The 121896-nt window shown below is 41.1% G+C and overlaps 1 protein-coding gene across 8 annotated transcripts; it reads left to right on the forward strand.

The window, feature by feature from the left end:
- The first annotated feature begins 13083 nt into the window (after positions 1-13083).
- On the forward strand, positions 13084-117704 carry LDLRAD3 (low density lipoprotein receptor class A domain containing 3). 8 transcript variants are annotated; one of them, XR_005257149.1, is made up of 7 exons: positions 13432-13595; positions 45600-45746; positions 61994-62147; positions 64519-64653; positions 107839-108184; positions 109773-110943; positions 117496-117704. XR_005257149.1 is itself a non-coding variant. In XM_038138758.1 (6 exons), exons 1-6 carry the CDS (start codon positions 13287-13289, stop codon positions 110032-110034), a joined length of 1047 nt encoding a protein of 348 aa, XP_037994686.1. In that variant the 5' UTR covers positions 13084-13286; the 3' UTR covers positions 110035-114558. The 8 variants fall into 8 exon arrangements, 7 of the variants coding, with proteins under 7 accessions (XP_037994686.1, XP_037994687.1, XP_037994685.1 ...); XM_038138758.1 differs by lacking the exons at positions 13432-13595; positions 117496-117704 and adding an exon at positions 13084-13320 and having other exon boundaries at positions 61994-62119; positions 109776-114558; XM_038138759.1 differs by lacking the exons at positions 13432-13595; positions 117496-117704 and adding an exon at positions 13084-13320 and having other exon boundaries at positions 61994-62119; positions 64522-64653; positions 109776-114558.
- The last annotated feature ends 4192 nt before the right edge of the window (positions 117705-121896 follow it).

Raw genomic sequence — 121896 nt, forward strand, 5'->3', positions numbered from 1 at the left:
GACTAAGGGCATTAAGTCCTCTGAGACAAAGTGCAGGCAGGTCTGGTGCCTGCTGCCAGCTTCTCCTCCCTGCCTGCTGCCTGGGGTGACACTGCTGTGGGGCCCAACAGGACTTGGGGGAGCCACCCCAGCGCCTGTTTCCCCTCCTTGCACCCTTCCCCTCTCCCAGCAAATGCTGTCTCAGAAGCTAAAGCCTCAGATGGCCCAGAATGGACAGGGGCACTTCATTGCTCCCATGACACGTTGTTAGTGGGCTGTGGTAGTGCAGGGAGCAGGCAGCAGGCCACGAGGCTGTTTTGCTTGGCAGCAGGCACCCCACATTATGACACTCATAATGTATAAGCACAGTACATCCAGCTGATGTGTGCCAGGCTGCTATGCACTGCCAACCACAGCATGGATGGGGTGGCCTGGGAGACAAGGATGGAGCCTTTAATCTGTGAAATCCAGTCCCATCTGATGGTCCTTTTGTGGGGCATGAATCCCTTGTAAGCTAACACCAGGCACCAGTCTCAGCTTCTCTTCTGGAAATGCTGTAGGGGAAGGAGCCCTGGCAGGTACTTAGCCCAGACTAGAAAAACCAGAGCCTGGGGGCTTCCCAGAGCCTGTGCCCCATGGTCTCTTTCTTTCCATAGGGAAGGACTAGTCTCTGCCATGCTGGTGAGCTTTGACCACCTGAGACCTCAAGCTGAACACTGCCTGCATGCAGCAGGAAGGCAGCTGCCTGCTTCCCCTAAGACAGAGAGGTTGTCTCATCACCTAAGGCAAGTAGCCAGGTGCTGCACCACACTGGCAAGAATGTTTTTTACACCAGCCTTGTACAGAGGTCACAGTCATGGGTGGTGTCTTCCTTGGGTTGAGCACAGGAGCAGCACCCCGGGAAATTGTCATCCAAACAGGTAAAGAGCAGCAGAGAAACAACCACAACGAAATGCTGCTGTCTCCCAAGAGGGAACATAGATGGAATAGGATATCCTCTTGGTCAGCTCATACAACTCACACTGGGAATGGATAACAGCACCCCAGTACTCCACCAAGTCAAAGAATTTCTGGGCTAGTTTTACAGTCTGAAATTATTTTTCCATACCTGATATAAGTCCCCATTCTCTCTTCTGAATGCAGATTAAATTCAAAGATTTATTGCATATTTTTAATACCCCCCCTTTTTTTTCCCCAGGTGCCTGCTCTTGCATTTCTCAGTGATTCCCTACAATGACACTCATGAAGACAAACTGTTAAACAGGAATCACAGATGCCATGAAGAATTCCCCAATATCACTGCTAAAAGGGAGCTGGAGGAGGTAAGAGTTAAGGGCAAGAAGTTGGTTTCAATCCTACATGCTGCAAGAAAGAATATTTTAAATGTCATTTTGCAATATTTTGAGAGTATCTATTTCCTGGAAGGATTTCTTGGAAGCTCTTAAGTGCCTTTGGTAAGTCTTTTCATTGCACTTAGGCCATACATCTCTGACATGGATGATCTGGGAGCCCTATCTCCTGCTTCAGAACAATAGGGCAGACTCTAAACATTGGTTTAAGTATTTATCTTCTATTTGGGACAGGATTGATGCAAGATCTGTAATAATATGCCAGACAGAAGTTGTCTTCACCTGGAGACATTAGATTCCCTGATGTTAATAGCTGTTTCTTAGCATTGCTGTTGCCTGGTTTCCTGTTTACTTACCATTTGCTTTAAAGTATCTTAACAGACTTGATGTGGTATCAATTCATTAACTCCTTCTTCCACTGCACAGAACAGAAAACTCCAGACTTAGTGATGAAGACAGGAAATTTGCCATGAGAGGCTTATGCTATTGCTATGATCTGTCTCAGTCTTGAAGAAATACTTATACAACTTGTGTTGCTCTTTTAGAGTCTCCAACTCTGCTTGCCATAGGATTCTCCTGATTAATTTTTCTTTACTTATCCATTTTCTATGCTTTACAATCTTTGCAAACTGTATATAACAAAAACTCATCCTCAAATGTGTTTCCAAGCTGGAGCTTTCTTTTTTTTCTTCCACGCGGAAATTAGAGTATGGACAGCTATCTTTTAAATGACACCTCTCAGATTGTTTCAGGCCAGCTTAATCTGACTTGCTAAATTTCAGCGTGAGTCACAATTTAGCCATTAGAAAGGTCAAACTTGGAAATAACTGATTGACTTAAAGTTTCAAAAAGAGGGTTAATAAAGACAAATCCCACTTTCATGCTATGCCAGCTAATTCAGACACCAGCATTTCAAACAGCTCTGCTCAGGCTTGACTTCTGCTAAAATCTGCAAGCTCTCTGTGTATATCACTAAATTTTTACAAGCTAACCCGCAGGAATGCCTACACAGCGCTCTGGTCAATCCTGAATGGCTTCTAACAATACATGGAATAAATACTTAGCTGCTACCAAATAAATCAATCACCCCTCTGGCCATCTAAGTGCAGGACAATCCTATGCTAAGGATTTGTGCAACATCTCATGCAAAACTGTAAGTGTAACACAAAGAGTAATGAAGCTATTTCATGGGCATTAGCACCAGCTTCTGAAAAATGAACCTTTTTGACTTCGGGTCATTTTTTTTTCAGATCCAGATTTGCACTGGTTTTACACAAAATTTCAAACCAGTGAAAACTTTATTTTGTTTTCATTTTAAGTTTGATGCACACCCATGAGACATTTGGGTCAGCAGAGCTAATTCAGATTCACCTGGGTCCAAGCAAAGAGGTTCTCAGATATCTAAGTACGTGCTGCTAAGTGGGGAAACCCAAACCTTTTCCCCTGCAGTTTCTTTCGTTTCTGCACAACCCCTGTTGTTATGCAGCCACATGTGGAGAAATAGGGATCACTCCTGTATTCTGCTACATCTTCTCCTATATAGCTCCTGTTAGACTAGTACCTTTCTTCCAGCTTTTGTGCTGAGGTTTGATGGTAAGCCTACATGATAGAAACAGTTTCCCTGATAGTGATTCTGTGTTGTTTCCATGGGGCTCTTTCCACGAAGTCTGTCCACTGTCCCATGAAATCAGCTGCATAGTCCTTTACTGGATATCTTGCCATCCCCCTGTGCAATGTGAGCTTCATATTGCCACATGTGGATGTGTGGCTTTGCACAGTGCTCTGTTAATTCTGGCTGGAGTATGAGAAAAGATGTTGCTCTTTTTGTTGGACAGAGAAAGAGAGGAGAGGATTTTTTGCTGGGGGAGTCCTGCTGGCCAATGCTGTGCCAGTGAGAATTGCTGACTGGAGTGTTTCAGGTGAGACTGGAGTCACTAGGGCTTGAATTCCCATTCCGGTTTGTGGCAAAGTCATTCAGTTTGTTCTTGGCCCTGCTGACATTGCAAGTAGCTCCTGGACCTGAAAAGTCTTTTGTGATTTTGGCAGGTGAAGCAAATACCAATGGATGCGTAAGAGAGGTCACTTTGGATTTCCATACAGACAGGTTTTCTTTTTTTTTTTTTCTTTCTTTAATGAGATTTCAGGAGAGGGTGAGGGAAGGTGGGTGATAGAACATTATGATGGAGTTTGTAATTGCTTATACAGCTTTCTAACCTACCTGTATTAACAAGAGTGTGATGGAGGGGAGGCAAGGGGCTTACTGTAGAGTTGTGGGAAAGGGCAGGGATGCATGCAGGGGTAGAGAAGGGCCCTTCTGACATTGCATGCATAATCTAATCTGGGCTATAATAATTTCCTACTGGCTCAGCATCAGTCGCATTGTTAGCCTAATGCTGAAATTAGATCTTGTCTGTCACTGACATTTGTTTTCCTATCTGCACCATCTCTGTACTGCAGTACTTCCTGGCTCAATTCATGTGGGACCAACAATCCCAGTTATGTCGATCCAGACGTAGCAGAAAGCTTTTACTGAGCACTCCCTGCAGACAAGGCAAACCATCAAAGTGAGTGTTTCAATATGCCATTGCTCTCTTGTGTAAAATAAGAGCAACTCCCCATTACAACTTGGGGTCTTACTCCCATCTAACACCCTGCACTGGTTGCAAACAAACAATCAATAATAAAAATACCATAGAATCATACCCCTTATTGCCCTGGGTTTGGCTGGGATAGAGTTAATTTTCTTCAGAGTAGCTGGCATGGGGCTATGTTTGGATTTGTGGTGGAAACAGTGTTGACAACACAGGGATGTTTTCCTTGCTGATGAGCAGTGTTTACAGGGAGCCCAGGCCTTTTCTGCTCCTCATGCATCCCACCAGTGAGGAGTCTGGGGGGGGGGGCACAAGAAGCCTTGAGGGGACACATTCGGAACAGCTGACCCCAGCTGACCACAGGGGTGTTCCAGACCACAGGACCTCACGCTCAGCATATAAAGCTGGAGAAGCAGAAGGAAGGGGGCACATTCAGAGTGATGGTGTTTGCCTTCCCAGGTCACTGTTATGTGTGACAGACCCCTGCTTTCCTGGGGATAGCTGAACAGCTGCCCATGGAAAGTGGTGAATGAATTCCTTGTTTTGCTTTGCTTGTGTGCATGGCTTTTGCTTTACATATAGAACTTTATCTCAACACAGAGGTTAAACCACAACACGTCTAAATCCATACCATACCTGTGTCTATACTGTGCGCAGCCAAGCTGGGATGATTGAGCTGGTGGGACACATTCATTCAGTTGCTGCTCCTCTTTCTCTAAAGGTTTCTCTCTAGGAAATAGAGATGCACTGCTTCTGGCCTCTGCGTCAGACCTTGGGTCATACAAGTTTGTGCTGTGATCTTATATATTAAACATGATTTAGCCATTACGTTTCTCAGTTAGGAAGCATCCAAATGTTCAGAAGCTGTGGCAAGGAAAGAGAAGATGCACTTTCCTCAAATCAGAGCTGCTAGAACTACCACACTGAGAATGCTGCAGATACTGAAGTTTTCCTTTTTTCCAAAAAGGGAATGGACCCAAAATTATATTTCATTAAGGGGCTCTTGCAGTAACCAGTGAGTTTTTCATCCTTCAGAAAATTAGAGAAAACTGGACAATTTCCTGTGTGGATCAGAAATTTCTGCTGAGCCTCCTGTGCTTCCCAGCGTGCAAACTTCTTTCTGTACTTACTGATGATTGTACCTCAGGGGTGGGAGAAGGGATCTGAGCCCCAGTTTAAGCACCCCCTCTTGCCCCAGGAGGGCTGCAGCTCACAGGGTGTTGGCTCTGCATCTGTATAAGCTCCAGACATTTCCAGTGCAGTTGTTTCCACTGGAGCCAGACATTGTGAGCTTCTTTCACATTTAATTGAGAGACCTAGGCATTTCTGGGGATTTAGCTCATCCTGAAGCCGACATTTAAAAAGCCAGATAAACCCTAGAAGTGCTTAAGTGAACTTTATCCATGAACAGCTTGAGGAACATTAGCCATTGAAAAGACTGAACATTGGACAAACTCCAAATTTCAGATTATCATTTAAAAGGAAAACGTTTTAAACACACATTTTAATGTAAAAACCCCAGTCAATTTACCCTTGTTAACAAACATGGAATCACTTAATTCACAACTTTTCAAATACCAGCCATGTTCCCAGTTAGGAACTGCAAACACCATGTAGGTTATCTTCTCTGACATCTTGTTGCCTTGTATTTCAGGAGAGCTTCGAAGAGATAAGATGCGTACTTTCCTTCACTTCTTACCTTATCACAAAGTAATTTTGTGGTCAAGACCATTTTAAAGGACTGATTTAGAACCTCAGGGTGTAATTCCAAAAGAATTAATTTAAGATCTGGCACTCAGAAAATTCGGTTTTAGCTTAGGGCTTATTTTCCTATGAAGATTTTAGGATCCTGGCTACTCCATTGCCTCCCACCTTGTATTTTTAATTACTTGCCTGCTTCTGGTTACATTCCCTCTGCCCTGTATACAAAGGCATCAGTCTGAGATAGCACCAAATATTTTGTGAAAATGTTTAGAAAAAGATTCCCACATATACACTTAAAAGGCAGCTTTCACAATGTGATTTTTTTTAATGACCTGGAGCAAAAGACAGGCACTCTACTTCTAAAATAGGCATTAAACTGGAGGCAGGAGTTAAACTTTCAGACCTTCAGGTGACACAGACACCATGGGAGGTGTAACATTTGATGTTAGCAGGGGATTTAAATGCATAATATAGTTTTAGGTCATTTTGCTGCAAATTACAGCAAATTTTCATTATCTAGACAAATCAATTTGACTTTTATTATTTATTTGTTAGATTCTCTTTAAGGGGCAGCTGGAGCTAAACTGCTAGGGGATATGCATTGATCCATTCATTTATTGATTAGCTACTTTACTGCCAAATGATCCCCCGTGTTTACTTGTCTTCATCTACTTTAGATTCTGGAAGCAGCCTGGAAATTTCACACACTGCCCATTACCTCAGTGGAAAGTACTGATGTGCTGCTTGTCCAAGAGGTCATTGGAAGACTTGGTAACAGCATAATCATCTTGCTGTTCTACATGCTGTTTATGATTGCTTCTTTCAAAATCATTAGCTGAAAATATTGACATGCTAGGTAATGACTAAAACTCACATTTTGAATTAAACACACCCACTTCCCCCTCAAATGCAATGGATTTTTATGGAGTCCCTCCAGAAAACACAAGTACTCAGAAGATAAAGAAAAATAAAACTGTGACCTGATTGGGTGAGAGGTGGGAGGTGAGGAACTTGTAAACAAGAACTCTGTGGCTTTGTAGCTAGAGAACTGTAACTATAGAACTTCCTAATTGATCTCCATATTTATAAATAGGAGTCTTGGTTTGACCACAGACACCAGCCAAGCCCCACACAGGCACTCACTCCCTTCCCTCCAGTGGGATGGGGAAAGGAATCAGAGGAGTAAACGTGGGAAAACTCATGGGTTGATATAAAGACAGTTCAATAGGGAAAGCAAAAGCCACACACATGAGCAAAGCAAAACAAGGACTTTATTCATCACTTCCCAAGAGCAGGCAGGAGTTCAGCCATCCCCAGGAGAGCAGAGCTCCCTCACATGTAATGGTGACTTGAGAAGACACATGCCATCACTCTGAATGTCCCCCTTCCATGGTCCCCAGCTTTTTATGTTCAGCATGATGTCATATGGTCTGGGCTACCCTGTGTCAGCTGGGGTCAGCTGTTCCAGCTGAGCAACTCAGCCTACTAGGTGGTGGGGCAATGCACTAAGCAGAAAAGCCCTTGACACTGCAAGCACTGCTCAGAAATAATAAAAACAAACATCTCTCTATTATTAATGTTTTCAGCGCAAAGCCAATACACAGGCCCATGCTAGCACCATGAAGAAAATCACCTCCATCTCATCCAAAACCAGCACAACAGGTAAAATAGAAAGGATGCAATAGTTTGAAAAGTGTTTTTATTTAGCAATTGATTTTGCTAGTGTAGCCCCCTGTCCCTCCACAGAATGGGATTAAAAGATAAAACAGGTATCAGAACTTTCCACCAGCATTTCTGATTTTGAACACTGTCCTTTGTATCAGAGTAGTTGGAACTGGGAATTTATTTGGCTTGAGTGAACAATGTGGAATAATATAGATGGACTGGTCCTGGCAAGTATGGGGGTATGTGTCTGTGTGTGGGTGGCTGGAAGAGGGAAAACTGCTCTGAAAATGACCCAGCTGAAATTTAACATAGCTCAGAGTAAAATAAGGATGAGGAGAAACAGTTGTGTGCCACCTGAGTGATAAAAATTAGGGGTGGTATCCTGCACCTTTTGTGATATCAGGGAACACAGAGACATCACCCAGTAACACTCCCAAGTTGCCATCACGGCAGGCAGAGTCATGAGCTAAGCCCCTTGCCCTGCTGTCAGGAAATGCTGCTACTGCCAAGGCATTCAAGCCTCCTGCCATGGCAGTGTGGGACAGCTCAAGAACAAAGCCATTGCACTATCAGTCCTACACTGCGCAGGTTCTGGTCAAATTGACCTCACAGGACTTTTCATCTCTGGTTTCCAAGTCCCAAACAGGGAGTATTGTTAGAGCTGCAGCTCAGGCCAAACAGGAGCTGCACGGCAGAGGGCCCTTTGCAGACTGGGCAAAGAAAGAAATGAAAATGAATGGGCCAAAGCTTTGGGACCTCCCCTTTTCTCAGCACTAGAGCAGAAAAGCCAGTGGCTATTGAGAGCTATGAGTCCCTAACTTGCTGAGCCCAGGACCTGGCAGGAGAGGAGGAAGAGGGTCCCACACTTAAGATAACCTCATTCATACTAGCAGAACATCACAGCTTTGGTCCATCATAACATATTCTTTCTGGAGGCTCATTAAATCCCTTTTTTGCACACAAGGTATGGAGTAGCTCACATCTCTAGAGACCAGTCCTAGAATTAACCATTTGCATGCCTGAGGAAGCGGTGAGGAGTGTGCTCCTGGGAGCACAGAGGCAGGCCAAGGAGGCTGGGTGGCTCCCTGAATCCAAGCCTGGTACTGCTGGAGCTCAAGGGAAGATGCATCAGTTTGCCCAGGTGCTTCCTGTCACTGCAGGCTCTGGAGCCCATGGTACACAGGGGGCCAGGGAGGCTTGTCTCACTCACTCTTTAAGCTCCATCCTAGTTCAATCTGCTTTCTTTGAGAAGGCTGCCAATGCAATTGCACATGTCTGAGAACTGTTCCTTGCTTTTGGTTTGATCCTTATGTTTTAAACTGGCTCAGTGATGAAGACCACACCAATGCAAACAGTTAATAGCCCTTCACATGTCAAGATGAGAGAAGCAAATGAGTAATTTCAGGGAATCTGAATGCCTGGTATGACTCCTCCTTTAAAAACTGATCTCCAACTCTGTTTTGCAGAGAGAATATTGCTTCAACAGCCAGGAGAACTAGAGATCAGAACATTACAAAGCAATAATGAGGATGACTTCTAATGGATAGATGGATATAGGCTGATTTGCTGATAAACCTGTTTAACTTGATAGATGTTAATGCTGATGACAAGTTCATAAATATATTTTGATCTACATTTATCATTTTGCTGCAGTCTGTTAAAAATTTGATTATTATTATATTGAATCCTTCAAAAAGCTGTTGCTAACCACCACTCTAAACTCCCAGGCTTGCTAAGTTGCAGTTCTGTCACATACAAAATATTGCAATAGATTATAACAAATTTTTATCCTTAATTACAACAGTCCTGACTTTTCATCATTATCAATCCTGTCACTGAGCATGACACATACAAACTACTAGTATTAATTTTGTTCAGAGTACTATTTACAGGTTGAAGTCAGCAAATTTAGATTGTACCTAGAGAGATTATTGCATTTTGCTCTTTTGCCTCAAAACAACATCAGGTCCCTAAAAAATAAACTTCTACCTTATAAGAATGATTGTGAAAACAAATATGGGTTGTATATGAGCTGATTAGAAACAAGAAATGAAAAACTTGAGCTTCAGCTTACAACATACTGAGAATTTATACTTCCTAGAGAGGTCAGGTTCTCTTGGGGATGCTGATCCTCTGCAATGTACTTAGGAATAATCATTTGTCCCCCTAGATAAGAACTGGCAGGTCTGCCAATGTGAGTTGTTGGAGACACTTCATGACCTGCAAAACCTAAAAAAGAACAATTTTATACTCAAGCTTGCTGCCACCACATCTGGAACACTGGGTCCAATCTGGGCTCCTCAGTACAAGAAGCTATGGAGCTCCTTGAGCAGGTCCAGTGGAGGGCTACAAGGATGATCTGGGGACTGGAGCATCTCTCTTACAAGGGTTGGAGGGGGGAACTGGGCCTGTTCAGCCTGGAGAAGGCTGAGAGGATATTTCATCAATGTATCTGTACTTACGTATCTGAAGGGGGTCACCAAGAGAATGGAGCCAGGCTCTCCTTGCTGGCTCCAAGCATTGGGATGAGAGGCAACAGGCAGAATCACATGCACTGCAAGTTCCACCCGAATATATGGAAGAATTTTACTGTGTGGGTGTCTGAGTGCTGGAACAGATTTTCCAGAGAAGTTCTGGAGCCTCTCTCATGGCAGATACTCAAAAGCTGTCTGGACACAACCCCAAGTGATGTGTTCTAAGGAAATCCTACTTGAACAGAGAATTTGGACCATATGGTCCCACCAGTGGTCCTTTTGAACCTTACCCATGTTGTGATTCTGTAATTCTATGATCTTGTAGGAATACCAATGAGTCTTCTGTGATAAGCTTGTTTGAAGAAAATTTCCCTTTCTAGCCTTTAACCACAGTGCACAAAGCTAAAAGATGTGGCTTTCTCGTAATGGATCCTATGACAACTTGTCATTACTTCAGCATAATTTACTATGAAGCTAATCTCTTTTTCAGAGTATATGCCTTGTTTTTCCTGATTATAGGCTGGTATCCTGCATTACTGGCAGCCATTCAGAATCTAGCCACATTCTGAGCAGCCTGAAATTATCTTTATCTTTGTGGTGTAGACGGCTGGTAGTTTCATTGAGAGTCAAAGCATGGATTAATAAGAGCTACTTGCTTGAGGGCACGCAAAGTCTGCAGCAGGGCTGGGATCACATCTTGCTTTGAGGGACAAACCCAGAAATCTCCCCTGGTGAGAGGGGAGAAGGCAGTTCATGTGAGGATAAAGAGAATTAGAGTGTGTATTGCTGACCTGAGGCCTGTGGTCCTATTCACTTACACATACTCAGACTGTTTGTTTGTTGGCTAATCTAGCTGGAAGTTTGCTTGTGATCACACATATCCCCTCAGAAGTGAAAGTGCACCTACATGTAAGATAGCTAGAAACAGGATTTAATTAGAATGTAGGATAGGCTGTGGTGATCAAACACAGGGCTCAGCTAGATCTGGCCACCCCCTTTCATCCCCTTTTTCCTTTATTTTCCCACATTTTTTCCTCCTCAATCCACTTCATAGATTTCCTTCTCCTTTCCTGTGTTCTTTGCCCTAAGCACTGCATGGTAAATCTTGCAGGTTCCCAAAATCCTGTTCGCATTGCATCCCTTCATATGTCCTATACCATAGGCAATAATCACCTTTAGTTTGCAAGGCTTCTGGGAGACAGTTTCTTGGCAGACTTCACACCAGCTACCAAGGTTTAATCAGTTTTCTCTGATGTTCTTGGGAGCAGCCAGTGTTGTCCGATCCATATTCCCTGACGAAATTACTGAGGTTTCTCTGCCTGTCTTTGTTCTCCCTGCATCTTTTTGTTAACAGGCATTGCACTTTTAGTCACACAGCCCAACATCTGAAAGGTAACAAGGAATCACACTGGACTTTTTATTCTGTGCTGGCTAAGAAACTGTGGTGTACAAAACGCTTTTATAGACCAAGAGCTTCCCACTTAATCCCTCAACAAACTAGAAGACCCTGCTTTTTGGGAACTGCTAAGGAGGCTCCCATCCCCTTTGCTTTGCCTCTGAATCCCAACTGCTGCATGTAGTCAGGGTGAGTTGGCAGGAGCCTGTCAGGTGATGAGATGGTCACACTGGGGTGTCACATTCGTACCCCAGGAAGGAAGGGCAGCAGCTGGAGATATGTGTCCTGGCAGGCAGAAGAAATTCCCAGAGCCACATCCCTCAGGGGTCAGAAACCACTCCTCCTTCTCAGACCTCCTTCTGGAAACTAGTTCCCAAACTGACTTCTATGTGGGAATTAGCTATCAGTGGTTAAAATACCACTGAAAAACTGACAGAAGCTACATCTAAGTATTCAAATAAAAGCCTTATTTTAAATAAAAAATTAAATTCATCTTTCCAAATGCTGTGAAACCCTTATCAGTAAATCTCCACAAGCTCCTCTGAGTATGTTAAATACAAATTGTAAGAATTCTGCTTGAAACATTGTTATTGTGAAGATCAGTTGAGCACAGTTTTGGAAATCATTTGGCAGCTTCTTACTGCTATAAACTGGCTTTAATTCTTAGCTAAAATACCTTCTGCACTAAGCCTTCCTCTTCAGCTCTTAAATACATGCTGCAAGCTTTTTAGAGAGTTAAACTTTATTCTATACACATGCAAATCTACTTATGTACTTGACACTCACACGGGGGAATACTTTACAACCAAAAGGTACAACTTAATGAACCGCTCGTGATTTTTGCATGAAAGCAGAACAGCACACAGTCATGTGGGTTTCTTCCTGGTCATCATACACTGAAAAAATGTTGTTCCCTAAAACAAGGCCCACTCCCTTCAGCTCCTGCTGAAACCAAGTAGGGTGAGGATTGGGCCCCTAGATTGAAAATGCAACATAAATTTCCCAAATGCTGTGTCTCAGAGCCTTACTAGGATAGTAAACCCCACGGCTGGCTCTGATTTCCCTTTGCACTTGGCACTTCCCCCTGTACTGGGCATTGGTGAGGCCAAGCTTCGAGCATTGTGTCCGGTTCTGGGCCTCTCAATTCAGGAAGGACATTGAGGTGCTGGAGTGTGTCCAGAGAAGGGCAACAGAGGTGGGGAAGGAACTGGAGCACAAGTCCTATGAGGAGTGGCTGAGAGAGCTGGGATTGCTTAGCCTGGAGAAAAGGAGGCTCAGGCGTGATCTTATCACTCTCTACAACTGCCTGAAAGGAGGCTGGAGCCATGTGGGGATCTCTTCTCCCAGGCAGCCAGTAACAGGATGAGAGAACATAGTCTTAAACTGAGTCAGGGGAGGTTTAAGTTGGATAGTAGGAGGAATTTCTTCACAGAAAGGGTGTCAGATATTGGAATGAACTACTCAGGGCAGTGCTGGAGTCACTATCCCCAGAAGTGTTTAAGAAAAGACTGTACATGGTACTCAGTACAGTCAAGATCTAGTTGACAAGGTGGTATCTGGTCGTAAGTTGGATTTGATGATCTCAGCAGTCTTTACCAATGTGTTTCTTACTGACTGGCTATGGAAATACCTCATCTTCAAGTTAGGGAATAAAGTTTAGAGGAGCATGCATCAGAAGATGTAAGGAGAGGCTTTTTGAAAGCAATATACCCCTTGGTCGTTGCAGAAGGTGTTGAACGAGAACGTATGCCCCTGCATGTCCGCAGGGGTGCAGCTCTGACCCATCTCTTCCAGGTGTTCCTAAAGGGTTCCTGTCCGCCGCTGCACGGCAAGCGGATAGTTTGTTTTAAGACACGCTAATGCCACCGCAACCCAGCCGTCAAAACTGGCCGGAGGTGTCTGATAGGTAGCACAGGTGGGGGAGACGAGGCGGCCCTCCAGCCGTGCGGGCCGGGGCGGTGGCGGCCGCGGGTGGGCACGACCGCCCAGCGGGGCGGGGCGGCGGCGGCGGCGCCACCCCCGGGCCCTCCCCCGGGCCGGCCCCCGCACCGCCGCTCCCCGCCGCAGGCTCCGTCGGGCCGGACTGGCGGAGCAGCCCCGAAGTTTGCGGGGCGGCCGGCGCGGGGCCATGTGGCTGCTGTGGCTGCTGCTGGGCTCGGCGGGTGAGTGCGGGCGGGGGCGGTGCCCCGGGGCGCTGCCCGGGAGCGAGGGGGCGGCTCCGCTCGGCGGGGGAGGGCGCCGGGGCCTCCTCGCCGCCCCCGCCTCCCTGGGCGGCTCGTGGCGGGCCGGGGGCGCAGCCGGCCGCCCCTCCCCGGGCTGCTCTCGCCGCTCTCCCCGGGCGGGCCGGGCCGGGATGCCCACGGCGGGCGTGCGGCGTGTGCGTTTCGGCCCCTCCGCCCCTCGGGGCGTGCTCGGGGTGGTCCCGGCCCCAGCGGGGGTGAGCGGGGCTGGCGTGGGGCGAGGCGCATGGAGCGGGCGGCGGGGCCGGGCCGGCTTTGGGGTCGGGCGCCCTTGGGCCGAACCCGGCGTCGAAGCCGCCGCCGGGCCGAAGGGGCCGCGGCTCCGCTGGTGCATCCCGGGGCGGGCCCCCTTCTCCTTTGCGAGGCCGCCTCGGGGCGAGGGAGGCCGTGGCTGGTGCGGGCGACCCTGCGGCGGTGGGCCCGCGGCGGGATATGCCCAAGGGAAGCGCTCGGGTCCTGCCTGGCTTTACTTGGGGTGCGGAAAGGGGATTTCATACTTCTTGGTCGTATTCGTCTATATAAAAACTCTTTCTCCCCGCCACGGTCGGCATATGCCTGTCAAAATTGGCGAGTTGATGATGTTTTGTGCAGCTTTGCTGCAGGTGTGAATTATTTCTGCAACATGATCTTAGCGGGCGCTTTTCCAGACAGTGTAAGTAGCCTGGCTGCATGCTGCTGTGTCTGTTTCCGAATCACGCCTTGGCGATGAAGTGATGACACACAGTGTGTAAAACTCAGATTATCAAGCTCAAATTATTTTCTTTTCTTGTCTTTTAAGAGTATTTGTTGTCATGAAGAACTTGTAAGTTTCACAGCTTCTATAGTAAAAGTTGGAGTTTGGTGTAGATGGTAGGAAGGAGGAGAAGAGTTACAGGACTCACACTGTTTTGAAATTAGGCAACTGCAAACTTTGACTGTGACATTCGTAAGTCTTTGGAGGTTTAGGTGTCTTTGCAAAACTATTTCCGCCGTTCCATTTTTGGGAGGCTTCAAACGAAGCTCAGGTTTGTTTACCTGGATTGTGTTGCCTTCTTCCTTATTAATTTCCATTCTGCTGCTGCCAAAATTTCATCTAATTATTCACAGCAAGTTATATGTTTCCATGTGTTGAATATATTTGCTTGTAATACCACCCTTAGATTAACTCGGAGGGTTCCCATCTACAAGATACCGATCTTTACATTTGAAGGTTTTCCAGCCACCCACACCCCATATTCCTGCTCCACCTTGGCTTGGGGGCAGTGACAAAGACCTGTTTCTTGTGTGGAAGTTGGTACTTCAGCTTTTTGACTACTGGCTGCGGTTCTTGCACAACATTCTTGCAGTTACTTAACCAGACACTCTGGCTTACTTTGGGGCAGATTCAAAGAAATTTCTGAAACTTCTTTTTTCATGTGTTCTGTTTTTCTTTTGAATAATAAAGTAGGGGGTCTTCAGGGATTTGTTTTTTAGATGTTGCTTCCTCTGTATATTTTGGCACCCCTGCAAGCTTCCCACAGGGAGTGTAAGTTTGTCTCTGCCTGGCCTTCACTCTGTTTTGAATTTTACTTCTGGTAACTCCTGATATAAAATATAAATACTTCTTTTCCTATTGAATCTTTTTTGGGTACAGATGGGAAACCTTGAAACCCTAGGGATGAATTTCAGTTAACAGAAGATAAACAGTGTGTAGTGTCCCTGTCTAAACAGTTGTTCTGCTGGCGTGCAAAATTAACTGTTGACTTGCATTGGCAGTGAATCTTTGCAAGACAAAGTTGGTATTTTATTTTTGTCTTTATTCATAATACTGTAGTTGTATCAAATAGTGCTTTTCATCCTGAAAGAGCCTATCTGCATGGGAAAGGTTTTACTTTGTCATGATATTCAAGTTTGAACTTACACTGGGCCTGTTAATTTCAGTTGGTAACTAACTGGTAATTGATCAGAAAGAGACTGTGGATCTGAAGTTTCAGCCTCTGTTCCCTGCACAGGAGCTTCCTGGTTACCTTCCTTTCCTCTTCTAGTGCCCATCTCATTTCAAGTCTCATCAAGCTCTTGGGCAGCTCACACACCATGCGCCCAGTTTCTTTCATCTCTCATGCTCTTGCCAGTATAAGCAGGTCAGGCTCAGCTCTGATCCCCTCCTGCTGCCCTGTACATGTCATAGTGTGACCCAGTTTCCAGCACTTTACTTGGCTCACTGTCAGCCCAGGAGTTCCTGGATGTAGGTTAGGTCCTGCAAGGATTCCTGTTTCCAGCTCAGACTGTAACAACATTATCGAGTTAAGTTAATATAGAAGAAGGCCTGTTGATTAGAAAACAGACATCTATGTTTATCTTCTACTGCTTGTATGAAGTAATGCAAGCTGATCTACGCACAGTTACAGTGAGCTTTGGAAAGGATTGTTTGAGAGAATTGCAAGTACACTACAGCTGAAAAACCAATAAAATGTAAACAATCCCTAACAGAAAAATGAGTTCTGTGGTCCTGACTGCCACTGTACTGTGTATTCAAGATTTTTTTTTTTTAATTTAAAGAAACCTAAATCTACTGAATATGTTTTGAACATTGATATATGTATTTTTTTCTTCAACCTGTATATTATCCATTAAGAAGAGAAATGATGGCAGGAGTCACAAACATTCAGGTAAGTTAAGTGCTTTTAGAAGTATGATTACAAAGTGAGCTAAAAGGGGACACTGTTTTCTTTGGACAATTACAGACCTTTGTGTTTTAACTGAAGAAGGTTTTAAAATGTTAGTCTTTAACTGACTGGAGAATCAAAATGCAAGGCACAGCTGGGATTTCTAAGTATCATCCCCAGGTGTCACAGTTCAATATAAGGGCCTTTCTGATACATTAGTTAAATATATAATGTAGATATTATGCCTCTTAAAATATACTCAGCTTGCTCTGTATTAAGGGGAGGCTTCTTTGTCTTATTCCCTCCTGTCTTTTGGTCTAAGATTGTTAGAATCAGCACCCATTCCACAGACAGCATAAACATGAAGGGCCACATGTGTGCTTTCAATACATTTTCCAACTTCACCTCAAAATCTTGCAAAAAACCAGAACATCCCTAAAATCAAGCAGGGGTAGGAGCTATTTGAAGAGTCATGTTACCGCATTAGTCTGCGTTGTGTAATATCTGCTAACTTAAAACTTCCACGTGGTGTTAAGGAAATAGCCATTACTTCCTTACATGGGTCTTCATTTGTACTGACGTTCAGAGATATTGCTAATAGTAGAATTTCTTTGCTGAAAATCTTATGTACTGCATGGCAGGAGTAATCAGCAATGCTGAGTAGTGGTCCCCACTGTTGGGTAAGCTGAGGGAGAAAAATAACACTCTCTACTTGAAGACTCGTGTGTATTGTATATTCAGTAGGTCTGCTCTGTGTTTTTCAGGCAGTCCTCTTAAAAACTCTTAAGCTGAGTCTAGTGCTTCATAACCAGTGTTTGTCTTCCTTGGTATATAAGTCAGCTGTGAGCATGGGTAGCACATCAATGTGGGAGAGATGGAGAAAAATTCCTGTAGTTGGTAAGTCAAGAAACTTCCAGCTTGGGACAGTAATAAATAACAAGCACTGGCTATTTGCTGACGATGTGAGTCTGCCAGTGGTCATAATGAGAGCCTCAGAGGTACTCCCTCCAATGCAAAGCTCCCCAGGCAAGCTGAGGAGAATGGGGTTTCTCACAGGAGCCTGTGCTCACACACAAGTTGTCTTGAATCAGTTTCTGGTTATTCGACATTTGATGTTTGAGGCTGTTGTCAGACTTTACTCTTGCAAGTAGATTTTTTGTGCAGGGACTGAAATAAGCAGAGTATGGTTTGGGGAAAGTGTGTCCTTGGCTAGATTTAAACAGATTTCTCTTACTCACTGAATGTGGGGAGTTGCAGGGCCCAGGAGCTTCCAGCCATCCCATCTCGCCTGGCATAATTGCTGCAAAGAGTCTGCAGTTGCCAGGTTGAGAGGGAGGAAGCATGACTTCAGTGTTGCAGTCACATGTTGTGATGGGAAATGGAGATTGTTATAAAGAAAATAGGTAGTAAAAATGCACCTTTTGTACAAATGTGAAATAAATTGTTACAAGCAGGCAGTCTGGAGTGCCTGATACACCGAGACCAGCAAGCTCCATAACTCCTTAGAGAAAAAAAGTTTCCTGGTGATACTATAATATTTTTATTGTGACAATAGGAGCCTGCATCCTGCTTTCATTCTTACGCTGATTATCTACTGGGTGAGGAATAAAATGGCTCCCTTTGCTGTAAATGTGGTAGACTGTTACAGGGATATGTTGATTTGTTAGGTAGCAGTGATGAATTGAGCTGAGATTCAAGCATCTCTGTGTTTCAGGGCAATGTGGGAAGGCCTAATTAAAAATCAGTTTGACACTGGGAGAAAGAATTTGTTTTGTTTTTTGTTCGTGTTATTTATGTTTTTTAAATTTTAATTTATTTTTACAAACTGGTACATTTTACAAGAATAGTGTCTCTCATATATCCTGTTCTGTGGTTACTCTCTCTGTCCATGTGAGCAGAAATGCAATAATGGAGCAGGCCTGAAAAATCTGTAGCGTGAGATCTGCTATGATGGTAGCAGTGCTCTCCATTCTAGTCTCTTGTCTGTTGTAGAAGCTGAGGAGTTTTATGAATTGCTAGAAAGCCTGGTAGGCTGTTCAGTTGTCCTGCCTGCTGCAGGCTGGAGCTGTGGATATTCTAGCTTTGGTACAAGGCACTCTGTGATAACTATTTCAAATGGCATTTTCAGAGTCTGAAAGGATTCGAAAACAGCTTCATTATCAGCTGGCAAGTTTCGAAGATGAGGAAAGAAAAACATCTTGGGTCTCAATAGCTGAGTTTTGGCATTTTTGTCTTTTCAAGTATTAAAACAACTCTTCTGCCCTGGCAGAACCTCATAATGGGCTATATCTAAGATGCAGAATGCAGTATTTCAAGTGAAAACAGTTTTAATTATGTGCTCTCAAGTGAAACATAGAATGACAGATTGCCCTTTGCTTGAAATGTAAATAGATCATGGCTGGAGGTAATTGTATAGTTGGCCATTAGGATAATCAGTTTATCATACATTCACTGACTGCTGTAGAATTTTTGAGGACGAGCTCATATATATTAAGAAACAAAAACAAAAAAACCCCAACATTGAAAATTAAACAAATAGCTTAAGAAAAACAAGCAAACAAAACACCATGGCAGAAAGCATTTGTCTAAATTAGTTACCTCTGATAGTGAAACTTTTGATTTATATGATCAATGGGGTTTTGCATTTGCAAGGACTCTGTGTGTGTGTCCAGATTGACATGTAGAATCTTGTAAGCTGCAGTAACTTGATCAGATGTTTAGTTTCTTTCATGCAGCCTCTTGTGCTAGTGAAACTGTCAGACTAAAAGGCATTTTAGGCCAACCTCACCTTGCATGCAGTGTTGTCTATCAGGACAGAAAAATCCTTTTAGGGGAGAAGATGGTGTAATAGTTGCTGGCTTGGTGTGTGGGTGTGTTTTAACTTGCACATGGGAAGTGCTGAGGCAGTGAGATTTCTAAATGGAGCCATTGGTCTCTCCTTGTTCTCAGCTGCTTATGCTGATCCGCTCTTACCCACTTCTTGGTTGCAAAGGAACTTGTGGAATCACATACTTATTTTAGTTGCAGCTTATAGAAATGGGTGCTCTTGGGAAGTTGGAGAGAAATAATTGGTAGCTCCTTTTGCTGTGAGAAATGTGTTGAAGCACTGGGAAATCATATGGGTGGATAATCAAAAGACCCCCATATGAGCAAAATGAAAGTGGAAGCAATTCGGGGGGGTGGAGGGGCTGCTGATAACTTTTTCCTCTGTGTTTCTTCTTCCAGCCATGGGCTCGACAGCTGTGAACTTGTCACAATTAAAATATATCAAGCAAAGCTGCTCTTTGTCAATGTGTAAATGGTTGAGTAAGTTGCTGTGTCACATGTCAGAGTGAACAGGGAGCTGAGGTAATGAATGGAAGGTGATGTGGCTGTGAAACTGCTAAAATCTGGGATCATGTAGGATTGGGAGCTAATGAACTCTGAGGTCCTGATACTGTGTCTTCTTAGACAAATATTTCTATTTTAAAATGGCTTTGGTATCTCTCAAGGAGCCCGTGAGACTTAATTTATTGAAGATTGGGAAGTGGATAAGTTGAATATGGTTGAAGTATGCTGTTGTGAAAGTGTGAATGTGAATGTATGGTTGAAGTATGCTGCTATGAAATAGCTTGTTTCAATAGAGGCAAAAATACAATTTTTCATGTTTTAGTGCTATTTTTATTCTTTAGTAGGGATTCTTATTAGTTTTTTTCCTTTTAAATTAAAGGAGAAATCCCCAAGTGCCACACCTTGCTCTGTGTCTCTGGTGTTATGTTGTTATCTTTCATCTTCTTAGACAGATTCCAGATGGCTCCTAGGGAATGTAATCGGGAAGATTCCTGGTTCAGGGTTCTCTTATTGAAAATTTTAGATGGAAACCAGTTACATCACATGAGGTATCCTATGTTGGTCTATTTTGAAACTCTTGGGTTTGTTGGATGAAAAGTTTGATTTTAGGTAACATTTTCCTGTGAGGCTTTATCTCTGTTTTCATAAAATATAATAATGTTACTGCAGCAAGTAGGTTGTGGTTCCATTAAAAATTAAGATATGAATTCTGGCTACTAAGTATTTGTGTTCAGATTCCATCATTCCTTGGAGTAATTTCTCTTGCTTTATGTATTTTGGATGAATTTATCACTTCAATTGTTAATGAGTCAGATGATGCTCATAGCTCCAGACAGAACACCATGGCCAGCCATGTGTATCTGTGTCAACTGAAGACTTGTATTCTTCTGGACAAAGCTGTTCATGGTCTTGGTGCTAGAGGATCTACTCCAGGTTGTGTTACTGATCAGTGGTATGACTTAGGGCAAGATTTAATTCTTTTCTCAATGTATTCCCTCCCCTTTTACTTGTTTAAATTTTCTTTCTTTTTTTTTTTTCTTTTTTTTTTTTTGACTCCAGCTCTCTTACCATCTTTCTCTGATGCTGTTAGTACTACCCTAGTTTTAGTCCAGAGCTATGTGCCACAAATATCAGGCATATGTTGTTACTGTTCAAAATAGTGGGTTTTGCCTTTAAGAGATGTTCTGCATTGCCTGGTATGGATTGGATGTGAGGTAAGTAGATTTTTCTCGATATGATAATTTTTAGTCAAGTATTCCTGGCTTTTTCCTTTCTTTTTGTTGTTGGCATAAAGGCATTAAGATTCCTCAAACACAGGAGTGTTAGGTGTACAAAGATGTGAAGCATGATAGAGACACACAAATTGATGTCCCTATGAAAATCCATGTATTTGTTAAGGTGCACTTTTTCTCCCTTTTGTGAGGCAGGGCAGAAGTCGACACCTTGAAGTACTGTTGCTTGTCTGGGATGCTCTGCACAGGTAGCCCGTGACCGTGTCAAACCTGCTGAATAGTGAGTGCTTGACAGGCAATGCAGTCATTGCTCACACTTGGCTACAGAAGGGAATACTTTAGCTTGCACTTTTGAGTTTCGAGGCTGCTAATTCAGTCTCAGGGCTGGTATTCTGCTGCTGTCTCCCAGTGCAATAAGAAGTTTGGTTAAGGGCTGTTAAGTGTTTCTGCTGCTCTTTGTATAAGCTTAGCTAAAATCCTGCAGCTAAAGATAGCCATTATTTCTCAGATTGTGAATCCCTTTCTTGTCAGATTCAAAATCCTTTCTTTTTCTTTCATTGCCTGCATCCTTGTTCTCTTGTTGTGAAGCTGCATGCTGATGATTTAGTCTTTACATGCTTCTTCTCATAGATGACTTGTTTCACTTCCTTTCTTCTCTCAGTGTCCTTTTCTCTTTTTTTCCTTTGTGCCTCATGACCTCACCCTTGATGCATAGAGCTAGCCATGGATTTCCTCCTCATGCCTCTCTACTTAAAAAGAAAGGTGCTGTTATGTATACTTACTATATCTATGCCAAACTTGAAGTCAGGAATTGTCATTTTTCTGTTGCCTCTACCCATTGCAAGTGCTCTGCTTCACTCTGCCACCAGTGCTGGGCTTGCTTTTCTTCTCCCTGTCCTCCCTATGCATTGCTTAGCTATGCTGTGTGCTAAGGCTCAGCTTTAGGCTGTGTAGGACTTTGCTGCTGAGTTTGGGAGGTGGAGTTTAGTAAGAGCAGACTACATGGGACTTGGTCTTACTCAGTTTCTGGCACAATTTATAAGTGAATTGTGCATCTTAAGTTAATGAGCCATTTCTCAGGGATCACTTATGAGGGACAGATAGTATTTACTTGACACAATGCAAGAAGTGATTTTTAAATTGCTAAATCATAGTGAATGCATTGTTAAATATGTGCAGTCATAGACTAGTTAGAGAGTTAAATATGTAGAGTTGCTTCACCTGCCAAAGCACATCACTTCTTCATAAACACATAAAATTGGTAGAGTCAGCATGTGTGACCTTCAAAGGAAACACACTGCAATCAATGAGTTTCAGTGGCCAAATAAGTCCTAACCTGCTAGCCAGCCTCCTGCCAATGGCACAGGTTGCTCTTGTGGCTGGGTCTAAAACTGTGAAGTCTTAAAAGCTTAGTGGAGCTGCACACTCCTAAAATGAATATATGGTTATGTAGAACCTGATGTGCATGGTTTTTGTCTTGAGGAGAATGGCTGTCCACCTGAGGAGTTTGGGGCTCTGATGGTAATCTTGGATGGGTGATCTTGAAGATGCCAAACTAAATCTTCCATGATCTGATCAACAGTGAGAAATGTGTCTTCTCAAGGCCTTGGTGTCATGTAAAATCTGAACGTCTTAGCTTGTTTGTGTAACTGGAAAGGCACAGTACAGGTGCTGAGATCAAGATCTGCTCACTCTGGAAGAAAGCAGCCTGCACTTGTAAAATCCTGGAGTCTGGAAGAACTTACTGCTCAATCACTTTTAAAAGACCAAGTCGTTAAATTAAGTAGGCATAATTCAGAATTTGCTAAGGAAGAACAACAGCGTTTGTGGTGATTGCTGTCTTTCAAACTCAAGAAAGGCTTCTTTTTCCTTTCAGCAAGTTTTTGAAAGGTAGAAAGAAGGTGGAGGGGGGGAAAACAATGCCATATGGCTGAATTTCAATACCTGGTTGTGAGTGAAATGAAAGCATAAATGAAGTTACAGGTAGAATTGTGAAAAAAAAACCAACCCAAAACATTGTGAACTTTTAAATGAACAGGTAATTCATTTTACTATGTAACCAGGGTTCTAGATGTTAAACTTGCCATTAATTGAGTCCTGCTGGAATTCTGATTTATGTTCTCTAAGAAGTGTAGACAGGTAGCCCTGTTTTAAAAAAGTGAGATCTACCTACTCTTTTTAGGCATTTTCAGTCTTGTGAATATACTGGTTTTGAATATCAGCAAGTATGGAGGGAAGAGAAAAGTGAATCCCTGTGATATTTTTCAGCTTACACATTCTTAATCCAATCACAAGCATTTGTCCTTTTGCAGTCAGATAGAGGACTTCCTCTGTTATCTACAAGCAGTATTTAAATTTCAGGAACCTATTCTTTTTATCTCCTCTGAAAATGGAGCTACCATGTGCAGTATACAAATCAAGAATGTACTTCTGTCCAAGGATCAAAGTGGTCTATCTAGAACATTAACAGAGTACTTGGAAGATAAAAAGGACATTGATAGTAGAGTTCCTAAGAGTATTGTTTAAAAAATACGAGTCGGTAGTACCAGTTGTACCCTGAAAATCTTCCATGAGGGATGTGAGCTTCTAAATTGCAAGTTTGAAGTAGTGTTGTCAGATTTTTTTTTCCCCTATAGGGATTACTGACAGCATCATGTTTTTTGAAATGTTTTTCATTGCAACCTTTCTTTTCAACAAAAGAGTCCAGAATAGCAGTGACCTTATTTTGCACTTGAATTATACGTCCATTAAGGTTAAGAGCACAATAGCCATTTTTCTTCTTCAAGTTTTCATAAAATGAGAGACAAAATGTTTTGCAGTGTAATTTCCTATTTGCACTGCAATTTCAAGTGATTGAAATGCCTGCCCTTTTCAATAACTGAGGTATTAGACATTTCATGGAATACTCCTGATTCAGAGGTCCTGCATGGAAGCTTTTTTGAGGTAGCATGTAAGAGTGTCTGTCTCTTAGTTACATTATATAGTCCACCCAAAAGTGCTGGGTACTTGATGACATTGGTTTGCACAGCTGTACCTTTTCATCGGTTTTTCAATATAGTTTTTCAGTCTAGTACGGGAAGGGTTTGCCATTCTTATGCAAAATTGTGCATGTTAGTTACACAGGAAAGGCCCAGAGTCTCTTCCTGCTGTGGCTTTGGTAATGTTCAGGCTTTCAAAGTTAAAGGCTCTTTACTTATTAATGGTTTCTACATGAGATAGACTTCAGCATCTAATCAGATTGAGTATCCTTAAAATTTCTAATGGGATCCTTGAAAATCTGCCAATGGACTATATAGGTTTTCTGATGAATTGTTTTAATTGAGCTCTGCCTTGCTATTTGGTTAACAGTCTTCAGGGTAGCCTCAGGCTGCTTACTTTCCAATTTCCTTGTGTTATCTGTAGATAAATGTCCACCTCATTGGAGCTTAATGGCCAATTAGCTGAGTCAAATGAAATCTGGAAACACAAGAAACAGTGCTGATCATTGGCAGGATATTCATGTCCTAACTGAGGTTGAATCCAGAGCTGCTGACCTGCTGACTGCCACTGCTCCTTGTGAGTAGTCTCATGGGGAAACTGCTCAGCCATGGTTTAGCTAATTTTTTCCTGCAGTGTTGGTACTTAGTTTTCTCATCAGTAGTTGCAAAATTAGGCAGATCTCTATTGTGAGCAAACTTTCCAGTTGAAGAAGCAATCAGTGTAACTTCCTTTGGGCCTGTATCGAAGAGACCTCTGTAAGGCCCATTAGATCCTGTTAAAATTAAGCCCACATATAATCACAGACTCATCAAGGTTGGGAAAGCCTTTCGAGACTGAGTCCAGCCTTTGAACGCCACCATGTCAACTAAACTGTAGCACTAAATGTCAGATCCAGTCGCTTCTTGAATACTTCCAGGAGTGGGGACTCCACCATCTCCCTGGGCATCCCGTTCCAGTGCTGACCCTTTCAGTGAAAAAATTCTTCCTAATGTCCAACGTGAAGCTCTTCTGATGCAGCTTGAGGCTGTGTCCTCTTGTCCTGTTGCTGGTTGCCTGGGAGAAGAGGCCAAACCCCGCCTGGCTACAACCTCTTTTCAGGCATTTGTAGAGAGTGATAAGGTCCCCCTAAGCCTCCTTTTCTCCACGCTAAGTAACACCAGCTCCCTTGGGATCCATCACCTCACCTTGTTGAGCCTCGCACAGCTGGCTTTGGTACATTGATCCAGCCTGCCCAGCAGATCAGCACTCCAGCCCAACTTAGCACTGTCTGCAACCTGGATGACAGGACACTTGGTCCCCTCATTCAGGTCATTGATAGAGGTATTAAACAGGACTGGACCCAACACTGAGCTCTGGGGAACACCACTTGTGACTGGCCACCAGCTGGATGTATGTTCATTCCCCAGTGGACCTGGCTATCCAGCCAGTTTTTAATCCAGTAAAGAGTGCATGATTTAGTCTTCTAAAATATCATGTGGTTATCTCCATTTTGTAAAGGAAGCATGTCTGATATGGGATGTCTCAAAGGAGCAGTGACATTGAGGAAATAGAATGGTCTTTGCACCTTTGCCGGTCTGGCCCTTGAAGATGGAATAAGTTGGGTGTTTGCAAACACAAGTCTTCCAAGCTATTTTTACATTCCTGTAAGAAAACTAACTTGGTGCAGATTTAGTTACTGTTCCAGCATTGTTCACATTGGTTTAGAAGGACTGTGTTGGCCTGTTGTGTTGGAAAAAATGTGTTACTGAAATGCTGTGGTAAATGTTTTGGTTAGAGAGCAGTTTGAGTGAGCTCAGCTGTCAAAATTAAACCCTAGGTGTAAGTAGCTATACCAAGAGCTAGTCATTGCATGTTTCCAGGGCGGAGTGATTTTTGGATACTTTGAAACGTACAGATTCATAATCTGTTTTCAAACAAGCTTCCCAAGTTGTTCCCTTTTCCCACTAATCACATCCCTGCATTAAACAAAGTAAAGGGTAGGTGCAAAAGGAAAACAGAAACTGAACCATACCGGGTGTTCTCGTTGGACCTGTAAGTGTAAATACAGTTAATTTCTGTATCTAAAATGGTTTGAGTTTCTTAGGTCTAGGGGGATAACTTATCTCTAGAGAGTTACTATGTGAACTGGGTCTAGTTGGTAGTTGAAGCTGCAATTTCCCAAACTCCTTCCTGCTTATCTGTTAAAGAGTGGTTCTACCTATTTTAGTCAGAATCCCAGAACTGTGTATTAGCTGTATACCTGCATACCTCAAAGATTTTTGGTTATAAAAATATAAAAATGCCTGTTTACTGTTGAGGAATAAATGGAGTTTGCAGACAACACCAGGCTGGGTGGGAATGTTGATCTACTGGAGGGTAGGAAGACTCTGCAAAGGGATCTAGGCAGGCTGGATCAATGGGACAAAGCCAGCTGTGTGAAGTTCAGCAAGGCAAGGTGCTGAGTCCTGAGGCACTTGGATCACAACAACCCCATGCAATACTGTAGGCTTTGGGGAAAGTGGCTGGGAAGATGTCCTGTGGAAAAGAACCTGGGGGTGCTGGTTGGCAGCAGCTGAACATGAGAAGGCCAATGGCATCCTGGCCTGAGCCAGCAATAGTGTGGCCGGCGGGACCAGAGCAATGATTGTCCTCTCTACTCTGCACAGGTGAGGCCACACCTTGAATCCTGTGTTCAGTTTTGGGCCCCTCACTGCAAGACATTGAGGTGTAGTGGAATGAGTCCAGAGTAGGGCAGTGGAGCTGGTGAAGGGTCTGGAGCACAAGTCTTGTGAGGAACAGCTGAAGGAGCTGGGGTTGTTTAACCTGCAGAAAAAGGAGGCTTTTCTGGGGGGAGATGTTACTGCTCTCTACAACACCCTGAAAGAACATTGTAGTGAGGTGAGGCAGACAGAGTAACAAGCAATAGGACAAGAGGAAACAGCCTGAAGTTGTGCCAGGGCAGGTTTATGTTGGGAATAAGAAAAAAATTCTTCACTGCAGGGGTGATCAGGCATTGGAACAGATTGCCCAGCAAATGGTGAAATCACAATCCCTGGAAGTATTCAAAAAACATGTAGATGTGGTCCTTAGAGATATGGTGTAGTAGTGAACTTGTCTGTGCTGGGTTAATGCTTGGACTCAGTGATTATTGAGGCCTTTTCCCTCCTTAATTATTATATGATACACAGATGGGTTTTAATATTAATAGTTGGATTTTTTTATGAAATTTCTTTAAAAACAGTTTATATATTTGGCAAACAACTGATCAGCATTTGTCTTCAGGTACGCATCTTTTCAGTATCCAAGCAGGGTGGAAACATAAATTATGGATGCTGGCAGTATTCCCATGGGATAGAAGAGCATTAGTAGTCATTAACAGATACGGAAAACTGAAGCCAAGGAAAGCAGAATAATATGATCATGTAAGACATCTGTGGCAGGGCTGAACCCTAGCTCTGGTCATCTCAAATTCCACACAGAAAGCTGCCCTTCCCTGAAAGGCATCCTGTCTGCAAGGCTGGATTACGCGGCAGGTACTGACATTCATCTTCCTCCTCCTGAAGCTTATGTCACCAGCATTCCTGTCAGAGAGCTGACAGGAGTCAGCACACTCGCATGTGTGTAACCATTGTGGTGTTTGAAGGGACATCGTGGTGTTTCACACCAGTTGGATGACATACGGCCGCTAATTTGTAAAGCTGCATGTGTGTCTGCCTCAGCTCCAGCAGCTGCTGTTGAGGGTGGAAGCTGTACAAGTGTGAGAGACTTACCTTTAAGTGCATGCAGACAACAGCCTGTCTGCTTGCTAAGTCTGATGAAAAATTGTGAAGGGGCAGGATAGATAATGTGCAGTGAATGCTCACATCCTCCTTTGTCTGTTTGGTTTTTAAGGGTATAAATAGATAATGGCATCAGTTGGAAAGCTCAGTTGTGAAGTGTGGTAGGAGTGCAGCGAGTTCTCTTTCCTAGATCACTTTTATGTGTCAGTGATAGGAAATGTTCCTGTATGGCATTACTGACAGTCTTGAGTGGCTGGCAAGAGTTTTAAATCCAAGACTGAATTCTTGGCTTTCTTTTGAGTTTCTAGTTGCATATATTTGCATTGGCAAAATAAGTTGGCTGACTTAAACGCATGTTAAGCACAGACTTAAAGTATCTTGAAATAGTGGAGCTTGAATACCTTCTTTGCTTTCTCAAGGGCAGATTCTGCCACTGAACATATGTTGTCGATCACATTTTAAAGTGGTTTTCCCTGGCTCCAGTATTGCTGTCCTTTACGTTGAGCAGCCTTTTTCTCCCCACCTCTGAAATGGTAGTAGGATGTGGTTACTGAAATTATTGAATTCTGTACCTGGAGCATTCACTGTGCCTCTCTGAGGCAGGAATATGTTACAAATCAAGGTGATGTGTGACCATGTACGAACAGAACTGAGATAACATGCTAGAGATAAGTGATCCTCGGCAAGGCGTAATGTTGCGGAATTGTTTGCTGTCTGCCTGGCCTTGTGCCATCTGCAAAAATGGGATAGCACTTACCCACCTCAGTTTTTTTAGTTTCCTAAATGCTGGTAATGCTCAGTTCCCCAAAGTGAGTGTCATCAATAATTCATTATCACTTAATTGCTGGAGCTGATTTCCGATTGATTTGCTAAGTCAGACGCTAGGAAGTGGTAGTTGCCGCTGTCAGTTCCACTTCTCTGCTTTTCCCAATGTTTTATGAGGTTGTTGTGCACATGCCTTTTGCCTTCTCCTCCATGAATGCTTTGCCCTTGAGCCCAAATAAAATTGGAGTAGCTTACAAAAAGAATGGAACAAACAGCATCAGATGAGATGGTGGATTTCTTTCTGCATCAGCAAAGCAGCAGGTCCAGGAAGGGCTGAAACTCAGACAGGCTGAACTTGGAGGACTCAGCCCTGCATGTGTGACACACTGTCACTGTTTGTTACTTTTGGTTCTTTTCTTTGTTCAAGTAGGCTACTTCTGGACTGCTGTCTTTTCCTCTTGCTGATGCTCGAAGTGGTTACAGTTCTGCTTCTTTTGTCTACTGCTGTTGTCTCTAAGCTTGTGTGAGAAGGCTGTTTCAGTTGTCCCTTTAATATCCCTACTTTGAATCATATATGAGTTGTTGCTGATAGTTTTTCATTATAATCAGAATATGTAGGTTGGGGGTGGATAACAGTTGTATATGTTTTGCTTTTTTATGTGAGGAGTCATAGAAAAGGATTTGGAATTCTGCAGGTTCTCCTTCCAGTGTTTCCTGATAGCAAGAAGTTAGTGCCTCCAGTCTTCTAGGGTAGAGCAATGGCAGATTTCTTTTCTGGATGCTAGAGAGGGAACTTCAGAATAGATGTCCTGAAAAATATGTGGTGCTTATTTTTATTAGCATAGGGTAGACTTTGTTCTTTGTGAGATATGAACTAAAATGCAAATGAGGAAGCAGTGTCACACTCTCTGATATGTAGAAATGAGAGATGGGGAAGAAGTATTCATTTATCTGAATAGCTTATCCCCTGGGACACTGCAAGGGTCTTTCATCTACTTTCCTGGATGAAGGTCCAAAAATAAATAGCTACAACTGTACTTTATTCATATGTTTTCTGATCACTTTCTTAAAATTTGGGACATTGCCTTACCTTGCAGAATCTGAACTGTTTAACACTTGTGCAGGGTTTGGCAGTGCTGAATGTTTTCAAACACTGTGTTGCATCCTAAACACTGGTGCACAGTCTGTTGGAGCATGTCTTTCATCTGAGTCTGGTTTGCCAAGGAGGCATTAAAGGGAAATATATAGTTTATTTTTTGAGGCAGGTTTTTGGGATTTTTGTATAAACATACACAACTTCCAAATTGATTCAGTGCTATCTTAAACACACATGAAGAATGATTTTATTACTATTTTTATACATTCTTGAGAATTTGCATCAGAATTCTTCAAAAGAGCCTCAATGGGTTTGTTTCAGTGCATTAACATTTTGCCTTCAACTGCTGTGGGAATAAAAATGAATTGACATCTCAGTTCTCAGAAATGACAGAATATCCTGATTTGGAAGGAACCCACAATGATCATCAAGTCGAAATATTGGCCCTGCACAGGACACCCCCAAGAATCACACTCTATGCCTGAGAGCATTGTCCAAATGCTTCTTGATCTCTGTCAGGCTTGGAACTGTGGCCACTTCCCCAAGGAGCCTCTTCCAGTGCCCAAGCACCCTTTGTTGGTTTTTTTATTCTGTTCTGATGTCTTTAAACTTCATTAAAGGTACTGGGCTGAAAAGAATATCAGTGTCAATCAGCTGCTTTGTGGGATTCCTTAAAGACCTACTGCAGTCTTGCTTCAGTTTCCATTTACCAAGCTTCCTTTAAAAAGTGTTGGTTTTAAAATGAAATTTCAAATGATGGTATTTATTTAAAATGAACAAGTTAATCTTTTCAGCCTGCTGCACTTTGTTTGGTCTGTTGTCACTCTTGCCTCTCTTCAGGGAAAGAGGACACAAATGATGGTGCTACTTTGAGTAAATAGTTTTCCATGGAGGAATTGTCAAACTGAGAGTTTTGACTTGAATGTGTTGCAGCTAGCATGTTTTGCACAGCAATGGACCTGCCTTATGCTCCTAAATCTGTTCTTCCATGTATTGAAAGGACTATTTATTGTCAACCTTTCTAGGCAGCAAATTGAGACAGGGAAAAGAATATTTTTAAAGTCTGTACAATGGCTTAAAACCTCACTTTCCACAAACAAAAGTAATCCTCGAATCAGTGTTTTTCTCAAGTGAGATTTTAACATCTTCAGTGGAGAAGCTCTGATATAAAGGTGCAGCAGAAGGAAGAATTAAGACTTGGGGAAGGAGTAATTAGTTTCCAGTTTCCAGTGGCACAATTAATTTTGTGCTTTTGGTTTGGGAATACATGGGAGAAGGAAACTTTTTCTGCCATATATTTAAAGTTTCCTGTGGTTTTGATATTGCCATAGGGATTTTTTCAGTGCTAAGTGTTTGATCACAAAGCATCTCTGTCAGTGTGTGCTTCTTGTTGCCAAGATGCTTCTGAAACACAGAAGCTATATGGTCATACTGGAAAAGTTGTGTCACCACCCTTCTCTGGCAGTCGCTGTGATTGACGGTCTGTTGTGTCTGAGTGTGATAAGAATGTCAGCCAGGTAGAGGGTAATCTGCAATACACTGAAAAATTCATAATGGCCACTCTTATGATGGCAGTGATGAAGCTGCAAAGTTACCTTGTGGTAGCAGTCTCTGAGAATATCTTCCTGCTTTTTGGATGAAGCTTCCAGACTGCTGAAGGATACTCTGTACCATTTCTGATCATGTGAATGAACTTGGTGATCAGATAAGGCGAAAGGAAGCAAGAACTTCTATCCTTGTGTTAGGGGTGTTGTATCATTGACATTTTCACGTGACCCTCTTTTGAGTTCACACATGGAATGAATGGATGCTGTTTGATGGAGGTAACTCTTCAGTTAACTTTGTGTGTACAGTCATCAGCTGTAATGCAGTCAATGCTTAGTGTATTACTTCTAAATTTATTTTGTAGAAAATCTGGAGAAAACACAGCCATAGTTCAAAGAGCTAATAGATGATATTAAGTGCTTCTGTTTGAGCCGTATCATCTGCTTTGTGTGTGAAACACAACAGTATGATCTGGGAAACAGCTTGAGCAAAGTTTCTTGGTCCTGGGTGAATCTTAGCACTCTGTTATATTTTTGTGTTAGTTTTCCCTTCATACGTTCAGATTGTTCACAGAATATGGGTCAATGTATGTGGTCAAAAGGAATGTTATTTTTGTGTTAACCCCCTGAATCAGAAATATCCATACACAAAACTTGTAGTGAAGCACCAAGTGCATAAATATTTCCTTTCTATGTTATAGAAATAGACTATATTGTGACTGAATATGTGAAAATTAATTGCCTAGGAGATGGGGAGACTGTGAAAGACTATAGTAATCACATTCAGCCTTTCTTGAGTGATTAAAAATGAAGTTAAATTAATTCTATTTATTAGTTGAGCTTCATCCTTTTTTTTTTTTCCAAAGGGACTAAACCTTGATATAAAGTGAAGCTCTGTTGCTTAAGTAGAACGCAAACGCAACTGAAGTGCTTTCAGCATAACAGAGAACTACACAGTTAATTTTTCCTGCAGCCACTCTAGTTACATGGCTGTTAACAGTTAAATTATGAATGAGGTATTCTGAAGGAAGCCTCTCCCTACTCTCAGCATCCTCTTTTGTTTGGGTTGGTCACCAGGGTCACAGGAGTCTCATTCCACATGAAGCAGTATGAGATGCAGACAGGCTTTCTTCCAGACTTGAAGAGAATGCAACTGAGTCATCGGTGTCATTCACAAAACTCAGTTCTTCTGGGTCTTGAACGCAAGGAGTTTAGGTTCTGGTGCAGTGAATGATGAGCATTCTCATACAGACTGATGAACAAAGGCATGTCTGGAATGATTTGGGCTGCGAGGTGCTTGCTTGGGGGGTCTCTGAAAACAGAGCAGCCTGGTGTCTTGTATAATATATGAGGTCACAGGTTAGCCAGTGACATCACCATTCTCATCATGTTGCTTATCCTGTGTCCTAGACAGTATGGCTTATTGTCTTTTTGTGTTGTGTAATGTCTCCTGCTAACAGGATGGCACAGCTGACCTGTTAAATTGAGCATTAGTGATAATAACAATGAAAGCATCCTTTTTTTGGAAGCATCTTGAAAGAAAGTGACTTTTTTGTGTGTAATAAAAAGAATATTAAAAGTGGTCCTAAGTTCATGGTCTTTATGATATAAGCACAGGATTTGTCTTCTTGGCCAAATATTTTTTGCTTTTATGAGAGTGATTTTTTTGCTTAGGTGCTGATCTCCACATACTTCAGTAACTTGCCAGTATTGGGAAATAAAACTGAAGGGAAAATTTAAGGGAGATAATTGTGTTAAATGAAAGCCCCCTCCTACTTGTCTTGTAGGAAATAAGTCTTCACTCCCTTTAGTAATTTTTTTTCCATTTGCTTTACATCTTGTCTGATGCAAAGTATGTCAAACCTTTCTGAAGTGTTTAACTAATTTTCCAGTTATAGCAGGGTCTATCACCTCAGAGCTTTGTACCTCACCTGTGAAGCCTGTTTTTCTGATGCTAATAGAGTGGCTTCAGAGAACAGGCAAAGCTTCAGTATATGGATGGTTGGAGTTTACTGGGCTTTCCAGCAGTGAAGGTGGCAGCTGTGACTGCAACCCTTCTACAGAAGATCTGAGGAGAATCTGTCACCTTGACTTTTAAGAAAATTACTGCAGTAACTGGGAGTCAAAATTTAAAAAATGAGTCTGTGAAGAATCTCAGGTGCATTTTTAAGAACTTTATTGCTCCCAAGTGCAAGTGTCTTCAGTTCAGGTTTCCCCAGGAGAAAAGTGAGTTTTCAATGTTCGGCAAGATTCCTGTTCTTTTAAATACAGGCCTGTGTTTAAAGAGAGAATATGTGTGACAGAGGCTCTGGTACTGAAGGACTGAAAATCTCAGTTAGTCTGGAGTAAGTCTGCTTAGATATTTGGTTAGAAAATTCAACCCCAAATGAGCAGAAGCAAGTAAGGACTGCGAGTGGGTTGAGACCTTGTTCTGCCAAGGAAGAATCAGAGTTGTCATAACAGCGGTGATGCATTGCCATGCTGACTTGGAAATGCAAAGGCTGAAGGCTGCTTTGCTTTGGTTGCTTCTGTTGCACGCTTCTGTTAAGTAGGAGAAACCTCAGCTAGTGTCTGTATGCATTACCGTGGTGGTCTCTTTTGATGGCAGTGGCTGTCAGTCTGGCACTGTAACAAAGTGTCCTTAAAAATACCTGTTATGTACAGTTTTCATTGTCTTTTGAACTTCTTGTAGTGAGTGAGAAAGATGGGAAGGTGCAAATGTGTGTGTGAGTAGTACTGGGAGAGCCACAATTAGAGCTAGCCAGTCGCTGATTTCTTGGGGCTGTGAAAGAAAATTGAACATTGTTGTTACAGACAAAATATGTTCAGGTTGTCCTTGTATTCCAAAGACATCTCCTGCTGCTTGTTTTTTCTTACCAAGATTTGATAGCTGCTTGGCAGAAGTCTTGGCATTGCTTGGCACTAGCAATTCTCTGCTCATCAACTTGAAAAAATGACTGCTGAAACTCAGAAATGCGCAGTTTTGAGCTGCACTCTTTGCATCATTATCAAGTCAATACAGTTTGATTTTTCTTACTTCTTTCTTTCCAGAGATTTGGGGAAAATCCAGAAAAGCTTTCTGGTAAAGTCTGGTATCTTTCTTTTAATTCTCATTAATCAAATACAGTCTCCAGCAGTAAAAACATGATGTGAGACCCACTATGCTAAATTTACACCCTGCAATTTTCAAACATTAGTTGCCACTAAATTGGCAGAGGGACTGGAACCAAATATACCTTCTTTGCAATTATATCTGCTGGGTTGGTATTTATGGAAATAGCCAACCAGGCCAACAAGACTCAAAATTAAAATTAACCCTTATGGCAGCATGCTGAAACTGCTGTTCATTACTGCGTTGAACAAGGTGCTGAAGAACCTCTGTTCTGGCCAGCCTCAGGTGCCACTGCAGCGATAATGCTTACTTTCCAAGAAGCTTGAAGAAAAGATTGGCAAATTTATGAGCTTAGTGTACTCTGAGTTCCAGTTTGGATTTTTTGTGGAAACAAATGTATCCTGCCTTGGAACCAAGTCATGTGCACTTCGCAAATCAAAAATTTATTACCGACTATGTTGAATCCATGTCTTTTGTCTATGCATTTTGAGTTCTCTAGCTTACTGAGATATTAGGATTTTTGTTTTGTTGAAAATTGTCATGAGGTTCCTGAGATCTTGTGTGTTTCTTCTGATCCCAGTGTGTGCAGCTCTGTAGGTGATTCCCCAGCTCATGGGTTTGCCTTGCAGGTCTCGCAGCGTTTGCCAGTTTGGCGCACTCTGCCTGGACATGTCTGTACTCCAGCTTCTACAGAATGTACACTTTGTAGCATACAGAAATATGATGGGTGCCAGAAGGAATGTGGACCTTTCAGTTTGTTTAGCCAGGAAAATGATGTGTGGAGTTACAGCATTGGGTTTTAGAGATCTCCTGAGTTTTGATTTGGCTCAGTGGAGAATACCTGATAGAAAAAAAATGTTGAATGAAGCCTTAAAAGGCAAGAATGGTTTTGTAGTTAACCGGAAATGTATTCATTTCTGTTAGCTGAGTTTGTGCCCGGGATTGACTCATCTGAATGAAACACATCCAGGTTTGGAAGCTGCAGGAGGGCTCAAGTGAGACACCCAAAATATTTGGATTAGGGGCTGAAATATGTAATCTTTCTTAACTAGAACCTACTGGGAAGCTTTTTTCTGAGACTTTTTATGTCATAGGCACTTTGAGTAGGGTAGATAGGATATTTTTTTCTTTTGGGACCAGGATAGGTATCTAAAAAGCAGATGCCACTTATTTTGTCTTTTGAGAAATTTTTCAGAGGATTTTAGGAAAGAAAGGAAACAGAACTGTCAGGAAGCAAAAAGCAGGAAAAGGAAGAAAGTTGGTATACCACTCACACTGAATCTTGGTCTTTTTGTTTTGTGGCCCTTTCCAGATTCACTTGTCTACAGTTGCATCCACTGCTCCCAGGGAAAGTTCATTTTTCTCGTGCTCTTGTGAAAAGCTTTTCTGCTTTTTGCTAAATCTTTCTCTGTCTACCTTCATTCCAGTTTTCACTCTTTGCTGTGCTGTTAAATGCAGCAACTGTTGATAGAGCCAAGCTCCAAGATTACCTATGTTGCAGTGAACCCCCTGGTTTTACTGCTAGCTCAAAGGCATTTTGGGGTACGTGGTGTGTGGAACGGTGTCTTGCTGTGGCAGCATTTGCTGGAAAGAATCGGTCACCAGTGCCTTGCAGGAAGATTGCTCAGACCCACTGTGCTCCTCATGTAAAAGTCCTGTTGTGTGGAGGCACTCTGTACATTGCTCTGCAGGGAAACAACCTCATTGCTCTTGGCTATGGCTTCTGGTACAGTAAGTGAAAGACATAAGGTGAAAGTAAACTCCAGTGAAAAGAGTGAGACCCTCACTTTAATACAATCTTTGTCATATATCTGCCTAACAGCACATTTCCTATTGACAAAATGCAAATGACCTTTATTTTTCTGGTTTTGATTTGCTTACAGAAAGCATCAGCAGTCTAGTCCATGCAGCAAACACTGAGTAACTTTATCTTCTGGATAAATTTTTATTATTGCTATATAAAGCATGTCAAAGAGCTCAGTTTGAATGGGAGAAAATCACTTACTTTAAGTAAGTGGTTATAAAAGCTGTTATTTCTCACTTGAAATTATTATTTTCTATGTCTCTAGTAGTGATGATGGGAAATTTCCAACTTCAAATAAGTAACCATTACTTGTATACATCTATCACTCCTGAGCCCCATCTTCTGCCCCCACTTAGCTCTCTTTGAGGCTTACCTAGTGGAGGACATGTGACCAGAGGTAAAGGGCAAATACACAGTCTTCTATAAAAAAGAAACTCTATAGTAATTGCAAAATCTCTTTAAGTGAACCTGGAGTATGACATTTGAAGAGGCTTGTTTCCTGTGGTTAAATTAGAGCAGTATGTTAGCAGGGGTCTCCAAAATACTGTGAGAGTGGTGAGAGCTCCTGGACTATCTGAAAGGTGTTGCTGTGGCTGCCTCATGGCTTATCATGGTTTCATATATATAGGGTAGATGAAAATCTGATGATTATAACCCAGCCTGGTGATGGTCTGAAATCAAGGCTCTGTTTTGGCTTATATTAAAATTGTTCTTTTCTAACAGGGTCCAGTTCTGCATTCTACAGCTGGTGAGCAATGAGTTTCCTTTCTCCTTAAAGATTCAGGGATGTTCTAAGTTCACTTTGCATCATTTTTTGTCACCCAGTACACATGGTCTTCATGCTTGCCCTCTTTTCAGTCTCACTCTTACCTCTTTGTTGGATTTGCATGTATATGAAGAGGTTATCATCTATTTCCAGGTGGTGCTTCTGTTTAGGAATACTGTCCCATCTTCATTGTCTGTGTGCTATCACTACCACCTAGAACAGTCTGTCCCTTTTCTTATGCTATTGCCTTTCCTTGACTCTGATTGTCTTCTGGTAGTTCTTCTAATTTTAACTGTTGATTCAATGTATTTAGAAAAATGTTCTTGTCCCTCTTCCAGATTTTTTAGGAGCCTCCGGAGAGAGGTTTCTGGTCTCCCTGTTTTCTTTTCTTAGGGCAAGACTTCAAAGCAGGAGCTGAGTTGCCTTCGTAGGGTAGGGAAGTCTGCTCTGTCTCTTGTCTAGATGAAAATCATGGTTATCTGTCATCAATCTCCTCACACTTGGAAATTAGCTCAGTGTTGTTGGGTGAAGGGTTAGGAGTTTTTTCTTTATTGTTAAGGACAGTGTTGATGTTTTGTTTTGTTACTCTGTCCTGCATCCTGGCCTTCCTTGGGCTTGGTTCCTCTGTGGAGCCTCACACGCATCTGTCTCTTCCAGGCTCTTTTTGAGGTGTGACCTTTTCATGCAGTGTCAGAGCCCAAGTTCTACCCTCATTACCAGCAGCACGGCTTATCTTCCCCTCCTGATGTACTGTCACATCCTAAATGCAAACTCTGCAGACAGGAAGGTCCCTCTGCCAATCTCTATCATCAGAAAGATCATCATTACCACAACTTCATCTTGGTTTGCCTTTTCCACCATTATTCCACAGTGAGTTTGTTTTCAGAGCTCTGCAGTTTTTGTCTCTGGCACACCTTTGAAATTGTCAGTGACCGGTGCTGAGGAATACATGGAGCAGGCACTGGGTGTGCAGCTGCAGTGAGAGCTGCAGGCTGTGCCCTGCGTAGGAGAAATGTTGGGAGTCCCAGACAAGGAAGGGGCTGTGACCTGGTGCTGACCCTTTGCACAGCAAAAGGCACAGGGACCTGTGGCATCGGCCAGGGTACTGGACCCTGGGACACAGCAGGAGCGGAGGACTCAGTAGGAGGACCCCAGGCTATTGACAGCACAGACTGAGGGTATGAAAGCACGGGAATTCCTTTGTTCAGGCTCTCCAGAAGCACCAGCTCGAGCTGGTTTTGTTTTATACACCATGATTAAATTACTTAAAGGAACCAGAGATTTGAGAGTGTGCTATGGGAAATGAGGGTTAATGTCTGGAAGGAAACTTAGTCTTACAGTGTGAGTGTGGAGTGTACAGGGAGTCAAGAGCGCTCATTGGGTCACTGAGCCACCCACTGTGTAGGAGTTTTAGTCCCAGGAGTGACAGTGTCTGGTAGTAGGAGAGTGACTGCCAGAGTGACTCCTGGGTAGTCAGACTGGAAAGTTCCTGTGATACCAGTAAATGTCAGCGTTTGGAAACCAGCCTTCACCATTTACCATGTTTGCTGGGACACACAGTGGCATGTTTGGTTCTGACAGGCAGCTTTCCTTGCTGGAGAAGACTGATATACAGCTACCAAGAAGAAATTAGTGCTCTTGAAAACTTTGTTGTTTACGGAAACAATTGTGGCGTAGTTGTTAAAGACAAGCAACTTTTTAAGACTAAGTGGTGTCTGTTGCAGTTGAAAATGGCAGAGGTATTTGCTTTAGGTTACCTGACTTAGCCTGAGAAAAGGCTACAGTTCTTGTTGTGTTCTTAATTTGGAGGGGGCATGCATGTTCCTTTCTCTGTCTTTTGTGATGGCGTAAGCTCATGAAACTTTGTGATGAGTTGATTCAGGCAGCACGGAGAACGACAGGCTCTAGGTTAACTTATTTTTAAAGCTTGCTGCTCACCTGTGGTGGAGTAAGAGGAAGACAGGAATTTATGACCAGGGTTAAAGAAAGATGGGGCTATCTGCTCTGATTTAACTTAGCTTGAACTGTTGAGGACATGCACCTTTAGCTAACCAGCTATGTACAGAAAGCAGCATAGAAAAGTTTGACATGGTGTTTCTGCCCTTGGGCAGTGATACCATTCCATACTGTCATCACTGCATGGACTACAGACATGGGGGATGTATTTTTGGTGTGTACTCAAGCAGCTGCACTGCTGCTGAGACAAGCAAGTGGGGAAGCTTTAGTGAAATGCCCAGTCCCCCAAATATAGAATCCAGCCATGAAGGGTGCAGGATTAAAGTAAGCCTGTTCACTTCTGCTCACTTCCTGCACATGTTGTTGCAAGGAAAAAGCAAATGGTTGTTTAATAGGGAATGGTTTAGAAGATTATATTTAATTAAGGTGCTTCCATGACAAAGTGCTGAAATGCAGCCACCTACTACAGGGAATGTGTCAGTTGCTTCAACTAATGCTGTGAGATATTTAAAAGAAGATACTCTGTTCTAAGCATATTGTGTTATTTATGGTGGGGACCATGATGGATTAATTGATCTCCAGTTCAGCAAAGTCACGTTTTGCAGTGCGGAATTAATGGGTAAATGATGGGCATTGGGTAGTAGTCAGTGTTCCTTGCTGCAGTAGTTTTTCTGTCTAAATTCAAAGAAGCTATCCATTTTAGTGCCCATGCTGAGAGGGATGGTTTTCCCACTGTCTTTGACTTGCCTCAGTAAGATACAGCGTTTGATTTGAAGTTACCATAAGAGTTTCTGGTCTTTTGGCTAAGACTGCATTGTAAATCTTGAAAATGCCAGATACCAAATATACCTCATCTCATGCAAAACTGAAGGAGGGGAAGTTGAACCTGATCAATGACTGGTTCCTTGACCTGCTGCTTCAGTGAAGAAACATTTTTGAGCACTTGTATTGCAGTGGGACTGTCAATCTGCCTTTACAAATAAATCTCATAACTTCTAATATAGCATGAGCACTGTAATAATCAGGCAGTTTAAATGAGGATAGGGGAGGATAGGGATTAAAACTATTCAAGGGGATTTAAGTTGTCACGTAATTAGTGGCAGGTGTCCTTTACTTGTAGCAGATGGCTCAGGTGTTGTCAGAGGTTTCACTGCAGAGCAAGAGAGCACTTGTCTTATTCTTTGCTTCCCAAAGCCAGCCTGAATGTGCACTGGCATGCTTTTCTTCTGTTCTGGCAAGGACTTATGCAGCAGTGCATAGGAAAGCAGATTAAACTGAAGACTGGCATTTTTGCTGATTTACACGATACACTTGTGAACATTGAGCTGCAAACATGTTTTTGGGTAATACCAAAGGTATTTACTTGAGTGATGGAAAGTAAACGTCACCCTTATTGATGTATTGTCCTTACCTTTTTGGTGCTGTTTATGAGCAATCTTTTTATACCCTGCGTGCTTGAATTCAGTATGGGTGCCTTCCTCTTCAAAACTGCTGCCTTATTTTCATTTTAACAAGGGGTGAAGTGTAATAAAGAGGTTGAACATGTTTGTCCCACAGTCTATCTGGATGACTGCGTGAGTCCTGACTTTCTCCCATAAGCACAAATTATCTCTGCCTTCTGTTCCAGTGCAGTGAGCACTGATCTGTGTGCCTTAATGCCGCTGGTGTTATCTTGTTGACCACATACTTCTATTGCTAGTGAAGTTTGTGCATGCACATGTTCAACTGAAGTTTATAGGCAAAGCACTTTCTTCATGCTCAGCTTCTGAATTCCTCCTCTGAGTGCATCACCTGCATTGGAAGATCTCTGTAAAGTAGACATGGAGTGAATCACATGCTTCATGTGAACATAGAGAAGTATGAAAATAAACATCTGTCCTGTGCAGCTAAATTCATAGAAGCAACTGGACCTGAATGCAAGCGTTTGGAAGTAGTTTAGTGTTCTCTAAGGAATCAAATCTTGTAAATCAAATAGCCTACCAGTCACTTGACAGTGCTTATTTGCAGTCTTTTAAGATGACAGAGGAAGATCAAATAATGTTTGTTCAAGTCTGCTAATATTGCTGGCTTTTCTGTATTTGTGATGTGTTTTGCTGGTGATCAAATATTGGCAATTATTGAAGGTAGGTCTTTTGGATGCCATCTTGCTGCAAATTCCAGTTACTGACTTGCTGTAGTCTCTGTCCATTTGTTTTCATGTTGTAGATTTCAGCAGAGTTAAAACAGATTTCTGATGTGCTTAAATCAAAACTGATGTGGATTTATACCTGGGAAGGGTTTAAGCAGAAATTAAAAATGAGTATGGAGCATGGTATTACAGGAACGTATCCTCAGTAACCCTCAGCCTCACAGCTACGTACCAGCCTGATCAAAATAATTCCCTTCAAGTATTTAAAGCTTTAAGCAGCAAGCCATTGAAACTATCCTGTGAAGATCCCATGATTCCCACAAAAGACATGCCAAAGCCTTGGTGGTTAAGAGTTCATGCTTCATCCTTGGTGATGGATCCCTTTTGCCATGAGGCTGACATTACTGGCATTGTTCATGAGGGCAATGAACACAAGTGTCCTGTATTTCTTCCTCAAAACCTCCTTGGCCAAGCTGATTGCCTGCTTTTACTGATTATACTTTTTGATACAGAGCTGTGTGATCACTAATGATCTGTTCTGCAGTGTGCACAATTCTCTGGAGTGCTTTCAGGTAAAGGTGGTTTTGTGAAGGATATCCTTGACTTGCTTTCTTAATACAGTGTGAAGTGCTTGCTCAGTATGACTTTTCTTTTCATTTATTTTCCCCTGATTCTTTTTTGGGGAATATTAAATATTTAGATACCAACATTTTTGCAAGTGGCTGCTAAAACAGATTGATTTTCCTTACTCAGTCCCCTTCAGAGTGAAACACAAGTCCGTTTTTTTATATTCAGCCCAGATGGTATGCTGCTTAAAGTGAGCAATGTGTTGCAGTGAAAATGGACTACTTTCCCCTTCTTTCCTTCCTCCTTTACTTAACTGAACACATCGGTGTAGCTCCTATTTGGGTTGAATTCAAAATTAATCAAAGAGGCTGCAGGGTAAATATGTCAACTTTGGAATGCCAGCTCTGCCAGATTGAAGGAGTTTCTGCCCCTGCCAACAGGCAGTGTCGCAAGTTGGCTACACAAAACCTGGCATCTTTATGGACCTTGTTAGAAAAATGGACACGATGATGTGGTTTGGTCCTTTCCATGTCTATTCTGAGGTGTCTGTGACACCGCTCCTCCTTGTGCGTGTGCAGTCCTGCATTGGGCCGTGTGCTGAGTGGGCAGGAGCATTGCATTCCTGAGGGCTGAGGACCATGCTGAGGATTTCTTTGAGGGTTTTTTTTTTTTAAATCCATTAGGGGAGACTTGCAAAGTGTGAGGGAAGCAGAAGGAGTAATACTATTTAAAACAGTTCCACATGTGCCATTGTTTTGACAGTTTTTTATCCACCAGTGGATTTTTTGGGCATGGAGTAACGCACAAAAGTTTCTAGACGCGTTGGCTGTGACTCTCAAATTGCTCTCTGTAACATGCAACTCTCCTAAGAGCTGATGAAGGTTGTGTTTTAAGAGAAGTATTGGTTTCTTTGAAACTGGGTTGAGTCAGAGTTCCCATGTTCCCATTTCACAGCAAAGCTTGAGTAGGGCTGTCTGCAAGTATCTTGATCTGCTGCTACTATCTTTTGTTTGTTCTGTGAAAGGGTTAATAATACATTCTTGCTTTAAAAGAATATTGAGGATAAGTTTATTATATGACAGAGGAAATCCTGTAAACCACTTACTGGGTAACAAAATGTGATACCTGTTCCTGGAATGTTGCTTCAGTCTAATAGGGTAGAAGCGTGGCATTTATTTAAAGGAGTTGTTAAAAGGAACAGGGACTTGATAATGCTTTTTTAGGGAAGTTGTTTGTTGTTCGTGCTTTTTGCTTTTTGAAACTCTAAAAATTTCTAGAATTAGTTAGCTTGGTGTAAATTTTTTCATTAAAGGAATGTGGAGATCATGACTGAAGCTTTTCGGCAGGATAACAGCAGTGGAATTGATAGGAGCTGATGTTTGGTTCTTCTGCACAGAAGGTGTTACAATGCTTGAGATACATCCAGTTATGTTTTCTCTTGGTAACACCAGGATGCTTCATGGAGCAAAGGCAGTTCTGTAGCTGGAGCAGGAGGCTGTGAGACCTGCTGCTGGTTCTTAGCTAGCAACTTGCCCAAGTCAAGAAGAAATCTCACTTAAGTGTTCACAGAAGGACTTCTTATTTTAAATAGATGCTGCTTCCATGTGCAAGGGGGGCAGGTTGGATGAGAGATATACAAGGTTAGATAAGAAGGTAGTGCAGAACAATGGAGAGAGATGCTGTGAGGCTGGTGCCTTTTTGATGTTGCTGCCTAAATGTACTGCCTTAGTTTCTTAGGTTCTGAGAGAGCAAAAGCCTTGGTAATTTCTAGTTCTCATATCAAGTTTGAATAAGCTGTTTTATAAGAGATTTATTCTTAGCCAGGACATTTGTTTTGTAGTATCTGAGAACTTGTAAATTCTAAAGAAAGTTAAGAAAATTACCAAGAAAGTGTTCCAGTAGTACCATACTGACCTGAAACTGCTTTTAAGGGAGACTGTGGAGAAGGGAGTTAGATTCTACTGTTGAAGCTCTTACATGCCTTATAACTAGCTTGAGTGCATTGACTGAACTTCTGCATTGCAAGGAATACCCAGGTATCTCTTTCTTATCTTGATCTGACAATGGCATCCTGTAATTTTGTATTACTGTGGGAGATTTTCTCCAGTTGCAGCCAGAGGTGGTGTTCATGCACTGCGAGTGGCTTGCTAATAAAAGGTTCTGCAAGTGCTGAGAGCTTCACCCTACAGCTCTTTGAGTGTGGCAATTTCCATTTGGTCATTACTTAGCAGGTACATGTCAGTGGTACAAAGACTGAGCTGAATGTGTTTGGTTACAGTTGTAAGGGGAAAAAATGCCTTAAACAACACCAAAGTCCTTGCTGGTTGAACACAGGAGTGCAGAACTCAGTTAACAGTGATGCTCTAAGGCTGCACTAGCCTGGGGTGCTGATTGACATCACGGTGTCTCTTCAGTGTTTCATGGCAGGAGTAGCCACGGGCAAACTGCTGCCATTGCTGATTTAAAGTCAGGGACTCAGGCATGAGGCAAAATTTGGTGTAGTGTTTCCCCAAGAGCTGCTGGGAGCAGTGAGGGCCCTGCCCGACTGGGCTGGAGGTGAGTCTGTTCCAGTGTGCTGTAGGCTGTAACAGTGTGGAGAGCAAACTTGCTGTTTCTCCATGGGAAAAGCAGTGATTCAGGGAATGTAACTGAGGTTTGAATAACACTTCTAAAAGATGTCTAATTGCCAGCTGGATGCCTGGGCATGATTTTTGGTGGCTGTCACTCTCTTTCTTTAAGGTGCTGCATACAGCATGAGAGTTACAGGTGGCTCTGGAGACCTTATTTCCACCGTTTTTTTCTGAACTACATTGTCTTTTAACAGCTCAGGACAAATTTCCGTTAAGGCATCTGCTCTGTGCTGGCAGATTCTTGAAAGATCCCCAGGAAAGTCAGCCATTTGCAAGAAATAACATTTGAAAGGAAATACATTGTTTGAGACAGCCATAGGTTTAAAGAGACTGCCTCCCTGAAGCATTCCTCTGTATCTTTTGAAATAGTGATGTGAAACTTAGCAGTTTTGCCAGTGTCATGGATGGAGCATTGTGGGGGAGGGAGGGAACAATCTACATTTGGCTGATTCAGAAGTTTCTGAAAAGCCTCATGCACTAATCATGCTATAAAACTTCCTGTTTTGGTAGATGTGTTCTCCAAAGGTGCCTGTACAAAACAGATTCCTCCCTGGGGCTTCAGGAATGAGCTAGGAAAAAGGTCTTACAGTTGTGACCTGCTGTGCTCTGTGCAGCACTGGACAATGATGCACTCGCCATCTTGTGTTCATAATAGTTTTCCTTGCCCTTGCTGTTCAGGCCTTCCTGGGAGAGGAAGGAGTTGGGCTCCAAGAACAACAGGAAGCAAGATGGGGTAGAGATGGGCAGGGGAGGGAACCAACTACAGCTCTGCCATTCCTCCAGACTTCCAAAAATAATGTGGTTATCCTCAAAATAGATAAATGATAGGTAAGTGGTTAAGCTTAGTGTCAGCTTAGCTTGTTCTGACCCATGAAGGTATGGAGGTTGGCAGAGGGTACATGTTTTTGTGACATCCTTACCTGTGAAGGTTTGTATTTGTAGGGTTTTACCTACTCAAGTGTATGTTGCCTGGGACTAGTCTAGAATATGACAGGAAGACAAGGGGAAGGATATTATTTTTTCTCACTTTCTGCTTTGTTTTGCAACTTCCCCCCATCTCTGTGACAGGTCATGCCATTTTGGTGCTTATTAAAGCCACTGAGTGTCATTATCATTCCTTCACTGAAGTTCCTTCATGTTTCTATGATATCTGCATTCCAGAAGACAGTGCACAAAGTGAGAAAAATGGTAGATTAAAATGGCTGACTAGCGCTGTGTCTAACCTTGACAGCAAGTCTCTAGGTTTCTTTCTCTCACTGTTCTCTTGATCTCCAGTATCCTGCTACTGTGCCCCCTCCACCTGGCAGACTCAGTGTGCCAGCTGCCTTACTAGCCTGTGGACAAATTGTGCCAGGGGACTGTATTGACACCAAGAAGCTCAATTCTAACTTTGGCCAGAAGCACTATATTTAAAACTTAATTGAAAATCTAGTATGAATTAGTCAGTGTGTTACCTTGTGCATAGCCCTTGGCTAATAACAGCAACCACACAATATTCTGCAAGCTAAGTACTAATCTGACGAAAGTATGGGAGGATAGAGCTGAGTTCATGTAGCCTCGTTTTTTTCATTCTGTTTAGACTGATCCTGTGAAGAAGAGAGAATTTTTTTTAAACAAACATTGCTTTGACCAGCATAGAGGCTGCATGTGTGATCCTAGAAAGAAAATAGCAAGAGGAAATCGGCAAAATAGTGTATGAGAATGGAGAGCAGACAATATGAGAATTTAAGAAAAGGAAGGTGTTACCAAGTACCAGGCGCAGGATACTGATAGGATAATGACAAAATAACCAGGATAAGGGTCCATTTGTTTCATCTTCATTCAACCACTGATAAACAGCTTGCTTGGTGACAGCTTTTGCTGCCTTTGTCAAATCCTCAATGAACTTACCTCTCTCTCATTTGCCACAGACAACCAACTGTTGCCTGGGAATAACTTCACGAATGAATGCAACATTCCCGGAAACTTCATGTGCAGCAATGGACGCTGTATCCCAGGGGCCTGGCAGTGTGATGGGCTACCAGATTGCTTTGATGACAGTGATGAGAAGGAATGCCGTAAGTGACCATTGCTCTGACCTTATCATGCTTTTTATCACAGGGCTTGGCTAACTGGTGTTACTGCTGTGTTCTGTGTTAGAGAAGGAACAAAGCCGCTGCCACTTTCCTCATTTGGATCTTGTTGGAAAAAACATGCTGGCTTTAATGTTTCAGGTCTTTAATGTTCTTCAGTATCCAGTTTTAATACAGCACTTGGGGAGGTACCTGAACTGATGGATAAATTGACATGGACTTGACTTACAATTCTTCCATGATGCTCTGTGATTTTTAGGTATCTTGTATGTACTGCTTCAGCACGCTGGTGTAGTGCTGTAAGTAGACCTTCACTACCATCAACCTTAGTTCCTTCCATTTCTAAACTGTCGACTGTATCCTGTGATTTTTGTTATCTCCAATCAAAATGCAATTCTTAACTCTATGAACTTTAACAATAACTTTCTAAAAAGTAGGCTGAATTAATTTGCTAATTGGTGTTTTTAAGTATTGATCCTTCCTAAAGAACTTCTAGTTCTAGAGAGCTAAAAAAGTCTGATCTGGTTCTTGTCTGTGATTTCATCTTTTTCTTACTATTAAGCAAGATTTAGTTGATGTTACTCAGCCACAACATGAAAATTTCTAGCCTGCATATGCTAACCAGACAACAGAATTATGCTGTAGCATAATGCTGTGATTTGAAATCCACTTGAGAGTGAAAAAAGCAAATTTCATGTGATTCTAGAGCAACTAAGAAATTTCTGAGACATTACTGGTTTTCATGTGGCAAATGTGGTTTCCCTATGTGTGTACTTTACAGAGGTTTTCATTACACTTAAACTGAATTTGTAAGAAGCTTACCTTTCCCAGGACATTTCCAAGACAGCATTAGCTTTGCTGATAGAGCAGAAGGAAAAAAGAATAGCTTCTTTCAAATTACCTAACTAGAAATACTTGAGTTGTTAAATGCTCTTGCTTTTTTAAATTTGATTCCTCTTCTTTAACCCCAGTAATCCATCCCTTTTAAATAATGGGACTTTAATACCTGTGCTGTGTAAATCTCCCTATATAGTTTCGCTTTAGGCCAGTGAGTTTTGCTCGCTTTCTAAAGAATTAAAACTATCTGTATGAAGTACCTAATGCTTTGCAGTCTTTGTAAGGCATCAGGCTTGTGTTGCAACATTGAAGACAGGTTAATTTAATTTTTTTTCCACACTTAAATGTTGACATTAAAGGATAGGCCTGTTGCAAGAATTGATCAGTGTCATGCATATCTGTTTAAACCCTAGCAGAGAATTATATCAATGGGAGTTTGGTGAGAATAAAAATATCTAAAGTTCAACCTGTACCTTTCAGTGAGATATTCCTGATGACAACAGCTGTGTGACTCAAGTTCCTCATTACTTGGCTCCTGAATAGACTGCTGGCATGACTTTTGGTGTGCTGCTTCTACTTTTTAAAACAAGCTGAATGACAGTACTTCTTTGTATTTATAGGATATACACCAGGAGTTTCTGTGTCTCTAAAAATGTTGTCGTTGTCTGCCTTGCACAAATTTTTTCATTTGATACAATTAGATCATGTTTATGAAGATTTTCTTAATGGAGGCTGGACTGGGTATTTACTCAGGAATCAGCAAAAATAAAATATGCTTTGTGACTCTCTGTTCAAAAATTTCCTTACCAAAATCAGTTGGGTCTGGTGAATTGCAGGCAGTAATAAACATAGTAACTGACAATAAAATATAAATAGCTGTAAAATGGCAGTTCATAAAAGCTGTTCTTGTCACCACAGACTCAAATAAACCTCAGTGATGTAGGCTATGCTGCAGCTCTGAATTTTAAGTTGCTGCAGAACTGTCCTTCCTGGGTTTTTTTCAAATACTTTTATCCGGCTTGATTGGCTGACAGTTTCCTGGATGAGCAATCTTTTGATCCTGCACAAATTGATGGAGATAATTAGACTGTTCTTTCCTCTTGCCATACATCTATCTGCTATTGGATCACCCTCACAAATGTAAAACTAGCATACAAAAGAGGCTTGCAGGGAGAGCAATCGATGTGAATCCTATGCTGTTAACAGGTCAGATAAGCCAAAACAGAAGGCAGATAGTGCTCATTTGAGTCTCCACATTTGTAGTGTTTCCAACCAGTCTTTTACATCATAAAGTAAACAGAAGTTGTATGGGCTTATACAGGCCAAATCTGGTGTTAGATTTGTTCCTAGCTCAGAGATAGGGCATTGATAGGCTGCTGCCTTACAGGTATATATGTATTTTTTTTTCATCATTTTAGTCTACAGTTTGTTACTTTCCTTCCATCAGAATAGGACTCTACTTCCTAAAACTTACCTTGCAGCGAAATTAGAGTTTTTTGTTTTCTGCTGTGATTTTGCTTTGCAGTAGCTGAGCTGTTGATGGTGAGCACAAAGCCATAGGAGTTGCATTAGCAGCATGAGATGGCTGAGTTCCCAGTGTGTTACTACTCACAGCTGTACTTTAAGCTGCTTTGTCTGTGATTCTTCATCAAGTAACTATTTCACACTGAAAAATGTTAACCTTGCTTAAAAATGTGTCTGTGTGTGAGTAGGAGCTTGGTTACAGGGTTCATTTGTTGTGAAGATGAATATGCTGTGTTGTGGCATGACCATGAGGAAGTAGTCATGCACACGTGTGGTTATGTGGAAAGTCTTTCTCTTCTGATTTGTCTTTGTTGGAATGTGGATATCCAACAATATTTTATCAATTCCATTGCTCTAGCATGTCATCCTGTCTGTCCCCCTTTAAACAGGAAAACTTTGAAATCTGGGTCTGGTTCTGGATTTTTGTGGCCAGCAAGTGATGATCTGTTTGAGGAGGAAATAAGATTCAAAGCAGAATTACCTGCACATTGTCCATTCATGTCTTATCTCTTCCCTCTCTTCCTTTTGTCCCTTTTCTGTCTCTTCTGCAGAACCATCTCAGTTAACTATGTCACTTTACTTATGGCCTTTCTTTCATCTCCCACACTTGCCAGAACCCACACACCATATACCATCTGTCATCTTCTGTGCTTCCTCTGTGCCCTTACCTGTCACCTTAACACATCCCATGCCAGCTGTCTTTGTGCTTTTTAGTGAACAGAACATTTCTCATGCTCTTGCCTTTTCTAATGGTGATGTGATGGCTGAAAAATGTTACCTGTTTTTGTCTGGGGAGGAGGGTTGAGGAAAAGCATGGAAGGGAGGGAATAAGCTGAGACAGTGACTTCTCATTGTTGTACATAAGAATTACTTCTTGAAGAACAGCCTTGCTTTGTTTCTTCCTCCAAGCAACTAATTGAGCTTGAAAAAGATTAATTTACCATATCAATGTGAATGTTTTGTGAGTGCTTCCAGTTCTCTGTAGTTTGAGTAAACTGCTGTCATCAGTGTATCTCCCAGTGGAGAACTGTTTTGTAGTTCATCCCCATATTCTGGTTCTCATTTGACTGGATTGCTCCTCAGCCTGTTGTCCAGTATCTGTCATGCACATTTCTTTGAAGTGTTGCTATTACTACTGCTTTTCACCTGTGTAGATGATTTATAAAGGAAGCTGAGGCTCTCCTTCTCAAATGCAGAGTCTTTACCAACAGGACTTTCCTGTGAAGCTTGGCGGGATTGATTGCATAGATCCTAAATCCTCCTCTGGTTGCATACCAGGCTTTATAGATACCTGGTGTTAGTGCTTGCCCTGGTCAGGTTGGGAGCTGCATGCTGTGAGCACTCAGTTCTTTCTGTTATCAGGAATGGAAGATACAAAATTTTGCAAAATAAAGAGCCTGAATGGAAGGAGCCTAGAAATGTGTGTTTCCATGTTTTGAAACATTTTGAGGTAAATGGATTATCTCTAGTGCTGACTTTTATACCTCCCTGCTGACCTGTTCCTTTGGAGCCAAGACCTGTGTCTTGCTCTTGGAAGGATTCTCATCTTGAGATTTAAGAGCGCATTAATATTCTTTGTTAAGCTCATAATTTACTCTCTCATCTCTGTTTCCTTTTTCCTTTGCTCTTTGTACATCTTTGTATTAGATTATTACAGAGAGAACATTGTGAACACAGAATGGCTTTTGCCACTAATGAGCAGCAGCTAGTGGGGAGATGGCATGTGCTGCCTTTGTCAGCTAACGAGCAGCAGATGGTGGGGATTCAGAGCATGGCACATCATCCACGCTAAGTGCCTGGCATGACAGCAGCCAGAATTAGAGACATACCAAATACCCAGGAGTCTAGATTTTCTTTTGTTGCTCTTCTGAGAGATGCCAAATTTGTATGTTTAGCTATGAGTAAATAGTGGCACACGTTAAAGAAGAAGTGACTATCTGTGTTAATCCAAGGGCTGAAGAGTGTAGGCTGTGGGCTAGAAGAAAGCTGTGTGCAAGGATAGCCTCATGGCAGCATGTTCTCACGTTCGAAACCTTCGTCTCACTTGTTTCTGTTTCCGGTTGGCGCTGTTGCTCATTCAACACAAATGTAAAGGTAAAGCAGGTTTCTGATTCAATACTAAAAGCTGTGACTGGGTTGTAGAGATATCTGAACAATGGAGCATCACCCATGCTTGTAAGGATGTGCTGCCAACACACTCCTGGGCTGGCTAGCAAGAGCTGGTCTGTAGGAGCATCCGGAACTGTGGTAATAAAAAAGCTCATTTCATCACCAGCAATCCATCGTCATCAAACCTTGGTCTCTGATTGTCCTTCAGACAGAGCAAGTCTCCTCCATGGGGGAGAATGTCTTTATTAAATGAAGTGCTGCATGAAAATGGTCCATTATAATTAGGATTCCCCAGACAGGTATTGAAGCCACCTGCCAAGCAGCTTCCGCTAAAGGTCAGTTCTGTTTCTTTGCCTGAGACACACGTGCTTGCAGGGAACCCAGTGCAATCAGAATTGAAGGTTTTGTAATACCTGCAGTCCTGGGTTGCCCTCAGCATGGTGTGGTGAGCCAAGCTTTTCTGCAGTTTCACAGCAGCAGGCTAATTCTCAAGGTCCTGAACACCGAGACTTGTATTGGGGCAATCTGAGAAACCAGTTTAATCCAAGTGTCCAGTAGATCCGGTAAGAACATTCCCATTTGTGTCAGGAAATTGAAGCCCTTGGCACCCCTGCTGAAGCCAGGCTCTGGTGACAAACACTTTAGGAACTTCTACACCTGGTAGGCTGCATGCCATAGTGCAAGGATGAAGGTGGGAGGTGGGAGTGCATTCTGGTTACAGTTGTGGCTATGCTTCTGTTGCTGGTTTTGCAAGAATGCAGAAGCATTTTTAACTGTCTTTGTCAGGTAAGTAGAATAACATTTGAGGTAGTCCTGTGATTACTTGTTCATTGCTGATATGTTAGCATAATAATCTTTGATTTCATCTTCTCATGTGTGTCTCTTAACTATGTTCTTGCTTTTACCCTGCAGAGTTGGGACTGTATGTTTATGTATAGTAAACATGACCTATTTTGTCACATTCCATTCTGTGTCTATCTTTTCTGTGTTGAGTATGTTTGCATTTCCATTTAATCGATCTAAATGCACACAGGGTTATGTATAAATGCTTTATAGTCTCAGAAGATTTTATAGATCTGGTATTGTCGGGGTGTGGAGTGCTGGGGTGAGAGTTGTGGCACAAGTAAGCCTGCATCATTCAGAGTGTTTGAATCTGCACGCTTGCTCTAAATCTTCATTGTCTCTGAACTGATGAGGACTTTAACTGGATTAGTAGTGTCTTGTAGTTTGAAAGTGCAGCACACATTTTTAAGTTTCCCCGAAGTTTGCTGTACCTTATTTTCCTTGTTTTTTCCATCTCCAGTATGAAGCTTGCTTACCAGACAAGAGTTTACTGCTCCCTCTGGTGTTCACTTGCAACAGGTATTGGAGCTCCCTACGCTGAGGAGCAGCGAGGCCGCGGGTTCCTAATGATCAGCTACACACGGCCCTGGGGGAGACAGAGAGTCTTTTCACAGGAATGCCAGATGAAACCCACGCTCTGCAATTAGTAGCCCGGGTTTCCTAGATCATGTGAAGAATATTTGACTGTGCTCTAAACCCTTTCATTTGGGAAACTGAAACTCTTGGAGAACAAAAGCAGATTAGCTAGGTTTTTTTCAGGTGAATTTTAACTGATTTAATTGCATTCAGTTTCTACAAAAGAGGTATTTTTTTAACAACTGCATCTGAGGGCTGGAAGGTATTTGAAAAAGTCCCACTGGAGCCAAAGTCAAGTCTGAGGAAGTTTGTCTGTCATTGGAGAAGCTCTTGAGTGCAAGAACTCCTACACTTGCTGGCACAGGCTGCAGTAGGAAGAAGATGGTTTGAGTGGGGGCTGCAGCCATGTCATATGCTTGGAAGGGGGTGGGGGCTGCAGCTTCAAAGCCATGTAATATGCTTGGAAGTCTCAAATGAGGACTGTCAGATTGCCTTGTCCTGCCCTCTTTGATGTAGGGTATATTTCAGGAGGTCGCCTTTAGTTTGTTGCTGTTCGCTGCTTTAAATAAAAAAAAAAAAAAAACAAAGGTAAATCATGGAGTTTGCTCTCAGTCAAGAGCACACTTTGAGTCTGCTCTACAGGAAGTTCACAACTTGATAGACACATTATGTGTGCACATTGCATGCTTTTCCCTTTGTAAATCCCGAAATTACAATAGAGGCAAAGGCAAAATTTAGTACTAAATGGTCATTACTAAAAACTCAAATCATTCTGGTGACAGTCTGAATTTAGATGTGTGTCCTCACCTTGTTAAGGTTTGCTCTGAGTGCAGTCAAAATCATGACTTCCACACTGCTAAGAATAAGTAATCAGCTTTAATAGCTAGTTTTAAAGACAGGGAAAAATCTTGTAAAGACAATGAGTGCTACAATCTTTATAAGGTATTAAATAAGTGCTTATTATGACAGTACAGTTATTACAGCTGAAGACATTTTGCTTGGATTTAACCACTTAGCAGGGTCAGTCTAATGAATGGCTTTCATGTACAGGAACAAAGGGCACAAAGTAACTCTGGCTCCTATCCTTTTAAATACTAGGCTTTCAGTTCGACAAGCAGAGCTCAGTGCACTGAAGAATAAGATGTGGTGTTTTGCTAAAAAGAAATGTCTGCCTCATTCAGAAGGGAGTGTCTAAACTAGTTGAGATCTAGAAATACAGTAGTGGGCCAGGACTTGGGCAGAACTAATCCTACCCATCAGTAAGGACTACTGACTTTTAATTAATATTCGGTAGCCCCAGAAATTATTCTTAAAGCATCACTTAAAGCCAGGTGTAGACTAAGAGTAATTCTACAGAAGATGAGGGGCAGGGTGATATTTTGAAGAGATACTTTCAGATTCCTGGGATTAAGATCCAGCATTTCATACCCGCAACAAGTTTTTGGACTGCCCATCATGTATAAAGTTGAAGGCATCTCAGCTGCTGCAGTCTGTAGCTGCTAGCCAGGTGGATTTTTTAGCTTTTAGAAGTTACCATTGCTGGTAAGTTGTATTCTGTCTTGCTAGTGATCATGTTATAGGCAGTGTGAGCTAAACAGCTGTGAAGTGGTCTTGTATCAAAGCTCACTACATTTTGGAGAAGAGAAGGATTCTTAAGTATTGTTTCTTATTTGCAAGTAAGTGATTTAGTGACCTGGCACTTAAAAAAACTAAGTAAACCCAAAATATCTTAAAAGGGGAAAAAGGGGAATTCCAGCATTGAAATCACTTTTTCACATCTGAGGATTTTGTAACAAACTTATGATTGTAACACAATTCAAAAGTATTACAGCTGAACTTGTAGTCTTCAGTTCATCGAACCTCTGTCTGCTACTTTGGGAAGTGTGGAGTGGCTGTGATAAGGTTCAAAGTACTTACCAGAGGGTTAGGTGGCTGTGAACTTTGGACATTGTCTAAGTGTAGTTGTGAAGGTGATGACAAGACTCTGCTGCAAATGGATGTGTACCAAGACAAACGAATGGTTGGTACAAACTAGGCGTAACACTAACCTAAGAATAACCCTAACCCTAGGCGAGGGAGTAAAAGGTGCACGGGGGTGAGACTGGTGCCAAGCAGAAAGGTGGGGAGGGAGCCATGTTGTGGCAGTTCTGTGGTACCCTTGGCATGCCTTTTGCAGCTGCAGTGTGCCTGGAGCTCTGGGCTTTATGGTTTTCAAAACCAATCTGTAGATGTCTCATTCTTATTTAGAACCCAGTAATAATTTGTGTAAAAATCTAATGAAAATAATACCTCTTTTTCTAGATAACTAGAATATATAGCAGAAAGCTAGGAATTTCTCAGTGAAGGTAGTTGTATGTTTTGTAGCAGGTGCACTTATACACATGGAAGACTTCTGGACTTCTAGTTGTGTATCAAAATCAATGAGTGTTTTTAAATCTCTTTCTGTGTTTCTTGCTGCTTCCTGTCATCTCCTGGTTGACCTTGAATATTCTTTGCAGGTAGGTAAAAAACATCAGAGTTCTTAAGCAAAGCTGGATGGATATAAAACAATGCATGAAATGAGCATCAGCATTAATTGGGAAGATGCTGTAAGGCAGCTGCTGATCTTTTTGCCACTTACTCAGATGGCTCTCAAACTTGGAATATCAAACTGGAATTAGCTCTTGTTTTTACTCATGATTAAGCAACCAAATACTTAGTAGTTATAATAAGATTTGTAATTAAGTGACCATGGTGAATGTTTCATTTGAAGCTGAATTACACATGAGTAGGGACAAGTGCAGTAGCTGCTTATGTTTGATAGCTTTTTATGCAGGGAGATCAAAAGGGTTTGTGGTGCTAATTGTTTAATCCTCTTGATGGAGATCAGTGTATAGCCCAGTTGGAGAGCTTGGAATTGGACAGGTTTAACTATTGGATGGAATTAGTGGCACAACTGAAAGAAAAAGTACAAGTAGGTAGTATCCCAGAATAGAGTGAGAGATTGTAGCCCATCAGGCACACAGTTGTTCTGTGGAGTGCTACTACTGAAGTGCCTTAAGGGTGGTGTTCTGTCCTGCCTGTTTGCATCCTGAGTAACTTAACAACTCTGAAATTGTGCTTACTTTGTCCTTTAGTATGATGTTATTGTTTGGGTTGTTTAGTGAGTAGTAACTTCTGAAATACTTTTCTTAGTGAGAAACTGGTTTACTGAATGTCTGAAAACCAAGGTTTTTGGCCATGCTCTCCTCTGACATCTCTGCTTTGGGATGATTTTGAAGGACTAAAACATAGACTCCTAGACCATGAAAGATTACTTTAGGGCCTTACTGTCTGGCAAGAATTAAATGCCACAACTCATAGTAATTCAGCTCTGAAGTGCTTTTTTCACTCTTTTAGAAGGAAGCCATTTGCTCTTCATAGCAGCAGACTCCCTTGGCTTTTTTGCTTTAGCATTGTCCTTTCTCTCTTACAGTTAACTACAGTGTAAATATTACTCATGTAAGTGGTTGATAGTTTACTATATTGGAGGCAACCTCTGATGCTTCCTACTGGGCTAATTTCACTACTTAAAAACTCATAAAATTGCTTCCTTTAAAATAAAGCAAATTTTAGGCTGTTTTTCTCTGTGTTTGCATTAGCAGTTTAAGAATAGCAACTCTTTCACCTACCTTGTTAAACAGGGAGCAAAAGCAAGAGTGACCCCAGGGCTTTTTGTAGGTGCAATGAATGCTCTGCAGTTGGTTGTGTTTTGTATCATAACTCAGTAACTTAAATAATTGTTTAGGTTTGAATTGGAGAAGTTCTGGCATAGTGGTCTGTTGAGTGCATTTTATACTGGCAGTATTACTCAAGTGCTAGGTTTTTTCTAGATAGGAAAAAGCAAGCAGAGTAAGTGAAACTTCTGTGTTTTTCTGCAAGACAGCCCTGTTCCAGAGCTCTGTGAACCAACAAATGATGCATTTGCCTTCGGTGCTGAGGCAGCTGAGTGACTGCAGGTACCAGTGGCTTTCCCATTGGGAACAGAACTGAAAATACTATAGGGTCCAAATAGCAGTTAACTAACTCAAAATAACTGTTAATAGGGTTAGGGTTTATATCAGTTCTTGGGGTGAAAGGAATCAGATCCTCATGCCATCCAGCTTGTGTTACATGTTGTCAAATCAGTCCTTCTTTGTAAATTAAAGTTGAAACCCGTATCTCCTTCATGTAAAGCCTTTACTGAAATGCTGCATCTCACCATGCATTCATCAAAAGAATCTGGTTTTACAGTGCTGTCTGATGTGGCTGTAACATCCCTTACCGAAATTACCCACAACAGAGGAGTTTAAGGTGGTTTATTATCAAAGTCAGGAAAATACTGATGGTTGTGCAATAATGCAGCATCTGCACGCAGTCTTTTCTGTCTGGAGAGTTGCTCTTGTCGCATGCAAGTAATCAAGTTTTGATTAGCTGAATAAATCATTATCTGTTGTTGAGTTGAGATGCGTAGCTGTAGCTGTGAAGCAGCATAAAGTTACTTTGCTTGATTGCTGCTTGGAGAGATTCTAAGGCAACAATTTAGTTCAAAGACGCTCAGGTTCTGTGCAGCCTACTTCTATCTGTAGGTTGTATCTGCTACATCCTGTTTCCTCACTTCAGATTCCAAAATAATTGAGAAACATTTTAAAATGGAAATGTTTGTAAAGTTAAGAGAAGGAAATAGGCTTGTCTACTGGCCACATGTGCGGGGTACCTGCTGTGTACTCTCTGCATGCTGCACGCAGTAATTAGTGCCCAGTTCGCTGTAATTACCTGTGAAGTGCTTGAGGTATAGATAAGCTGGCTCAAAGTAATAGTCATAGAATCACAGAAAGGTTTGATTTGGAAAGGATCTTAAAGATCTTCTAGTTCCAGTCCTCCTGCCCATGTGCCCATACCTTTCTCTAGACCAGATTGCTCAGAACTCCATCCAGCATGGCCTTGAACACTTCCAGGGGTGAGGTATCTGCAGCTTCTCTGAACAGCTTGTTCCAGTGCCTCACCGTCCTCACATTAAAGAATTTATTCCTTATATCCAATCTAAATCTACTACTCCCTTTCATCTTAAGTCCTGGCACCGCATGCTCTTGTAAATAGTCCTCTTCAGCTTTCTTGTAGATCCCCTTCAGCTACAGAAGAGTCACAGTAAAGTCACCCCAGAGCCTTCTCTTCATAAGGCTGAGCAACCCCAACTCTCTCAGCCTGGTCTCATAGGAGAGCTGCTCCAGCCCTGTGATCCATTCTCTGGCCTCCCTCTATCAGGTCAATATCCCTCCTGTGCTGAGAATCCCAGAGCTGGATGCAGCACTCCAGAGGTCTCACAAGGATAAAGAGGCAGAATGCCCTCCATTGCCCTGCTGGCTGCACTGCTTTGGATGCTGCCTAGGATGCATTTGACATTCTGGGACACAGGTGCACATTGCCGGGTCATGTCCAGTCTCATCCACCAGAATCCCCAAGTCCTTCTAGGCAGGGCTGCTCTCAGTCCATTTACCCTCCAGCCTGTTTTCACATCTGGGTTTTCCTTGACCCAGGTGCAGCACTTTGCACTTGGTCTTGTTAAACTTGCAGTTAATACTGTTAATTATGAAATGCATTTGATGTCTTTGCTGCTTTATCTATGAAAAGAAAAATCACCTGCCCACTGCAGATCAGTTGTAACCTTCTGATCATGTTCCAAGTCATTGTAGCCATGAGTATCAAAATTGCTTTTATTCAAGAGTGTTATCCATATACAGCATAAGGTTTTACACCATATTGCCAAATCTGATTTCTTTTTCTCTGCTATTGTACATCTCTGCTGAGAAATAATAAAACTGATTATACGTTTTTAAAAATAGTACAGTTTCACACTTGGAATCCTAAAGATAGCAAAATGTTTTTCTGTTACTGCTGTAGAGCTGTGCCTGCAAACTGTCACATTGTCAGTGGAGTGTACTACTGGTCCTGATGGAAGTTAGTATTTTTTTTAGAGGTTTGAAAGTAGAGGGTGGGAGGATTAGTTCTGTGTAGCATAAGGAGCGACTTCACGCACTCACACGTACAACTGCCAAAATAGTTTTTTTGAACTTAAGCGAAGCAACCTGGAGGGAACATTTGGCAAACTTGTACTGTGGCCAGCAACTCTCTGCCACCATCTTCACCATTTGCTTCATGTTTCAATTTTAAGAGATGAAAAGAATATTTTGTGAAGAGCAATTTCTTCCCATGGGTGATGGAGTCATAGGAGGCTCCTCAAGTTCATGGTAGTTCACTGACGCCTCTTTTTAAATACCACGGCAATTCCCTTTTGTGTAATGTAAATACAGATTCACATTAATCTTCCAGTCCTGTTCACTTCTGCCATGAGCAGGTAACAAATGAAGAGTGGAACTGGAGTGAATTGATTCTTTCTGACATAGGCTCACAAATTGGTTGAATGGCAGTTTTCGGGGATGTTTTTTGTATTTGCTATGTTGAATCCAGAGTGACAGTTTTGTAAGTTGCTCTGTAGTTTCTTGTTGTATTTCACTCCTTCCTGTCCGATGTGTGGTCTCTCGGTTTCTTCCTTTCTGGAGACATGGCTTCAGGGGGACTTGCCTGCAAGTTCCTTTAAAAACAACCAATTTCCTCCCTTCCCTTTCCTTTAGCTGGTTGTAATACCTTGGATAAATAAGGTCAAACAATCCACATGTGGATGTTCATTTTTTCACTTCTGTCAGTTCCTGATATCCCTGTAGTTCTTGATTATCCTGAGCCTGTTTCAACCGAGCATAGCAGGGAAGAATATAGATTGTAAAGACAGTGCTGTCCTTGAAAGCTTATTGAGGCTGAAATCACTGAAATAGCCAAATAGACAGCTGCTGTTAGATAAATATAAAGCTTCTCACATACAGATCTGCCTGAAAACTCTTAACCTGTGCACTAGGAGACACAATGATGAGCAAAGGAGAAGAAAACTCTTTTTATAACAGTCAAGTAAGGGGAGTTGGAATTGCAGAGGAATGCTGGGATAGTGCAGCACATGACTTGAATGTGCTATAGGCTGTCATGATCCAAATGTATCTGTTACTTGTTAGGGTGCCAAAGACCTGAAGAAAATGATAGCCCTTCGTGTTTAGAGTATTTCCAGAGATCCTGCAGAATGGGAAGGTAGGTTTCTGCTCTGGAAGAAATGATTGTACTTTCCATAGGAACTTCATCAGCAGTGACCAAAAAACACTTACTTGAAAACCTTGGGAAAACTATGCCAAGGGACAAGAAAGATGTCAAATTGAAAATAAAGCTGAAATTCTTCAGTGAAGTTCTCCAGAGTCAGGGAACGTGACTTGGACTAGGCCTTTGCTGGTTTCTAATTTTTCCTGAATTTGTGTACAGCATATGAAAAATGCATTTTGTGTCTGGAATTGGAGGAAAACTAAGTTCTGTTTCGGAGTAAGACTTGTATCTAGTAAGCGACTGACTGACTCATGAATCACCTTGGTGGTTGAAATACTCTTATATATTCCTAGGGTCTCTAATATAAGTGTGAGTTTGAGTTGGGATTGGTTTATAGATCATGTCTGTTGGAAATATAGAGAATTGAATTTGAGTTTTGTTGGTAATTTTTTATTCTCTCCAGTTAAAAAAAATAAAATCAGTGGACTATAGAAGAGGGAAACTTAGAGATAATTTGAAGGTGTTTAGTTCCTTGTTTGTTTTTGGTCTGTGATTACTAGTATGTGTTTTTTATTAACAGTTATTCTAAAACAGAATTTTCTTGTGCTCTGTCAGCTGTCTCTGGAGGAGGAGAAGACAGAAAGATGTCTGGGGATAAGATGTTTAACTAAACATTATATAGCTATCTAAGTAATACTTATATTAGATAATTGTCCTGAATGGTTTCTCCCTCTTTGGTGGGGTATCTGTATGCTTTATACAGAAGAAAGAGTTCTCGACTTTGTTCCTGGTCATTCCAGCATGATTTTCTTCCAGGTGTGGCCAGACATTAAATATTACTTATGGCTTTACTGTGGTAGCTCAAGGCACTGTCCCAGATGTGCTTTGTACCCTTTAGGGTGAGAGCAGCCGACGTTGTGACCTGTGCCTGTCATTCCTGAAGCGGGGCTCATGTACCGCTCGCCACCACTTCTGGCTGCACGTTCACTCTGCTTAGGATTGTGCAGCCACACGACCTCTTCAGAGGGCCAGAGGCTCTGGTTTTGACAACTCATGGTCCGAAATCTGTCAGGGAGAATAGACTACAAGAGTAAGAGAATGGTCCATGCTAGAAATGTTAAAAGTAAATAATTTTGAAGCCTTAATTTGTCAAGATTTTCAGAGAGGAAAAAGAGCATCATTGAGTATGATTTGCCAGAAAGCTGATAGCCTCTGAATTCAGACTCCAAGTGACAAAAGTAAACCTGCTTGGAGAAAGGGGATCCAGCAAATGTTAACAGAGGCAAAATCTCAGTGACTTCCCCCTTTTCTTATTTTTTCTTGTTGAAACTCTTGGAAGTTCTTCCTTTTGTCCCCTCTGGAACTGTTCTATCTCAAAACACATCTCTAAAATAAGTTGTCTGGAAGCACTTGGGGAATGTTTACAGTTTCAGAAAGATGTTAGCTCTTAAAGAAGGGAAAACAACAACAAAAGCACAACATGTGAAACACTGGGCATCTCTTCACATAAGTCACATACGTGTGCTATTATCACTCTCTTCCAGCAGTATCTTGGCTGGCTTGTTAGTGCATGAATACGGACTGTTTGCTTTGATGACACTGAATCTGTTGCTGAGGTTGTTTTGCTGCCTTTGTTTAAAGGGGCTGCCTTTGTTTTAGGGGTATGATGGTGCCTCACACCTCATAGTTACTGAATTATTTAGCTGAGATCTGTTTGTCTCAGAACTCTAACACAGAAGCTGCTCTTTGAAGTTGTATGAGGGATTGCAGGGGCTTCAAATGTCTCTGCTGATGGTTTTCTATTGCCAAAGGTGTGAAGTATAGTGGCTACTTCAGGGTAATTTATCATCTTTTTTCTGCAAAGTAATGGCTCACTTTCTTTTCTCCAAGTGGACCTTGGATACTCTTCAGAAAAAGTGGTAGTTGAATATATGAAATTTAATGATACATCTTACTTTGTACTTCATAATTCTAATTGAAAACTACTAATAAAATGAAGAAAAACATGTAAGAGAGGAAGTGCAAGAATTTGATTTTGGAGGACACTAAAGCATGTAAGAATTACTGTAGTTGTGATTTAAAACATTTTATATGCACTTTGTTGAGTGGTGGAAGAAAGCTTTGCTACAGCTGTACTTAGTAGTTAATCCTGGAAGAGAGGATTCCTTCCAAATTAATGCTGTTTATCCCTATTAGATATGCTTTTTTTTTTTTTTTTTTTTTTTTTTTTTTTTTTTTTTTTTTTTTTTTTTGTCTGTACACTGATAGTCCCTGATCTTGTCCTGGCCTTGTAAAATTGTGCAGGTTGGTGTATTGATGTGCCTTAGGGCCCATTAAAAAACTTGCTTCTTGCTGTGGTAGCCAGTCTGTCATAGTTCAAAACCTGTGAGTTGTAAGCATGTCTTAGATTTGGTATAGGAGTAAGAAACATTTGTTTAAAAATCCAGCAAGCTCTGGATCTGGCTTCTTTCTTCATGTTCTCCCATCAGTGGCATTATGTTCTCCCATCAGTGGCATTACCACGTTGCACCGTACACACCTTCCTGCAGAGACTGCCTTTGCTTTAGAGTGGACTTTCTGAAGTCTTCAGTGTCCTGTGGTATGGTCTATCAAGTCATGAGATAATTTGAAAAAGCAAAAATGTAACCATTTGTCTTGTAAAATTGCTTTTTTATTGGGAGTTGTTTTGTTCTAGGCTGGTGATATGATACCACAGTAGTTAACTGGTGCTTGCCTTGAGCATCATGGTGGAGCCATCTGCATTGCTATGGCTGAGGGCAGTGTTCTCTTGCTATGAAAAGTGGCTGTGCAGTAAAGTGAAAAATATGTAGCACTTGAGATCATAATGAGATTCTGTAATCACGTGTTAAATGCATTTTGATGCTATTGTTAGTATTTAATGTTTTATAAATAGCTGTGGTGTGCAGCATGAGATACAGTGGTTGTTTTGCACCCAGTTTTATATAAATCATGTTGAATAAAGGCAGTGTTATTTGTGTTTGCAGCCTGAAAAATATTTTTATGAGGGTCTCTTGTGTTTCTTAGTCTCACAAAGACACTAATTTGCTTGTAAGGCACCTAACATCAGTGCCAACAGCACTGCATGGAGCACCCTTCCTTGTACTGCTACAACAGGATCTCTAACCATTGTAAATTGTTTCCCTCACCTTGCCCACTTTTGTCTCTTCTCTTGTCTCTTCTCGCAGCAAAAGCCAAATCCAAATGCGGTGCCACGTTCTTCCCCTGTGCCAGCGGGATCCACTGCATCATTGGCCGCTTCCGGTGCAACGGCTTCGAGGACTGTCCCGACGGCAGCGATGAGGAGAACTGCAGTAAGTGGGAGCCTGCTTGCAAGTGAGGGTACTGCTGCTTATTTCAACTAATTGATGCAACTGAGAAACATTCAGATAACCTTCTGTTTGTGAGTCAGATATTCTCCCTGTCATTTATGACCCAGATGATCCTTGGTTTTTCACTTCATGAAAATGAGTCTGCCTTTTTTTTTTTTTTTTTTAGGTCCATCTTAGTCTTGCTTTGTATATAATGCCTGTGATACTCCAAGACCCTTTAGTTTTAAGCTGCATGTTTGCTTTGAACGTGTTCTCTGTACTCAGATGTAACTCAGATTGGACAAATATTAAATATCATTTCAATTGTTCCATTTTTATTTGCCTGTTTTTCGTCATTGAAGAATATGATGTATTTGATCATCAGCACATCTAGGTTTCTCTGTTTATACATGTTCTCAAATAACAAAAAAGCAAATAATGGTATATTTAGTGAAACAGGTTCTTGGAAGGAAAGACAGATTCTTGAAGCCAGACATGCCTGCCAATGCACAGCAGCAGGGAAGTTGTAGCAGAGAGATGATCTGAAGTACTGCTTGTTTTGGGTTAAACCCTCTGCGTGTGGCTACACAGATCCATTTGTATCTGTAAGTCTAGTGGGAATATATCATAGCAGTAGGGAAACGTTATGTTGAATCCAGCAGCTCTCTTGTTACTATCAAGAGCATGGGTCTCTATTACTGCAAAATACAAAAAAGTATTTTGCAGCAAAATACTTGCTTATTCTCCTGTCAGAGGCATGCTGAGGTTTTGTTTTCAATGACTTTTAAAGGTCAGGAGGAGGACAACAGACAGCAGCTTTCAAAGATAACAAAAGGGGCAATCTTTAGAGTGATCTGTCACTGTCTGCTTCATGGAGGACTTGCCTTTCTTGTTGGTAGTTGGTGAGCTTCTACAGCATGAACCTCTCTTAAGGTGGCATCTGTTGTCCTGGGGAGTCTGGTTTGGGCCCTGCAAGGACTATGCGGCTGTGGCAGGGAGTCAGCACTTCTGTGGAGAAAGTGAAGCCAGAGAAGCATTGAAGGCTAAGGAAATTATGCTGGGTTACGCTTGAACAAGTGGACTAAAAATAAGATTTGACAAAAGTGCTTTGAATATCCTTAAGGTAGTGGAATGACAAGTGGCAGGTCTCAACTGAAAGCTTATGGAGTTCATTAAGAATGACACAATTCCCTGTGAGCTTGTAGTGTGTAGCTCTAATGGGACCTTACAGCTGATGATAACATGCTACTGTTCCCCCCATTATTCTATGCCAATGAGACACTTGGTGTTTTTTAGCATGTCTGAATGTCTAGTTACTGCTTATGAAGATGAACAACCATTTAGGTTCTGGGGTGACCTCAGAAATCAATGTGGTATGCAAGTGTGCAGCAGTTTCAAACCAAAGGAGTTTGAGCATGTTTGTGATAAACAAGCTCTTGGGGAGCAGGAGAAATTGGGAGTGTTTGTTATTTTTCCTGCAGGTTATATGCAGGGCAGACTTAAAAGTTTCATTTATTTATTTATTTATTTTAAAAAACTCTTTAAATGTAGCTCTTACTTTAAAGATGAAAAAAAATGGAAGCCAATTAGTATTTGGAAATGAATTCCCTTTGTTATTGTGGCAGAGAAGCAGTTTGAAGTAGACAGGGGCGTCTAAGCAGCCTTTTTAAAATTTTCAGTTGGAAAGTTGCATTCTGTTTCAGTCCTCTCATTACCAAAAAATGTTTGGAGTTCAGAGAAGAGTGCCAAAAAGTATGAAAGGACAGAGATTGATTTATGAGTAGATATTAAAAGCAGCTAAATTATGCTTATCTCAGCTGAGTGATGACTGTGTTGAAGGATATGGTTATATATGACGTATATGAAGAGTGTAAATATTGTTCCTTAAAAAGGAGTTGAAATTCAAACAGTGAGAGGCTGAGAGATTTCAACATTGCTGTTATATCAATTCAAAATAGTGAGGAGACTGGGGAAGAGAGTCAGAGGTAAATAAACCACTGCCTGGCAGTTCTCAGTCAAAATTGTTGTCTTATAATATGAAACTTCAGCTAAACCGAGCCTTCTGTAATGGGAATCAACAGGCAGTGTTTGTGGTAGGCAGTTCTACCCTCCATATGTCTTCAGTGTGAGCAAATGTGGAACAGTGATCATGATTGGGCTCTCATGAAAATGAACAGAAGGCTTATCACAACTGTGGGTGGGCTAAATCTCTGCTAATTGTAATGAATCTTGTATAAATTAGAAGTTTCAGCTCTCCCTGGTTAGAGAGCCAGGGCTGGCTTGATTGCCAAGTTACTCCCACATACCCATCCAATTGACCAGCTGTGGTTGATGCTTATCAGCTATTTAACTCTCTGAGCAAGAGAATTCCTAATGAAAGGTCTCACTTTCTCTTTTTGCAGCAGCAAATCCCTTGCTTTGCTCTACTGCCCGATTCCACTGTAAAAATGGTCTTTGCATTGATAAAAGCTTTGTGTGCGACAGTCAAAATAACTGCCAAGACAACAGCGATGAAGAAAGCTGTGAAAGCCCTCAAGGTAGGCACAGGGGTTTTATTCTCTTCTGCAATATTATACCAGCTCAATACACGACAGGCTCAGCAGACAGTATGGTTCTATTGGCTTGCTCTGTGTTGGCTAGCAGTGCAGCTAGTGAGAGTGAAATGTGTCGAGCGTGCACATGCGTACATTGCATTCTCAGTGCTCAGAAGAGTGGTATCTTTTTCACGTTAGTAAAAATGCACTTTTGCAGGCAGTGCTTGTAATCTGTGATCCAGTGCTCGCTGAAATTGCTGGGAATCCATTTACTACTTCTGTGAGATGGATTGGATCCGGGGGGATTGATAGTAAAACCTGAGTTGGAAGTAAATCTGTCTGTTTACCAGATGAGTAAATCTTGTGTATGCTTAAAGCTTCAGACCTTCATTGCTCAGTTACCGCCTAAAAGATGTGTTTAACTGCAGGACAGGTCTACAATGAATGCATTTATTCCTACCCTTTCCCTGAAGACAGGGAAGAAAAATTTTTTTTGAAAATTTTTGTGTATTGAGTCTTGGGAGAATCTCAAAACACAGTGACATTTTTATTCTTTTTAACCTATCATATAAGTCTGCAGGTAGTGTTTCTCAGTTTTGTTTTCTGTAACTTAATATCACAGTATTTTATGAAACAAGAAGTATATATGAATGACTTGAGGTTAACAAACAGTGTGGAATGAACATCTGTTGCTAAACATTTTAATGTCTGAGTTACTACCAAGAAGCCAGAGTAGAAAAAAATATGGGAGATGGTGGATATTTTCAGGGGAGATGTGGTGTGCTTCAGCCTATAGAAAGCAGGGCAGATGAAGAGAGACTAAGCAGCATATGAAGGAAGATGTAATTAGTGAAATTGAAGGAGAATTACTTTGCTATCTACCTGCACTGATGAATTAGTCCTTTGTGGAAAATAAAATAATCCTTAGCTTAAGATGCTGATAAATACTCTTGACAATTCACAGAGGAAGAGGAAGAACACACAGAAGCAATGCTAACAAAACAGGGTTTATAGCTGTGGTGTGTGACAATCTCTTCTGTGTCATACTTCTGCTTGACCTGTGAGCTCTTTTCTTGACTCCACGTGTTGGAGAGGTCATCTTGGTAACTCTTCTGTGTGCTGAGCTCCATCACAGCCTAGGGATGTGGCTGTGCTCAGATGAGAGCCTTGGAGAGGGTCTGGCCTGCCCCTGCTCTGTTGGGAGCGGGATGAAAGGGCAGCTGAGGGCCTAGCACGTGCCCAGGGCTGGCTGGGCTGTTCTTTACTATGGCTCTAAGGCAGCCTAATCACATTAATGTGGGTAGTAAGGTTTCTTTGCTTTCTGCTTTCTCTCTCTCTCTTTTTTTTTTTTTTTTGGCTTCTGAAGCTTAAAGCAGCAGTGCTATTCTCTTAGATTGGGATGACTGCTTCCTCTGCAGATTAATTGGCTGGATTGCCTCCAGGTTGTTTGTTGTCATGACAATCTGCTTTTGGAACTGACTGTCAGGCTCAAGAGAAGAAAAGAGCTGTATTTCATGAAGCTGTTACTTTTGTCTTCATATTTGGTCCTTCTGGAAATGTTAGATTAGTAAAACGGTAAGCAAAGTAATTCTTTCTGATTATATGTGTGAAAGAGGCCCAAACAAGGAGGAGGAAATTCTCTCCATTAGGACAAGAACAGCCATGGTTGTGGGCTAATTTAAAAAACAAATGGTCCAAGTATGGGGTTGGGAAGGAGGATTTCCCAAAGTGAAATGCTGGTTCTGGGGAACCTGTGTAATTGGCTTTTCTCTTTGGCAGCTCAGAGCCTCCCTGAATTGCTGTTTCACCATCTGTAAGTGCACAATGTGTGGGTACCTGTCTTTCAAAGCTAGGATTAAAACACTGTGATGTGTTCAACTTCCCATCTGAATATAAATGACGATTCCCTCTGGAGCTTGCAGCTATGGGTGTATCTGTCCTGGCTTGCAAACACAGCAACTACTTTGTGTTAATTGGGAATTAGATCCTACTATGGACAGTCTTTAATTTCTCACATTTCTTTCTACAGCAGATCTAATTACTGTAATTACAATGTGTTCATGTTCACACACTACGCAAGTATCCTGGTCATTAACTAGAACTCAAGTGCTGTGGGTACTTAGGGACAGAGCAAGGCAAATCTGTAGGGTGTTATAAAATGAAGATAAAGGGGTTTCTTCCCACTGGCTGTGTTATGTCAAATGTGGTAGCTTTAGTTCAGTGTAATTGAGTGTAATCTGACATATGAGATTGTCCTTGCGTGCTGTTTTTCTATGTGTAAATGTGTTGATTTAGAAGTCACTAAGCTTCTGAACCACTGCATGATAGTGTCGTTATCACCATTTAACAGATGGGAAAGAAAGGGCATAGATCAGCTAAAGGAAATGCTCCCAGAGTGCCATCCTGGCTGGTAGGAATAGAGCTTCAGCTGTGCTTGTCTGCTTCAGGGGCATGCCATTAGACTTAATCAATGTTTGCAAACTGTTTTGAGATACTATGACAACATGGGAAATAGAAGTGTGAATTATTAATTGCTACTTTGCTCTCCTTCTGCTCTTGGGTATACTGACAAGCTTTTTAAATTATCACCTCTTCCTGCTCTTCCATGAACTTCAAAGGCCTCCTTTATCCTGCTGCCATTACGGTAAAGCTCCAGTAGTATATCAGTTTGGTTTGTGTCAGATATTCCTCCATGCGTAAGCATCCTTTCAGTCAAGAAGGGTCACTCTGCAGACAAGGAAAACAGGAATATGGCCTCCTGCTGAAAAACATACTGACCCAGCTTTGACACGGAACACTTCAAAATGTGCCATCCTCAATGAGTAACAGCTTTGCTAGCATGCTGCAATTTGAGATGAACCTGAAGACATGCATTTATTTATAAAGATTAATTTTAGTCACAAGTAAGAGCAGATTCATTTGACAGGAGGGAGGGCCCCATGATTTAGTTGTGAAAATGAGAAGAAGATCAAATTTTGGAGGATGTTCCTGTCTTCCTTTCTCCTTAACACTTGTAACTGAGTGTTGTGTATTTTACAAAGGTTTGTATGTCATGAGGAAAGTGTCAGATTAAAAAGTGCCAATTTAGCAGGGAGTCAAAGAATTCTTCTCTGCTTCCTCACAGAAATTATCTGTACCTCTTGTCACTGCCATGATGAATTTCAGAGCAATTCTTTTAATCCCACTCCAGCTATACTTTGGTCATCTCAGTTCTCCATGAGTGAAGTAGCATGGCAAAATATTTCCCTTAATCTGGAATGTAATGTATTCATCAAAGTATGTGCTTGAGTTTTGGGATTGGATGGAAGTTATAATTGCTTGGATTATCCACACCAATCAAATACATAAATTACTTAAGAACTGTTACTGCAGGTTTAACAAAACTAGCAGTGATTAGAAATTTCTGCTCCTGTTCTGTGTTTTTTGATCTCAATTCAGAGGAAAGTTTCTCTCCCCCATGCACTTTTCTCCTATGCCTCTGTTTAGTTGACAGTGTTAATCATTCATAGCATTTACTCTGGGTGTACCCCTCAGGCCTGTGTGTTGCTGGGGGGATTTCCTCTTCTGTGACAGGCATCCACTCAATTTGGAAGGAATTACTCCTTCTCAGTATCTTCCAACAACCATATAAATTTGTTCAGCTCTAGGACTGTGTTTAATTTATTATCTTAATTGGTTTGGAATTTTTTTAATCTAAATGTGTCCTCACAGTTCTTCTTTTCCTCCATTTTGTACTTTTAGTTTAGAAGACTTCAATGCTAGCCAAAGCATACTGGGTAGTTTAATTCAAACCCGTTTTTCTTTCACAGCCCTTCTTTTTTCTCCATCTAAGTTGCTAAATACCTTTACTAGCTTTAACCCCGTTGCCTAGGAAAGGGAGTTTTATTGCTGCTAGTCTGTATTCACTCTGTCTGCTGCTGTAAAGAGAGGCTCTTGACTTCAGTTATAATCCTGAAATTCTAGCTCTGCAGTTGTTTGTAAACAGTACTGTTGTGGTCAGTTTATAATCCAAGTATTTCGCAAGTGTTCAGAAGTTAATTCTTGTTCTGTGTATTTGGTAATGTCCACTACTGTCCATGTGGATACCTCCTCCTTTTACTTTTTGTGTATATTTTCATTGAATTTGCATTATGATTTTTATATACCCCAATATTCTAAAACAGATTTAGAAGCGTACACAGTTTTGGAAGTCTCTGTTCTTTTCTCTGGGGCATTTGTAAATTGCTTATATAAAACTTGTCCGCGTAGTAAAAAATCTGACCCTGTGTCGAGTAAGAGAAAAATCATTCAAAATGATGACTTCCTGAAATGAATCTTTAAGTGATAATATGAATTCTGTGATGATAATTTCTGTGGATTAAGTTATAGGCAAAGCTGGAAGTGGGCTGTCTGTAGAAGTAAGCACCAAGGCCATTGCTACTGTTTGCATGATTGAGTTGCAATGCAAAGTGAGTTTTAGAACTGACAGCTAAGTGGAACACACGTACTCTAAATTTCAATGAAATACCACAAAACCTAGTTTATGAAGCACAAATAGCCCCAAGAACATCCCACTCTGTATGGAGCTTGTAACCAGCCCTTTGCACATGATAAATTGAAATTCTGAAATTCCCAAATGCTGTGGTATCACTTAGACATCCCAAGGCTTTGTAGTCTGATCCTGTCTGTATACAGGGTTTTATTGAGTCTCTCTGACTCGTTATTGTCTCAGTCTGTAAACTGAAGCTCAACTTGCAATTATTGTGCATAATCTTAGCCCAGATTCAGCCTGCAGCAGGAATTTAATACTCAGAGGCAGGCTGAATAGAAGCAGAAACATAAAGAAGGACACAAATAAAATGTCACTGAATGTTTTATTAAATGAAGGCTTTGCCTGACCATATTTAACTCTCTAATATCCTTCTTTTGTAATACTTACTAATAGAAATGGTTTTGTTAGCTGTGAATTTTTTCTTTCTTATGTTTCTCCATTCCCTGAATCCATGCTTCCTCTGTCTATTTGGGACTAACATGGGGTCTAACAGGTAGGGTGAGCTACGGGAGGCAGGTGTTCATATGGTTGGTACTGACCTTTCAGGTGATGGGGAAGTTCATCTCTGTTAATTTTGACAGCATGTGGACTCTGTGGTGCCTCCCAGGGCAGGCCATCATTTGTAAAATGGATTGTTGTTCACTTGATAAGAACAGCTGATAATAAGCAGCCATTACTGTAGATGGGCTCAAACTCATTCAGAAACATGGTATCTTCTTAGTGGGTTAGAGAGAGGAACTCTTACTTTACTGTGCAAGGAGGCTTTGGAATTAAAGCAGTTTAAAATAGATGTGGGGATCTCAGGAGAAGGTCCAGACAGCTGGTACAAGTGGATTTGAGTTGCTATGCCTCTCAGCTCCCTGAGCTTGTGAGTATGACAAGGTTTTGTTGCAGAACAGGCAAATGAGGAATAGTCTCCTTGTAGACCAGCTTGTTGCTTCTACAGGCCTGTCATTTTGGCAGAGTACTAAAAGACATGCTGCCAAAATGTTACGCTGCCCCTGTTTGGAGCACAGATGTTCTATTAAGAGCAATTGTGATGTGGCAATAGACAAGCAATGACTTCAAGTCTCCAAATGGACAACAAACTTGCTTTAAAAGGTGTTTCTAGATCTGGGAGGTGTCCAGACTCTTTACCTAATCTCCTGCTCAGCTCACCTTTGATGACTTCAAGCTCAGATTTATCAGCAGATGTTGACAACTGTAAAAATCAGTTTTATGATCTAGTTCAAATCTTGGATGGGGTGTTGTGTCACTGGGAGTCACCATGTTTACCAACAGCTTTATCAGGGATAATAGGGAAGAAGAATAGCATCTGACAACAATCACCTTGACCTGAAAGCAATTCCTTGAAGATGGTAAGGATGGAGAGCTACCATTGTGCCTCCAGCTTGTGTTGAGAATGTTCTGTAGACAGATATACTTCCAAGTGCTTTCCCTCAAGGCACAGCTTACTCCCATCATGGAAGTGCCGGTCTCACTGGAGTGTCTCACTGGAATTTTATTGTAATACCATGATTTTTAATTGTGGTTGGTTGGTTTTTTTGTTGCTGGAACTGAAATTGCGGTTCTCAGGCTACTTACAAAAACAGGAGGTGCAGGGATACTTTCATTAAGTGGCTGATGAGAAGACCTGGGAACTGAGCCTGAAAAGACATGGGGTCTTCTCACCTGTGCAGAGATGAAGTGTGAGCTCTGAACGCTTGTGTCCAGATATTCTTACATTCACTTTGTGGCATTTATGTCTAATTAAAAGTTCCTGAAAGAGGTGATGACATGGATATCTTGTTTCATTGCCTGTGCTTAAAAACTTCAAAAACAGGCTATAAAATGTTACACTTGAGGAAGACAAGTGTGAAATAAAGGATGTTATTTTTCCCCATTGGTCTTGAGGCTCATTAAATTATCTCATGAGCTCTCATTAGTAAAAATAAATAAATTCCTGTGAAATACATTTTCCACAAGTTTATAACATTATGTTGGTGTTTAAAATACATTGTATATATTGGCATGTCATGCCATGCCCTGGCTGCTGAATTGCATTAACTTTTCGTTTTGTCAGTGTGATTTAATTGTGCAAAAGGCTCCTGTTGCGGGACTGTAGGTGCCAGACCCAAGTCTTTTTGCTGTCACTGGGGGAAATCCAAAGGCACAGATATTAATCTTTGACTTGCTGTGAAACAAAATCAGTTCCAGGTAAGGTGACCAAGTGTATTTTCCCTAGTTGCTGTAGAAAATGATTGTAGCATTTGTATTTAAAATGAAACCTTCTGTTATTGCAGTTTCAGTACAGGGGCAACCTGTTTTTTGTTGGAAAATGGGAGTTGTCATAGCAAACATGTGTCATGGAAGAGCCTCCACAATGGTTTCCTGGGTTAAGTACTGAGGAGACACTCTCACTAGCAGAGTGGGAGTTAGCTTGGCTGTGTCTTCTGATTCATGTTCTAACCCTCATTCATCACTGGCCTGCCCCAGCCTGTAATTCTACCTTCAAGCTCAGCTGGGAGCTGGTCTGCATGGCTCTCCCACCAGGTCGGGCCCCATCAACCCTGCACTTTCAGTTAAACCTTTCAGTTAGCCTGATTATTGGCATTAATCTCTGGTAGTAATAATGCTTTAGCCTAAATCTAGCTTTGAGACCTGTGTGCATTAACCAGGTCAGCAAAAAGTGTGAGGTTAATTTATGCTTCAGTGCCTTTGTTAATCTTGGTCTGGCATTGCCATGTCTGTAACCACTGGTTAGAAATGATTTCCCAAGATGAACTAGAAATTATTTCCCAAGATGAACTATTGAGGAGGGTGGCTGCATTCAGCGGTTTGCACTGGGACTTGGGCAGAGAGCACCACTGTCCCTTTCTTTTAGGCAGTGGATTGGTTTTTCCTGCAGCTCTGGAATTGGCAAGACCAGTTTTGTTGTGTATACCTGGCTGGGGGGGGATGGGGGGGATTGGGGGGGGGAGGGTTGAGGGCAGAATGGATCTCAACTATTTGAGTGTCCAAATTTGGGGTAGTTTTTTAATTTTGGTTTGTTTTTTTCCATCTGCAGCTGCCAACAGTAAAGTTGGAAGATGTGGCTCCTAAAATGTCAGGCTGCAACTCTGTCCCTAGCTGTAACTAGTTTTGCATGTGGTTAAAATCTGTATCTTTTCATTACTTCAGTTATATCTGGGAATAATTTGTGGCATGTGAGCTCTGTCAGAGCTTGTATGTGTGTTCTTACACAAAGCTAAAGCCACAAGCATAGCCAACATGGCCAGATGTAGAAGGGTCTCCATTCAGATTGGCGTAGCAATTTAGTACATAGCCAATTATGTGATTGACCTATAGCAGTTAAGCAGTATGTTTTCAGTGTAGACAGTCCCTAGAGCAGGGTTACCAGGCACTGCTGAGAAGTTTTACTGACATTTGCTCAACAACAACAAGGCCATTGGCTCCAGGTTAGCCAGATTTAGCTAGAATCTGTGCTGCTGCAATGCACTTGGTTTGTAGGGAGGAGAGCAATTAGAAATGCAGAATTGTCCCCAGTGCAGGGGATTCCAGGAATGCAGGACCTCAACAGGTGTTAGCAGTTTGTGTCTATTACTTCGAGAAATCCTTGTTTAGGGTGGCTCTTGTTTTTCTCAAAATGGTTTTACTTCACTGTGCTAGCATTGCTGCAGTTTTATTCTGCCTTACAGAAAATATGATTTTATATCATCCTATAGGATAAATAAAGGTATGGAAAACTGAATATGGTGGGGGATACAAAATCACTGAGGTGATATTAATGTCAGAGTGTATCTACCAGACCTTACTGATCTTCATGCCCACTCCTTCCGCATGCTGGTCCCAGCCAGGTCATTGGAAGCATTAACTTTCTGCAGCTGAAGGCATTTGTGTCTTTATTGTGGATCACACTTTAGTTGCTATGCCAATATGCTGCATTCACTGTGGAGCACACATTGCTTGAGGATGACTTTAAAGCACAAGCCAGTTTCCAGCCGGAGTTCCAGAGAAAGGTATTTCATACTGCCTGATCTAAAACTAGCAAATGAAACTTGGTGAGTAAGTGGATTATCATGAAAAAGGAAGTTTCTTGCCAGGCTTTAGATTAAGCTGAGATTCATCGTCAGCCAAGCGTTTCAGTACCTGTAAGTGTGTGAAGGATGAGGCTGTTGAATTCTAGATTTTCCTTCTTTGCTGCTCTTGCATTCAAACTTGTGTCCCAGAGTCTGATCGGGCTTCCTAGCAAAGCTGGTAACTGCAGCGGATTTTCTTCTGCCTGTTGAAAATTGTGAAGTGATGAGAGACATCACACCAGTATTTAGTGTTTGTGCTGTTCCCTGAGCTTGGCAAAGTAACTCATGCTCCCATCTCACGTTACCAGATTTTTGGTGCTAATTTGCTGTAAAGCATTGTGTTTAAAAAATCCATATTTATGAGGGATATTAAAACATAAAGTAATTATATGGTTTTCAATTACATAAACATCAACATGCAATGCAAATTAGAAGCTGAATAATTAATTTTCTGGTTTTTTTTTTAATATAGAGTCTATGCAAACAGTAAAACCTGGAGAATGAGCAAGGGGAGAAGTGTGAAGGGTATGGTGCCATAAAGTGCTTTTAGCATCTCTGTTCAGTTCAGATGTCAAAACAGGTATGGGCTATTAAGGGAGGTCACAACCTGGCGAGTGGAAGCTTTGGGTTCAGAGCTGCTGTTGATAGGCATGCCCTGTTGTAGGTCCCAGTTTGTGGTGATTGGGAGTGGGGCTGCAGCTGAGCCTCATCCCTAACTGGCTCCAGCTGTGAGCAGCATTGACAGCAATGAGTGCCCAGGGGCACTGACCAATCACCAGAGGGAGCAGAGGGCACACAGGTGCAATGCATTTGGCACTGACCAATCACCAGAGGGAGCAGAGGGCACACAGGTGCAATGCATTTGGCACTGACCAATCACCAGAGGGAGCAGAGGGCACACAGGTGCAATGCATTTGGCACTGACCAATCACCAGAGGGAGCAGAGGGCACACAGGTGCAGTGCATCAACAGGAGGGGTATAAAAGGCTGGGCTAAACAACAAGAGGAGCAGACGCTTGCAGCCTTCTGAAGTGAGGTGGTGTCGCTCTGTATGGGCAGATGCCTGAAGCCTTCTGACATGGTAAGATGTTATTCTGTATGGGTTGGAGCTTTCTGAAATTATATAGTGATACTCTGTGTACTGTGGCTGTCTCAACTGTGATATATGCTGTGGCACGCTATGATTAAATAGTGCTTCCATTAACCTGGCTGAAGGCAGGGACACTTGAGGGTGCCTGTTCTCGTGTCCTGAGTGCAGAGGTGGCAGCAGTTGGAGCTGTCTGATGATCACTGCTACTGGTGTGGTAAATAATCTTGGCAGTTTGGGTTGTGTGCCTTATCTCTATTTTGCATGAGAAAAATACCAAACTTTTAACTTTTAAAAGGTGTGTTAAATATCATTAAGTCATTTGAAGAAAATAAATTTTTAATAATTTCTGATTATCGTCAATCAGCTGTAGTGCACCAGCCAGTCACTGTTCAGTCTGGTCATTGGTGCTGAAGTACATCCTCTGAGACTTGAAAGCAGAGGCTTTCAAAGCTTCTAACAGCATTAATGCACTACAGTAAATGCAATTATTATTGAGCTCTTAAGTGGACATAATTTTAAGAATCTGGTGTTTTTGTTGAAGGGTAGGAAATGTGTTACCTGTGGGAGTTAAAAATTAACTCATTCCATTTGTTCAAGTGTTTTTTTGTAGATTGTCATTTCCCTCTGCCTCCTTCATGCTGAATAGTGAGCAAACACCAGCCTTGATTTAGTGATGGCTGTCAGGAAAACACTTGAAAACTTTTTGAGTCAGTTTTTCCTTGGCAAATAGTGTTTGTGGTTCTCTACAGAAGACTAAGAACTGTGCTGCAGAACAGGTTCTAGACCTCAGAGGTTTTCTGAACTAAAACTTGAACTGTTCTGTCAGTCAGCTTCGAAGTCCATGGTGGCTGGAGCCTGGCTGACTGGTTTGTGAGGATGTGGTTTGGCATTAGTTTGAGGGAAATGGAACATTATGTGCAATTAAAATGGAAGCTCTGCAAGGTATCTTGTGCTGATACTTGTAAGAATCAATAGTTGTGGGAATACTGCAAGGGAATGTTGTATGGGTCCTTTCAGTGTGATCATCAAATTTAATTTTCTTATTTCATACTTAAGAATTAGAAAACAATAAGTATGTGACTTCAGGAATGCAATGCTGTGAGGGAAATTGTGTCCTTGCTTAGAAACCGGTCAACTGTGACCAACCACAAAAAGGGGAATGAGAAGACCATATGTTCCATTCAAAACTGAACAAATTCCCGGTTTATTTTCTTTGTTGTTTTTACTTGCTAATTAAACAGAATTTGTCTGACCAGATTGGAACAAGTGTGTTTGGGTTAGGTTCGATAGAGAGGTTCTTCAGAGATGTTCTTCAGACATCAGGGAGGCTGCAGCAGGAATGAGAGGATGGAAGCAGCTGTTGTGATAAAAGATGAGGCCTGGTGGCAGAGAGCAGAGCTTACTGTGCAAATAGTACTGCACAGCTGCACATTACAGGTAGAAGCTTAAGCCATACTCCTCCTCCTTTTTTTTTTTTCTTAATTGCATTTTATGAAAGGGTCAGTTGGCCATGGTCTTGTCAATTGCTATTGTGTGGGAGGCAGCAAGACTGAGGTGATAGTAAGGTGCTGTGTGCACACACAATCCGTTTTGTGATGAATTAGCTGCCAAGGTTTACAATCCTGAGCCCAAATTATTGCTTTTTTCATTGTGTGATTGAATCACTGAGTGTTTGTGGAAGCCACTGCTGGCCTCTCCCTTGTTTTCCAGACTACCTTTTGCACCTCTTGATATGTAAATCCCAGTTGATGGTTAGTTGGCAGTCATATGAGATCAGGTTCTAGCCATGACTGATAATTGCAAGAAAATATTCAGGGAGTGCCTTCCTGGCCAAGGTGGATGTAATTCAAGACTCTGTATGTGAAGGAGTGCTGGCTGGAAGTGCCTGAGGAAACGTGCAGATGTGGTGCTGTGAGCCCACATTTTGGAGAGAGATCCCAGCAGATGCCTCTGCAAGCTGTATGGCCTGTCTGAGGTGGAAACCAAGCACCTGGAAAACCACTGTGCAATGAGTTAACCTTTGCATAATGCATTTCCCAGCAAGGTACCCTAATGCTTTTGGTTTGTGTCTCCCTTATCTGTACATTAGCAATATGGTCAATCTTTCCAGAAAGCCTGATGTAAATACAGAGTAGAGGAAACATACTGAACCTGTTTCTCCTGTTTCTGTGCTCTTTCATTCATCATTTCACCTTCACCATATTCTCTACTTTCTTTTGTTTGAAAAACTCTTCAAGTAAAGAAACTGAGTCAAACTTGTGCTGCTTCCCCCCTGCCCCCCCATATTTTTTTTTTTTTTTTTTTTATTGAGTTCTTTCCTCTAAGACATCAGGGGCTTTTCCTCACTTGTTTCTGTTTGTTTGCTTAGGTTTCTTTCCGTCTTCAGATTTTGCATCTTGCTTTTTGGTCACATGTTTGTTTTTGCCTTTTCTGAATGTGTTAGACAAGGGGAACTCTGTACGAAGCCATATCCTGACTTCACTCTACTACCGCTAGTTAAAACATCACAAAGTTTTGTTGCCCTATTCCGGTAAATCTCTCCTACACAATCACTATTCTCCTATTCTAGTATCACCTTGGAGGGGCAGGAGATCATTTAGGCTTAAAACATAAACAAATATAAGAAAACCCTCAAAACCCACAGGCAGGAGCAATCACACATCTCTCTGAGAAGACTGGACATAAGTTCTTTTCTCTTCCATCTCTGGACCACATCTCTTCTCTCCGATGAAATTGCCAGACAGTGGCCCTCTACAAGAACATTGCCAGCTGGCAGTATTCGTAGAAGTTGTGTGTTTCTTTCAGCAGAGATTTAGTGCAAGTTTAGTGGTGTCTGCAGTTCACAATCAGGTGAAAAAATGAGTCAGTTTCTGCTCTGGTTGTGCTACAGCTGTTAGAGCAGGAATTTTCTTTCTGCCTTTTTTACCGTATTATTTGTAGCGCTTGTATTTTATGGCCATGATTTATAGCATATGTCATGTGTTTCTCTGATGCTGCTAGCAGCTCCCTGCCTGTGGTTTGCTAGGTGGGGGCAGTATCCTGATGCTTTTGACATGAGGTGTGTTTGTTGGCTGCAGTACCTTCCCATTGGACACCAAAAACCAAACCCTTGCAGTGAAAGGAGGTGGTGGGGGGAGTGTCTTGAAAGAAGTTACTGCATTAAACATCTGCAAGAGGAGGAAGTTTCCACAAGAACTGGGTTAATAGTCTGCTTCTGGACTGTAAGCTGGGGGCAAGCCTTTGGCCAGCCCCAGCCATGTGCAGCGCACAGCAACAAATGTGGCTTTGCAGAAATTGGGGTGCAGAGCAGGAACTGTTGCCCACTCATACATTAAAAGGGAGGAGGGGGAGGAAGCCTTTGCAGCTGGGTTGAGTGCAAGCTGCTGCCAGCAGTTGTCCAGAAGCATTCCTCAATGCCGTGAGTTCTGGGAGTGATGCTTCAGAGAAAAATCTCCCTTGGCTTTTTTCAACCACAAGCCTTTGTCATGCGTAACGGGGTGGAGTTCTCTGCCATGCTCTTCCTCAAGTTTTTCAGTTATGGGAGATAGGGGAGGGAAAAAATTAATAGGGCTTCTTCACTTTGTTACTTTCCAGCGACAGCAGGACTGCCTCTCCAAAATCATTACTTTACTCTTATGGCAGTTGTCTCTGGAATTGCAATCACATCATATTCTGTCTCTTCTCCTGATAGTTTGGACAGACTTCTTTAGCTTTTTGCTTTTTCTTTATTTTCCATACCCTTTTCCCTTCTACTTTTACTATGCAGTGAGAAAGCCAAGGAAATGAAGAGGGTGCTGCACACCTCTGCCCTTTTCACATTGAGAAAGGAATGTGTCTCTTTTATGTGTGCTATGGCTCTGTCCCAACAAGAAAGCCAAAAATTATGAAGTGGATTTTTTTTCCAAAACATATGTTTAGATGCACAAGTAAGGTCAACTTCTAGTAGGTTCTGTACTCTTAGGCAAATTTGAAAAGATCACCCTTTTGTATAATGTCAATGTGGGTTTTCTTTAAAGGAGATAATAATGAAGCACCAAAGATAACTTTATAATACAAGCAAGGCTTCTCCCTGCTTGAAAGAATGCTGACTGGAGCAGATATCAAAGAGTCCTTATTTCCACTTATTTCCTTGTAAGAGGCTTCAAGAAGGATCACCATATCTTGACAATTCAGTTTGCCCTGTCCTGTACACTCTGCTATCCTTTGTTCAGTCTAAGTTTCAAGGCCTCCAGCTGTGAGGATTTAATTACTGTTTCTGGGGGATTATTGTAACTGCAGCTCTCACATATTTTTCTATTCTAACCTCCCCTCTGCTCTAAAGCCAAGGAAAACCCAAGTGTTACATAGCCTGTGTGGTTTCAAGGCCTCTACAAGCCTGTAGTGTAGAATGACTTGACTTTTACCTTTCCTTTGTCTTTTGAATCCAGAACAAACTCTCCAGATCTTTGATTTATCCTGAATAGGATATTGAATTTATCTCAGTTGTTTTGGGTGAAAACTGATGCTAAGTGAGGTTTGCCCTTGACTGGGCTGCTTCCACTCTTTCTGTGAACTGTACATTAAATGTGCTTCCTGTTTTTAATGAACGTTCAATCCCAGCTTCATTTTTTTTTATTAAGGTCTTGTGGAGTAGTGCTTGCTGAGTCTTGCTAAATTACTCTTACAAGAAGATTCTCGTTGTCTAGAGGTAGGATCATGCAGCGTTGAGCTTATCTTTTAGCTTGTCACTTTTCCAGTGGTTAGATCAGCTGCATTTAGGCCCATTTTGTCATTAGGAAGTTATTAAATTGCTGCCCTGTGGCTTCATTTTCAAACATCGACCTTTCTGTTGACGTTTTGTGCATGGTTCAACCTGGCCTGATCTCATTCTGTCCTCTGCATTCTATCTGTTACAAGGATTTTTTTTCTGCATGTCTTATATGTTTGCATAGGTGCTTCATTTCAGAGGAGCACAGGAGGGATACAGATGTTATGACTTCATTTTTTTAATTATTTATTATACTGTTTGGGCTTTTTTGATCTCTGGAACTCAAAACTATGATCAAACAAGGATTCTCTTTCATTTTTCTTGGCACTAGTTTCTCTCTCCATGGATGGAAGTAACTGAGGTTGATTTTCAGAGTCAGTGACTGGTAAATCACATGAATCCATCCTCAGTCCAGCTGAATTTATTACCTATTTATGTTTTTTGCTGGATCTCAATTTCTAAACTTTACTTTTGCCCTACATAGTTTACATTTAGTGTTCCAGACTGAAACTGTACTAAGTACTAAGTGAGCCTGGAGGTAAATGTTTGGTGTTTCCTCCTCCCCATTTAGCTGGTTCCTTGGACAAGATCCAGTTCCAGGCCCTTGTCCCCTGCCTGGCCCAGGGAATGGCCAGAGTTTGTTGCAGGGAGGGAGCTCTGCCTGGTGTCCAGCTGCTGTGGGTAAAGGTAGCTCTGCTGCAGCCTCAGCAAGTGCTCAACAGCATCTGTTTTCTTAGGCACTTTCAAGCTGCGTGAAAATTATTTCAGGCAACAGAAAAGCATTTGTACTAGCCAAGTATTACATGAAACATCCAGAAAACAGAACTGGTTAGGAGACCTTCCATGGGAGAGTAGAAGGAGAAGAAGAAGAAAATAATAGAAACTTTCAGAGGGAATTCAGTGAGGTAGAAAGGGATAGCTCTTTGGCCATAATAGTGAAGTCTATGAGTCCTAGTTTTCCTTTCTTTTGCCCCACCAGTATCTCTTAAAACTTCCATTTGTTGCTGCTGCTTGTTAAAAGGTGTTTTCCTTCTGTCATTCTTTACTCCATCTCACATTCATTCACTGGCAGTGCTGTACCAGCCCCTGTCTCACCACTGCTAGTGAAAATCCTTTCCTTTGCCCTTTGGGCAGAGTGTCTGGAAGTCCAGGTGGATGTTCAGTGGTCTTCATTTGCTGAGACAGGGGTGCTCTGCTGAAATGAGGGATTATTATCAGCCAGTGCAGAACACAAAAAGGAGTGGTTATTGCTTGGTTATTCTGAGGGCCTGACTCTCTTCTCTCTCTAACTGGGAAAAATTCTCTGGTGTCCCTCTACACCAGCTGATTTGTAATTTTCTAATGAATCTGAAAAAGATGCTGACTGTTGCACAGTGTCTCTTAGTGACATGAGAAGCTCTAGGTTTTTCTGCTGGGCCTTGTGGGCTTGGCAGTTTGGTGTCACACTTCCCCTGGGCAGTTTCCCCCTCTGGTGATAAATGGTGTGTGGTATGGCTGCGGTTTGGCTGATGTTCTGTTGGTGGAGAAGTAGCGGGAAAGGTGCAAAAGTAGATGTAAGTGGGAGACATGGTCTTGTACCACTATGCAGTCTAAGACTGGAGAGGGAGAGGTCTGTTCTCTGGCAGTAATGTGTGAGTGGGAGCATTTTCACAAGAGATTATCAACCTGTCTTTTCCCTCTTGATCTCATGCTGCACCTTAGCCATATGTTCTGTCAGCTTTGGAGAAAGCTGCTGCTTTCTCTAGTTTCACTTGCTTAACCAAAGTTGTGAAGGTTCATTCCTTGCAAGGACAAAACTCCTGTCTGTTGTCATTTAAAAGCATTTACTATTATGAATTATGATGCCACCTATGTTCTGCCCAAGTGGGCTTTAAATGAAGCACAGGTTTGGTTCAGTGACGTACAGCTGTCACTGCAGCAGGAGTCCTTAGTGTGGATGTAGTTCTCATTCCTGCAGGAGAGAGAGGATTTCCCACTCTACAGATTCACCATAATTTCTTACAATTTACCATTACATCTTTAAAATGCTTCCAAATGGGCTTCCAAAGCTCAAGTTTTTCAGTCTGTCTTCTGTTAGGTACATCCTAATGTCAGTTTTTCCTTGCAAAGTACCAGCAGCTAAATTCATTACACAAACTTGCTCAGAAGACACATGTTCGTAGAAGTCCAGAAGGCAAAGTGGGAGTCCTGTGAGCTCACAAAGAAGAACTGCTTTGCTCTCTGTGAACACTTGGTTATGTGGTAGTGCCAGTTCTGGGGGTTTTTTCTCTTTCTAGAGGAATTGCATTGAGGGTGATGGGGCACAGCCTAAGGGAAGTTGTAATCAGAGTCCTGTGAAAAGTGCCAATAAACTGCAAATCAGGTATTAACACTTTTTAAATACAGGACTATATTTCAATGAGTATATTGTGCTTTCATCTGAGACAAAGCCTTGAATATTGTGACTCTTTTAGCATGGTGGTATGGCAGTGTTCCTGATGAAAGTGAGCATGTAACTTGCTGAATTCCTATTTCTACTGTTGGCAGCAGCTTTTTGATTCCCTTTCTTCCTGTCTTGCACTGTCACAGGCATCTCAGGAAAGTCATTTACCCTAATCCTCTGTTTGACTTATGAGACCCAATGAGCTAATAGCTTGAGAATAAATTGCTGTAGCAATTACATTCATAAATATCATGAACAGCCTCCTTAAAGTGGTGTTTGATTACTTGAGACAAAGCTTTCAAAACATTAAAACAGTTTAAAATAATCACTTGGCTAAAGCAATAACATTCTATGGATGCATTTCATTTTTCACAGCCCTCTATTTAGTTCCCTTTTCAGAAAATGGACAAGAAGCTTGTATTAAAAAGTAATTAAATCTGCAACCCAAGCAAGACACAGAAAATTCAAAATTTAATGCTAATGCAGTTTTTTCATTTTGCAGATGATTGTTGCCCACTCGCATGCACACAAGTATGCACATCATTAACATTGACAAAGAGCTGACTGTTAACTTTGAGACTCTTGGTTTCCAGGAGTTTATTACACAATCCTATTATGTAAATGTGGTTTTGTTAACTTGTGCAGTTGCCAGGAGAATTAGTGTCTCTCTATAGAGCTGCATGAGATGCATCCTCAAAAGCTGGGTAGGACTCTCTGTTCTGTTGAAAAAGAGTCATGTTGCTTTGATTTATAACTAATCTTTAAAAGTTTAAAGTATCGTGACAATATAAGCCAAACAAATGTAACAGTGTGATGGCAGTGTTTGCCAAATGAGACAGTGTACTGCATGGCATTGTGTGCATCCCACTAAGGCTTGGGGGGTTACTGCTCTGTATTTGCTGGTTTTCTTTAAGGAAAGGGATGTGTTGGGAGGCTGTGTGAAAATACATAGAACAAAAACTTCTGGACATTTGGTTAAAAAAAATATAGTGTTGGGTCCCTAATTTTTTTCTAGTGCAATACAGGGAGTGTTTACCAGGGGAGTGAGGTTTGACAAAGCCTTATTCCTGTTATATCCAGAGACCTGATGTATTTGTTCTTGGTTGTATGTCTGATCCAACATGAGGGGAATGAGAAGACCACAAGAAACATCCTACTGCTTGAAACTTTCCTGGCTGGAGAGCAGCTCTGAGAGTTCCCATGTCAGGTAGTTCACCTACCAAAAAGGTAGAATTACAAGGCTCATTAGAGTCCAGTTGTGGGTGTTAGTCATGTACAGGCAGGAGCTGGTAAGGACAGGTGATGTGCATGGGAGGATTTATTTACACTGGGAGAGTAGTGTTCTTCTGTGAAGGTCCAATGTGTGGTACATGGTACCAAAATTACTTTTTGTGAGTGCTGTTAAGTGCTATTGGAAATAGCATTCACAAATTGTCCCATCCCTCTGTGAATACAAATTCCTTCTAGCTCTCACGGTTGGGAGGGGGATTCAATAGGCAGATAGTTCAAGACCATACTTCAAGGCACATTAGTTAACATGTCTTTAACCTTAAAAGGTTGTCAGTCCATTAATTCTGACTTTGAAGCTTGCAATGGATGCAGTTGGGATTGCCATTCAGGATGGAAGTGAATTTCACCTGTTACATTGAGAGGTTTATGTTTGGCAAGGAACTTTCCTCCACAGGTCTGCGTTATGCTGAGAACATGGATAATGCAGCTTCTTAGGACTACTGAACTTGTAGTTTGATTGTTGCACAATATTTAATAAATTATATATATAGCTAGAGATGAGGGTCAGTTTTTTAAAGTATTAAATCTGATCACTTCCATGTGGTTTTAAGCTTAGTGTGAAAAGCAGTAACTTGATAATTACTCAATATAACTTCTGTAATGTCTTTACAGCAGAGTCTGGTTTGAACATTGTTCTTCCTCCTCACACCAGCAAGGTACATCAGTTGCATTTTTTTGTTGTCCTGGCATCTGCAGCCAGATAGGGATGAAGATAAGGCTTCATTGTGAAGCAGTGAACCATCACAAGTTCATCACACCCCAAGTGCTGTCTCACTGTCAGGGGAGGCCCATGAGCTGCAGTGTGAGTGTTCAGTGGTGAAACCTGTCACTTTCTGCAGTGAGCATGGACTTGGCTTCCCGGGAGCAGAAGATCCAGAGCATCTCTGCCACTGGTGGGCTCATTTTCCATGATCTGGTTCATGCATATTCAACTCATCACTGTGGGCTTTAGCAGTCAAAGCTTCTGGTTTTCTCCTTGTCCAATACAGGGATTGATTTGAAAGCTGAAATAATGTTGGCATGCTTCCCATATTTTGCCCCAGATATTTTTGCTGTGGATATTCCCGTTTCATCACATTTTTATGACTTGAAAATAGGCCACTTCAGACACTTTCCTGTGTAAAAATTGAGCTAGACCTTTTTCAAGATGAACCTTTAAAATTAGAAACTTCACACTTGAATGTCAGAGTTGTGTATAATTTCCTGTGTTGACAACCACATAGCCTCTGTCATGGATGAGTGAAATGTCTTGAGCTGTTGCTAAGTAAGTTTGTGCCTGTTTCAAGAGCTGCTGTGCCTCTGTGGCATAGATAAAGAAATCAGCTCTAGGTGGTGTTGTGGCTGAGCTTTTCTGGTGTGTTGCTGTCAGTCTACAGGGATTATCAGCCTTTCATATAATTGTGCCATGCCAGGGTTATGCTAGTTATATTTTAGTTTCTGTTTTGCTGTTACTGGTATCATGCAAGTGCTGAGTTTTTGTGTTTAAACTTGTTAGAGCAAAGGGAAGATCATTTTTCTCTGGGCTACACATAGAAAACTCTGGAATAACATATTTGATTTTCTATCAGAGTAGCTTGCCATAGCCTCTTGTCACTCCAGTGGGTAATGTTTTCCCTTCTGGTTCCCATTACTATAATTAAATGCATTCAGAGCATTCTGTTTCTGTCTATTAACATGTAATCATGTGATTGATTCTTGTATGCTAAGTAGATATTTTTTCCAAAGGAAATATTTATTTACATGGCTTTTCAGATCAGCTGTGTAAATCAAGTGCTTGAGAGTGGCATTTTGACGTGCAGCTTGAACACTGGTATTTCCAACTTCTGTCCTCTGCACTTCTCCCTCATGTACCTCTACAGGTTTTTGCTGTTTTAATTGTTAGTTCCCTCACTTCCATGCTTAGTCAGATATTCAAAGCACTGGTTATTTAACTTGCCAAGAGAAGATGTTACTGTATCCTGTGGATTTTTTTATTGATCGGGATTTAGTGGGAGGCTGACTTGCCTCTCTGAACAGATTGCTTGTGTCAAGGAAAGCTGCTGACCAAGGATATTTTTAGACATTGTTAATGATCCAGAGAATGCACTGTCAAATATTTTCTTTTCACTCTGTTTTATTTCTTTGGCATCACATCAGGTTAACATTAAGCTTTTTGTGTTTGCATCCTTTCCTACTATAAAGTCTTTGCTTTCTTTGTTATAACTGTCTATGCAAACCTTGTGAGTCTGATTGTTTCTCTGCTCTCCATTATTTTTGTTCCCTGATCCATGGGAATAATATTGCCCCTGAAATATAGTAGAATTTCTAAAAGTGGCCAGTAACTGTAAAAATGAACAAACCTAAAGCGCTCATACAAACACCCTATTTTTCAACCCCAGAGAATTAAAATGTATGCCCATGGATAAGGCATCGATGATCAATACTGTCTTCCTTCAAACTGCCTTGTACCAGAGGCTAGGATCGGTACAAGACCGTGGTTCCAGAGTTGTTAATCCCGGGAATGTTTGCTGTTCTGTCAGTCAGGGGTACAGATTTGGCCAATATCTTTGTAGTTAACTGCAGCATTGAGTTTAGGTCAGCTGAAGAAAGACTGGTGATGATGCCTATCCAGCACAGTGTTTTCAGATGCAGGCACGTTTTTAAGAAATTTCTTAACCCAAAGTAGCACTTTAGCACTTTGTATTATGGCCCAGGTGTTTTTGATTTCAAACTGTAGACTTGTGCTGGGAATGCAGTTGCTCAGCAGAATGTTGCTACTCTAGGAAAGGTATTGAAGCCCCATCTGTGAGCAGATACTGCATGCTTCACTTACTGCCATCCTATGCTGAACAGATTTCACCTAAAAGCAGGAGCTGTCTTAATCTTCAGAGATGTAAAGAAGGATGTTTTAATGTCATTTCTTTATCCTGAGTTTTCCAGTCCATTGTGGCTCCAGAATTTATTATTTGTATTCCAGAGTAATTGCAGAGTAAATGGGAACAATCCCAGCTGCTTGTGCTGGTGTAGCCATGGCTGCATTGGCAGACTCAGGAGCAGGGTATTGCTGAGAAGTCTTGTGGTCTTCATCTGCTGTTTTATTGATATTGTAATGATTCTAGTGATTCCTCTATAACAGAACATCTTCCTAGGGAAGAAGGATTTTCTAGGTGTATTGGTGGAGCTTAACTTTTTGAATGCATCCTCCAGAGAAGGAAGGGAGCTGCTGGAGGGAGTCTGACATTTGGTTGTGCATTTGACAGTGCGATTCAGAGTGCTTCCTTGCTGAATATGTGAAGGTGTTCCTTGCTCTTGATCCTTCTCAGTATTACTAAGAGGATCTGTATTGTTGACAACCTGTTTTGTAAATCAAGGAAGATATGGTTTTTATTTTAAAAAATATTTTCTTTCTATTTCTACTCTGCTTTTAGCTACAGGAGAAATATAGGAATGATCTGTCTAAAGGCTTCCTGACACACTGTAATCATCGCCAGAGATCATAAAGATAAAACAAGGCATTGATGATCTCAAAATACTCTGGCCTCTAAATCTCTCTATCAAATGTTTTTATCCCTTTTCATATTTTTACATTTCCATTTGTAATTAGTCCAGTGATTAAATGGAAGTATCAGAACATCAGAATATGATTACGTCACTCTTTTGCTTTGTCTGTGTAAGTAAATAATGATGAATTGAAGTTTATCATTTGTCTCTCACTATCTGTTTTGTTTTGGGGTTATTTGTTGGGTTTGGGATTTTTTTTTGCTTACACAGGTAATTTTTGTCTCTTGAGAAAATAAAGGGCTTGGATAGCCTTTTTGTAGTCTTGACATATAATTTTAATGACTCAAGGTATGTTATACCTGCTTCTGATTTTATGTAGATTTTTTTTTACATTAAGCTTAGTGTGCATTAGAAAGTCAGATTTTAGTTCTTTGAAAGACTGTACTTATTAATTAAATCCATTAATTATCGGGAAGAGGTTAATACCTTCTCACTAAAACAGTGCAATTTAAGGTGTTTCCAGAGTGTCCTTCCTCAAAAGATAAGTTTATGCTCATTCAGATCTGCTCTTCTTGGAAATAGACGAATTTTTGTTGCAAATCAGTGATGAAGACCAAAAGATTAAATAAATATGAGAACAGGGAAGGCACTTTTTTCTATTACAGAGGTAGGGGAGAATTGTTGCTGTTACTAATTAACCGAAAGAAGATGCATCTGGTGTTCTATTGAGGCTTTTTACTTGGAAAGTAATTTCTTTGTTGGCATCTTCGTAATGATGCTCACACAGTCAGTGTATGTGGTGGCCTTTGTTCCCCTGAAGTTACAACATAGATGCCCTGTGGAGTTTGGGGGGTGACACAAGTGCTGTGGAGGTACTAGGGAGAGGAAACTCATTGCTTCTTTTGGCAATCCAAACCTGGCACAATCCTGTGCCTCCTCAACTCGGCAAAGAACAGTTCTTGTTTGTTAATTGCTTGTAATTGATATGTGAGAAGACACTGTTTTGTTTTGGCATCTTCTAAAGTTGAGTCTGAAAGGATACTTCTAAGCCATTAAAATTTAAATAATGTACCATTCTGAAGACAATTGTGAATTTTATATGATTCTGTACATACTGAAAAGAATTAATATAAACCCTACATCACATAAAATATTACGTATGTTATGCAGGTTCATTGATGTGAATTCTGTGTTCAGTGCTTCTCATTCATCTGCTTCTGTTCAGTTTCTCTGCATAGCTAAGTGCAACAGTCCTCAGGTTACCCAAATTTAAAAGATATCATTAATTCTTTCACAAATAAATGTGGTAGAAATACAGTGTCTACCACCTTAAATCATCAGTTCAAAGAAATGACCAGTCAAGCTGAAAATCCAGTAAATGGGGTCAGTATATTGTGTGAGGCAAAAACATTGTTCCCTTAAAGAGTATGAAAGCAGCAAGAAGAATAGAGACTGGAACAATTATTAACATTTATAGTATTCAATGAGCAATGAAACAGTTTTCTGTTTTCCTGACAAGTATGATGCATGTATCGTATGCACAGCTGTTTAATACTGAGCTAAGCGAAAACTAGAGCAATGCAATAATCAACTCAGAGGAGGAGATCGGATGCTGGTGGTGACAGTGGTTTTTCACTTTCCTAGTTGGGTGCTGAGGGATGCCATCCTGAGTTCCTCTGGGTTGTGTGGTCTCAAAATTGCCCTTTTGCTTGAAAAAGAGTATGTTATTACAAGTTTTGTACCACGATAAATGTTGGGAGTTGTATAAATTAGGTTTAATTTTTTTTTTCACATCTGTAGAGGTGTGGGGGAAGGGAAGGAGGAAAAAAACAGTGCAAGAAAAAACTAATTTATTTAAAGTTTCATGAATGCCAAATTTTGAGTAATTTTCTTTCTAAGTAGATCTGCAGTGTATGTCATTATCCACCCATTTCCTTTCAACACAATTAAAAGAAATGCATACCTTGTGCTTTAAGGGGAAATACGCTAAGAGGAAGGTTCTTGGTGTTACCCCTTTTGCAGTTGCTCCTCTCATGGGCCAGGTGAATTTTATAATAGTGTAGAGAAGACCTGGTTGACTATTTCCCTCATCTTTAAAAATCAAGTATTAATCATTTAAAGATAGAAACAGCTGTTGGCTGTAAATGAAGCCCAGCGATGAAGGAAAATGAAGCTGTGCAGGTTCATGTGTGTGAAGACCTGCCCAGCAATACATTGCTACTGCCATGGTAACTTAAACTCAGCCATACATTTATGTACACCTCAACTTTAATATTCGGCTGACGGCTTTGGGATCGCTTGGCCTCAGCAGGAGGGGAGGAGGCTGTGTCCCTGCCATTGTCTAGGTAGATTTCTACCAGGCATCCCTGTTCACTTGTCCTACCTGGAAGCTGTTGGCTAACCTGCAGTCCACAGGACTGGTTTCTCACTCAGATGAAGGCTGTCTAACTTTAGCAGCACAGCGCCTTAAAAAATTTACATTTGCGTCAGTGTGATAAATGAAATGTCTCTGTTGCTTCAAGCCTCAGCAAGTGCTTGGAAGTACCATACTAATACTGGAGCATGAAAATGTTAGCAAGTACTGATAAAATTTGTTGTGAGTGCTTGACAGCCACTCTTGAAATTTTTTTGGTGTTGTTTCAAAAAAAAAATCAAAATAATGGATTTGTAGATGTCCTGAGAGGAATTCTGTGAGACTAGATGCCATGGGTGAATCAATATTAAGATTGTCAAAATGTTAAGGGCTTAATCTGAGTATAGCGTACTCCATTTTAAATGAGTAGTAAGTCATCTGGTATTGTAGCAATTAATCTGGTGTAAATGAGATGAAAATCAATATCAGATTAGTGGCTAATGGGACGCCACTGATTGGTGTGGGTGTGATTTCAGGGACTGGGGAGAAATTCCTATGGCCTATTCTGCTGTGCCAACTTATCTTTGTTCTTCCCCCTCTTTTCTACTGTGCTTTTTCTTTGTGCTTGAATTCTCAAATTCTCATAATTTTTAAGTACAATTGAAGAGCTCTCCTTAGGAGAGAGTATTTCAAAATTGCCTTGTAATCTCTGCTAGGAAAGATAAACCTGAAGTCAGAACAGATGGTGAAATTTTATATTTATTAAATAGATGTTACATATTGATGCAGTTGGCTTACATTCTTACTGGTTTTTGTTGAGCCCCAATTCTGTCGGATTTTCTCACACTCTTGCTTTATTGTTCTGTGTTCCTTGCATTCAGGTTGCAGTGCAGCTGGCTGACAGATGAGGGGGAATTGCATTTGTTTTTCTTTGAACAAACTGTATTAATTATAATGCCTCCCACTGGGCTTGCAGTTTGCTTTAAGTAGCACATATCATTAGCTTTTAAAAACCAACAGGATCATAAACTTCATATTATTTTATCTTAAATGGTGTATGATTTAAATGCACAGTATAACCACGAGGCAGAACAGCAAACCTGCACTCACAATTCTGGGTACTACAGAAAAATGTGTTTTTCCTAATGAAGAGAAAGCATCTGTATTAACTGGAAGGGGTAGAAAGTTAATTTTTTTTTTTAGTCAGCAGTGCAGGTTAATTGTTAAGTGTTTGTCCAGAGCAATCAAAAGTCAACATTAATGCAGTCTTAACAGATGTGTTCTTTTTTTCATATACGTCTACATATATTACTGAAGAACAGGTTCCTGGTGTGTTTTCTTCCTGCCAAAAAGCTTTTAGTAATGAACAGCAGACTTCATCCATGGAAGTGTTGTGGCTTGAATAGTGGAGGTCTGTATCTTCTGTTTCTTGATTTTCAGTCTAGTTCAAAATATTTTTCTAGACAGATGAAAGCACTTGCTTGCATCTTTTTCTGATATTTTAATGATCAGGAGTTTGTCAGAATGGAGGGGTGAAAGGAAGATTCCAGGATACCTGGTTTACTATAGGGTATCAAGAAAAATAGTTAAGAGCATGTACTATGTGTTTTATAAGGGTGTCATTAGTTAGAGGAGAAAGTCAGAGCCTTGGGCTATTTCCATACAGTTCAGTCTGAGTTAGGGTTTATTTAAGTCACCCCTTGAAGTGTTAAAAATTCAGGTATAGGATGGATACGAGCTTTCCTGTGCTGGAAAAGAAGGAATTTGCATAAAGTATTTAAGATGTTTATCACACACCATGTATTGCCATGCAAATGCTTATGCTTTGTGGCATGCATTCACCAAGTAAATAGAACCAATGAAGTTGGTCTGTAGGCTTCAGATGAAAGGAAATTTTCCTTATTTAAGAAAGTGTTTGCCTTGTATGATGTAATGCAGCAGATTTTTCGCTTGGTCCCTTACTTAAAAGCAGTGCAGTATAAAGGATTGTTAAATAAGGATGTACAGTTCATTAAGTGAAATGCTGCATATCCTGTTAGCAGTGGAACAACAAGCAACTAGTAAGCAAATGAATAATTACATTAGAGTTTCAATAAAGAAACTATGCCAAAGACATAGTCAGAAAGTTTGTTGCTAATCTGTCCACATTACGCTGATGGTAATGGTGGAGACAACAGAATGAGAAGGATGTGGTTTTGAAAGATCTCTGCCACTCTATGGCAAGCAGTTAGTCCAAAGAGGGACCTAGATTAATGCGGCTAAAGTGTTCTGTATCTCCTTCAACTTGGGTGGAGCAAAGCAGTTTGGCTTTGGTTTCGCACATGTTTCTGACTGAGATGCTCTCAGCTGGAGTTCATTTATCAAAGACTGCCAAGGTGGAGGGCTCACATGCAGAAACAGGATTAATTTCCACCAGAAATGTAACGTTTGCATTCACTTATCTCAGAAATACGCAGGATAAGCTGATTTTCCCTTTCATCCTCTATCGGGGTAGTTAAATTTTTGTTGGAGAGTGGACCACCTTGCTGCCCTCATCCTAAAATGTTTATGAGCAAAACACCTTAAGAGAGAACCTTGAACTCTACAGCTTCAGGGTTTATGGGTGGAAGCACTCTTTTTATGACATTTTATTCCTTTGTAGGAGAGAATTGGAGAGTCCTTGGGCAGGTAAGGGAGAGAAACAGGAAGGATGATGCAAAAGAGGTGTGGGAGGAGGCAGCACTGTGTTCCATTCTCCATAAGTAGGGTTCATGTATTTATATGTCGCACTGTATCGAGAAGCGTAAGCAGTCCTTGCAGAAGAGATGAGACTTGGCATCTCCTGTTTCCTGGGTGAACTCTGTAATTGTTAGGCCACAACCTAAAGGGTAAGTTCAGTAACTTGCGGAGATGAAAGAATCACGCAGCCCCAGTTGCCTTTGTTATCAGATGATAGTGAAGGAGAATAGAAGAATACTGATTTTGTGTTGAATGTCATAATGCTGCAGTTCTGTTATAGAATTAGCATGCAATGAAGAACATGCATAATATTTGTTCTGTACAATGAGTGTCAAGTTTGGAGTGTTTGTGTAAGATGCAGCATTAAAAAGAGGGTGTGCAGCATAGAATGTCATTGTTTTCTCCTTGATCTCTACAGGTCCTATTACTTCAAAACTGGTTCAGTTATTTTCCTGGATATGATCTCTTGGTACTCCTCCTTAAAGCATCATGGGTTTATTCCCAAGGGCAGAAAACCTTTCCTTTACTGAAATTTGACAAGTCACTTTCAAAAGAATGCAATTTTTCTGAGTCTGAAAACCTGATTTATTGCTTAATCCCCACAGAGGATATAGAAAGTGTCATATGTTATACATTCTATGGTGTTTTTGTCTAGACAGAGTATTAGAGTAGGGTTGCAAAGATACTCAGGAACATCTGCAATTTTTAAATGCAAGAGGACTCTATTACTAAGTACCTTCTCAGCTGCCAGTTGCTTTTCACTGCGTACTTAGGTTTTTTAATAAATACAAACATCTGTAGTTGCTTCCTACTAAACAGCTTTGCCCTGTTTTCAGCCACTCAGGTCTATCGCTAAGCAGGTAATTGCTCTCATTGCTTGGGTTTTGCCTAGAATGAGAATCACTGTCTGCATCTGACATAGAGCCTTTGGGATTCTTGGTCAAAAATCTTAGTGCAGAAAAAGGATGAAGATGTACATAAATTTTCCTTCACAGGGGTCTGGAAATCAGTGGGTAGGTTTCAGATTGCTGACAACTATCCCAGAACTCCCTGTAGGTCATAACTCAGGAGAGAACAGAACTTCTTACTATCATTATGGTTGGTGTTCTCTTGGTCTCTTTCAAACCCCTGGTGTGAACAGGAAGAGACTCTGCTCAAGGTGACAATCCTCACTCTCATGTCTGATGTGAAATGCTTTGAACTGATACCATATGGCCTGAAAGACTCCTTTTTTCTTTCCCCTTTCCTGTACCACCCATTGTCCCCTAAGAGAGCTCTGACCATTTCACTTGAAGTGATTTGACCCTGACTCCCACACCAGGGTGGCTGAATGAAATGGTCACAGTGATGAGTCGGAGGAGAAGAGTATCAATCAGACCTGAAGATGTGTGGGGACTTCTGCAGCAGGTCCACTCTTACTGCGCTGACAAAGTTAATGCTGAATAGGCTGTTTCCCTAAAACAAGTTGTTTTATTTCCATCAAATACTCAGTTGCCATAAACCTCAGGTGTGTTTGGATTAAACTTGTAAAACCAGTACTTCTTTGTGAGCATTGTATTACTGAGAATGATATTTAAACTGTGCCATAAGGGACAAATTCGTGTCCAGCATCCTGCCAGACTGAGGATTTTCCATTATACAGAGGTCATCCTGCTAACCTTCACTGGCTTCAAGGGAAAATAAGCTCATTTTAAACCACAGCAGCAATTAAATCTGCATGCCTACTTGACTGATTTAATGTTTAATTAAAGCAGAAGTATTGTGGTGGGGTAGTTGAAATAAATGACTGTCAACATTTGTAAGCTAACAGAATCTTTTTTTAAATTGTTCTTCTTATGTTTTAAAAATGCTTCTTAGTGTAGTATGTAGGTATGCACTGAGAAATCCTTAGAACATCTGAACCAGCATGAAATTTTTGAACCATGTTTTCTGAGGTTTGAATAAGAACATAGAAGACTTTCATCAGATAAAGGTGCAAAGTATAAAAAAATCATGAATTTTACACCAAATAGTTCATTGTATTTTTGTGTATACATCTGTGTAACACTTGCTACCAGAATGAAGTTTCCTTGGTTAAGAAAATGTGAGACTGGTTTACAAAGAGCTTTGCAATTTTATGCGGGTAGAAGTATTGAACTATAGTCAGTCTATGAAAATGCACAAGTGGATTTGTGGTTTACTTCAACTTTTAAACTGGACATGGTAAACAAGTAGGGATTTTTCCTCATTGAATTGCAAATTATCTGTAAAACAGAAGTCATTGCTGTCTGACACTGTACCAGTCTAGTTTGTTCAGAACCTCCTAGCTAATAATACACATGTGGCTCACAGGTTCACAGCTACTCACAGACAGCTCTTAGTCTACTGAGACAGAACAAATACTGTATTCATTTACTGGTAAGGGATCACTTGTCATAGGTCTTTTGACATTTGCTGAAAGTGCTTTCTTGGCATTCTTGGACTCTAGACTTTCAATGCTTTTTCCTATTATTCCCTATTAACCTATTCCTATTCATTTCCTATTAACCTTTTTAATTACTCACCAACCACTCTGATTTTTGTTGCAACAAGATACTGAACTAATCTACAGAAACTGAAATATTTCTACAGAATTGAAAGATTCCACAGAAATTGAAACAAAAGATTGTCAATGAAAAATTACCCATTGAGTCATCGGCTTATGGAGACTTACAGTGAAGGAGTAAGGAGCAAGTGCTCTCCTAGCAAATTTCTCTTGTGCTTTTGAAAGTCTTCTATCTGATTAGAAATTTGCAAGATTTCTTGGCAGATGGAAAAAAATAAACACAGCAAGACTGAAGCTTTGAAGTTAAGATTGAAAAGGTGTTTGAAATAAAGACTTTGTTTTGTCTAAAACAATAATGAATTGAGTGGGCAAAACCCACTAATATTGCCACTGTTCTAAGATCCTAAGGACATAGGTTTAAATGAAAATAATAATGAAATAATAAAAGTAGTGGATTGAGTTACATAGGGCTGTATGGTGTGGGCCCCTGAAATGTCCTCTAGTTTGCTGAGATGTGTCATTGGTCCTCTTGGAGATGTGTTTTGGAAATTGCTGGGATCCCCATCCAGGGGTTCTGCATATTCTGTCTGTTGTCGCAGCATGGCATTTAGATACTTCTTTAGTTGATAGGAAGATTTTGTGTTGTCCGTCATTAAAGGCATTCCCAAATCAATAAATTGTAATTGACTACAGAGACTACCCTAGAAAATGAGGACGCTGTGTGATTCCTGGGCTAAGTCAAAATTTTTCAGGCAATTATTTTTCTAGACCAAGTCAAATCTTGGCTCTTCCCCTCTTCCCCTACCTCTTAAGGGAGGAAATGTTTGTTACTTTTTAAAAATCAATTGTAGAGCTGGACATCCAAAATCATTAGTCACCCTTGAAATATTAGGCACAATGCTTAAACACATAGTCAAATGAAATTCCAGGTTTGAGCTTGATCTAAGCTAACTGCGGCTGATAGCAGTCTCTGTCTCAAGGGATGACATGCTAATGCACTGCATGAGAGGCCAAGTGGCACTGGGCAGGCTGAATATTCTATGGAAGGTGTCACACTACCAAGCATATGGCACATGTGCATTAGAGCAACGCTCTCTTATTTTAAATGATAACATTTACACTACTCCCCTATGCTGTATTACTAAAAGCCATTAAAATAGCATTTTGGTTATGGCACCATCTGAGGTAAAAGCACCATGCTTTCAAGAATGACTGGTTTGAAAAATTTTAATTTTCAATTAAGCTTGAAAGGACAAAGTGCAAAATTAACTAACTTGCAATTAATTTCAGTAGTAATTATGTAAAAAATTCCAGGCATACAGAAGATGAGAAGCATGGCATAATTAGTTGTGGAGGTTTTTACTGCTGTAATTACAGTGATAAATATGTATGAGGCTGTTTGGGGAAGGGAAGCACAGCAAGCAATTGTATTTAATTAAACTTTTAGCTGGCTTAGTTATGGAGACTGCTCTTTGTTTTAATCCCTTCAAAACTGCAGTGACACTCCCAAGGCAGGGAGCTACACCCCAGAGCATGAAACTTAACATTTTAGGATTTATTTTTCCTAGGTAGAGGTCTCCCAGGTCATCTGTCACTTTATAAGTCACAGGTAACCACTATGTTCCAATTTTACAACTCTTGAAACTTTTGTGAAGAGTCTGATGAAAGCAAATTGCACAGTTTGTTGTTTGTGTATTTAAAATATTCAAAGAGAAGAATGTAGAATTGCACAGGTGAGCATGATGCAGAGGAACCATCAAGCACAAAGAGGGACTGTTAAACAGTTATGTTACGATCAGTCAGGCCTTCAGCATCCAGAGGTCTTTCTTTGTGGAGTCCTTATGTACAAGAACAAAATCAGCTGAAAAATTAAAGCTATTTGTTAAGGGAGTAAGCAGTCATGCAGATCAGTGTGTGTCTGTGGTTTGTTAATGCATTTTTATTCAGTATTTTTTAGATACTTGGTATGTTCCACTTGGACTAGTATGCTGTGTGATTTGGTCATTTTTTTTTCTTGTAATTTTCTCTCCTAATTTGTGTTTAGACAAGTTTTTAAGCTGAGACATAGGCATATTAAATCAGCCTCCATCTTTAACGTGTGAACAGTGTATGTAGACAGCTCGTTAAAATACCACAGAGTGCTGTGAAGGACAGGACTGGGTTGCTCAAAGATAATTAAGTGCACCTTAAGAGTAAAGCAATAAAGCTGCCTCCTCTTTGATAGTAAAGAAAAAGTAAATAATTCATTAAAGTCTCTGTGTGTGTGGAGAGCAGGGTATGGCTGATGGAAGCTGAGAACTCCCAATTTCTGATCCTGGCTGACAATCTTTAGCTATGTGACTTGAAGTGAATTCTTTTATTAATTTAAGTCTTGCTTTTTAGGTAAGGAATAGGTTTACCTATCTTGTTGGATTACTGTAACATTTATGTGATTTGTCTTTAAATACTTAAAGGAATAGTACTAAAAAAATACTAAAGTTGGCTATTTGCATCTGTACTATAAAGGAGTAATAGTAAATTATTTTGTTTCTTCTTTCAAATTAGATAAACTCTTAACTTTTGTTAAGAATGATTTTTAAAATTGCAGCAGATGCTTGTGTGTGTGTAAATGGAAACATGTCTCAGCTATTACAAATTATGCTCCCTGGAATCTTTTACCTAGCCCACACAGTCCCCCAGCTTTTGTTTAAATTTAGTCATGAAGCATCATTTTACCTATTTTCTCTTCTCTCTGAGAAGTGTTTAATTAAATTTGTCTTGCATCTTTTCCCTTTCACCCTTGTTCACCTTTAGTTCTGATCTGTCCAATAATCTAAGAATTAGTCACTGATCTTATTTTTTATAACCCATGGCTATTAAAAATACTTCAGTCATATCTCCTCTTAATAATATTTTCTCAATACTAAATAAAGCATGCTTTTTTTCTCTCTTGATATTTAAGCCCTGTTTCCCCCATTCATCATCTTTGTTCTCATGCTGCACTCTCCATCAACCTAATTCTGTCTTCAAGTAAGCTGGCCAAAATAGGCTGCCAGTGTTCAAACATGGTTTCTTTGGGGTTTTGCAGAATCATGCCATAATACAGTTAATATCCTTTCCTTGTGATAAGCCAGTTTTCTATTAACCTTCTTTACTGCTGCTATGCATTAGCTGAAGTTTCTGTCAATAAAGGTTCGTTCTCATGTGACACATTAGCTAATTCAGTGCCTTTTAAACTATGCTAAGCTGTACTAATCATTATTATTTGCCTCCAGTCTTTTCACGCAGAACGAGAACTATAAGTATGCCACCAAAAATCTCTTCATTTGCCCTTGCATACAGTAATTATCTTGACATAGTGATTAATAATTATGATTCTTGCCTGTTAATACAAATTTTAAAATACGTTTTTCTTTCTTGCATTGTACACATGCTTTTCATATCAAGAATTGCACAATTCAGTATGACTAGTTTAGTTAGTCAGCCAGGGTCAAAGGGAAAATAAATGTTTCCACAATCTCTCTGGAAACAAAAAGCAAGACTACATCTTCAGCAATAATAAAATCTGGCACTCTCACATTCATTAGGCTGCATTTGTCAGTGCTGAATAAACAGCCTTTCATCAAGTGCAGCAATTTTCTCCGTTCTGTAATTAAAGATATTTTTTGCTTAATTTATTTATATGAAAACTTGCTGAAGTGAGACCAAAATTATTATAATGCATACTTTAAAAAAAGGTTCTGGATAAAGTCCCAGGTACTATAATATCTTGATTTACTCTCTGAAATGTTACACAAAGTCCATTCACAGAGTAAAGGTATCCAAGTGTCCTCTGCACTCTAAAGGAAGAGATGAGCTCCTCCTTCCGTTCTGAATGCATGGTTAGCTTCTAAGGCTTATAGAATTTATTGATTTGTCAATGAAATATGAACTCCTACTGAACTTAGGAGAATAATGGGATCATGTAACAAGTGATATAAAATTCTTTACAAGAGGACCTCCATCCTCATGGTTAGAAGGTGTTTTTCATCTTTTTTCTGTTTATCTGAAGACAGGTTTGGTGAAACAAGCACAGGTTTGGCAGCTCACCAGGAGGGATAACCCAAATTTGGGTTTTATGGAGTATTTTGGGTTGTTTGATTGGCAGGGTGAAAGTGTTCTCATTTCTGACTGCAGGCCAGTGTATACATTCAGGACTGTCAGAGGTCTCAGGGTATTTCCAGAGCACAGCTAGACCATGGCTAGCTCGAGGGGATCTGTTCCAGTGCTGCATTCTCCTTGCCACTTTCCAAGTTGCACCTCACACCATAGCTACCCATGTAGGTAGTAAGTTACTGTGGTGCTTTGGTTTTGGGGGTAAGTGGTTCAAATTCAACCTGGATTGTACATACTTTAATTTTATAGGATTTTTTTTATATGCATCAGAAAAACTTTGAGAAACTCTCCTGAGGACTTATGGGAATGATAGTCCCTATGGTAAAACCATCAGAGTGGTCAGTGTAACTGGAAATCTAAAAGCATGGAGGCACGTGGTGCTACTAGTGTTTATTCACTGACAGAGGTGACAACTCTAATCAATTACATGTGTGAAATTAAGCTGTGATTTCTCACATTAGTAACTCTACAGTATTTGACAGCCCTGCACTTCCATTGTTAAAGCAGGCATGGTTTTGATTCTCATTAATTTCAAACTTCTGTATTTAAACATATTAAAAGCTTCCCTGCAATGTTTTCTTCAGCCTAAACAATCCCTTCTTGGTAGTTATCATCTATGTGGGCATCTGATAATTCATGGTGTTCTCCATCAAGGTCTGATTCACCTTTGCTCTTTTTTTTTAAGTGTGATGTCCTGAGCTGGATATATGTTTGAGCACACACCTTGCGAGAGCTGGATTCTGTTGGCGTTGTACTTTCCACTGCCAGTGAACATGCTGTTCCCTGCTGACACCTAACTACATGTGATCCTGACCATTTTTGCTATTTTAAAATAATTTTTAATTTTGATCTCATCTAGCCAGGTTGATGTTGCCAAACAGCAAGCTGAATAAGCATTCTCTGTCATTCAGGTAGTTATTGAATAGTTTCAGGTTCAGAGCAGAGCCTTTTGGACCCCCCTGAAAAGCTTTCGGTTTTCTAATGAGTCACAGCAGCCACAGCCTTTGAATGTTTCCCTCCCACTCCCTATTTTCAGTGTCATCTTTTCTGATCAAGTGATTTTTATCAGAGGGTGAAAAGCACATGTTTATCTTCCTCCTGGTGTTAATGCCTTCCAGATGCTTATTAGTGTCCCATTTGTGTACACTAGCTTTCAAATACAGCTTTTTTGTTTTTCTTCTCTTTGCCTCATTTGCTTCTCTGTTCTTTCTTCCTCCCTCTCTCTTTCTCTGGCATTTGACTGTCTGGGTCCTGCGATCAGGAAGACCAAAAAGAGCTGTGCAATAGCTACTTTCACAGCCAATTGCTGTCTTCTCTGCTGTTGTATTTTGCCCTTTTTTTTTTTTTTTTTCTGTTATATGTAGGTACATACAGTTTTTAAGGGAATAATTAGAATTTGAATTGCGGCCAGGTACAATGTTTTTTCAGATCTTCCTGAAGGTGGAACCTGAACACAGTGAAGCTACTGAGGCCTCTGTTCGGCAAGAGTTTTTTGAGTTTAAAAAGCTTGAGGCTGAAAGGAAACATTAGTTTGTATGTCAAACAGTTGTAATGCAAAGTCAGGATAACTTTAAGAGGCAAAGCATCTCTCATAATGTAACTTCACACAGGTGTGTTGTCTGTTGGAACCAAGCACTGAGCTTACCTTGGTTTGGACTGTGTGTCTGTCCACTCATTGCTCAGTTGTGCTAGTCTTGCTTTCCTCTCCATCTCCTTTTGATTCCTAGAGCCACAGGGTGGCCTGCAGGCTCCTGCTGGAGTGGATTTGCTGCTGGTTTCTTCTGTGGCATCCTGGAGGCAGTCTTTGAAGGGGCATTGAGTAGGTATGAATGAATGACTGATGGAAAGGGATTAGGTGACCTGGAAGGTATTTTCTGTCTCTGCAGATTTGCTTCTTTTTTTACTCAGGATCACAAGCTGCCCATGGTTTCTAGATTGCTAGTAGCTTCTTGAACAAGTGAAGCTTTGTGTACTATGTATCTGGCAATATCTCTTCCTCACAATTCTAGGAAAGAAGTAGGATTGACAATATTAATATGTAAAATAGTACATGGATGTTGTACTAAAACTTTTTAAAAAATCAGAGACATTAAAACACAGTTCTTGAATGATTAGACTAAATTTATAAACTGATTATAAACTTACTCTACAATAGATTTAAATCACATTTAAGCAGTATTTCTTGCCATGTATACCTGACTGCAGGCTCCATAAATCCTGCACTGTATTTCTTCAAGCCTTAGTATCCTTATGCTCCAGCTGCTCATAGCACTAATCAGCACCCAGGAAAAAGTTAATGTGCACATTCTAGCTGAGCACTGTGTGTCTCTTCTTGACAGCCTCCAGAGTAAACGCTATGAAAATGCAATTCAGCTGTCCTGCACAGCATTCCACATTCAGCTTTTTCCCAACATTGTGTTGAAATAACATGCTTTTTTTTTCAGGCGTATAGATCACTCAAGATAAATTGGTAACAGTTTTGCAATGGGTGTAATTTCTTTTCACAGTTGATAGATGATAAAAACACATACATTTTGTCCACAGATTTTAATTTTAATTAGTTTAATTTTTGTTTTTATTTGTTGAGTTTTTCTACCTCCTAGATACTCACAAGCTTCCAAGGAATATTAGTGGAGTATGTCATGGAAACTTGGATTCTAAACACTTAGGGAATAGGAAAGGCAAAGCCACCCATGGTCTTTGCCAAACTTGTTTTCCATCATACTTTTGGCTTAGAATGGTACTTTGGTACTGCTGACCTTTCAAAATTAATCAAGGTAGGGCATGCCTTTCACCGGCAGGGAGCCGATACAATGTCCAGGCTCTTACCTGGCTCAGAGCTCTAATTAACCTTTGCAGAAGACAGGACAGCGCACTTGCACATACATTTGCTAGTGATGCCAAGGTTTTTTTGGTAGAAAATAGTATGCTTTAACTAAAGAGGTGGAGATGAAGTTGATGTTGCAGAATCAAAGTATCACTAGGCTTGGAAGGCACCTCTTGAATGTCTCCAGGGAGGGAGATGCCATGATTTCCTTGGACAGCCTGTTCCAGTGCTCTGCCACCCTCAATGCAAAGGAATTCTTTTTCATGATGAGGTGGAACTTCTTCTATTTTAGTGTATGCCCATTACTCAAGTATTGAAGACTGAGTATGCTTGGGTCTTGCCGGTTGAATTTCACAGTTAAGTTCTTCATGAAAATATTATATTGTTTTAACTTTCAAGACTGTCCTATACTACTCATTAATGGTACGCGAGAGATTACATAGCAACCAAAGACCCCAAACCTGGACTTTTTAAGCAGCTGGGGAATACTGTGTGAGACTGGAATATCTCTTGGGAGATTGGAGGAAGGAGCAGGCTATGCTTTAGGATCAGTGGCTATTATCTCCAACTTTGGCACCTTGCTTGAAGTGGCACTAGAGCCTGGGAGGTGCATAGTTGTCATGTGTCTCAGCAAGAGCACCAGAGCATGTTTATGCTATGAAGATACTGTTGTTTTTCTTTCTTGGAAGCAGATTCTTGATTTATTTTATAAACTTAGTCTACCAAAGAGCCTTCTGATGGGTGCAGTTAGAGATTTTCCTTCTGCAGATCAGGTTTAATTGAGTGCTTGGGAGGGGCCAGTAGTAGCACAAGCCCCTGAAGCTTTCAGTGCCCTGGACTCTTCCTGAGTGGCATCTTCCTGTCATAAAATGTTACAAGAACTCTGTAGTAACAAATGTGGTAGCCTTGATGGTGACTCTACATTTACAAACCAGAGAGAGGCAGGGCAAAGTTCTTCTTTTTTATGTTTTACTCCTGCTTTTGGGCCTGGTTTTGGTAATGGCTATGATTTAATCAAAGTACACTACTGTCCTATCATGTGTCCAGGAACTGCTGCATAGATCAATGCTGGAGTAATCCTAAATTACTTTTGAGTAACACTTTAATTTCCTCCTTGGGCTCCCTCCAGTTGCCAAGTCTGGACCTTTTGTTTCTGTGCTTTATGGCAGGTTTTGGCTTTGCAGGTTTTTACATTGCTGCCAAGTTAATTTTAGAACTTTGGTTGCTATGACTACTGCTAAGTATTTCTTAGTTCTCCACTTATTTGCTCAGTTTGCTGCTTTTCTTTTCTTTGTGTGTGTGTGTGTGAAGTGCATGGAGTAATTATCCTGCCCTGCAGAAGATAAAAAAGGATGGCATGTGAGAGGTGAGGCTCTTGATCTTCAAGCTGACTCAGCTGCTCATATAGAGTAGCTGCAAAGACTTGAAAGCACAGCTCTTGTAGCGCGTGGTCAGGATGAGGATTTAAGTCTGGAGGAAGGCACTGGTAATGCACCCATTCTGGTGCACTGAATGAGACATGCTGGCACTGCTTCTGATTCTGCTGACTGCTACTGTCCTTAGGTTTATCTGTGTCTTTCTAGCTACTTTTATAACTATATATAGTTCCAAGTCTTATACTTGGCTTTACATTCTTGGGAGCAATAACCATTGTTTTCCTCAGAGCCTCTAAAGTGCATTATACAGAGAAATTCTGTTTCATTGCTCCAAGCTCAAGTTGTTACACTAATACCAATAGTGATGTAAATATATATATATTTATATATATATATATGTACAGCTAACAAGTTCTTCATATCAAGAAGTCCTACTATGTTTGTGCAGGCAAGGTCATGACTTTTTCCAGTCATCTGAAAGAATAGGTAAAGGCAGAGCATCCCGTGGTGTTTAAGACTTTTGATTGATATTTGAAACACTTGGATTTTTCAGGAAAATGTAGTTCTTGTCAGTATGAAAGAGCTTTGGAGAATGTCCTGAGAATGTGGGAACATCATTATCTAATTTTTAGGTGGGGCTGGCAGAGGGAGCCAGGCAGAGGGGGAGAAAATTACCTGATGGTCAAGAGCTGGGAATAGATTCACCCTTTGCTCCACCTTCTTGGATCAAGGGCTGTTCTGTTTGCTGTGGTTCTGGTCTGTGGGCATTAGGGACATTTGTGATTAGCAGGGAGTCACACACAGGATAACCTTGGTGCCATATGAAGCCACATCTGTGCAGATGCCTGATGTCTATCTGTGAAGCCATCACTGTTATAGACATACTTGGAAGGAGCTTCATCCTCGTGCCTTCCCAGAAATCTTACACTTTTACCAAGTACCTGCTAAAGAAAAATGTAATCATATTGTATTTGATTTGAATCTGGCCAATTCCCACAGATAAGACCTGTTTAGTATGTGAAACACTTCCATTAGTGAATCTCTATTCTGTGCCTGAAACAGAGAAAGCCATAGCAGGGCAAAAACACGCTTTGAATGCAGTTGAAAACAAATCCTTGTCTCTGGTGTCTATGGGAACTGTGAAGCTGTTCAGGAGGGGAACTGTGGTAACCTAGCAGGAGGCTTCATGAGGTCAAGGTGCTGTGTTGTCTGAGAGAGATCTTGTTTGTAACACTGAGAAGGGCAATAGGGGAAAAAGATAAGTCAGTTAGAAAAACATCACTAGAATAAAGAACATTCTGAGAGTTCAGTGCACAAAAATCTATGAAAGACTTGTTTTAGTGGCACATAAAATCATCAAGGATGAAAAATTTTATAAGAGTTTCGGGAGACTTAGCTGGATGCCCTAAGAGCTCCACACACAGAAAGTAAATAATGTGCAGAGGCTCTGCCTGTCTGCATTTGAGTTTTGTTGTCTTTAACCTTCCAAGCTGCAGCTCTGCACTTTAACCAGTTGGAATTTAAATGTGTTGTTACAGTAGCATCTTTGTTGGAGATGGACCGTGACTCGTGCTCATTAAGGCTACAGATGTCTGCTCAGATTATGTATTTCAAAAGCTTTTTCTCCAATGAACTGTGAAAAGCCAGGCTTGAGCAGAGGATTGTGAAAGATAAAATAATAGCTTCTCATCCCTATGTCTGGCAGACTTAATGCAGTTACTCTCAGATCTTTTTTTAAACTTTGAGACAGCAAATTTGCTCGCAGTCAATAAAATAGAGCTCTAAGCACAACCTGCTATGTTTCCTTTATCAGTATTTTCCTAAATTATTCACAAGGCTTTTTACACTCCAAAAATCTCTAATCTGTGAATTCAGCATTTCCCAGATACTGGGGTTTAATAGGCATGTGTCATTGATAAACTGTTTATATGTGGCATGATAGAAAACTGACCTTCTTAACGGGAAAAAAAAGGCACAAAATAGTAAATAATTAATGAATTTAAATGAAATTTGTTGGCCCACTCACTCTTTTTCATGCATTTGCACTTAGTAGCAGAGCAGACAGAGCTTTTTAAACCTACCTGGATAATGCCTGCTTCTCCTGGGAGACGATAACTGAATTACCAAGAAATTCAGTTAAATGACTTCTGTGATGTGTAAACATTTGCTGAAAGTTATTAGAGCAGAGCTAAAGAGTCATGGATTTTGTTTCCTTAAGTAGTCGTGCATGTCCTAAAGACAGTTTTCAGGTGTTCTCTATATCTCACCTTCTCCCTTTTATATCGAGTGCAAAATGGATAAAAGTTCATCAGGCAGTCTCAGCTCAGTGCCCCTCATTCCCTTCCATACCTCTGAATATTCACCAGGCTCTACAAAAAATCAGAATGTTATCAAGGAATTATAAAAAGTTAATTATTTCAACATGATCAGGTATATAGGGAGACAAAGCAAAAACTTGATGTAGAAGTCTCCTGTATGCAAAAATGTCTCATAGTTCTCTACTATGTTTTGTTTTAGCTGTGCCAGAGAGCAAATTTCTTGTCAAAGTGTTACTTTGGAAGACCATTAAGTGCAGTTGACCTCTCTAGGACTGCAAGCCAAGCAGTGTTGATAGGCTCAGGTAATGTTACTTTCATCTCTTGCAGGCTTGGATTTACTGGCCTTGCTAGAAAAGAGAGATTAGGTACAGGTTGCTCTTTTGTGGAATAAAATATATCACAGCCAAAGAGACTGGACTTCACTTGTGAGCATGGATTGCTGAGACCTTAAGATGGTCTTCTTGGCCCAGAAAACCCACTGATGTTTTTGTGGTGAAAGAAGACTTAGTTTCAATGGTAGCTGAAGCGTCCTAGTTAGAACTCTATCTCAGGTAGTCTGTTCCTGGACAGGTATAAAGACTACGTATATTTAGAGAGCTGGATTTTTCATGTGGGGAGGGTGTCTCTATGCAAATCCTCAACTCTGCCTGGCATACAAGAAAGAACACTTGACAAAGGAACCAGATTCTTTCCTCTTCACAGGATATATATGTACTCCTCTGTGCTGCTTCATATTGGAGGCACATGGGCGAGAATTAGCTGAACTGATGGAGATGCTAATTCCAATCCCGAATGCAATATTGCTGTGTTAGCTGGTTCAAAGGTTGCACCAGACAGCACTGTTCAAAACAGCACCCTAATAGCTCTGCTTCTGGTTCAGAGACCTCTACACAGATCTGTAAGCATGCCCTTAGATTGCTCCGGGTTTCAGAAAGACAGTGAACTAAATGGGAATATGAGAAACAGCCAAAATGAATAGAGTTACTGGTAAATAAATGATGTTTCATTAGCCACAGTAATCCCAAATCTCCGAAACAGCGTGTTAGCTGCAAAGTTATCCTAAATATCTGCAAAATATGTCTGTGGTTGTTGAATGAAAAGGACTGTAAAACCAGATTAGAGATGTTTAGTTTTACACTGTTCTGAAGCTGGTCATCAGATCCCATCTGACTTTTGACAAAGCAGGTTTTCTTCAGCAGTCTAGTTAACTTGTTTGGATTTTCAGAACTGGTTCTTGTAGGATCTAGAAGATGTTATCCTAAACAGGATAACAAACTTTAAAAGTTTGGGAAAAAAAAGTTGATGGATAATTAACTTCTCATTTTTCTCCCCTTTTAGTAAGATGGAGATTATACACAGAAGAGACTGTGCTGCTGTAGAATGACCCCATGGTAACTAATTAGGTCTTATCAGGTCTGCAAAGGCATCCTGTTTTCAGCCTTATGCCAATGCACTGTAACCAGTGAGCCAAGTTAAATGAGAGTCTTGTGGTATTTTACTGGGATGTAATACTAGATTTACCTTCCTTGCACTTGCTGCAAGTAGTAGTATTTATCCATGGGTCAGTCCTTGCAAATAAACTTCTTCATGCTTGCATAAAAATGATCTGCTTGTCATTATATTCCCTGTGCTGGCCCTTGTCTGTGATGCGTGACATGAATTCATTTTTCAGCTGTTGAATTTAGAGAGTATATTAAAGGAGACAGAGTAATATGTGATGAGCTGTAATTAAAATTACTAATGCATGTCAATTCCTTTCCTTCCTTCTGTTCTCATTTACATTCCTCATGCAGACTTGGTTCACTTTGCTGAGTGAGCCAGAGACCAAATGTTGACTGGAAAAAGTGATTTCTGCTTTCTCTAGCACAGTTGTGCAGGGAAATAAAGTTAGCAAAGATCCTCCCTGAGGTGTTAACACTAAGTATCAGGAAAAGTCTGGCTTGCATCTGGCCTGCAAAGCTCTGATCTGTGGTTGTAGTGGCATCATCAGTGGAGCAGCTCTATCTGAGTGGTAGTTTCCATAGTTGGTAGCAAGACCAATAATCACAATGCTGTGAGGAGGGAAACCTTTCACTAGACCAGGTTGCTCAAAGCCCCATCCAGCCTGGCCTTGAACACTTTTAGGGATGGGGCATCCAGAGCTTCTCTGAGCAACCTCTTCCAGTGCCTTACTACTCTCATAATGAAGAAATCATGTTTTCTTTGTTCTGTTACAGTCTGTTTTTTCCATCTCATCTCTTCTTATGAAAGTATCTGTACTTTAAAATGGAGATGTTGAAAGGATTAGCCATTTTATGTTGTATTGTCTTACTGACAAATGCAGAAGCTGGTTTTAGTGATGCTGGAAATTGTGGTTTGGTGTTTAACCATGGAAGTGAACTACCAAAATAATATTGAGAGAGATAACTAAAGCATCTTGGATGAAAACAATGGGTGCTTGAGTAAAGGTCTTCCATTATGCTAGGCACAGTCAGTGTATATTTCATTATCTGTTGTTAGAGAAATATGTTAGTGGCTCTGTTGCAATTCTGAATGACCAAAAAGCAGTTTTGCTTGATAAGGAAAAGAAAGGAAAAACACATGCCAAGACTTACTGTGACAGCCTTCTGCAGTAGGACATTAAGAATTTGGATGGATCATGCTCTTGTAATTGTGTGGATTAGAGGTTCTGATGGTTTAGTTTGGTTTGGTTTTTACTCAGCCTCATATTTTTCTTGAGGTAGATGAATGTCAGAATAACCTGTTTAAGGCTATAAGGAATTACAGGCTGCACAGAAAGAGAAATTCCTACCCAAAAATATATTGCTTAATGGCTGCATGACCTTGTGGATGTGGGGCTTAAATGGTGTCAGGGGAATATAAAGTAAAAAAACAAAAACAAAATGTGTTGCGCCTTCCTCCCTTATTCTAGTGAGCTTTGCCAGATGCAGCTGAGGTATTGTGGAATATTGAGGTATTCCAGAGGCTTGGAACTGGGTATCTCCCCTCTGGAAACAAAAGCTGTGACTGTTAGGTAGGGGTGAGGGAGGTACTCCCATGATAATGCTTACGCTTCCTACTACAGTGTGTATTTTCCTCTTTCTCCGCTTGTCTCTCCCTACTGGTTTACATGCTGGCACTACTGTGGGTGAGGATGGACTGAGGGATACTTTACCAACTCCAATTTGCATGCATGTGCTTTTAATGAGCTCATTTTCCACAATCTGAAGGAAAAGGGAAAACGTTTTGTCACACAGCATGTTAGCAGAAAACACAGCATAGGCCAAAAGCAGCTTTATATTGAAACCGATCTCAGGCTTCCTTTTCCTTTTGTCTTGCAGAGGCAGGGAGCGGCCAAGATTACGTGACCTCTGAAAATCAGCTGCTTTACTACCCGAGTATTACCTACGCCATCATTGGCAGCTCTGTCATTTTCGTACTCGTGGTGGCCTTCCTCGCCTTGGTGCTGCACCACCAGCGCAAGCGCAACAATCTGATGACGCTGCCGGTGCATCGCCTGCAGCACCCCGTGCTGCTGTCCCGCCTCGTGGTCCTTGACCACCCGCACCACTGCAGCGTCACCTACAACGTCAACAACGGCATCCAGTATGTGGCCAGCCAGCCCTACCACCGGCCAGCGGAGCTGGACTCCCCACCATCCTACTCAGAGGCCGTGTTTGACCAAAGGTACGTACAGGAGCTGATTCTGGCCTCCCCAAAGCATCCCTCTGCTGGTAATCTGGGCTGCTGCCCCCCACTTACTGCTGCTTTTGACAGAAGTCCAGTGCTGCGCTTCAGTCGCCTGCACAGGGTCAAATTTCAGTAAATCTGAGCTCCTTCTGTGTATGAAAAATTCATGGTCCTCAGATTTGTTTACTGGTATTAAAAGGGATTTGAGGCAAACTCAAGTCTCTTAGCACTTATTGGTAGTAAGATTCTAAGGATGGCAGGAGAATGTATCACTTGCCTAGGAGTGATAACCTGTGCCAGTCTGGAATCAAAATGTGAAAACTGAATTTGGAGTTTCACCAAAAAAACCCAGGTAAGCTGTCATAGCACTGAAAAAATACAGCCCTGTTAGTTTATGAGAAGTATGTAAAGGTGAGAGCATTCTTAGTTTCTTTTATAAAGAAATTGTATCATTCTTCTGCTCTGCACCGCTTTATCTTTTACCAAGAGAAGAAAAGAACAGAACTCTGGAATGGAAAGGACTCTTCCTAATTTAAATAGCTGAAAGTGCTTTGAAGTTCGGTGTGGGTGTGGCTTATATGTGATGCTTTTGTAGTTATATAGTTATGGCACTGCTTTTATTTGTAGATAATTAATCTTCATTTTAACTTCTGTCTGTAAAGTCTTCCCAAACAAAATTTGTAAGCAGACATCGCCTGTACCTAGAAAGGATATAGTACAAATGTTAACAATTCAGATTGTTCACTATCACCCTGTTGGTATTTACAGTATGGACTGTGGGATTTAAGAATAATTGTAAATTCCTGTTCTCTACTACTTTTGGCTGCAGGTCCCATGTCTTAATGTTGACTTTCATAATAATGATATATTTCCATTATTAAGGACAATTAAATGAGCAGGTGTCCAGATTGTAATCACTTCTCACCTGAGCTGATAAAGCCATCAGCAGTTTTGGAGCTAATTGCTCCCAGTGCCTGTTACCAATCTGCTCAACTCTTACTTGCTTGCTATCAGAACAGTTTTCCTGAATGCAGTGTTCATCTTGCCTGTGCCTACTTAACAGTTGTTTTGTGTGTGATCTCATGACAGCCAAAGTGATTTGTCAGTGTGGAGAATTCAGTTTGCTATTTATTTGTAGACTGTAAGTCATTAATCTCTGTCACTTAGTGCAGGTTTCCTTGGCACTTTCTTCTGCTCACATCATCATCTATAGGTGTAAATCCACCACCTAATGTTACTTCTTTTAGTGTTTTCTCTGGAGTAAATGTTACACAGAAAAGTTTTTTTACTTCTTGCACAGCTGTCTTTGAACCAGCTTTGTTGGAAGTCCATAGCCATCTAAATCAGTGTGTGGATTGTTGAACAGGTTGTAATTATTATATTGCACCTTGGCCAGAAATGTTGTTTCCCAGTGGTGTGGATATTTTGAAATTACTTGAATAATGTGAGCAGGTCTGAGATCTCTTGATATGTGTCATAATTGAAAAGCTAAGAAATACTGTTTGTTTTTTTCATCATTGGAATGCCATGTACTATATTCTGTCCCACTGTTTTCAGTAACACAATTCTGTTGTGTGTCTTACAGCAGACCACCTTGGTTTGACCTTCCTCCACCACCTTACTGTTCTGAATCTGAATCCCCTAATCAGCCAGACCTTCCTCCTTACCGCTCTCGGTCGGGAAGCTTGGCCAGCACAGACACCCCCGTGGCAGAAAGTCCTGTGGGCACATCCGATAGCTGGACGAGGGAGTTCCATGGCAGCGTGGATGGGCACAGAACTCTGCTGGAGAGGACAGTAGATCAGAGTGATCCTCTGGTCAGCCACACTGCTGAAAGAGAAGTGTAACTGCTCCAGTAGTTGGGATGGCCAGAAGGCATTTACTGTGTCTGTGTGGGTTAATCTGCTGTGGCTAATAGGTTTCAGGGGGACATGTGCCTGAACATTGACTTGCTTTGAATTCACACTGAGTTAATATTTGAATTCAGCATTTTGGGCTCATCAAAGTTAGAGCAAGGAGAGCTAAATCTACAGTCACATCAGCTCTCCACAGTCTTTCTGTGAGCAAGTTCTGGTTCAGACAAAAAGAGAAACATCAGTGCTTTGTCAGAAGAACTGATGTGGTGTATTTATTGGACTGCTTATTGTATATGAATGTATATATGTGTGTGTATAATATTTACAGAAGTTGCACACGAGAGCTCTGCCAGAAGGACTCTTGTTTTCAGACTGCCTTCCATCCTCTCAATGTGGGAGCTGTTTCTTCTTACTATCTGGTGCCAACTGGTGGTCACTGAAGCACATGAGAGGCACTCATGCTGGTTAGAAGTGTGGTGCCCAATGCCAGTCCCCTGGCAGTGCCCAAATTGCAGAAAATCTCCTGCTTGACCCATCTCTGCGTGGCCTGGAACATTCTCACTGTTTAAGCTTGTGAGGATGCAGAAACTCTAACTAAGCAAGGTTTTTTTTCCCCCAGATGCCAGTATCTAGGCCGAATTTGCATGGGTTGTCTCAGCAGCACTGCAAAGGTTGGCCTATCTGTCAAATGTCAAGGCTGAGTACAGAGGCACTGAAGTTTCTCAAAACAACAAAGCAGACCTTCTTTTCCTGTGTGGCATAAAATTACTCCATGTATTATTCCCTTTTGAAAAAACCCCACAAGTGAACAACAAAACAAACACCCAAATTGTTCCAGCAAAAGCTTGAACTCCAAAACTGCTGCAAGGCAAACACCCAGAACAGAAAGCTTTAATGTTGGTGAGTGGTTTGCTATATTTGTAAAATACCTGAAAGCAGGTGAAGCAGTGAAAGGTGTGGGCTTGGCATCCCATCTGCAGCATGTGTGTGAACAGGCATGGATACCTACCTGTGTGTAGGTATGTGCGTAGCGTATCATTTGGGTTTAGTTCTGTTACACCACAAGAACTCTAATGTCAAAGTTTTGGTTTTGATAAACTCATTGGTTTTCACAGGGCTTGCATTATTCAGATTCATTTGGTTGAAATTCTAACTTCTGCAGCAGAATTATTTATGTCTGTTCTGTCATAAGTCTTGTAATGTTCTCCTGTCAAATGTGTTTCGGTGCACCTTGTTGAATCACTATGTGAAAGCACCTCTGAGGTTAAAGGTATTTAGAGAGGCAAGAGGGAAGAAGCTGTGAATTTAAATGCCACTGCAGTGCTGTACTTGTGCTCGGTATACAGAAAACAGCGCAGTGTCTTCCTCTTGTCTGGGGAGAAATTTGCCTTGAAAAATTATTTATATTTGTCCATCTCACATATCTCACTCTTTCTATGTAAAAAAGAACAATGTCATTAAACAGACCTTGCTGTTTTGAAGGTAGTGAAGGAAGCTGACTGCCCACACTTTCTGCTTTCTTCCTCCCCATCTTTGTAAGGTAGATTCTTTTGCCCAAAGGTTACATGCTCAGAACAAAGAATTTGGAGTGTAGGTAAGGCAACAACTGAAGTTCAGTCTCAGTTCTCATAAATACACCTGAATTTTTAGGGAGAGGTTAGGTGTTGTTTTTTGGGTTGTTTTTTTTCATTTCCAGCTTTGGAGTCTGTTGCCACAACATGCAAGAGGCAAGGACCAGATAGATTTACAAGCACAGGTTATTCCAGGACTGAGGACATGGTGGGGAGTCCTGGAGAATTCTAATGCTGATGGGCTAGGCTGACTTTGGAAGCAGATTAAGGGCAGCTTTCATTACAGGCTTAGGCAGCCTGTAGTGAAGTGCATTGGTGAAGATGCTTCTAGTTCCTTGGAAAGTAATGTACCAGAGTGGCTCAGATTTCATCCTTGCTGAGAACTCAAGCATTGTAATTATGCTGTCCTGCACAAAGCAGGATTTAGCTTTATTACTGACTGACCAAGGTCATAGGCAGACTGTTGTCATTGCACAGAGCAGACAGCTATTCTTTATTTTACAGGCAGATCAGACTCAGGTATGTGAATGAGTTAATAGTACAGATGGGTGCAGGGACATCTCCTGTGATCACTGGACCCTGCCGTCCCTCCTGCCTTTCCATAAGGTTCTGCTTGGCCTCTGTAAGAGAGCTGTGTTATGCTGTATCAGAATTAACCTAAATGGTTTTCTGTTGCAGTTTTATAAACTTGATATTTGCCTTGAAATCACACCATCGAAGAGTTTGCAGTAGTTTCATTGTAATTAGCTATCTTTTTAAAGTTGCCTAAAGCTGTATTACTGAAACTAAATCTTTGTGTCCACTACCCCTCAAACAAACCTTCCACAGAGGATTGTATTTCACCATGTGTATTCTAAGACACCAGAGGGTGTGTGTGTGCCTATGGCATCTGAAAAACATTGTCTCACATTGCTAAGTAGGAAAAGAGTGAATATAGCCTGTTTCTTCTGTCTTGTGTCAGTCACTGTCATATATGTACATATATATATTAAAAAAGATACTCTTTCAGGATGTATATATTCATATAACTTTTGCATTAAGATAATCCGTTTGGACTTTACCAAAAAAAAAAAAACATAAAAATATTCTTAATGGTGTGATGTTTTCCCTTCCAGCTAAGGGTGTATTTATCTTTGTATAGGAATCATCTAGTTTTTGAGAACACAACTTAAAAGGAGATTGTGCCTTTCTGTTTGAATGTTAATTGGAAAAGCTGTTACCTGCATTTCTGGGTGTTATGTATCATTGTCTAGAGATCCAGAGAAAGCAACAAATCTTGTCTTCCTCTTCCTTGTTACTTATGGGGACCACTGAACTTTAGGGACTACAGCAATTCAGTTTCTTGTTCCAAAAAAGTGTGCTAAAACTTGGGGTGGCTCATCTTACTCCAGTTTTCTGGTTTGTAAAGCAGATTTGCTAGGCTGGTTTCTTTGGAAATTGCTGTAGTATCACACAGAAATTGTTTATGGTGTATCACTTCTAGTGTGTTAATACAGGATTACGCTGCATTATTCAGTGGGATCTTTAGGAAACGTGCTAAATTAAATTAAATATTGCATTGAAAATCCTGCAGCTTGTAAGGCTGAAGTTAAATGTTCATCCAATACCACGTGGTAGCGTTTCTTTTCAGTAGCAGGTAAAATTGGAATTGATCATCCTATTGTTTGCAGTTGTTCTTAACCTTTTAGTTTGATGTTAGTCATCCAAGAGCTTTCCTTTCTACTTAATATTTAAACAAATGAATGTTATTTCAAAGACTTATTCTTACAAAAGTAAAATCAATTGAAGTTCTCTTGAAGAGCCAAATTCTGTTTCCACATCTGTACTGAATGGTGACCACTGTATTGAATAGTTCTCAGTGCAGCTATTAATATATTTGAACAAAAGAGTTTGAAGAAATGATTACTTGAAGTAAATGAAGGCATGTTGGAAAGGTCATTTAAATACAAACAAATAAATAAAATTCAGGAGCTTCAACTGTAACCTCTGCTGAAATCAGCATGCTCTGTATTTAAAATGAAGCCTTTAGTGATTCTGCTTGATAGTAATCTGAAGTTCCTTGTAAGGCAAATTGCCATTTACCTCTCTGGTATTGGAAATGGAAAACTGGCACTGATGCTTTTAAAAGAGAGCCTTTGAATAATTTTCTTGGCTCTTGTCTGCAATGACATATACAAAAACACTGACTGCCTTGCAATTTTTAAATAACTGCATTCCTTCTTCCTCTACTTTTAAGCCAAATCAGTTTTATTTACGCCACTTCACTTTGATACAGCTAATAGGGCCCTTGTGATAGATTTAGAAACTGAGTGGAGGAAAGAGATGACTCTCACTTTAATTAATGCTGCAGCTTGTTAATCTTGTACTCTTTCCTTTTAGACATCGTAGCAAAGACAAATGGTTTTAGTAGATAAGGAAAACTATTAATGATGAAAAGGATGGAGGGACACTGATTCTGATTTTTAATGAACATTCAAAATTGTATAAATGAAGAAAAAAATTAATGCTGTGTTTTTAATGCGGTGATCAAATGACAAGTACTGTTTTTAACTGTTGCTTATTGGAAGCTACTTTGCATATAATGCCTGGAACTAAAATTGTAAGACAAGGGCTTTTCTTGCAGTTCTTACTAGATCTGCAGTATTTTTTTATTAACACAGGTTATATTACACCAATGGACTAAAATATGGACTGCAGGAAGAATTTCATTACTGTGCTGGATTTTGCCTGAATGTATCCCGGTACAGGAGTGTGGCCTTCATTTGTCTTTTTTTTCTTTCTGATTTGAAGAGTTTTGTCAACTTGAAACGGAGACGTTACTTAAATGCTTTAAAAGAGGTTATATGTTGAAAGCCAGCCTTGTCTTAAACTTTTGTAAACTGGAAATCTTGAAAAATGTATTCCGTACTCTTGAATAAAGTTGGTGTTTTAATACTGTTCACAAGAGGACATGTCCCCTGTCTCATAAAGTCTGAGTTGTTCTAGTTTCATAGCCTCCTACATGAGGCTTCTTACAATTTCTTTTACATTCCGTGTTAAGTTTTGTTAACTCCTTGTGGGTTTTAAATTTAAATATTTTTTAAACGAAGTGATATTGGAAATCACATGTACCTGTGTGTATAAAAATCTACTGATCCATATTTATACAAATGAAAATTGCTTAATATTATAATTTCTCGTTTTGCAGTCCTGTTTGTGCTGTCAAAGATGAGGTGTCAGAACCAGTTCTGTCTGCTTTGTTGTGCAGCTCTAGAGGCTGCAGCAGCGGTTGGTGCTCTGTGCTGGCTGCTGTGTATGGATTTACCAGCAGAGCTCAGGGGCTGTCAGCATTAGCCTCTACCTCCCCCTTTCTGCCTGCCACTTCCCAGCACACTGTCCCTGTTTATCTCCAGGTCTGTGATGCACGTGCTGGGTGCGTGAGCCAGGTTCAAGTGCGGATGGTCTGTGCAGGCAGCGTGTCTGACTGTGGTCCTGAGTCAGGACTCTGCCCCTGACTGATGCCCCATGCAGGCACCACCGCTGTCAGGGAAACCATCCAGATCCACAAAGTCCTGCCACTCAAAGGATTACTGTAAGAAGTACCCCAATATGTTATAAAGTTATTTTCCCAGACTAAGGAGAACTAATTCAAATGTTATGTCTAAATCATTGAATCTCTGTAAGTGTACAGAACTTGACATATTCCACTTCCACGATTCTTTTCCTCTTGCTAACTTCACAAAGGCACGCCAGTTTTATTGTTATCCTCATTAATTAAATCACATGCCCTGACTCAGATTCTTAGATGGAAATCTTTGTTTGGTGCTGGCAAACTGCCCCAAAATAGCTGTGTGTCCAGAATTCACACCAGCAGCACAAGGGAGATGGAGCTGTTGAGGCTGCCACAATGGGCTCTCTGCAGGAGAGGGAATACTGGGCTCTCAGGGCTGACTCATTCAGTCACACCCAGCAAAAGCTGTGCTTGAGAAATGTTGATAATAAATACCATAGTCTCCAGCTAAGCTCCCTAATTAATCTTTTTTATTCTCTCTGCTTTGATTTGTTTAAAGATCCTAATTTTTACACCTTAAAAATTAAATAGGCAGCAGTAATTTCTGAGTGCAACATCTTTTCTTGCTGGTTTGCAAGTAGTCTGTTAATCAGTCAGCCTCAGTCATCTGTTGGAGAGAGAACTAAGCAGCTTTTCACTGTTTGGGGAGCTGTAGTCCGAAATGAAGTGCCGTTATTAATTGAAGCAAAGACACCTTCATGTGGAAATTCACAGCTCTTCTTTGCTTTTCAAAGCAAAGTTGAGGGTATGCATATTGCATAAAGCACTTTGGAAAAGTACTGGACTCTTAGAGAATTAACTTTTCTGTTTATCTGCCAAACCTACTGTGAATAGATAAACTGAAGCATGATTCTCTGCTCCCCAAAATCCCAATAGTATTCCTTATTGCAGGGACCACTGGAAAAGAAGAGGTAGAGCAGTTTTGGTTTCTGTGGAAATGGGGACAAAGTGTTTCAGTAGGTGCAGTTGCTTTGATGCTGGATTACCGTGCAGAAGATCCTCATTCACTTAGAATTGATTTGGGGCCATCACTTCCTATATGCTTCCCAACAGCCACTGTACAGGTGGCTTTTCTTTTTTTTTTTTCCCTAGTCTCTTCTTACCTAAGGTTAATTCCTATCAGTTACCCTGAGGTACAACCTTTCATCTCTCATTATTTGATACCACAGCCTGTAACCCTTTCAGATTTAAACTGCTGTCATTTTTCAGCACACAGAAGTACAATAACCTTCACCTGTGCAGGAACAACGGGAGTAACAGCTCAGCTTCACCCAAAGCTCTCACTTCTCCAGGAGTGCCCAGGCAGCATCACTTTGATTAAATGAATTTGAGTCTCTTACATTCATTTGGAACACCTGCTATTTCCTTGACAGATGCAGGTCCTGTAGTGGCACAGTGATGAAGAAGTATGATGTTGTGTTTGACAGAGTAGATTTTTCTTCTCATTTGTTGGTGACAGAGTTATTTCAGAAAATGCTCCAAATGCTTCTTTTCCAGTGGTGCATCCAAAGTAGCACTATCTCACTGAGGTGTGGGGCAGGGGGAGGACAGTAAGGTTGGCTGTTTAATGTATATGTGTATATATATATATATATATAACTGCTTTGGAGATTTCTTATGTGTTCCAGCTCTTGTAGCTGGATAAGAAATATTAAAGTGCTGCACAATAAGTGAATTTGCAGACTAAGGAAGTATGGTTGATACTTGGCTGCTCTTTTGCTAATTTCTGTTTACTCAAATATGATGCATAGTCAAGAGCAAAAATTCTTCATGCATCTGTTGCTGTATTTATTGTTCTCCCTTGGCAATCTGTGCAGAGCAGAGGAGTTAGCAGAACCAATGAATTACCTGAAGTGGATTTGGAGAGTGCTTTGCTTCAGAAATAGAGGAGCTGGCTTACATATACGCTTGCAAGGTGTCATATTAGATATGCTGGTTAAGACATGAATTATATAAAATAAAATTGTACCTGAGCTTCTACAGGGAAAAAAAAATAAAAAGGCATCAAACCTGTGAATTTGAGAGATGCAGCAAATCTTCATCAGCAAGGCCAGTCTGGGAGCTGGCTGCAGGTCAGGGTTAGAAATTCCTGCACTGTGAATTCCCTTTGTGAAGCTGCAAGTGCAGCACTCACAGGAAAAACCAAAGGTTGTTTCAGGTTTGGTAGCATGAGTTAGTCTCTCAAGTATCTGATACCTGAAATATGTGAAAATCATTCTAGACCAATTGTCAGCTTTCTTCAGGAAGCTACATGGAAATTGTTTGGCTGCTTTATTTACATCATGTTTCTCAAGCAACTAACCACTCTTTCTCCCTTTTTATCCATTGCAGGGATGGGAGGAAGATTTGCACTTTTTAAGTAGGGACAGCTGAGACGGGGAGAGATATCAAAATGAGTTTCAGGAGTAACAGAACCTGCATCTTCCAAGATCCAATTTCCTGACCACTGGATAGTGTTCTCTAATCCATGTATCTGAAATCTTTTAAATCCATTCCATTTAACAGAAGATTTTTTGCAGATTTATGAAGAAAAAAAAAAAAGAGGTAAGTCTGGACATGCAGGTAACTGTTTTAAGTTCTTTTTCTTTTTATGAAAATTCATGTAGTGATCAAAAAAAACATGAACAAATGTTTGAATTCCTTATTTTCTTCTAGGTATTTGTTAGCCCTGTTATTTCTGCAGACTCATTGAAACAGTTATTCTGTGTAGCTCGTCACATGGTGGAGGATTTTGCTCTAGATTAAGATACCTACTCTAGGTTAAGACCTAGCTTGGAATTTCTGTAGGTTTCCACAAAGGAAGGTTGTAGCTTAATGAATATGTGGACTCCAGAAGGGAGCTGGGGGAGTGTACTGAAAATGGGTTGCTGTAAATAATGCTGGTTTAAAGATGCACCCTGGAATTACCGTGTGTGGAGGGAGGGCCACAGGTACTACACAGGCCCTGAAGGAACACTTTGTCAGGTGGCTGGCACCGACATTTTCTGCTTTATGGAACAGGGGAAAGGAGAGGGAGGGAGAAATGTCATTTTGACCCTGAGTTTATAGGTAGCCCAGAAAGATACAAGGAACTACAGAGAGAAGAGTGTGAGCTGGCTGCCTTTCATGCTGGCATTTGAAAAATTAGCTCAAGATAGTACTTTGAAGAGTAATATTATTAAAAAAATAAAAGAAGTCCCCACTTCCTTTTCTTGATACTGATATCAAGAATGAGATGGCTAACGTGGGCGAGAGAGTGATTCAAAATGGTTTTTGGATGGCTTTTTTTCCCTTCCTTTGAAAATTTAGGTGAAGTTAATTATGGAATGGCAGCAGCATCCTAACTAAAGTGAGTGCTTTCATCTTACCTCCTGCTTTTAAAATAGCTGCACTCTTATCTCAGCTTTGAGGAAGGGGGTGTGGGGGGAGAGCACCCTGGTGCTCTTGCAGCCTGACAGTCACCAGATGAATGAAATGCCTTAGAAGACCTGAGGCCATTAAAACCTGCCAGCAAAGATATTAAGGGCCTGCCAATGTGCTGATAGCATGTTTTGTGTTAATCTGATGAAGTAAGCAGAGGAGCTGTTCCCAGCACAGGCCAGGTGCAGCATAGGGAAGCACTTGCTGTGCTCAGCGGGATGGGCTTTGAGCTGCTCTGGGTTGTAAAGGGAAGGTGTGGTGTGACACCAAGACAGAAGACCTAATGCAAAACCTAAGGGGATGAGGCTGTGGCTGGGGAGGAAAAGGCAGACAGGAAGCTGGAGTGCTAATAGCATTGCTGCCTGCTAATCCCATCAGGGCAGCCTCTGCTCTTGGTTGTTTCCCTGGGGGTGTGTGTATATGCCACGTGCCTGGTGAAATCCCAGGCCAGGTGAGAGCTGAGGGCAATACAGCTGTGTCAGGGTGAGCCTCCCTTCAGTTGCTGGGTCATGAGCTTTACAACCCCATTGTAAGCAAAGGTTAATCCTGCCGCATGGTGGGCTGGTAGCACCAGCAGCCCCGGGGGTTGTTCATTACTTCTTAGTACACAGGACATGCCAGCACAGGCATACCTGAGGGTTTCACATTCCTTTGAAGAAACAGGCACTTATTTCAGTGGATGCAGTGTGATCTGGCATTCTGCAATCACCTGCAGCCAATGGTTCTGGGGTCCATGTGAGGAGAGATCTTGGATTGCTAGATATGCTCAATATGAGGGCTTTGGACTTCAGCCCTCTTACAGTGACTGAGGACAGTAGCTGAATCTCTGTAGCAGCCCCAGGACTAAGTCTGTCTGAAGGCCCTTAAACCACATTATGGGATCCAATGTCTCCTTAAACAGAAACAGCACAGATCATTTTTACCAAGTGGATTGTGACAGGTCTGAAGGCAAAGGGGAAGGGGGTATAATAACATGAACTGTCATCTGGAAATAGGTTTGTGCTGTACTCTTTGGCAAGTGTCTGATTTCACACCATCAGTCACCTACGAAGGATCCCTGAGACTATGCAGAGGCTTTCCCTCACCACTATCAGCTCTTAGGAAAATGCCAGAGGATCTGTCTGCCCTTATCTCTGTTCAGTCTGAGAGTTTATTAAGTTGCCTTGAAGAATTTTGGATTTTATTTGTGTCTGTGGTTAGATCTCTTCTGTTAGCTTGGTATTACATGTCTGTTTACTGGAGGTCTGGTGCTCCTGTGCATGCTATGTCTGAAGGCTGCCTTCTGCCCTTGCTTTCTTTTCAGCTTACATGACTGCTTTACAGTGCCCTGCTGATGAAATGTAATTCAAGGAATTAAAGTAACCTCTGAGCTTTTACAGGATATTTTCACAGCCCAACATTCACCTAATATCCAGTCTAAACGTCCCTGGCACAATTTGAGGCCATTTCCTCTCATCCATGTCACTTGTTAGCTAGGAGAAGATGCCAGCCCTCAGCTCTGGCTTCAGTCTCCTTTCAGGCAATTGTAGAGAATGATAAGATTCCCCTTGACCCTCCTTTTCCCCAGGCTAAACAAGCCCAGTTTTCTCAGCTGCTCCTCACAGGACTTGTGCTCCAGACCCTCCTGTTGCCCTTCTCCGGACACACTTCAGCTCCTCAATATCTTTGTTGCAGTGGGGGGCCCAGAACTGGACACAGCACTTGAGGTTTGATGTCACCAGTGTACTCACCAGTACAGGGGGACAGTCACTGCCCTAGTCCAGTTGGCCCCACACTATTGCTGAAACTAGTCCTGCTTATTTTGTCCCAAAGCTTGCCAGCATGGAGGTCTGGCTGCACTGTTGAGGATTGACCAAATGCTTGAGTCTCTGCTCGCTGTCTTTAGGCAGCCAGTGGGAAGAAGCAACTAAGCATCCCTCTTCTGAAGTGGCAGGTTGGGAAAGCCTCTCCCTAGCAGCATTCTGGTGATGGCTTGGTAACATGAGAGATGCCTGGCATCTGAGGCACCGCTGATCCTAATGCAGCCATGTTTTCATCCAGCAGCCCATGCAAGGGTAGTGTACTTCTCTATAAGGAGTACTCTGCATTCAGAGACATGAGAAGTGCATTAGTTATGATGTGTTTGTGGTTTTCAAGTGTCTTGTTTTTTCCAGTGGGAAATTATTAGCTTAGGCTGTAGTCTGGTGAGTCCAGGAGTCACAACTTAAGGAAGAACCTTTCAAAACCGGGTTCCAAACCAATAAAACATCTCAGATGGTTACTGCTGAGTTAATGACTCAGTGAATAAACAAATCAGTGTGTGACCCTTCATGTTTCTAGTCTCCTTGATCTTCCTTTTCCCCCTGCAGCCTGTATCACCCAAAAATCAAACACAAGGCAATATAATCAAATACAGTGCAGTAGTCTTCTTTGCCTTCTCTGGCAGGGCTTGTTTTTCATCCTGTGCTACAGAACAAGGCGGGCATAAAGACATGAAGCTGAATTTGTTGCACCTCCTCTGGTTCAGCAAGAAATTACTCAGATTTTTTTTCCAAGATCAATGAGTTGCCATCATGTCCCAACAAGCTTGCATTCCCTGGTAGAGACATGAAAAATCATCCTTTGTCTCTCGTGTGACACTGGCACTGTGGGTGACAAACGTTTCCCTCTTTATGTCTGCTTATGCTTTGGCGTTGTGCATTTTTCTAGATAAGCTGTGTGGCAGCCCTCTCGTCAATCAGATGTGGTGCTGGCCCATGAGCTGCAGATCTAGAGCACTCATGGCTGGATTTGACCCCACTGAAAGCAGGGCAGAAGGAGCTGGTGCTTCTGGGGGGACTGGGATCATGTCCAGTAACATCACATTTCTTTGCTGAGAGCTGTGTGCTCAGAGAAATAAGTGGACCTGTGGAGTATTAGCCTGATTATTTAGCAACCTCTCCTTGAACTGCGTGAAGCATTTAGTCTTTAGTCTGCAAGTAAAGCAGTGATTCTTAGTTAAGGTAAAAGAAAAGGGGAAAGTATCAAGAAATTGGCACTGGGTTGCTTTTAGACAAGCTTCTGGAAAATGCCGAAGAGAAGCACTTTATCATTTTCTAGTTGAAGAATATTAGTTCCGAGCTTTTAATTTTGAAATGTTGAATGACCTCCTCAATGCACCCCACCCCCCAAATGAGGCTGCTAATGAAACAAACAGATGGTGATTTGAATAGAGTAAAAGGACATCATAAGGATGTGCTTTGAAACAGCCAGACAGAACAAATTACACAGGAGACGGTGGAAAAGAAAGTGATGGAAAACTGAGAGCAAACCACCATAGTATTCATATAGTTCACCAAATGGCCTAGCATGTGA

Source organism: Motacilla alba, chromosome 5 (genome assembly GCF_015832195.1).
Source record: "Motacilla alba alba isolate MOTALB_02 chromosome 5, Motacilla_alba_V1.0_pri, whole genome shotgun sequence".
In the NCBI taxonomy this organism is placed as follows: Eukaryota; Metazoa; Chordata; class Aves; order Passeriformes; family Motacillidae; genus Motacilla; species Motacilla alba.

Bases quoted from the DNA above. Each gene is read 5' to 3' on its own strand.
- LDLRAD3 (XM_038138755.1), top strand. From the start codon at position 13,512: ATGCCCACGGCGGGCGTGCGGCGTGTGCGTTTCGGCCCCTCCGCCCCT. The intron at 13,596-45,599 runs GTGAGCGGGGCT...CATTTGCCACAG, and splicing joins TGGTCCCGGCCCCAGCGGGG to ACAACCAACTGTTGCCTGGG. The intron at 108,185-109,772 runs GTACGTACAGGA...TGTGTCTTACAG, and splicing joins GAGGCCGTGTTTGACCAAAG to CAGACCACCTTGGTTTGACC.